General features: G+C 46.4%; 1 protein-coding gene and 42 non-coding genes across 43 annotated transcripts; 42 read left to right on the top strand and 1 right to left on the bottom strand.

Moving 5' to 3' along the window:
- Window positions 1–2,708: 2,708 nt before the first annotated feature.
- TRNAW-CCA (transfer RNA tryptophan (anticodon CCA)) lies at window positions 2,709–2,780 on the top strand. Its single transcript has one exon. It is a non-coding gene; the product is annotated as a tRNA-Trp (tRNA).
- A 4,398-nt stretch (window positions 2,781–7,178) lies between these two features.
- TRNAW-CCA (transfer RNA tryptophan (anticodon CCA)) lies at window positions 7,179–7,250 on the top strand. The gene has a single exon. It is a non-coding gene; the product is annotated as a tRNA-Trp (tRNA).
- Window positions 7,251–13,766: 6,516 nt separating this feature from the next.
- TRNAW-CCA (transfer RNA tryptophan (anticodon CCA)) lies at window positions 13,767–13,838 on the top strand. Its single transcript has one exon. It is a non-coding gene; the product is annotated as a tRNA-Trp (tRNA).
- Window positions 13,839–18,422: 4,584 nt separating this feature from the next.
- TRNAW-CCA (transfer RNA tryptophan (anticodon CCA)) lies at window positions 18,423–18,494 on the top strand. Its single transcript has one exon. It is a non-coding gene; the product is annotated as a tRNA-Trp (tRNA).
- Window positions 18,495–24,374: 5,880 nt separating this feature from the next.
- Window positions 24,375–24,446, top strand: TRNAW-CCA (transfer RNA tryptophan (anticodon CCA)). Its single transcript has one exon. It is a non-coding gene; the product is annotated as a tRNA-Trp (tRNA).
- Window positions 24,447–26,496: 2,050 nt separating this feature from the next.
- On the top strand, window positions 26,497–26,568 carry TRNAW-CCA (transfer RNA tryptophan (anticodon CCA)). The gene has a single exon. It is a non-coding gene; the product is annotated as a tRNA-Trp (tRNA).
- Window positions 26,569–29,679: 3,111 nt separating this feature from the next.
- On the top strand, window positions 29,680–29,751 carry TRNAW-CCA (transfer RNA tryptophan (anticodon CCA)). The gene has a single exon. It is a non-coding gene; the product is annotated as a tRNA-Trp (tRNA).
- A 2,701-nt stretch (window positions 29,752–32,452) lies between these two features.
- On the top strand, window positions 32,453–32,524 carry TRNAW-CCA (transfer RNA tryptophan (anticodon CCA)). The gene has a single exon. It is a non-coding gene; the product is annotated as a tRNA-Trp (tRNA).
- A 9,906-nt stretch (window positions 32,525–42,430) lies between these two features.
- On the top strand, window positions 42,431–42,502 carry TRNAW-CCA (transfer RNA tryptophan (anticodon CCA)). The gene has a single exon. It is a non-coding gene; the product is annotated as a tRNA-Trp (tRNA).
- Window positions 42,503–54,869: 12,367 nt separating this feature from the next.
- TRNAW-CCA (transfer RNA tryptophan (anticodon CCA)) lies at window positions 54,870–54,941 on the top strand. The gene has a single exon. It is a non-coding gene; the product is annotated as a tRNA-Trp (tRNA).
- Window positions 54,942–56,570: 1,629 nt separating this feature from the next.
- Window positions 56,571–56,642, top strand: TRNAW-CCA (transfer RNA tryptophan (anticodon CCA)). Its single transcript has one exon. It is a non-coding gene; the product is annotated as a tRNA-Trp (tRNA).
- A 6,019-nt stretch (window positions 56,643–62,661) lies between these two features.
- On the bottom strand, window positions 62,662–63,563 carry LOC142817595 (uncharacterized). Its single transcript, XM_075894652.1, has one exon. It carries the CDS (start codon window positions 63,217–63,219, stop codon window positions 62,662–62,664), a length of 558 nt encoding a protein of 185 aa, XP_075750767.1. The 5' UTR covers window positions 63,220–63,563.
- Window positions 63,564–65,791: 2,228 nt separating this feature from the next.
- Window positions 65,792–65,863, top strand: TRNAW-CCA (transfer RNA tryptophan (anticodon CCA)). Its single transcript has one exon. It is a non-coding gene; the product is annotated as a tRNA-Trp (tRNA).
- Window positions 65,864–71,939: 6,076 nt separating this feature from the next.
- On the top strand, window positions 71,940–72,011 carry TRNAW-CCA (transfer RNA tryptophan (anticodon CCA)). The gene has a single exon. It is a non-coding gene; the product is annotated as a tRNA-Trp (tRNA).
- A 5,668-nt stretch (window positions 72,012–77,679) lies between these two features.
- TRNAW-CCA (transfer RNA tryptophan (anticodon CCA)) lies at window positions 77,680–77,751 on the top strand. The gene has a single exon. It is a non-coding gene; the product is annotated as a tRNA-Trp (tRNA).
- A 2,474-nt stretch (window positions 77,752–80,225) lies between these two features.
- TRNAW-CCA (transfer RNA tryptophan (anticodon CCA)) lies at window positions 80,226–80,297 on the top strand. Its single transcript has one exon. It is a non-coding gene; the product is annotated as a tRNA-Trp (tRNA).
- A 2,260-nt stretch (window positions 80,298–82,557) lies between these two features.
- Window positions 82,558–82,629, top strand: TRNAW-CCA (transfer RNA tryptophan (anticodon CCA)). The gene has a single exon. It is a non-coding gene; the product is annotated as a tRNA-Trp (tRNA).
- A 2,050-nt stretch (window positions 82,630–84,679) lies between these two features.
- Window positions 84,680–84,751, top strand: TRNAW-CCA (transfer RNA tryptophan (anticodon CCA)). The gene has a single exon. It is a non-coding gene; the product is annotated as a tRNA-Trp (tRNA).
- A 2,473-nt stretch (window positions 84,752–87,224) lies between these two features.
- TRNAW-CCA (transfer RNA tryptophan (anticodon CCA)) lies at window positions 87,225–87,296 on the top strand. The gene has a single exon. It is a non-coding gene; the product is annotated as a tRNA-Trp (tRNA).
- Window positions 87,297–89,132: 1,836 nt separating this feature from the next.
- Window positions 89,133–89,204, top strand: TRNAW-CCA (transfer RNA tryptophan (anticodon CCA)). Its single transcript has one exon. It is a non-coding gene; the product is annotated as a tRNA-Trp (tRNA).
- A 2,888-nt stretch (window positions 89,205–92,092) lies between these two features.
- On the top strand, window positions 92,093–92,164 carry TRNAW-CCA (transfer RNA tryptophan (anticodon CCA)). The gene has a single exon. It is a non-coding gene; the product is annotated as a tRNA-Trp (tRNA).
- A 354-nt stretch (window positions 92,165–92,518) lies between these two features.
- Window positions 92,519–92,590, top strand: TRNAW-CCA (transfer RNA tryptophan (anticodon CCA)). The gene has a single exon. It is a non-coding gene; the product is annotated as a tRNA-Trp (tRNA).
- Window positions 92,591–94,847: 2,257 nt separating this feature from the next.
- On the top strand, window positions 94,848–94,919 carry TRNAW-CCA (transfer RNA tryptophan (anticodon CCA)). Its single transcript has one exon. It is a non-coding gene; the product is annotated as a tRNA-Trp (tRNA).
- A 2,049-nt stretch (window positions 94,920–96,968) lies between these two features.
- TRNAW-CCA (transfer RNA tryptophan (anticodon CCA)) lies at window positions 96,969–97,040 on the top strand. The gene has a single exon. It is a non-coding gene; the product is annotated as a tRNA-Trp (tRNA).
- Window positions 97,041–98,876: 1,836 nt separating this feature from the next.
- TRNAW-CCA (transfer RNA tryptophan (anticodon CCA)) lies at window positions 98,877–98,948 on the top strand. Its single transcript has one exon. It is a non-coding gene; the product is annotated as a tRNA-Trp (tRNA).
- Window positions 98,949–101,836: 2,888 nt separating this feature from the next.
- Window positions 101,837–101,908, top strand: TRNAW-CCA (transfer RNA tryptophan (anticodon CCA)). Its single transcript has one exon. It is a non-coding gene; the product is annotated as a tRNA-Trp (tRNA).
- A 354-nt stretch (window positions 101,909–102,262) lies between these two features.
- TRNAW-CCA (transfer RNA tryptophan (anticodon CCA)) lies at window positions 102,263–102,334 on the top strand. Its single transcript has one exon. It is a non-coding gene; the product is annotated as a tRNA-Trp (tRNA).
- A 2,257-nt stretch (window positions 102,335–104,591) lies between these two features.
- On the top strand, window positions 104,592–104,663 carry TRNAW-CCA (transfer RNA tryptophan (anticodon CCA)). The gene has a single exon. It is a non-coding gene; the product is annotated as a tRNA-Trp (tRNA).
- Window positions 104,664–106,710: 2,047 nt separating this feature from the next.
- Window positions 106,711–106,780, top strand: TRNAW-CCA (transfer RNA tryptophan (anticodon CCA)). Its single transcript has one exon. It is a non-coding gene; the product is annotated as a tRNA-Trp (tRNA).
- Window positions 106,781–107,133: 353 nt separating this feature from the next.
- On the top strand, window positions 107,134–107,205 carry TRNAW-CCA (transfer RNA tryptophan (anticodon CCA)). Its single transcript has one exon. It is a non-coding gene; the product is annotated as a tRNA-Trp (tRNA).
- A 1,408-nt stretch (window positions 107,206–108,613) lies between these two features.
- Window positions 108,614–108,685, top strand: TRNAW-CCA (transfer RNA tryptophan (anticodon CCA)). Its single transcript has one exon. It is a non-coding gene; the product is annotated as a tRNA-Trp (tRNA).
- A 2,258-nt stretch (window positions 108,686–110,943) lies between these two features.
- Window positions 110,944–111,015, top strand: TRNAW-CCA (transfer RNA tryptophan (anticodon CCA)). The gene has a single exon. It is a non-coding gene; the product is annotated as a tRNA-Trp (tRNA).
- A 988-nt stretch (window positions 111,016–112,003) lies between these two features.
- On the top strand, window positions 112,004–112,075 carry TRNAW-CCA (transfer RNA tryptophan (anticodon CCA)). The gene has a single exon. It is a non-coding gene; the product is annotated as a tRNA-Trp (tRNA).
- Window positions 112,076–114,543: 2,468 nt separating this feature from the next.
- Window positions 114,544–114,615, top strand: TRNAW-CCA (transfer RNA tryptophan (anticodon CCA)). The gene has a single exon. It is a non-coding gene; the product is annotated as a tRNA-Trp (tRNA).
- Window positions 114,616–116,660: 2,045 nt separating this feature from the next.
- Window positions 116,661–116,732, top strand: TRNAW-CCA (transfer RNA tryptophan (anticodon CCA)). Its single transcript has one exon. It is a non-coding gene; the product is annotated as a tRNA-Trp (tRNA).
- Window positions 116,733–119,408: 2,676 nt separating this feature from the next.
- TRNAW-CCA (transfer RNA tryptophan (anticodon CCA)) lies at window positions 119,409–119,480 on the top strand. Its single transcript has one exon. It is a non-coding gene; the product is annotated as a tRNA-Trp (tRNA).
- A 1,836-nt stretch (window positions 119,481–121,316) lies between these two features.
- Window positions 121,317–121,388, top strand: TRNAW-CCA (transfer RNA tryptophan (anticodon CCA)). The gene has a single exon. It is a non-coding gene; the product is annotated as a tRNA-Trp (tRNA).
- A 2,050-nt stretch (window positions 121,389–123,438) lies between these two features.
- TRNAW-CCA (transfer RNA tryptophan (anticodon CCA)) lies at window positions 123,439–123,510 on the top strand. The gene has a single exon. It is a non-coding gene; the product is annotated as a tRNA-Trp (tRNA).
- Window positions 123,511–132,562: 9,052 nt separating this feature from the next.
- TRNAW-CCA (transfer RNA tryptophan (anticodon CCA)) lies at window positions 132,563–132,634 on the top strand. The gene has a single exon. It is a non-coding gene; the product is annotated as a tRNA-Trp (tRNA).
- Window positions 132,635–134,462: 1,828 nt separating this feature from the next.
- Window positions 134,463–134,534, top strand: TRNAW-CCA (transfer RNA tryptophan (anticodon CCA)). The gene has a single exon. It is a non-coding gene; the product is annotated as a tRNA-Trp (tRNA).
- Window positions 134,535–135,743: 1,209 nt separating this feature from the next.
- Window positions 135,744–135,815, top strand: TRNAW-CCA (transfer RNA tryptophan (anticodon CCA)). Its single transcript has one exon. It is a non-coding gene; the product is annotated as a tRNA-Trp (tRNA).
- A 1,616-nt stretch (window positions 135,816–137,431) lies between these two features.
- On the top strand, window positions 137,432–137,503 carry TRNAW-CCA (transfer RNA tryptophan (anticodon CCA)). Its single transcript has one exon. It is a non-coding gene; the product is annotated as a tRNA-Trp (tRNA).
- A 1,618-nt stretch (window positions 137,504–139,121) lies between these two features.
- On the top strand, window positions 139,122–139,193 carry TRNAW-CCA (transfer RNA tryptophan (anticodon CCA)). Its single transcript has one exon. It is a non-coding gene; the product is annotated as a tRNA-Trp (tRNA).
- The last annotated feature ends 1,965 nt before the right edge of the window (window positions 139,194–141,158 follow it).

Here is a 141,158-nt window from a genome sequence, read left to right as displayed (position 1 = left end):
CACGTTCGTGTCAAATTCTCTTTTTTAATATTTTTATCCATCTGTCTATCTACCTATTTGCCTGTCTACAATGACTCGTTCTTTTACCTGTGCTTTATTGACAGAAGGCCGAGCAAAACATGCTACCGCGTGTGTGCGAACGGCTACACTAAGTGTACTTGGTGGCAATACCGTAGCACGTCTGACTCCAGATCAGAATTTCGCGTGTTCGTATCACGTCCGGGTCAAATTCTCTTTTTTAATATTTTCATCTGTTTATCTACCTATTTGTCTGACTACAATGACTTGACTCTTTACCTGTGCTTCAACGGCAGAAGGCCGAGCAAAACATGCTTCTGCGTGTGTATGAACGGCTACACTTAGTGGACTCGGTGGCGACACGGTAAAACGTCTGACTCCAGATCAGAAGGTTGCGTGTTCGAATCACGCCCGGGTCCGATTCTCTTTTTTATTGTTTTCGTCTATCTGTCTATCTACTTATTTGTCTGTCTACAACGACTTGTCTCTTTACCTGTGCTTCATCGATAGAAGGCCGAGCAAAACATGCTACCGCGTGTGTGCGAACGGCTACACTAAGTGTACTCGGTGGCGATACGGTAGCACGTCCGACTCCAGATCAGAAGGTTGTGTGTTCGAATCGCGTCCGGGTCAAATTCTCTTTCTTATTATTTTCATCTGTCTATCTACTTATTTGTCTGTCTACAATGACTTGACTCTTTCTTTACCTGCGCTGCATCGACAGAAGGCCGAGCAAATCATGCTACCACGTGTGTGCGAACGGCTACCCTAAAATAACGCGGTGGCGACACGGTAGCACGTCTGACTCCAGATCAGAAGGTTGCGAGTTTGAATCACGTCCGGGTCAAATTCGCTTTTTTATTATTTTCATCTATCTGTCTATCTACTTATTTGTCTGTCTACAAAGACTTGTCTCTTTACCTGTGCTTCATCGACAGAAGGCCGAGCAAAACATGCTACCGCGTGTGTGCGTACGGCTACACTGAGTGGACTTGGTGGCAACCCGGTAGCACGTCTGACTCCAGATCAGAAGGTTGCGTGTTCGAATAACGTCCGCGTCAAGTTCTCTTTTTATTATTTTCATCTGTCTATCTACTTATTTGTCTGTCTACAATGACATGTCTCTTTACCGGTGCTTCATCGACAGAAGGCCGAGCAAAACTGCTACCACGTGTGTGCGAACGGCTACATTAAGCGGATTCGATGGTGACACGGTAGCACGTCTGACTCCAGAACAGAAGGTTTCGTGTTCGAATCACGTCCGGGTAAAATTGTCTTTTTATTATTTTCATCTATCTGTCTATCGACTTATTTGTCTGTCTACAATGGCTCTTCTCTTAAGCTGTGCTTCCTCGACAGAAGGCCGAGCAAAACATGCTACCATGTGTGTGCGAACGGCCGCCCTAAACGGACTCGGTGGCGACATGGTAGCATGTCTGACTCCAGATCAGAAGGTTGCGAGTTTGAATCACGTCCGAATCAAATTTCCTTTTTTTACTATTTTCATCAATATGACTATCTAATTATTTGTCTGTCTACAATGACTTGTCTCTTTACCTGTGCTTCATCGACAGAAGGCCGAGAAAACATGCTACCACGTGTGTGCGAACGGCTACCCTGAGCGGACTCGGAGGCGCAACGGTAGCGCGTCTGACTCCAGATCAGTAGGTTGCATGTTCGAATCACGTCGGGGTCAAATTCTCTTTTTTATTGTTTTCAACTATCTGTCTATCTACTTATTTGTCTGTCTACAATGACTTGTCCCTTTACCTGTGCTTCATCGACAGAAAGCCGAGCAAAACATGCTTTAGCGTGTGTGTGAACGGCTACTCTAAGCGGACTCGGTGGCGCAACTTTAGCACGTCTGACTCCAGATCAGAAGGTTGTTTGTTCTAATCACGTGCGGGTCAAATTCTCTTTTTATTAATTTCATCTATCTGTCTATCTACTTATTTGTCTGTCTGCAATGACTTGTTCCTTTACCTGTGCTTCATTGACAGAAGGCCGAGCAAAACATGCTACCACGTGTGTGCGAACGTCTGCCCAAAGCGCACTCGGTGGCGCAACTGTAGCGCGTCTAACTCCCGATGAGAAGGTTGCGTGTTCTTATCACGTCTGGGTGAAATTCTCTTTTTATTATTTTCATCTATCTGTCTATCTACTTATTTGTCTGTCTACAATGACTTGTCCCTTTACCTGTGCTTCATCGACATAAGGCCGTGCAAAACATGCTACCACGTGTGTGCGAACGGCTACCCTAAACGGACTCGGTGGCGCAACTTTAGCACGTCTGACACCAGATCAGAAGGTTGCGTGTTCTCATCACGTCCGCGTCAAATTCTCTTTTTATTATTTTCATCTATCTGTCTATCTACTTATTTGTCTGTCTGCAATGACTTGTCCCTTTACCGGTGCTTCATCGACAGAAGGCCGTGCAAAACATGCTATCGCTTGTGTGCGAAGGTCTGCCCAAAGCGCACTCGGTGGCGCATCTGTAGCGCGTCTGACTCCCGATGAGAAGGTTGCGTGTTCTAATCACGTTTGGGTGAAATTCTCTTTTTAATATTTTCATCTATCTGTCTATCAACCAATTTGTCCTTCTACAATGACTTGTCTCTTTACCTGTGCTTCGTCAACAGAAGGCCGTGCAAAACATGCTACCGCGTGTGTGCGAACGGCCACCCTAAATGGACTCGGTGCCGCCACGGTAGCGGGTCTGACTCCAGATCAGAAGGTTGCGTGTTCGAATCACGTTCGGGTCAAATTCTCTTTTTTATTATTTTCATCCATCTGTTTATCTGCCTATTTGTCTGTCTACAATGACTCGTTCTTTTACCTGTCCTTCATTGACAGAAGGCCGAGCAAAACATGCTACCGCGTGTGTGCGAACGGCTACACTAAGTGTACTTGGTGGCAATACGGTAGCACGTCTGACTCCAGATCACAAGGTTGCGTGTTCGAATCAGGTCTGGGTCAAACTCTCTTTTTTATTATTTTCATCTATCTGTCTATCTACTTATTTGTCTGTCTGCAATGACTTGTTCCTTTACCTGTGCTTCATTGACAGAAGGCCGAGCAAAACATGCTACCACGTGTGTGCGAACGTCTGCCCAAAGCGCACTCGGTGGCGCAACTGTAGCGCGTCTAACTCCCGATGAGAAGGTTGCTTGTTCCAATCACGTCCGGGTCAAACTCTCTTTTTATTATTTTCATCTATCTGTCTATCTACTTATTTGTCTGTCTGCAATGACTTGTCTCTTTACCTCTGCTTCATCGATAGAAGGCCGAGCAAAACATGCTACCACGTGTGTGCGAACGGCTACCCTAAATGGACTCGGTGGCGAACTGTTAGCGCGTCTGACTCCAGATCAGAACTTTGCGTGTTCGAATCGCGTCCGGGTCAAATTCTCTTTCTCATTGTTTTCATCTGTCTATCTATTTATTTGTCTGTCTACAATGACTTGTCTCTTTACCTGAGCTGCATCGACAGAAGGCCGAGCAAATAATGCTTCCGCGTTTGTGCGAACGGCTACGCTAAGTGGACTCGGTGGCGACACAGTAGCACGTCTGACTCCTGATCAGAAGGTTGCGGGTTCGAATCACGTCCATGTCAAGTTCTCTTCTTTACTATTTTCATCTATCTGTCTATTTACATATTTGTCTGTCTACAATGACTCATATCTTTAGATGTGCTTCATCGACAGAAGGCCGAGCAAATCATGCTACCACGTGTGTGCGAATGGGTACCCTAAACGGACGCGGTGGCGACACGGTAGCACGTCTGACTCCAGATCAGAAGGTTGCGTGTTCGTATCACGTCCGGGTAAAATTCTCTCTTTATTATTTTCATCTATCTCTCTATCTACTTATTTGTCTGTCTACAATGACTTCTCTCTTTACCTATGCCTCATCAACAGAAGGCTGAGAAATACATGCTACTGCGTGTGTGCGAACGGCTACACTAAGTCAACTCGGTGGCGACCCGGTAGGACGTCTGACTCCAGATCAGTAGGTTGGATGTTCGAATCACGTCCGGGTCAAATTCTCTTTTTATTATTTTCATCTATCTGTCTTTCTACTTATTTGTCTGTCTACAATGACTTGTCCCTTTACCTGTGCTTCATCGACATAAGGCCGTGCAAAACATGCTACCACGTGTGTGCGAACGGCTACCCTAAGCGGACTCGATGGCGCAACTTTAGCACGTCTTACTTCAGATCAGAAGGTTGCGTGTTCTAATCACGTCCGCGTCAAATTCTCTTTTGAGTATTTTCATCTATCTGTCTATCTACTTATTTGTCTGTCTGCAATGACTTGTTTCTTTACCTTTGCTTCATCGACAGAAGGCCGAGCAAGATATGCTACCGCGTGTGCGCGAACGGTTACTCTAAGCGGACTCGGTGGCGCAACTGTAGCGCGTCTGACTCCCGATGAGAAGGTTGCGTGTTCTAATCACGTCTGGGTGAAATTCTCTTTTTATTATTTTCGTCTATCTGTCTATCTACCTAATTGTCCTTTTACAATGACTTGTCTCTTCACCTGTGCTTCGTCGACAGAAGGCCGTGCAAAATATGCTACCGTGTGTGTGCGAACGGCCACCCTAATTGGACTCGGTGCCGCCACGGTAGCGTGTCTGACTCCAGATCAGAAGGTTGCGTGTTCGAATCACGTTCGTGTCAAATTCTCTTTTTTAATATTTTTATCCATCTGTCTATCTACCTATTTGCCTGTCTACAATGACTCGTTCTTTTACCTGTGCTTTATTGACAGAAGGCCGAGCAAAACATGCTACCGCGTGTGTGCGAACGGCTACACTAAGTGTACTTGGTGGCAATACCGTAGCACGTCTGACTCCAGATCAGAATTTCGCGTGTTCGTATCACGTCCGGGTCAAATTCTCTTTTTTAATATTTTCATCTGTTTATCTACCTATTTGTCTGACTACAATGACTTGACTCTTTACCTGTGCTTCAACGGCAGAAGGCCGAGCAAAACATGCTTCTGCGTGTGTATGAACGGCTACACTTAGTGGACTCGGTGGCGACACGGTAAAACGTCTGACTCCAGATCAGAAGGTTGCGTGTTCGAATCACGCCCGGGTCCGATTCTCTTTTTTATTGTTTTCGTCTATCTGTCTATCTACTTATTTGTCTGTCTACAACGACTTGTCTCTTTACCTGTGCTTCATCGATAGAAGGCCGAGCAAAACATGCTACCGCGTGTGTGCGAACGGCTACACTAAGTGTACTCGGTGGCGATACGGTAGCACGTCCGACTCCAGATCAGAAGGTTGTGTGTTCGAATCGCGTCCGGGTCAAATTCTCTTTCTTATTATTTTCATCTGTCTATCTACTTATTTGTCTGTCTACAATGACTTGACTCTTTCTTTACCTGCGCTGCATCGACAGAAGGCCGAGCAAATCATGCTACCACGTGTGTGCGAACGGCTACCCTAAAATAACGCGGTGGCGACACGGTAGCACGTCTGACTCCAGATCAGAAGGTTGCGAGTTTGAATCACGTCCGGGTCAAATTCCCTTTTTTATTATTTTCATCTATCTGTCTATCTACTTATTTGTCTGTCTACAAAGACTTGTCTCTTTACCTGTGCTTCATCGACAGAAGGCCGAGCAAAACATGCTACCGCGTGTGTGCGTACGGCTACACTGAGTGGACTTGGTGGCAACCCGGTAGCACGTCTGACTCCAGATCAGAAGGTTGCGTGTTCGAATAACGTCCGCGTCAAGTTCTCTTTTTATTATTTTCATCTGTCTATCTACTTATTTGTCTGTCTACAATGACATGTCTCTTTACCGGTGCTTCATCGACAGAAGGCCGAGCAAAACTGCTACCACGTGTGTGCGAACGGCTACATTAAGCGGATTCGATGGTGACACGGTAGCACGTCTGACTCCAGAACAGAAGGTTTCGTGTTCGAATCACGTCCGGGTAAAATTGTCTTTTTATTATTTTCATCTATCTGTCTATCGACTTATTTGTCTGTCTACAATGGCTCTTCTCTTAAGCTGTGCTTCCTCGACAGAAGGCCGAGCAAAACATGCTACCATGTGTGTGCGAACGGCCGCCCTAAACGGACTCGGTGGCGACATGGTAGCATGTCTGACTCCAGATCAGAAGGTTGCGAGTTTGAATCACGTCCGAATCAAATTTCCTTTTTTACTATTTTCATCAATATGACTATCTAATTATTTGTCTGTCTACAATGACTTGTCTCTTTACCTGTGCTTCATCGACAGAAGGCCGAGAAAACATGCTACCACGTGTGTGCGAACGGCTACCCTGAGCGGACTCGGAGGCGCAACGGTAGCGCGTCTGACTCCAGATCAGTAGGTTGCATGTTCGAATCACGTCCGGGTCAAATTCTCTTTTTTATTGTTTTCAACTATCTTTCTATCTACTTATTTGTCTGTCTACAATGACTTGTCCCTTTACCTGTGCTTCATCGACAGAAGGCCGAGCAAAACATGCTACCACGTGTGTGCGAACGGTTACTCTAAGCGGACTCGGTGTCGCAACTTTAGCACGTCTGACTTCAGATCAGAAGGTTGCTTGTTCTAATCACGTCCGGGTCAAATTCTCTTTTTATTATTTTCATCTATCTGTCTATCTATTTATTTGTCTGTCTGCAATGACTTGTCCCTTTACCTGTGCTTCGTCGACAGAAGGCCGAGCAAAACATGCTACCACGTGTGTGCGAACGGCCACCCTAAACGGACTCGGTGGCGACATGGTAGCACGTCTGACTCCAGATCAGAAGGTTGCGAGTTTGAATCACGTCCGGATCAAATTTCCTCTTTATTACTTTCATCAATCTGTCTATCTAATAATTCGTTTGTCTACAATGACTTCTCTCTTTACTTGTGCTTCATTGACAGAAGGCCGTGCAAAACATGCTACCGCGTGTGTGCGAACGTCTGCCCAAAGCGCACTCGGTGGCGCAACTGTAGCGCGTCTGACTCCCGATGATAAGGTTGCGTGTTCTAATCACGTCTAGGTGAAATTCTCTTTTCATTATTTTCCTCTATCTGTCTATCTACTTATTTGTCCTTCTACAATGACTTGTCCCTTTACCTGTGCTTCGTCGACAGAAGGCCGTGCAAAACATGCTACCGCGTGTGTGCGAACGGCCACCCTAGATGGACTCGGTGCCGCAACGGTAGCGTGTCTGACTCCAGATCAGAAGGTTGCGTGTTCGAATCACGTTCGGGTCAAATTCTCTTTTTTATTATCTTCATCGATCTGTCTATCTACCTATTTGTCTGTCTACAATGACTCATTCTTTTACCTGTGCTTCATCGACAGAAGGCCGAGCAAAACATGCTACCGAGTATGTGCGAACGGATACACTAAGTGTACTCGGTGGCAATGCGGTAGCACGTCTGACTCCAGATCACAAGGTTGCGTGTTCGAATCAGGTCCGGGTCAAACTCTCTTTTTTATTAATTTCATCTATCTGTCTATCTACTCATTTGTCTTTCTACAAGGACTTGTCTCTTTACCTGTGTTTCAACGACAGAAGGCAGAGCAAAACATGCTACCACGTGTGTGCGAATGGTTACCCTAAACGGACTCAGTAGCGACACGGTAGCACATCTGACTCCAGATCAGAAGGTTGCGTGTTCGAATCACGTCCGGGTCAAATTCTCTTTTTTATTATTTTCATCTGTTTATCTACTTATTTTTCTGTCTACAATGACTTGTCTCTTTACCTGTGCTTCATCGACAGAAGGCCGAGCAAAACTTGCTACCACGTGTGTACGAACAGCTACACTAAGTGGACTCGGTGGCGACACGGTAGCACGTCTGACTCCAGATCAGAGGGTTGCGTGTTCGAATCACATCCGTATTAGGTTCTCTTTTTTATTATGTTCATCTATCTGTCTATCTACTCCTGTCTGTCTACAACGACTTGTCTCTTTACCTGTGCTTCATCGAAAGAAAGCCGAGCAAAACATGCTACCACGTGTGTGCGAACGGCTACCCTAAACGGACGCAGTGGCGACACGTTAGCACGTCTGACTCCAGATCAGAAGGTTGCGAGTTCGAATCACGTCCGGGTCAAGTTCTCTTTTTATTATTTTCATCTGTCTATCTACTTATTTGTCTGTCTACAATGACATGTCTCTTTACCTGTGCTTCATCGACAGAAGGCCGAGCAAATCATGCTACCGCGTGTGTGCGAACGGCTACCCTAAGCGGATTCGATGGCGACACGGTAGCACGTCTGACTCCAGATTAGTGGGTTGCGTGTTCGAATCACGTCAGGGTAAAAGTCTCTCTTTATTATTTTCATCTATCTGTCTATCTACTTATTTGTCTGTCTACAAGTAATCTTCTCTTTAGCTGTGCATCCTCGACAGAAGGCCGAGCAAAGCATGCTACCACGTGTGTGCGATCGGCCACTCTAAACGGACTCGGTGGCGACATGTTAGCATGTCAGACTCCAGATCAGAAGGTTGCGAGTATGAATCACGTCTGGATCAAATTTCCTTTTTTCTTATTTTCATCAATCTGTGTATCTACTTATTTGTCTGTCTACAGTGACTTCTCTCTTTACCTATGCTTCATCGACAGAAGGCCGAGCAATACATGCTACTGCGTGTGTGCGAACGGCTACACTAAGTCAACTCGGTGGCGACCCGGTAGGACGTCTGACTCCAGATCAGAAGGTTGCGAGTTTGAATCACGTCCGGGTCAAACTCGCTTATTTATTATTTTCATCTATCTGTGTATCTACTTATTTGTCTGTCTACAATGACTTCTCTCTTTACCTATGCTTCATCGACAGAAGGCCGAGCAATACATGCTACTGCGTTGTGCGAACGGCTACACTAAGTCAACTCGGTGGCGACCCGGTAGGACGTCTGCCTCTAGATCAGAAGGTTGCGTGTTCGAATCACGTCGATGTCAAGTTCTCTCTTTTGTTATTTTCATCTATCTGTCTATCTACTTATTTGTCTGTCTACAATGACTTGTCTCTTTACCTGTGCTTCATCGACAGAAGGCCAAGCAAAACATGCTACCACGTGTGTGCGAACGGCTGCCCTGAGTGGACTCGGAGGTGCAACGGTAGCGCGTCTGACTCCAGATCAGTAGGTTAAATGTTCGAATCACGTCCGGGTCAAATTCTCTTTTTATTATTTTCATCTATCTGTCTATCTACTTATTTGTCTGTCTAAAATGACTTGTCCTTTTACCTGTGCTTCATCGGCATAAGGCCGTGCAAAACATGCTACCTACCACGTGTGTGCGAACGGCTACCCTAAGCGGACTTGGTGGCGCAACTTTAGCACGTCTGAATCCAGATCACAAGGTTGCGTGTTCGAATCACGTCCGGGTCAAATCCTCTTTTTTATTATTTTCATCTATCTGTCTATCTACTTATCTGTATGTCTACAATGACTTGTCTCTTTACCTGTCCTTCATCGAGAGAAGGCCGAGCAAAACATGCTACCACGTGTGTGCGAATGATTACCTAACAGACTCGGTGGCGACACGGTAGCACGTCTGACTCCAGATCAGAAGGTTGCGTGTTTGAATCACGTCCGGATCAAATTTCCTTTTTTATTACTTTCATCAATCTGTCTATTTACTTATTTTTCTGTCTACAATGACTTCTCTCTTTAGGTGTGCTTCATCGACAGAAGGCCGAGAAAACATGCTACCACGTGTGTGCGAACGGCCACCCTAAACGGACTCGGTGGCGACATGGTAGCACGTCTGACTCCAGATCAGAAGGTTGCGAGTTTGAATCACGTCCGGATCAAATTTCCTTTTTTATTACTTTCATCAATCTGTCTATCTACTTATTTGTCTGTCTACAATGACTTCTCTCTTTACCTATGCTTCATCGACAGAAGGCCGTGCAAAACATGCTACCGCGTGTGTGCGAACGTCTGCCCAAAGCGCACTCGGTGGCGCAACTGTAGCGCGTCTGACTCTCGATGAGAAGGTTGCGTGTTCTAATCACGTCTAGGTGAAATTCTCTTTTCATTATTTTCATCTATCTGTCTATCTACTTATTTGTCCTTCTACAATGACTTGTCCCTTTACCTGTGCTTCGTCGACAGAAGGCAGTGCAAAACATGCTACCGCGTGTGTGCGAACGGCCACCCTAAATGGACTCGGTGCCGCAACGGTAGCGCGTCTGACTTCATATCAGAAGGTTGCGTGTTCGAATCACGTTCGGGTCAAATTCTCTTTTTTATTATCTTCATCTGTTTATCTACTTATTTGTCTGTCTACAATGACTTGTCTCTTTACCTGTGCTTCATCGACAGAAGGCCGAGCAAAACTTGCTACCACGTGTGTACGAACAGCTACACTAAGTGGACTCGGTGGCGACACGGTAGCACTCCAGATCAGAGGGTTGCGTGTTCGAATCACATCCGTATTAGGTTCTCTTTTTTATTATGTTCATCTATCTGTCTATCTACTCCTGTCTGTCTACAACGACTTGTCTCTTTACCTGTGCTTCATCGAAAGAAAGCCGAGCAAAACATGCTACCACGTGTGTGCGAACGGCTACCCTAAACGGACGCAGTGGCGACACGGTAGCACGTCTGACTCCAGATCAGCAGGTTGCGAGCTCGAATCACGTCCGGGTCAAGTTCTCTTTTTATTATTTTCATCTGTCTATCTACTTATTTGTCTGTCTACAATGACATGTCTCTTTACCTGTGCTTCATCGACAGAAGGCCGAGCAAATCATGCTACCACGTGTGTGCGAATGGCTACCCTAAGCGGATTCGATGGCGACACGGTAGCACGTCTGACTCCAGATTAGTGGGTTGCGTGTTCGAATCACGTCCGGGTAAAAGTCTCTCTTTATTATTTTCATCTATCTGTCTATCTACTTATTTGTCTGTCTACAAGTAATCTTCTCTTTAGCTGTGCATCCTCGACAGAAGGCCGAGCAAAGCATGCTACCACGTGTGTGCGATCGGCCACCCTAAACGGACTCGGTGGCGACATGTTAGCATGTCAGACTCCAGATCAGAAGATTGCGAGTATGAATCACGTCTGGATCAAATTTCCTTTTTTCTTATTTTCATCAATCTGTGTATCTACTTATTTGTCTGTCTACGATGACTTGTCTCTTTACCTGTGCTTCATCGACAGAAGGCCGAGCAAAACATGCTACCGCGTGTGTACGAACGGCTTCACTAAGTGGACTCGGTGGCGACACGGTAGCACGTCTGACTCCAGATTAGAAGGTTGCGAGTTTGAATCACGTCCGGGTCAAACTCGCTTATTTATATTTTCATCTATCTGTGTATCTACTTATTTGTCTGTCTACAATGACTTCTCTCTTTACCTATGCTTCATCGACAGAAGGCCGAGCAATACATGCTACTGCGTGTGTGCGAACGGCTACACTAAGTCAACTCGGTGGCGACCCGGTAGGACGTTTGACTCCAGATCAGAAGGTTGCGAGTTGGAATCACGTCCGGGTCAAACTCGCTTATTTATTATTTTCATCTATCTGTGTATCTACTTATTTGTCTGTCTACAATGACTACTCTCTTTACCTATGCTTCATCGACAGAAGGCCGAGCAATACATGCTACTGCGTGTGTGCGAACGGCTACACTAAGTCAACTCGGTGGCGACCCGGTAGGATGTCTGCCTCTAGATCAGAAGGTTGCGTGTTCGAATCACGTCGATGTGAAGTTCTCTCTTTTGTTATTTTCATCTATCCGTCTATCTACCTATTTGTCTGTCTACAATGACTTGTCTCTTTACCTGTGCTTCATCGACAGAAGGCCAAGCAAAACATGCTATCACGTGTGTGCGAACGGCTGCCCTGAGTGGACTCGGAGGTGCAACGGTAGCGCGTCTGACTCCAGATCAGTAGGTTAAATGTTCGAATCACGTCCGGGTCAAATTCTCTTTTTATTATTTTCATCTATCTGTCTATCTACTTATTTGTCTCTCTAAAATGACTTGACCTTTTACCTGTGCTTCATCGGCATAAGGCCGTGCAAAACATGCTACCTACCACGTGTGTGCGAACGGCTACCCTAAGCGGACTTGGTGGCGCAACTTTAGCACGTCTGAATCCAGATCAGAAGGTTGCGTGTTCGAATCAAGTCTGGGTCAAATTCTTTTTTTTATTATTTTCATCTCTCTATCCACTCATTTGTCTGTCTACAATGACTTGTCTCCTTACCTGTGCTTCATTGACAGAAGGCCGAGCAAAACATGCTACCGCGTGTGTGCGAACGGCTACACTAAGTGTACTCGGTGGCGATACGGTAGCACGTCTGACTCCAGATCACAAGGTTGCGTGTTCGAATCACGTCCGGGTCAAATCCTCTTTTTTATTATTTTCATCTATCTGTCTATCTACTTATTTGTCTGTCTACAAAGACTTGTCTCTTTACCTGTGCTTCAACGACAGAAGGCCGAGCAAAACATGCTACCACGTGTGTGCGAATGGTTACCCAAAACGGACTCGGTAGCTACACGGTTGCACATCTGACTCCAGATCAGAAGGTTGCGTGTTCGAATCACGTCCAGGTCAAATTCTCTTTTTTATTATTTTAATCTGTTTATCTACTTATTTGTCTTTCTACAATGACTTGTCTCTTTACTTGTGCTTCATCGACAGAAGGCCGAGCAAAACATGCCACCGCGTGTGTACGAACGGCTACACTAAGTGGACACGGTGGCAACACGGTGGCACGTCTGACTCCAGATCAGAGGGTTGCGTGTTCGAATCACGTCCGTGTTAGGTTCTCTTTTTTAATATTATCATCTATCTGTCTATCTACTTATTTGTCTGTCTACAACGACTTGTCTCTTTACCTGTGCTTCATCGAAAGAAAGCCGAGCAAAACATGCTACCACGTGTGTGCAAACGGCTACCCTAAACGGACGCGGTGGCGACACGGTAGCACGTCTGACTCCAGATCAGAAGGTTGCGAGTTTGAATCACGTCCGGGTCAAATTCGCTTATTTAATATTTTCATCTATCTGTGTATCTACTTATTTGTCTGTCTACAAAGACTTGTCTCTTTACCTGTGCTTCATCGACAGAAGGCCGAGCAAGACATGCTACCACGTGTGTGTGTATGGCTAAACTAAGTGGACTCGGTGGCAACCCGGTAGCACGTCTGACTCCAGATCAGAAGGTTGCGTGTTCGAATCACGTCCGGGTCAAGTTCTCTTTTTATTATTTTCATCTGTGTATCTACTTATTTGTCTGTCTACAATGACATGTCTGTTTACCTGTGCTTCATCAACAGCAGGCCGAGCAAATCATGCTACCGCGTGTGTGCGAACGGCTACCCTAAGCGGATTCGATGGCGACAAGGTAGCACGTCTGACTCAAGATCAGGAGGTTGCGTGTTCGAATCACGTCCGGGTAAAAGTCTCTTTTTATTATTTTCATCCATCTGTCTATTTGATTATTTGTCTGTCTACAAGTACTCTTCTCTTTAGCTGTGCTTCCTCGACAGAAGGCCGAGCAAAGCATGCTACCACGTGTGTGCGAACGGCCACCCTAAATGGACTCGGTGGCGACATGTTAGCATGTCTGACTCCAGATCAGAAGGTTGCGAGTATGAATCACGTCTGGATCAAATTTCCTTTTTTCTTATTTTCATCAATCTGTCTATCCACTTATTTGTCTGTCTATATTGACTTGTCTCTTTACCTGTGCTTCATCGACAGAAGGCCGAGAAAACATGCTACCATGTGTGTGCGAACGGCTACACTTAGCGGACTCGGTGGCGCAACGGTAGCGCGTCTGACACCAGATCAGAAGGTTACGTGTTCGAATCACGTCGGGGTCAAATTCTCTTTTTATTGTTTTCAACTATCTGTCTACTTATTTGTCTGTCTACAATGACTTCTCTCTTTACCTATGCTTCATCGACAGAAGGCCGAGCAATACATGCTACTGCGTGTGTGCGAACGGCTACACTAAGTCAGCTCGGTGGCGACCCGGTAGGACGTCTGACTCCAGATCAGAAGGTTGCGTGTTCGAATCACGTCGTTGTGAAGTTCTCTCTTTTGTTATTTTCATCTATCTGTCTATCTACTTATTTGTCTGTCTACAATGACTTGTCTCTTTACCTGTGCTTCATCGACAGAAGGCCGAGAAAAACATGCTACCGCGTGTGTGCGAACGGCTACACTAAGTGTACTCGGTGGCGATACGGTAGCACGTCTGACTCCAGATCACAAGGTTGCGTGTTCAAATCACGTCCGGGTCAAATTCTCTTTTTTATTATTTTCATCTATCTGTCTATCTACTTATCTGTATGTCTACAATGACTTGTCTCTTTACCTGTGCTTCATCGAGAGAAGGCCGAGCAAAACATGCTACCATGTGTGTGCGAATAATTACCTAACGGACTCGGTGGCGACACGGTAGCACGTCTGACTCCAGATCAGAAGGTTGCGTGTTTGAATCACGTCCGGATCAAATTTCCTTTTTTATTACTTTCATCAATCTGTCTATCTACTTATTTTTCTGTCTACAATGACTTCTCTTTTTAGGTGTGCTTCATCGACAGAAGGCCGAGAAAACATGCTACCACGTGTGTGCGAACGGCCACCCTAAACGGACTCGGTGGCGACATGGTAACACGTCTGACTCCAGATCAGAAGGTTGCGAGTTTGAATCACGTCCGGATTAAATTTCCTTTTTTATTACTTTCATCAATCTGTCTATCTACTTATTTGTCTGTCTACAATGACTTCTCTCTTTACCTGTGCTTCATCGACAGAAGGCCGTGCAAAACATGCTACCGCGTGTGTGCGAACGTCTGCCCAAAGCGCACTCGGTGGCGCAACTGTAGCGCGTCTGACTCTCCATGAGAAGGTTGCGTGTTCTAATCACGTCTCGGTGAAATTCTCTTTTCATTATTTTCATCTATCTGTCTATCTACTTATTTGTCATTCTACAATGACTTGTCCCTTTACCTGTGCTTCGTCGACAGATGGCCGTGCAAAACATGCTAGCGCGTGTGTGCGAACGGCCACCCTAAATGGACTCGGTGCCGCAACGGTAGCGCGTCTGACTTCATATCAGAAGGTTGCGTGTTCGAATCACGTTCGGGTCAAATTCTCTTTTTTATTATCTTCATCGATCTGTCTATCTACCTAATTGTCTGTCTACAATGACTCATTCTTTTACCTGTGCTTCATCGGCATAAGGCCGTGCAAAACATGCTACCACGTGCGTGCGAACGGCTACCCTAAGCGGACTTGGTGGCGCAACTTTAGCACGTCTGAATCCAGATCAGAAGGTTGCGTGTTCGAATCAAGTCCGGGTCAAATTCTTTGTTTTATTGTTTTCATCTGTCTATCCACTTATTTGTCTGTCTACAATGCATTGTCTCCTTACCTGTGCTTCATCGACAGAAGGCCGAGCAAAACATGCTACCGCGTGTGTGTGAACGGCTACACTAAGTGTACTCGGTGGCGATACGGTAGCACGTCTGACTCCAGATCACAAGGTTGCGTGTTCGAATCACGTCCGGGTCAAATCCTCCTTTTTTATTATTTTCATCTATCTGTCTATCTACTTATCTGTATGTCTACAATGACTTGTCTCTTTACCTGTGCTTCATCGACAGAAGGCCGAGCAAAACATGCTACCACGTGTGTGCGAATGGTTACCTAACGGACTCGGTGGCGACACGGTAGCACGTCTGACTCCAGATCAGAAGGTTGCGTGTTCGAATCACGTCCGGGTCAAATTCTCTTTTTTATTATTTTCATCTATTTATCTTTTTATTTGTCTGTCTACGATGACTTGTCTCTTTACCTGTGCTTCATCGACAGAATGCCGAGCGAAACATGCTACCGCGTGTGTACGAACGGCTTCACTAAGTGGACTCGGTGGCGACACGGTAGCACGTCTGACTCCAGATCAGTAGGTTAAATGTTCGAATCACGTCCGGCTCAAATTCTCTTTTTATTATTTTCATCTATCTGTCTATCTACTTATTTGTCTGTCTACAAAGACTTGTCTCTTTACCTGTGCTTCATCGACAGAAGGCCGAGCAAAACATGCTACCACGTGTGTGCGAACGGCTGCCCTGAGCGGACTCGGAGGTGCAACAGTAGCGCGTGTGGCTCCAGATCAGTAGGTTAAATGTTCGAATCATGTCCGGCTCAAATTCTCTTTTTATTATTTTCATCTATCTGTCTATCTACTTATTTGTCTGTCTAAAATGACTTGTCCCTTTACCTGTGCTTTATCGACATAAGGCCGTGCAAAACAATGTACCACGTGTGTGCGAACGGCTACCCTAAACGGACTCGGTGGCGCAACTTTAGCACGTCTGATTCCAGATCAGAAGGTTGCGTGTTCTAATCACGTCCGCGTCAAACTCTCTTTTTAGTACTTTCATCTATTTGTCTATCTACTTATTTGTCTGTCTACAATGACTTGTCTCGTTACGTGTGCTTCATCGACAGAAGGCCGAGCAAAACAAGCTACCGCGTGTGTGCGAACGGCTAGGCTAAGTGGATTCGGTGGCGACACGGTAGCGCGTCTTACCCAGATCAGAGGGTTGCGTGTTCGAATCACGTCCGTGTTAAGTTCTCGTTTTTGTTATTTTCATCTGTCTATATACCTTTTTGTCTGTCTACAACGACTTGTTTCTTTACCTGTGCTTCATCGATAGAAGGCCTATCAAAACATGCTACCACGTGCGTGCGAACGGCTACCCTAAGCGGACTTGGTGGCGCAACTTTAGCACGTCTGAATCCAGATCAGAAGGTTGCGTGTTCGAATCAAGTCCGGGTCAAATTCTTTGTTTTATTGTTTTCATCTGTCTATCCACTTATTTGTCTGTCTACAATGCATTGTCTCCTTACCTGTGCTTCATCGACAGAAGGCCGAGCAAAACATGCTACCGCGTGTGTGTGAACGGCTACACTAAGTGTACTCGGTGGCGATACGGTAGCACGTCTGACTCCAGATCACAAGGTTGCGTGTTCGAATCACGTCCGGGTCAAATCCTCCTTTTTTATTATTTTCATCTATCTACTTATCTGTATGTCTACAATGACTTGTCTCTTTACCTGTGCTTCATCGACAGAAGGCCGAGCAAAACATGCTACCACGTGTGTGCGAATGGTTACCTAACGGACTCGGTGGCGACACGGTAGCACGTCTGACTCCAGATCAGAAGGTTGCGTGTTCGAATCACGTCCGGGTCAAATTCTCTTTTTTATTATTTTCATCTATTTATCTTTTTATTTGTCTGTCTACGATGACTTGTCTCTTTACCTGTGCTTCATCGACAGAAGGCCGAGCGAAACATGCTACCGCGTGTGTACGAACGGCTTCACTAAGTGGACTCGGTGGCGACACGGTAGCACGTCTGACTCCAGATCAGTAGGTTAAATGTTCGAATCACGTCCGGCTCAAATTCTCTTTTTAATATTTTCATCTATCTGTCTATCTACTTATTTGTCTGTCTACAAAGACTTGTCTCTTTACCTGTGCTTCATCGACAGAAGGCCGAGCAAAACATGCTACCACGTGTGTGCGAACGGCTGCCCTGAGCGGACTCGGAGGTGCAACAGTAGCGCGTGTGACTCCAGATCAGTAGGTTAAATGTTCGAATCATGTCCGGCTCAAATTCTCTTTTTATTATTTTCATCTATCTGTCTATCTACTTATTTGTCTGTCTAAAATGACTTGTCCCTTTACCTGTGCTTCATCGACATAAGGCCGTGCAAAACAATGTACCACGTGTGTGCGAACGGCTACCCTAAACGGACTCGGTGGCGCAACTTTAGCACGTCTGATTCCAGATCAGAAGGTTGCGTGTTCTAATCACGTCCGCGTCAAACTCTCTTTTTAGTACTTTCATCTATTTGTCTATCTACTTATTTGTCTGTCTACAATGACTTGTCTCGTTACGTGTGCTTCATCGACAGAAGGCCGAGCAAAACAAGCTACCGCGTGTGTGCGAACGGCTAGGCTAAGTGGATTCGGTGGCGACACGGTAGCGCGTCTTACCCAGATCAGAGGGTTGCGTGTTCGAATCACGTCCGTGTTAAGTTCTCGTTTTTGTTATTTTCATCTGTCTATATACCTTTTTGTCTGTCTACAACGACTTGTTTCTTTACCTGTGCTTCATCGATAGAAGGCCTATCAAAACATGCTACCACGTGTGTGCGAACGGCTACCCTAAGTGGACTCGGTGGCGAACTGTTAGCATGTCTGACTACAGATCAGAAGCTTGCGAGTTTGAATAACGTCTGGATCAAATTTCCTTCTTTCTTATTTTCATCAATCTGTCTATCTACTTATTTGTCTGTCTACAATGACTTGTCTCTTTACTTGTGCTTCATCGACACAAGGCCGAAAAAACATGCTACCACGTGTGTGCGAATGGCTACCCTAAGCGGACTCGGTGGCGCAACGGTAGCGCGTCTGACTCCAGATCAGAAGGTTGCGTGTTCGAATCACGTCGGGGTCAAATTTTCTTTTTTTTATTGTTTTCAACTATCTGTCTACTTATCTGTCTGTCTACAATGACTTCTCTCTTTACCTATGCTTCATCGACAGAAGGCCGAGCAATACATGCTACTGCGTGTGTGCGAACGGCTACACTAAGTCAACTCGGTGGCGACCCGGTGGGACGTCTGACTCCAAATCCGAAGGTTGCGTGTTCGAATCACGTCGATGTAAAGTTCTCTCTTTTGTTATTTTCATCTATCTGTCTATCTACTTATTTGTCTGTCTACAATGACTTGTCTCTTTACCTGTGCTTCATCGACAGAAGGCCGAGCAAACCATGCTACCACGTGGGAGCGAACGGCTGCCCTGAGCGGACTCGGAGGTGCAACGGTAGCGCGTCTGACTCCAGATCAGTAGGTTAAATGTTCGAATCACGTCCGGGTCAAATTCTCTTTTTATTGTTTTCATCTATCTGTCTATCTACTTATTTGTCTGTCTAAAATGACTTGTCCCTTTACCTGTGCTTCATCGACATAAGACCGTGCAAAACATGCTACCACGTGTGGGCGAACGGCTACCCTAAGCGGACTCGGTGGCGCAAGCAACTTTAGCACGTCTGACTCCAGATCAGAAGGTTGCGTGTTCTAATCAAGTCCGCGTCAAATTCTTTTTTTTATTATTTTCATCTGTCTATCCACTTATTTGTCTGTCCACAATGACTTGTCCCTTTACCTGTGCTTCATCGACAGAAGGCCGAGCAAAACATGCTACAGCGTGTGTGCGAACAATTACTCTAAGCGGACTCAGTGGCGACGCGGTAGCGCGTCTTACCCAGATCAGAGGGTTGCATGTTCGAATCACGTCCGGGTCAAATCCTCTTTTTTATTATTTTTATCTATCTGTCTATCTACTCATATCTATGTCTACAATGACTTGTCTCTTTACCTGTGCTTCATCGAGAGAAGGCCGAGCAAAACATGCTACTAGGTGTGTGCGAATGATTACCGAACGGACTCGGTGGCGACACGGTAGCACGTCTGACTCCAGATCAGAAGGTTGCGTGTTTGAATCACGTCCGGATCAAATTTCCTTCTTTCTTATTTTCATCAATCTGTCTATCTAGTTATTTGTCTGTCTACAATGACTTGTCTCTTTACTTGTGCTTCATCGACAGAAGGCCGAAAAAACATGCTACCACGTGTGGGCGAACGGCTACCCTAAGCGGACTCGGTGGCGCAAGCAACTTTAGCACGTCTGACTCCAGATCAGAAGGTTGCGTGTTCTAAGCACGTCCGCGTCAAATTCTCTTTTTAGTATGTTCATCTATCTGTCTATCTACGTATTTGTCTATCTGCAATGACTTGTCCCTTTACCTTTGCTTCATCGACAGAAGGCCGAGCAAAACATGCTACAGCGTGTGTGCGAACAATTACTCTAAGCGGACTCAGTGGCGACACGGTAGCGCGTCTTACCCAGATCAGAGGGTTGCGTGTTCGAATCAGGTCCTTGTTAAGTTCTCGTTTTTGTTATTTTCATCTGTCTGTCTACTTATTTGTCTGTCTACAATGACTTGTCTCTTTAGCTGTGCTTCCTCGACAGAAGGCCAAGCAAAACATGCTACCACGTGTGTGCGAACGGCCACACTAAACGGACTCGGTGGCGACATGTTAGCATGTCTGACTACAGATAAGAAGGTTGCGAGTTGGAATCACGTCTGGATCAAATTTTCTTCTTTCTTATTTTCATCAATCTGTCTATCTAGTTATTTGTCTGTCTACAATGACTTGTCTCTTTACTTGTGCTTCATCGACAGGTGCCGAAAAAACATGCTACCACGTGTGTGCGAATGGCTACCTTTAGCGGACTCGGTGGCGCAACGGTAGCGCGTCTGACTCAAGATCAGTAGGTTGAATGTTCGAATGACGTCTGGGTCAAATTCTCTTTTTATTATTTTCATCTATCTGTCTATCTACTTATTTGTCTGTCTAAAATGACTTGTCCTTTTACCTGTGCTTCATCGGCATAAGGCCGTGCAAAACATGCTACCACGTGTGTGCGAACGGCTACCCTAAGCGGACTTGGTGGCGCAACTTTAGCACGTCTGAATCCAGATCAGAAGGTTGCGTGTTCGAATCAAGTCCGAGTCAAATTCTTTTTTTTATTATTTTCATCTGTCTATCCACTTAATTGTCTGTCTACAATGACTTGTCTGCTTACCTGTGCTTCATCGACAGAAGGCCGAGCAAAACATGCTACCACGTGTGTGCGAACGGCTACACTAAGTGTACTCGGTGGCGATACGGTAGCACGTCTGACTCCAGATCACAAGGTTGCGTGTTCGAATCACGTCCGGGTCAAATCCTCTTTTTTATTATTTTTATCTATCTGTGTATCTACTTATCTGTATGTCTACAATGACTTGTCTCTTTACCTGTGCTTCATCGAGAGAAGGCCGAGCAAAACATGCTACCACGTGTGTGCGAATGATTACCTAACGGACTCGGCGGCGACACGGTAGCACGTCTGACTCCAGATCAGAAGGTTGCGTGTTTGAATCACGTCCGGATCAAATTTTCTTTTTCATTACTTTCATCAATCTGTCTATCTACTTATTTTTCTGTCTACAATGACTTCTCTCTTTAGGTGTGCTTCATCGACAGAAGGCCGAGAAAACATGCTACCACGTGTGTGCGAACGGCCAACCTAAACGGACTCGGTGGCGACATGGTAACACGTCTGACTCCAGATCAGAAGGTTGCGAGTTTGAATCACGTCCGGATCAAATTTCCTTTTTTATTACTTTCATCAATCTGTCTATCTACTTATTTGTCTGTCTACAATGACTTCTCTCTTTACCTGTGCTTCATCGACAGAAGGCCGTGCAAAACATGCTACCGCGTGTGTGCGAACGTCTGCCCAAAGCGCACTCGGTGGCGCAACTGTAGCGCGTCTGACACTCGATGAGAAGGTTGCGTGTTCTAATCACGTCTAGGTGAAATTCTCTTTTCATTATTTTCATCTATCTGTCTATCTACTTATTTGTCCTTCTACAATGACTTGTCTCTTTACCTGTGCTTCGTCGACAGAAGGCCGTGCAAAACATGCTACCGCGTGTGTGCGAACGGCCACCCTAAATGGACTCGGTGCCGCAACGGTAGCGCGTCTGACTTCATATCAGAAGGTTGCGTGTTCGAATCACGTTTGGGTCAAATTCTCTTTTTTATTATCTTCGTCGATCTGTCTATCTACCTAATTGTCTGTCTACAATGACTCATTCTTTTACCTGTGCTTCATCGACAGAAGGCCGAGCAAAACATGCTACCGAGTGTGTGCGAACGGATACACTAAGTGTACTCGGTGGCAATACGGTAGCACATCTGAATCCAGATCACAAGGTTGCGTGTTCGAATCAGGTCCGGGTCAAACTCTCTTTTTTAATAATTTCATCTATCTGTCTATCTACTTATTTGTCTGTCTACAAAGACTTGTCTCTTTACCTGTGCTTCAACGACAGAAGGCTGAGCAAAACATGCTACCACGTGTGTGCGAATGGTTACCCTAAAGGGACTCGGTAGCGACACGGTAGCACATCTGACTCCAGATCAGAAGGTTGCGTGTTCGAATCACGTCCGGGTCAAATTCTCTTTTTTATTATTTTCATCTGTTTATCTACTTATTGTTCTGTCTACAATGACTTGTCTCTTTACCTGTGCTTCATCGACAGAAGGCCGAGCAAAACATGCCACCGCGTGTGTACGAACGGCTACACTAAGTGGACTCGGTGGCGACACGGTAGCACGTCTGACTCCAAATCAGAGGGTTGCGTGTTCGAATCACGTCCGTGTTAGGTTCTCTTATTTATTATTTTCAACTATCTGTCTATCTATTTATTTGTCTGTCTACAACGACTTGTCTCTTTACCTGTGCTTCATCGAAAGAAAGCCGAGCAAAACATGCTACCACGTGTGTGCAAACGGCTACCCTAAACGGACGCGGTGGCGACACGGTAGCACGTCTGACTTCAGATCAGAAGGTTGCGAGTTTGAATCACGTCCGGGTCAAATTCGCTTATTTATTATTTTCATCTATCTGTGTATCTACTTATTTGTCTGTCTACAAAGACTTGTCTCTTTACCTGTGCTTCATCGACAGAAGGCCGAGCAAGACATGCTACCGCGTGTGTGTGTATAGCTAAACTAAGTGGACTCGGTGGCAACCCGGTAGCACGTCTGACTCCAGATCAGAAGGTTGCGTGTTCGAATCACGTCCGGGTCAAGTTCTCTTTTTATTATTTTCATCTGTCTATCTACTTATTTGTCTGTCTACAATGACATGTCTCTTTACCTGTGCTTCATCGACAGCAGGCCGAGCAAATCATGCTACCGCGTGTGTGCGTACGGCTACACTGAGTGGACTTGGTGGCAACCCGGTAGCACGTCTGACTCCAGATCAGAAGGTTGCGTGTTCGAATAACGTCCGCGTCAAGTTCTCTTTTTATTATTTTCATCTGTCTATCTACTTATTTGTCTGTCTACAATGACATGTCTCTTTACCGGTGCTTCATCGACAGAAGGCCGAGCAAAACTGCTACCACGTGTGTGCGAACGGCTACATTAAGCGGATTCGATGGTGACACGGTAGCACGTCTGACTCCAGAACAGAAGGTTTCGTGTTCGAATCACGTCCGGGTAAAATTGTCTTTTTATTATTTTCATCTATCTGTCTATCGACTTATTTGTCTGTCTACAATGGCTCTTCTCTTAAGCTGTGCTTCCTCGACAGAAGGCCGAGCAAAACATGCTACCATGTGTGTGCGAACGGCCGCCCTAAACGGACTCGGTGGCGACATGGTAGCATGTCTGACTCCAGATCAGAAGGTTGCGAGTTTGAATCACGTCCGAATCAAATTTCCTTTTTTACTATTTTCATCAATATGACTATCTAATTATTTGTCTGTCTACAATGACTTGTCTCTTTACCTGTGCTTCATCGACAGAAGGCCGAGAAAACATGCTACCACGTGTGTGCGAACGGCTACCCTGAGCGGACTCGGAGGCGCAACGGTAGCGCGTCTGACTCCAGATCAGTAGGTTGCATGTTCGAATCACGTCCGGGTCAAATTCTCTTTTTTATTGTTTTCAACTATCTTTCTATCTACTTATTTGTCTGTCTACAATGACTTGTCCCTTTACCTGTGCTTCATCGACAGAAGGCCGAGCAAAACATGCTACCACGTGTGTGCGAACGGTTACTCTAAGCGGACTCGGTGTCGCAACTTTAGCACGTCTGACTTCAGATCAGAAGGTTGCTCGTTCTAATCACGTCCGGGTCAAATTCTCTTTTTATTATTTTCATCTATCTGTCTATCTATTTATTTGTCTGTCTGCAATGACTTGTCCCTTTACCTGTGCTTCGTCGACAGAAGGCCGAGCAAAACATGCTACCACGTGTGTGCGAACGGCCACCCTAAACGGACTCGGTGGCGACATGGTAGCACGTCTGACTCCAGATCAGAAGGTTGCGAGTTTGAATCACGTCCGGATCAAATTTCCTTTTTATTACTTTCATCAATCTGTCTATCTAATAATTCGTTTGTCTACAATGACTTCTCTCTTTACTTGTGCTTCATTGACAGAAGGCCGTGCAAAACATGCTACCGCGTGTGTGCGAACGTCTGCCCAAAGCGCACTCGGTGGCGCAACTGTAGCGCGTCTGACTCCCGATGATAAGGTTGCGTGTTCTAATCACGTCTAGGTGAAATTCTCTTTTCATTATTTTCCTCTATCTGTCTATCTACTTATTTGTCCTTCTACAATGACTTGTCCCTTTACCTGTGCTTCGTCGACAGAAGGCCGTGCAAAACATGCTACCGCGTGTGTGCGAACGGCCACCCTAGATGGACTCGGTGCCGCAACGGTAGCGTGTCTGACTCCAGATCAGAAGGTTGCGTGTTCGAATCACGTTCGGGTCAAATTCTCTTTTTTATTATCTTCATCGATCTGTCTATCTACCTATTTGTCTGTCTACAATGACTCATTCTTTTACCTGTGCTTCATCGACAGAAGGCCGAGCAAAACATGCTACCGAGTATGTGCGAACGGATACACTAAGTGTACTCGGTGGCAATGCGGTAGCACGTCTGACTCCAGATCACAAGGTTGCGTGTTCGAATCAGGTCCGGGTCAAACTCTCTTTTTTATTAATTTCATCTATCTGTCTATCTACTCATTTGTCTTTCTACAAGGACTTGTCTCTTTACCTGTGTTTCAACGACAGAAGGCAGAGCAAAACATGCTACCACGTGTGTGCGAATGGTTACCCTAAACGGACTCAGTAGCGACACGGTAGCACATCTGACTCCAGATCAGAAGGTTGCGTGTTCGAATCACGTCCGGGTCAAATTCTCTTTTTTATTATTTTCATCTGTTTATCTACTTATTTGTCTGTCTACAATGACTTGTCTCTTTACCTGTGCTTCATCGACAGAAGGCCGAGCAAAACTTGCTACCACGTGTGTACGAACAGCTACACTAAGTGGACTCGGTGGCGACACGGTAGCACGTCTGACTCCAGATCAGAGGGTTGCGTGTTCGAATCACATCCGTATTAGGTTCTCTTTTTTATTATGTTCATCTATCTGTCTATCTACTCCTGTCTGTCTACAACGACTTGTCTCTTTACCTGTGCTTCATCGAAAGAAAGCCGAGCAAAACATGCTACCACGTGTGTGCGAACGGCTACCCTAAACGGACGCAGTGGCGACACGTTAGAACGTCTGACTCCAGATCAGAAGGTTGCGAGTTCGAATCACGTCCGGGTCAAGTTCTCTTTTTATTATTTTCATCTGTCTATCTACTTATTTGTCTTTCTACAATGACTTGTCTCTTTACCTGTGCTTCATCGACAGAAGGCCGAGCAAAACATGCCACCGCGTGTGTACGAACGGCTACACTAAGTGGACACGGTGGCAACACGGTGGCACGTCTGACTCCAGATCAGAGGGTTGCGTGTTCGAATCACGTCCGTGTTAGGTTCTCTTTTTTAATATTATCATCTATCTGTCTATCTACTTATTTGTCTGTCTACAACGACTTGTCTCTTTACCTGTGCTTCATCGAAAGAAAGCCGAGCAAAACATGCTACCACGTGTGTGCAAACGGCTACCCTAAACGGACGCGGTGGCGACACGGTAGCACGTCTGACTCCAGATCAGAAGGTTGCGAGTTTGAATCACGTCCGGGTCAAATTCGCTTATTTAATATTTTCATCTATCTGTGTATCTACTTATTTGTCTGTCTACAAAGACTTGTCTCTTTACCTGTGCTTCATCGACAGAAGGCCGAGCAAGACATGCTACCACGTGTGTGTGTATGGCTAAACTAAGTGGACTCGGTGGCAACCCGGTAGCACGTCTGACTCCAGATCAGAAGGTTGCGTGTTCGAATCACGTCCGGGTCAAGTTCTCTTTTTATTATTTTCATCTGTGTATCTACTTATTTGTCTGTCTACAATGACATGTCTGTTTACCTGTGCTTCATCAACAGCAGGCCGAGCAAATCATGCTACCGCGTGTGTGCGAACGGCTACCCTAAGCGGATTCAATGGCGACAAGGTAGCACGTCTGACTCAAGATCAGGAGGTTGCGTGTTCGAATCACGTCCGGGTAAAAGTCTCTTTTTATTATTTTCATCCATCTGTCTATTTGATTATTTGTCTGTCTACAAGTACTCTTCTCTTTAGCTGTGCTTCCTCGACAGAAGGCCGAGCAAAGCATGCTACCACGTGTGTGCGAACGGCCACCCTAAACGGACTCGGTGGCGACATGTTAGCATGTCTGACTCCAGATCAGAAGGTTGCGAGTATGAATCACGTCTGGATCAAATTTCCTTTTTTCTTATTTTCATCAATCTGTCTATCCACTTATTTGTCTGTCTATATTGACTTGTCTCTTTACCTGTGCTTCATCGACAGAAGGCCGAGAAAACATGCTACCATGTGTGTGCGAACGGCTACACTTAGCGGACTCGGTGGCGCAACGGTAGCGCGTCTGACACCAGATCAGAAGGTTACGTGTTCGAATCACGTCGGGGTCAAATTCTCTTTTTATTGTTTTCAACTATCTGTCTACTTATTTGTCTGTCTACAATGACTTCTCTCTTTACCTATGCTTCATCGACAGAAGGCCGAGCAATACATGCTACTGCGTGTGTGCGAACGGCTACACTAAGTCAGCTCGGTGGCGACCCGGTAGGACGTCTGACTCCAGATCAGAAGGTTGCGTGTTCGAATCACGTCGTTGTGAAGTTCTCTCTTTTGTTATTTTCATCTATCTGTCTATCTACTTATTTGTCTGTCTACAATGACTTGTCTCTTTACCTGTGCTTCATCGACAGAAGGCCGAGAAAAACATGCTACCGCGTGTGTGCGAACGGCTACACTAAGTGTACTCGGTGGCGATACGGTAGCACGTCTGACTCCAGATCACAAGGTTGCGTGTTCAAATCACGTCCGGGTCAAATCCTCTTTTTTATTATTTTCATCTATCTGTCTATCTACTTATCTGTATGTCTACAATGACTTGTCTCTTTACCTGTGCTTCATCGAGAGAAGGCCGAGCAAAACATGCTACCATGTGTGTGCGAATAATTACCTAACGGACTCGGTGGCGACACGGTAGCACGTCTGACTCCAGATCAGAAGGTTGCGTGTTTGAATCACGTCCGGATCAAATTTCCTTTTTTATTACTTTCATCAATCTGTCTATCTACTTATTTTTCTGTCTACAATGACTTCTCTTTTTAGGTGTGCTTCATCGACAGAAGGCCGAGAAAACATGCTACCACGTGTGTGCGAACGGCCACCCTAAACGGACTCGGTGGCGACATGGTAACACGTCTGACTCCAGATCAGAAGGTTGCGAGTTTGAATCACGTCCGGATTAAATTTCCTTTTTTATTACTTTCATCAATCTGTCTATCTACTTATTTGTCTGTCTACAATGACTTCTCTCTTTACCTGTGCTTCATCGACAGAAGGCCGTGCAAAACATGCTACCGCGTGTGTGCGAACGTCTGCCCAAAGCGCACTCGGTGGCGCAACTGTAGCGCGTCTGACTCTCCATGAGAAGGTTGCGTGTTCTAATCACGTCTAGGTGAAATTCTCTTTTCATTATTTTCATCTATCTGTCTATCTACTTATATGTCATTCTACAATGACTTGTCCCTTTACCTGTGCTTCGTCGACAGATGGCCGTGCAAAACATGCTAGCGCGTGTGTGCGAACGGCCACCCTAAATGGACTCGGTGCCGCAACGGTAGCGCGTCTGACTTCATATCAGAAGGTTGCGTGTTCGAATCACGTTCGGGTCAAATTCTCTTTTTTATTATCTTCATCGATCTGTCTATCTACCTAATTGTCTGTCTACAATGACTCATTCTTTTACCTGTGCTTCATCGGCATAAGGCCGTGCAAAACATGCTACCACGTGCGTGCGAACGGCTACCCTAAGCGGACTTGGTGGCGCAACTTTAGCACGTCTGAATCCAGATCAGAAGGTTGCGTGTTCGAATCAAGTCCGGGTCAAATTCTTTGTTTTATTGTTTTCATCTGTCTATCCACTTATTTGTCTGTCTACAATGCATTGTCTCCTTACCTGTGCTTCATCGACAGAAGGCCGAGCAAAACATGCTACCGCGTGTGTGTGAACGGCTACACTAAGTGTACTCGGTGGCGATACGGTAGCACGTCTGACTCCAGATCACAAGGTTGCGTGTTCGAATCACGTCCGGGTCAAATCCTCCTTTTTTATTATTTTCATCTATCTGTCTATCTACTTATCTGTATGTCTACAATGACTTGTCTCTTTACCTGTGCTTCATCGACAGAAGGCCGAGCAAAACATGCTACCACGTGTGTGCGAATGGTTACCTAACGGACTCGGTGGCGACACGGTAGCACGTCTGACTCCAGATCAGAAGGTTGCGTGTTCGAATCACGTCCGGGTCAAATTCTCTTTTTTATTATTTTCATCTATTTATCTTTTTATTTGTCTGTCTACGATGACTTGTCTCTTTACCTGTGCTTCATCGACAGAAGGCCGAGCGAAACATGCTACCGCGTGTGTACGAACGGCTTCACTAAGTGGACTCGGTGGCGACACGGTAGCACGTCTGACTCCAGATCAGTAGGTTAAATGTTCGAATCACGTCCGGCTCAAATTCTCTTTTTATTATTTTCATCTATCTGTCTATCTACTTATTTGTCTGTCTACAAAGACTTGTCTCTTTACCTGTGCTTTATCGACAGAAGGCCGAGCAAAACATGCTACCACGTGTGTGCGAACGGCTGCCCTGAGCGGACTCGGAGGTGCAACAGTAGCGCGTGTGACTCCAGATCAGTAGGTTAAATGTTCGAATCATGTCCGGCTCAAATTCTCTTTTTATTATTTTCATCTATCTGTCTATCTACTTATTTGACTGTCTAAAATGACTTGTCCCTTTACCTGTGCTTCATCGACATAAGGCCGTGCAAAACAATGTACCACGTGTGTGCGAACGGCTACCCTAAACGGACTCGGTGGCGCAACTTTAGCACGTCTGATTCCAGATCAGAAGGTTGCGTGTTCTAATCACGTCCGCGTCAAACTCTCTTTTTAGTACTTTCATCTATTTGTCTATCTACTTATTTGTCTGTCTACAATGACTTGTCTCGTTACGTGTGCTTCATCGACAGAAGGCCGAGCAAAACAAGCTACCGCGTGTGTGCGAACGGCTAGGCTAAGTGGATTCGGTGGCGACACGGTAGCGCGTCTTACCCAGATCAGAGGGTTGCGTGTTCGAATCACGTCCGTGTTAAGTTCTCGTTTTTGTTATTTTCATCTGTCTATATACCTTTTTGTCTGTCTACAACGACTTGTTTCTTTACCTGTGCTTCATCGATAGAAGGCCTATCAAAACATGCTACCACGTGTGTGCGAACGGCTACCCTAAGTGGACTCGGTGGCGAACTGTTAGCATGTCTGACTACAGATCAGAAGCTTGCGAGTTTGAATAACGTCTGGATCAAATTTCCTTCTTTCTTATTTTCATCAATCTGTCTATCTACTTATTTGTCTGTCTACAATGACTTGTCTCTTTACTTGTGCTTCATCGACACAAGGCCGAAAAAACATGCTACCACGTGTGTGCGAATGGCTACCCTAAGCGGACTCGGTGGCGCAACGGTAGCGCGTCTGACTCCAGATCAGAAGGTTGCGTGTTCGAATCACGTCGGGGTCAAATTTTCTTTTTTTTATTGTTTTCAACTATCTGTCTACTTATCTGTCTGTCTACAATGACTTCTCTCTTTACCTATGCTTCATCGACAGAAGGCCGAGCAATACATGCTACTGCGTGTGTGCGAACGGCTACACTAAGTCAACTCGGTGGCGACCCGGTGGGACGTCTGACTCCAAATCCGAAGGTTGCGTGTTCGAATCACGTCGATGTAAAGTTCTCTCTTTTGTTATTTTCATCTATCTGTCTATCTACTTATTTGTCTGTCTACAATGACTTGTCTCTTTACCTGTGCTTCATCGACAGAAGGCCGAGCAAACCATGCTACCACGTGGGAGCGAACGGCTGCCCTGAGCGGACTCGGAGGTGCAACGGTAGCGCGTCTGACTCCAGATCAGTAGGTTAAATGTTCGAATCACGTCCGGGTCAAATTCTCTTTTTATTGTTTTCATCTATCTGTCTATCTACTTATTTGTCTGTCTAAAATGACTTGTCCCTTTACCTGTGCTTCATCGACATAAGACCGTGCAAAACATGCTACCACGTGTGGGCGAACGGCTACCCTAAGCGGACTCGGTGGCGCAAGCAACTTTAGCACGTCTGACTCCAGATCAGAAGGTTGCGTGTTCTAATCAAATCCGCGTCAAATTCTTTTTTTTATTATTTTCATCTGTCTATCCACTTATTTGTCTGTCCACAATGACTTGTCCCTTTACCTGTACTTCATCGACAGAAGGCCGAGCAAAACATGCTACAGCGTGTGTGCGAACAATTACTCTAAGCGGACTCAGTGGCGACGCGGTAGCGCGTCTTACCCAGATCAGAGGGTTGCATGTTCGAATCACGTCCGGGTCAAATCCTCTTTTTTATTATTTTTATCTATCTGTCTATCTACTCATATCTATGTCTACAATGACTTGTCTCTTTACCTGTGCTTCATCGAGAGAAGGCCGAGCAAAACATGCTACTACGTGTGTGCGAATGATTACCGAACGGACTCGGTGGCGACACGGTAGCACGTCTGACTCCAGATCAGAAGGTTGCGTGTTTGAATCACGTCCGGATCAAATTTCCTTCTTTCTTATTTTCATCAATCTGTCTATCTAGTTATTTGTCTGTCTACAATGACTTGTCTCTTTACTTGTGCTTCATCGACAGAAGGCCGAAAAAACATGCTACCACGTGTGGGCGAACGGCTACCCTAAGCGGACTCGGTGGCGCAAGCAACTTTAGCACGTCTGACTCCAGATCAGAAGGTTGCGTGTTCTAAGCACGTCCGCGTCAAATTCTCTTTTTAGTATGTTCATCTATCTGTCTATCTACGTGTTTGTCTATCTGCAATGACTTGTCCCTTTACCTTTGCTTCATCGACAGAAGGCCGAGCAAAACATGCTAGAGCGTGTGTGCGAACAATTACTCTAAGCGGACTCAGTGGCGACACGGTAGCGCGTCTTACCCAGATCAGAGGGTTGCGTGTTCGAATCAGGTCCGTGTTAAGTTCTCGTTTTTGTTATTTTCATCTGTCTATCTACTTATTTGTCTGTCTATAATGACTTGTCTCTTTACCTGTGCTGCATCGACAGAAGGCCGAGCAAAACATGCTACCGCGTGTGTGTGAACGGCTACACAAAGTGGACTTGGTGGTGACACAGTAGCACGTCTGACTCCAGATCAGAAAATTGCGGGTTCGAATCACGTTCCGGTCAAGTTCTCTTTTTTACTAATTTCATCTATCTGTCTATCTACTTATTTGTCTGTCTACAATGACTCTTCCCTTTAGGTGTGCTTCATCGACAAAAGGCCGAGCAAATCGTGCTACCACGTGTGTGCGAACGGCTACCCTAAACGGACGCGGTGGTGACACGGTAGCACATCTGACTCCAGATCAGAAGTTTGCGAGTTTGATTCACGTCAGGGTCAAATTCGCTTATTTATTATTTTCATCTATCTGTGTATCTACTTATTTGTCTTTCTACAAAGACTTGTCTCTTTACCTGTGCTTCATCGACAGAAGGCCGAGCAAATCATGCTACCGCGTGTGTGCGAACGGCTACCCTAAGCGGATTCGGTGGCGCAAGCAACTTTAGCACGTCTGACTCCAGATCAGAAGGTTGCGTGTTCTAATCACGTCCGCGTCAAATTCTCTTTTTAGTATGTTCATCTATCTGTCTATCTACGTATTTGTCTATCTGCAATGACTTGTCCCTTTACCTGTGCTTCATCGACAGAAGGCCGAGCAAAACATGCTACAGCGTGTGTGCGAACAATTACTCTAAGCGGACTCAGTGGCGACACGGTAGCGCGTCTTACCCAGATCAGAGGGTTGCGTGTTCGAATCAGGTCCGGGTACAAGTCTCTTTTTATTATTTTCGTCTATCTGTCTATCTACTTATTTGTCTGTCTACAATGACTCTTCTCTTTAGCTGTGCTTCCTCGACAGAAGGCCATGCAAAACATGCTACCACGTGTGTCCGAACGGCCACACTAAACGGACTCGGTGGCGACATGTTAGCATGTCTGACTACAGATCAGAAGCTTGCGAATTTGAATCACGTCTGGATCAAATTTCCTTCTTTCTTATTTTCATCAATCTGTCTATCTACTTATTTGTCTGTCTACAATGACTTGTCTCTTTACTTGTGCTTCATCGACAGAAGGCCGAAAAAACATGCTACCACGTGTGTGCGAATGGCTACCCTAAGCGGACTCGGTGGCGCAACGGTAGCGCGTCTGACTCCAGATCAGAAGGTTGTGTGTTCGAATCACGTCGGGGTCAAATTCTCTTTTTTAGTGTTTTCAACTATCTGTCTACTTATCTGTCTGTCTACAATGACTTCTCTCTTTACCTATGCTTCATCGACAGAAGGCCGAGCAATACATGCTACTGCGTGTGTGCGAACGGCTACACTAAGTCAACTCGGTGGCGACCCGGTAGGACGTCTGACTCCAAATCAGAAGGTTGCGTGTTCGAATCACGTCGATGTAAAGTTCTCTCTTTTGTTATTTTCATCTATCTGTCTATCTACTTATTTGTCTGTCTACAATGACTTGTCTCTTTACCTGTGCTTCATCGACAGAAGGCCGAGCAAACCATGCTACCACGTGTGTGCGAACGGCTGCCCTGAGCGGACTCGGAGGTGCAACGGTAGCGCATCTGACTCCAGATCAGTAGGTTAAATGTTCGAATCACGTCCGGGTCAAATTCTCTTTTTATTATTTTCATCTATCTGTCTATCTACTTATTTGTCTGTCTAAAATGACTTGTCCCTTTACCTGTGCTTCATCGACATAAGACCGTGCAAAACATGCTACCACGTGTGGGCGAACGGCTAACCTAAGCGGACTCGGTGGCGCAAGCAACTTTAGCACGTCTGACTCCAGATCAGAAGGTTGCGTGTTCTAATCACGTCCGCGTCAAATTCTCTTTTTAGTATGTTCATCTATCTGTCTATCTACGTATTTGTCTATCTGCAATGACTTGTCCCTTTACCTGTGCTTCATCGACAGAAGGCCGAGCAAAACATGCTACAGCGTGTGTGCGAACAATTACTCTAAGCGGACTCAGTGGCGACACGGTAGCGCGTCTTACCCAGATCAGAGGGTTGCGTGTTCGAATCAGGTCCTTGTTAAGTTCTCGTTTTTGTTATTTTCATCTGTCTGTCTACTTATTTGTCTGTCTACAATGACTTGTCTCTTTAGCTGTGCTTCCTCGACAGAAGGCCAAGCAAAACATGCTACCACGTGTGTGCGAACGGCCACACTAAACGGACTCGGTGGCGACATGTTAGCATGTCTGACTACAGATAAGAAGGTTGCGAGTTGGAATCACGTCTGGATCAAATTTCCTTCTTTCTTATTTTCATCAATCTGTCTATCTAGTTATTTGTCTGTCTACAATGACTTGTCTCTTTACTTGTGCTTCATCGACAGAAGGCCGAAAAAACATGCTACCACGTGTGTGCGAATGGCTACCTTTAGCGGACTCGGTGGCGCAACGGTAGCGCGTCTGACTCAAGATCAGTAGGTTGAATGTTCGAATGACGTCTGGGTCAAATTCTCTTTTTATTATTTTCATCTATCTGTCTATCTACTTATTTGTCTGTCTAAAATGACTTGTCCTTTTACCTGTGCTTCATCGGCATAAGGCCGTGCAAAACATGCTACCACGTGTGTGCGAACGGCTACCCTAAGCGGACTTGGTGGCGCAACTTTAGCACGTCTGAATCCAGATCAGAAGGTTGCGTGTTCGAATCAAGTCCGGGTCAAATTCTTTTTTTTATTATTTTCATCTGTCTATCCACTTAATTGTCTGTCTACAATGACTTGTCTGCTTACCTGTGCTTCATCGACAGAAGGCCGAGCAAAACATGCTACCACGTGTGTGCGAACGGCTACACTAAGTGTACTCGGTGGCGATACGGTAGCACGTCTGACTCCAGATCACAAGGTTGCGTGTTCGAATCACGTCCGGGTCAAATCCTCTTTTTTATTATTTTTATCTATCTGTCTATCTACTTATCTGTATGTCTACAATGACTTGTCTCTTTACCTGTGCTTCATCGAGAGAAGGCCGAGCAAAACATGCTACCACGTGTGTGCGAATGATTACCTAACGGACTCGGCGGCGACACGGTAGCACGTCTGACTCCAGATCAGAAGGTTGCGTGTTTGAATCACGTCCGGATCAAATTTTCTTTTTCATTACTTTCATCAATCTGTCTATCTACTTATTTTTCTGTCTACAATGACTTCTCTCTTTAGGTGTGCTTCATCGACAGAAGGCCGAGAAAACATGCTACCACGTGTGTGCGAACGGCCAACCTAAACGGACTCGGTGGCGACATGGCAACACGTCTGACTCCAGATCAGAAGGTTGCGAGTTTGAATCACGTCCGGATCAAATTTCCTTTTTTATTACTTTCATCAATCTGTCTATCTACTTATTTGTCTGTCTACAATGACTTCTCTCTTTACCTGTGCTTCATCGACAGAAGGCCGTGCAAAACATGCTACCGCGTGTGTGCGAACGTCTGCCCAAAGCGCACTCGGTGGCGCAACTGTAGCGCGTCTGACACTCGATGAGAAGGTTGCGTGTTCTAATCACGTCTAGGTGAAATTCTCTTTTCATTATTTTCATCTATCTGTCTATCTACTTATTTGTCCTTCTACAATGACTTGTCTCTTTACCTGTGCTTCGTCGACAGAAGGCCGTGCAAAACATGCTACCGCGTGTGTGCGAACGGCCACCCTAAATGGACTCGGTGCCGCAACGGTAGCGCGTCTGACTTCATATCAGAAGGTTGCGTGTTCGAATCACGTTTGGGTCAAATTCTCTTTTTTATTATCTTCGTCGATCTGTCTATCTACCTAATTGTCTGTCTACAATGACTCATTCTTTTACCTGTGCTTCATCGACAGAAGGCCGAGCAAAACATGCTACCGAGTGTGTGCGAACGGATACACTAAGTGTACTCGGTGGCAATACGGTAGCACATCTGAATCCAGATCACAAGGTTGCGTTTTCGAATCAGGTCCGGGTCAAACTCTCTTTTTTAATAATTTCATCTATCTGTCTATCTACTTATTTGTCTGTCTACAATGACTTGTCTCTTTACCTGTGCTTCATCGACAGAAGGCCGAGCAAAACATGCCACCGCGTGTGTACGAACGGCTACACTAAGTGGACTCGGTGGCGACACGGTAGCACGTCTGACTCCAAATCAGAGGGTTGCGTGTTCGAATCACGTCCGTGTTAGGTTCTCTTATTTATTATTTTCAACTATCTGTCTATCTATTTATTTGTCTGTCTACAACGACTTGTCTCTTTACCTGTGCTTCATCGAAAGAAAGCCGAGCAAAACATGCTACCACGTGTGTGCAAACGGCTACCCTAAACGGATGCGGTGGCGACACGGTAGCACGTCTGACTTCAGATCAGAAGGTTGCGAGTTTGAATCACGTCCGGGTCAAATTCGCTTATTTATTATTTTCATCTATCTGTGTATCTACTTATTTGTCTGTCTACAAAGACTTGTCTCTTTACCTGTGCTTCATCGACAGAAGGCCGAGCAAGACATGCTACCGCGTGTGTGTGTATAGCTAAACTAAGTGGACTCGGTGGCAACCCGGTAGCACGTCTGACTCCAGATCAGAAGGTTGCGTGTTCGAATCACGTCCGGGTCAAGTTCTCTTTTTATTATTTTCATCTGTCTATCTACTTATTTGTCTGTCTACAATGACATGTCTCTTTACCTGTGCTTCATCGACAGCAGGCCGAGCAAATCATGCTACCGCGTGTGTGCGAACGGCTACCCTAAGCGGATTCGATGGCGACACGGTAGCACGTCTGACTCAAGATCAGAAGGTTGCTTGTTGGAATCACGTCCGGGTAAAAGTCTCTTTTTATTATTTTCATCCATCTGTCTATCTAATTATTTGTCTGTCTACAAGTACTCTTCTCTTTAGCTGTGCTTCCTCGAAAGAAGGCCGAGCAAAGCATGCTACCACGTGTGTGCGAACGGCCACCCTAAACGGACTCGGTGGCGACATGTTAGCATGTCTTACTCCAGATCAGAAGGTTGCAAGTATGAATCACGTCTGGATCAAATTTCCTTTTTTCTTATTTTCATCAATCTGTCTATCTACTTATTTGTCTGTCTATATTGACTTGTCTCTTTACCTGTGCTTCATCGACAGAAGGCCGAGAAAACATGCTACCATGTGTGTGCGAACGGCTACCCTAAGCGGACTCGGTGGCGCAACGGTAGCGCGTCTGACTCCAGATCAGTAGGTTGAATGTTCAAATCACGTCTGGGTCAAATTCTCTTTTTATTATTTTCATCTATCTGTCTATCTACCTACTTGTCTGTCTAAAATGAATTGTCCCTTTACCTGTGCTTCATCGACATAAGGCCGTGCAAAACATGCTACCACGTGTGTGCGAACGGCTACCCTAAGCGGACTTGGTGGCGCAACTTTAGCACGTCTGACTCCAGATCAGAAGGTTGCGTGTTCGAATCAACTCCGGGTCAAATTCTTTTTTTATTATTTTCATCTGTCTATCCACTCATTTGTTTGTCTACAATGACTTGTCTCCTTACCTGTGCTTCATCGACAGAAGGCTGAGCAAAATATGCTACCGCGTGTGTGCAAACGGTTCCTCTAAGCGGACTCAGTGGCGCAACTTTAGCACGTGTGACTCCAGATCAGAAGGTTGCGTGTTCGAATCAAGTCCGGGTCAAATTCTTTTTTTATTATTTTCATCTGTCTATTCACTTATTTGTCTGTCTACAATCACTTGTCTCTTTACCTGTGCTTCATCGACAGAAGGCCGAGCAAAACATGCTACAGCATGTGTGCAAACGGCTACACTAAGTGTACTGGGCGGCGATACGGTAGCACGTCTGACTCCAGATCACAAGGTAGCGTGTTCGAATCCCGTCCGGGTAAAATCCTCTTTTTTATTATTTTCATCTATCTGTCTATCTACTTATCTGTATGTCTACAATGACTTGTCTCTACCTGTGCTTCATCGACAGAAGGCCGAGCAAGACATGCTACCGCGTGTGTGTGTATAGCTAAACTAAGTGGACTCGGTGGCAACCCGGTAGCACGTCTGACTCCAGATCAGAAGGTTGCGTGTTCGAATCCCGTCCGGGTCAAGTGCTCTTTTTATTATTTTCATCTGTCTATCTACTTATTTGTCTGTCTACAATGACATGTCTCTTTACCTGCGCTTCATCGACAGCAGGCCGAGCAAATCATGCTACCGCGTGTGTGCGAATGGCTACCCTAAGCGGATTCGATGGCGACACGGTAGCACGTCTGACTTAAGATCAGAAGGTTGCGTGTTGGAATCACGTCCGGGTAAAAGTCTCTTTTTATTATTTTCATCCATCTGTCTATCTAATTATTTGTCTGTCTACAAGTACTCTTCTCTTTAGCTGTGCTTCCTCGACAGAAGGCCGAGCAAAGCATGCTACCACGTGTGTGCGAACGGCCACCCTAAACGGACTCGGTGGCGACATGTTAGCATGTCTTACTCCAGATCAGAAGGTTGCAAGTGAGAATCACGCCGGGGTCAAATTCTCTTTTTATTGTTTTCAACTATCTGTCTACTTATTTGTCTGTCTACAATGACTTCTCTCTTTACGTATGCTTCATCGACAGAAGGCCGAGCAATACATGCTACTGCGTGTGTGCGAACGGCTACACTAAGTCAACTCGGTGGCGACCCGGTAGGACGTCTGACTCCAGATCAGAAGGTTGCGTGTTCGAATCACGTCGATGTGAAGTTCTCTCTTTTGTTATTTTCATCTATCTGTCTATCTACTTATTTGTCTGTCTACAATGACTTGTCTCTTTACCTGTGCTTCATCGACAGAAGGCCAAGCAAAACATGCTACCACGTGTGTGCGAACGGCTGCCCTGAGCGGACTCGGAAGCGCAACGGTAGCGCGTCTGACTCCAGATCAGTAGGTTGAATGTTCAAATCACGTCTGGGTCAAATTCTCTTTTTATTATTTTCATCTATCTGTCTATCTACCTACTTGTCTGTCTAAAATAACTTGTCCCTTTACCTGTGCTTCATCGACATAAGGCCGTGCAAAACATGCTACCACGTGTGTGCGAACGGCTACCCTAAGCGGACTTGGTGGCGCAACTTTAGCACGTCTGACTCCAGATCAGAAGGTTGCGTGTTCGAATCAACTCCGGGTCAAATTCTTTTTTTATTATTTTGATCTGTCTATCCACTTATTTGTTTGTCTACAATGACTTGTCTCCTTACCTGTGCTTCATCGACAGAAGGCTGAGCAAAACATGCTACCGCGTGTGTTCGAACGGTTGGTTCCTCTAAGCGGACTCAGTGGCGCAACTTTAGCACGTGTGACTCCAGATCAGAAGGTTGCGTGTTCGAATCAAGTCCGGGTCAAATTCTTTTTTTATTATTTTCATCTGTCTATTCACTTATTTGTCTGTCTACAATGACTTGTCTCTTTACCTGTGCTTCATCGACAGAAGGCCGAGCAAAACAGGCTACAGCGTGTGTGCGAACGGCTACACTAAGTGTACTGGGCGGCGATACGGTAGCACGTCTGACTCCAGATCACAACGTTGCGTGTTCGAATCCCGTCCGGGTCAAATCCTCTTTTTTATTATTTTCATCTATCTGTCTGTCTACTTATCTGTATGTCTACAATGACTTGTCTCTTTACCTGTGCTTCATCGACAGAAGGCCGAGCAAAACATGCTACCACGTGTGTGCGAATGGTTACCTAACGGACTCGGTGGCGACACGGTAGCACGTCTGACTCCAGATCAGAAGGTTGCGTGTTCGAATCACGTCCGGGTCAAATTCTCTTTTTATTATTTTCATCTATTTATCTTTTTATTTGTCTGTCTACGATGACTTGTCTCTTTACCTGTGCTTCATCGACAGAAGGCCGAGCGAAACATGCTACCGCGTGTGTACGAACGGCTTCACTAAGTGGACTCGGTGGCGACACGGTAGCACGTCTAACTCCAGATCAGAAGGTTGCGAGTTTGAATCACGTCCGGGTCAAACTCGCTTATTTATTATTTTCATCTATCTGTGTATCTACTTATTTGTCTGTCTACAAAGACTTGTCTCTTTACCTGTGCTTCATCGACAGAAGGCCGAGCAAAACATGCTACCACGTGTGTGCGAATGGCTACCCTAAACGGACTCGGTGGCGCAACTTTAGCACGTCTGATTCCAGAGCAGAAGGTTGCGTGTTCTAATCACGTCCGCGTAAAACTCTCTTTTTAGTACTTTCATCTATTTGTCTATCTACTTATTTGTCTGTCTACAATGACTTGTCTCGTTACGTGTGCTTCATCGACAGAAGGCCGAGCAAAACAAGCTACCGCGTGTGTGCGAACGGCTACCCTAAGTGGACTCGGTGGCAAACTGTTAGCGCATCCGACTCGAGATCAGAAGGTTGCGTGTACGAATCGCGTCCGGGTGAAATTCTCTTTCTTATTATTTTCATCTATCTGCCTATCTACTTATCTGTATGTCTACAATGACTTGTCTCTTTACCTGTGCTTCATCGAGAGAAGGCCGAGCAAAACATGCTACCACGTGTGTGCGAATGATTACCTAACGGACTCGGTGGCGACACGGTAGCACGTCTGACTCCAGATCAGAAGGTTGCGTGTTTGAATCACGTTCGGATCAAATTTCCTTTTTATTACTTTCATCAATCTGTCTATCTACTTAATTTTCTTTCTACAATGACTTCTCTATTTAGGTGTGCTTCATCGACAGAAGGCCGAGAAAACATGCTACCACGTGTGTGCGAACGGCCACCCTAAACGGACTCGGTGGCGACATGGTAACACGTCTGACTCCAGATCAGAAGGTTGCGAGTTTGAATCACGTCCGGATCAAACTTCCTTTTTTATTACTTTCATCAACCTGTCTATCTACTTATTTGTCTGTCTACAATGACTTCTCTCTTTACCTGTGCTTCATCGACAGAAGGCCGTGCAAAACATGCTACCGCGTGTGTGCGATCGTCTGCCCAAAGCGCACTCGGTGGCGCAACTGTAGCGAGTCTGTCTCTCGATGAGAAGGTTGCGTGTTCTAATCACGTCTAGGTGAATTTCTCTTTTCATTATTTTCATCTATCTGTCTATCTACTTATTTGTCCTTCTACAATGACTTGTCCCTTTACCTGTGCTTCGTCGACAGAAGGCCGTGCAAAACATGCTACCGCGTGTGTGCGAACGGCCACCCTAAATGGACTCGGTGCCGCAACGGTAGCGCGACTGACTTCATATCAGAAGGTTGCGTGTTCGAATCACGTTCGGGTCAAATTCTCTTTTTTATTATCTTCATCGATCTGTCTATCTACCTAATTGTCTGTCTACAATGACTCATTCTTTTACCTGTGCTTCATCGACAGAAGGCCGAGCAAAACATGCTACCGAGTGTGTGTGAACGGATACACTAAGTGTACTCGGTGGCAATACGGTAGCACATCTGACTCCAGATTACAAGGTTGCGTGTTCGAATCAGGTCCGCGTCAAACTCTCTTTTTTAATAACTTCATCTATCTGTCTATCTACTTATTTGTCTGTCTACAAAGACTTGTCTCTTTACCTGTGCTTCAACGACAGAAGGCCGAGCAAAACATGCTACCACGTGTGTGAGAATGGTTACCCTAAACGGACTCGGTAGCGACACGGTAGCACATCTGACTCCAGATCAGAAGGTTGCGTGTTCGAATCACGTCCGGGTCAAATTCTCTTTTTTATTATTTTCATCTGTCTATCTACTTATTTGTCTGTCTACAATGACTTCTCTCTTTACCTGTGCTTCATCGACAGAAGGCCGTGCAAAACATGCTACCGCGTGTGTGCGAATGTCTGCCCAAAGCGCACTCGGTGGCGCAACTGTAGCGAGTCTGTCTCTCGATGAGAAGGTTGCGTGTTCTAATCACGTCTAGGTGAAATTCTCTTTTCATTATTTTCATCTATCTGTCTATCTACTTATTTGTCCTTCTACAATGACTTGTCTCTTTACCTGTGCTTCATCGACAGAAGGCCGAGCAAAACATGCCACCGCGTGTGTACGAACGGCTACACTAAGTGGACTCGGTGGCGACACGGTAGCACGTCTGACTCCAGATCAGAGGGTTGCGTGTTCGAATCACGTCCGTGTTAGGTTCTCTTTTTTAATATTTTCAACTATCTGTCTATCTACTTATTTGTCTGTCTACAACGACTTGTCTCTTTACCTGTGCTTCATCGAAAGAAAGCCGAGCAAAACATGCTACCACGTGTGTGCAAACGGCTACCCTAAACGGACGCAGTGCCGACACGGTAGCACGTCTGACTCCAGATCAGAAGGTTGCGAGTTTGAATCACGTCCGGGTCAAATTCGCTTATTTATTATTTTCATCTATCTGTGTATCTACTTATTTGTCTGTCTACAAAGACTTGTCTCTTTACCTGTGCTTCATCGACAGAAGGCCGAGCAAGACATGCTACCACGTGTGTGTGTATGGCTAAACTAAGTGGACTCGGTGGCAACCCGGTAGCACGTCTGACTCCAGATCAGAAGGTTGCGTGTTCGAATCACGTCCGGGTCAAGTTCTCTTTTTATTATTTTCATCTGTCTATCTACTTATTTGTCTGTCTACAATGACATGTCTCTTTACCTGTGCTTCATCGACAGCAGGCCGAGCAAATCATGCTACCGCGTGTGTGCGAACGGCTACCCTAAGCGGATTCGATGGCGACATGGTAGCACGTCTCACTCAAGATCAGAAGGTTGCGTGTTCGAATCACGTCCGGGTAAAAGTCTCTTTTTAATATTTTCATCCATCTGTCTATCTAAATATTTGTCTGTCTACAAGTACTCTTCTCTTTAGCTGTGCTTCCTCGACAGAAGGCCGAGCAAAGCATGCTACCACGTGTGTGCGAACGGCCACCCTAAACGGGCTCGGTGGCGACGTGTTAGCATGTCTGACTCCAGATCAGAAGGTTGCGAGTATGAATCACGTCTGGATCAAATTTCCTTTTTTCTTATTTTCATCAATCTGTCTATCTACTTATTTGTCTGTCTATATTCACTTGTCTCTTTACCTGTGCTTCATCGACAGAAGGCCGAGAAAACATGCTACCATGTGTGTGCGAACGGCTACCCTAAGCGGACTCGGTGGCGCAACGGTAGCGCGTCTGACTCCATTTCAGAAGGTTACGTGTTCGAATCACGTCGGGGTCAAATTTTCTTTTTATTGTTTTCAACTATCTGTCTACTTATTTGTCTGTCTACAATGACTTCTCTCTTTACCTATGCTTCATCGACAGAAGGCCGAGCAATACATGCTACTGCGTGTGTGCGAACGGCTACACTAAGTCAACTCGGTGGCGACCCGGTAGGACGTCTGACTCCAGATCAGAAGGTTGCGTGTTCGAATCACGTCGATGTGAAGTTCTCTCTTTTGTTATTTTCATCTATCTGTCTATCTACTTATTTGTCTGTCTACAATGACTTGTCTCTTTACCTGTGCTTCATCGACAGAAGGCCAAGCAAAACATGCTACCACGTGTGTGCGAACGGCTGCCCTGAGCGGACTCGGAGGTGCAACGGTAGCGCGTCTGACTCCAGATCAGTAGGTTAAATGTTCGAATCACGTCCGGGTCAAATTCTCTTTTTATTATTTTCATCTATCTGTCTATCTACTTATTTGTCTGTCTAAAATGACTTGTCCCTTTACCTCTGCTTCATCGACATAAGACCGTGCAAAACATGCTACCACGTGTGGGCGAACGGCTACCCTAAGCGGACTCGGTGGCGCAAGCAACTTTAGCACGTCTGACTCCAGATCAGAAGGTTGCGTGTTCTAATCACGTCCACGTCAAATTCTCTTTTTAGTATGTTCATCTATCTGTCTATCTACGTATTTGTCTATCTGCAATGACTTGTCCCTTTACCTGTGCTTCATCGACACAAGGCCGAGCAAAACATGCTACAGCGTGTGTGCGAACAATTACTCTAAGCGGACTCAGTGGCGACACGGTAGCGCGTCTTACCCAGATCAGAGGGTTGCGTGTTCGAATCAGGTCCGTGTTAAGTTCTCGTTTTTGTTATTTTCATCTGTCTATCTACTTATTTGTCTGTCTACAATGACTTGTCTCTTTAGCTGTGCCTCCTCGACAGAAGGCCAAGCAAAACATGCTACCACGTGTGTGCGAACGGCCACACTAAACGGACTCGGTGGCGACATGTTAGCATGTCTGACTACAGATAAGAAGTTTGCGAGTTGGAATCACGTCTGGATCAAATTTCCTTCTTTCTTATTTTCATCAATCTGTCTATCTAGTTATTTGTCTGTCTACAATGACTTGTCTCTTTACTTGTACTTCATCGACAGAAGGCCGAAAAAACATGCTACCACGTGTGTGCGAATGGCTACCCGAAGCGGATTCGATGGCGACACGGTAGCACGTCTGACTCCAGATCAGAAGGTTGCGTGTACGAATCACGTCCGGGTAAAAGTCTCTTTTTATTATTTTCGTCTATCTGTCTATCTACTTATTTGTCTGTGTACAATGACTCTTCTCTTTAGCTGTGCTTCCTCGACAGAAGGCCATGCAAAACATGCTACCACGTGTGTGCGAACGGTTCCTCTAAGCGGACTCAGTGGCGCAACTTTAACACGTGTGACTCCAGATCAGAAGGTTGCGTGTTCGAATCAAGTCCGGGTCAAATTCTTTTTTTATTATTTTCATCTGTCTATTCACTTATTTGTCTGTCTACAATGACTTGTCTCTTTACCTGTGCTTCATCGACAGAAGGCCGAGCAAAACATGCTACAGCGTGTGTGCGAACGGCTACACTAAGTGTACTGGGCGGCGATACGGTAGCACGTCTGACTCCAGATCACAAGGTTGCGTGTTCGAATCCCGTCCGGGTCAAATCCTCTTTTTTATTATTTTCATCTATCTGTCTATCTACTTATCTGTATGTCTACAATGACTTGTCTCTTTACCTGTGCTTCATCGACAGAAGGCCGAGCAAAACATGCTACCACGTGTGTGCGAATGGTTACCTAACGGACTCGGTGGCGACACGGTAGCACGTCTGACTCCAGATCAGAAGGTTGCGTGTTCGAATCACGTCCGGGTCAAATTCTCTTTTTTATTATTTTCATCCATTTATCTTTTTATTTGTCTGTCTACGATGACTTGTCTCTTTACCTGTGCTTCATCGACAGAAGGCCGAGCGAAACATGCTACCGCGTGTGTACGAACGGCTTCACTAAGTGGACTCGGTGGCGACACGGTAGCACGTCTAACTCCAGATCAGAAGGTTGCGAGTTTGAACCACGTCCGGGTCAAACTCGCTTATTTATTATTTTCATCTATCTGTGTATCTACTTATTTGTCTGTCTACAAAGACTTGTCTCTTTACCTGTGCTTCATCGACAGAAGGCCGAGCAAAACATGCTACCACGTGTGTGCGAATGGCTACCCTAAACGGACTCGGTGGCGCAACATTAGCACGTCTGATTCCAGAGCAGAAGGTTGCGTGTTCTAATCACGTCCGCGTCAAACTCTCTTTTTAGTACTTTCATCTATTTGTCTATCTACTTATTTGTCTGTCTACAATGACTTGTCTCGTTACGTGTGCTTCATCGACAGAAGGCCGAGCAAAACAAGCTACCGCGTGTGTGCAAACGGCTAGGCTAAGTGGATTCGGTGGCGACACGGTAGCGCGTCTTACCCAGATCAGAGGGTGGCGTGTTCGAATCACGTCCGTGTTAAGTTCTCGTTTTTGTTAATTTCATCTGTCTATATACCTCTTTGTCTGTCTACAACGACTTGTTCCTTTACCTGTGCTTCTTCGATAGAAGGCCGAGCAAAACATGCTACCACGTGTGTGCGAATGATTACCTAACGGACTCGGTGGCGACACGGTAGCACGTCTGACTCCAGATCAGAAGGTTGCGTGTTTGAATCACGTCCGGATCAAATTTCCTTTTTTATTACTTTCATCAATCTGTCTATCTACTTATTTTTCTGTCTACAATGACTTCTCTCTTTAGGTGTGCTTCATCGACAGAAGGCCGAGAAAACATGCTACCACGCGTGTGCGAACGGCCACCCTAAACGGACTCGGTGGCGACATGGTAACACGTCTGACTCCAGATCAGAAGGTTGCGAGTTTGAATCACGTCCGGATCAAATTTCCTTTTTTATTACTTTCATCAACCTGTCTATCTACTTATTTGTCTGTCTACAATGACTTCTCTCTTTACCTGTGCTTCATCGACAGAAGGCCGTGCAAAACATGCTACCGCGTGTGTGCGAACGTCTGCCCAAAGCGCACTCGGTGGCGCAACTGTAGCGAGTCTGACTATCGATGAGAAGGTTGCGTGTTCTAATCACGTCTAGGTGAAATTCTCTTTTCATTATTTTCATCTATCTGTCTATCTACTTATTTGTCCTTCTACAATGACTTGTCCCTTTACCTGTGCTTCGTCGACAGAAGGCCGTGCAAAACATGCTACCGCGTGTGTGCGAACGGCCACCCTAAATGGACTCGGTGCCACAACGGTAGCGCGTCTGACTTCATATCAGAAGGTTGCGTGTTCGAATCACGTTCGGGTCAAATTCTCTTTTTTATTATCTTCATCGATCTGTCTATCTACCTAATTGTCTGTCTACAATGACTCATTCTTTTACCTGTGCTTCATCGACAGAAGGCCGAGCAAAACATGCTACCGAGTGTGTGTGAACGGATACACTAAGTGTACTCGGTGGCAATACGGTAGCACATCTGACTCCAGATCACAAGGTTGCGTGTTCGAATCAGGTCCGCGTCAAACTCTCTTTTTTAATAATTTCATCTATCTGTCTATCTACTTATTTGTCTGTCTACAAAGACTTGTCTCTTTACCTGTGCTTCAACGACAGAAGGCCGGGCAAAACATGCTACCACGTGTGTGAGAATGGTTACCCTAAACGGACTCGGTAGCGACACGGTAGCACATCTGACTCCAGATCAGAAGGTTGCGTGTTCGAATCACGTCCGGGTCAAATTCTCTTTTTTATTATTTTCATCTGTTTATCTACTTATTTGTCTGTCTACAATGACTTGTCTCTTTACCTGTGCTTCATCGACAGAAGGCCGAGCAAAACATGCCACCGCGTGTGTACGAACAGCTACACTAAGTGGACTCGGTGGCGACACGGTAGCACGTCTGACTCCAGATCAGAGGGTTGCGTGTTCGAATCACGTTCGTTTTAGGTTCTCTTTTTTAATATTTTCAACTATCTGTCTATCTACTTATTTGTCTGTCTACAACGACTTGTCTCTTTACCTGTGCTTCATCGAAAGAAAGCCGAGCAAAACATGCTACCACGTGTGTGCAAACGGCTACCCTAAACGGACGCAGTGGCGACACGGTAGCACGTCTGACTCCAGATCAGAAGGTTGCGAGTTTGAATCACGTCCGGGTCAAATTCGCTTATTTATAATTTTCATCTATATGTGTATCTACTTATTTGTCTGTCTACAAAGACTTGTCTCTTTACCTGTGCTTCATCGACAGAAGGCCGAGCAAGACATGCTACCGCGTGTGTGTGTATGGCTAAACTAAGTGGACGCGGTGGCAACCCGGTAGCACGTCTGACTCCAGATCAGAAGGTTGCGTGTTCGAATCACGTCCAGGTCAAGTTCTCTTTTTATTATTTTCATCTGTCTATCTACTTATTTGTCTGTCTACAATGACATGTCTCTTTACCTGTGCTTCATCGACAGCAGGCCAAGCAAATCATGCTACCGCGTGTGTGCGAACGGCTACCCTAAGCGGATTCGATGGCGACATGGTAGCACGTCTCACTCAAGATCAGAAGGTTGCGTGTTCGAATCACGGCCGGGTAAAAGTCTCTTTTTAATATTTTCATCCATCTGTCTATCTAATTATTTGTCTGTCTACAAGTACTCTTCTCTTTAGCTGTGCTTCCTCGACAGAAGGCCATGCAAAACATGCTACCACGTGTGTGCGAACGGTTCCTCTAAGCGGACTCAGTGGCGCAACTTTAGCACTTTTTTTATTATTCTTTTTTTATTATTTTCATCTGTCTATTCACTTATTTGTCTGTCTACAATGACTTGTCTCTTTACCTGTGCTTCATCGACAGAAGGCCGAGCAAAACATGCTACAGCGTGTGTGCGAACGGCTACACTAAGTGTACTGGGCGGCGATACGGTAGCACGTCTGACTCCAGATCACAAGGTTGCGTGTTCGAATCCCGTCCGGGTCAAATCCTCTTTTTTATTATTTTCATCTATCTGTCTATCTACTTATCTGTATGTCTACAATGACTTGTCTCTTTACCTGTGCTTCATCGACAGAAGGCCGAGCAAAACATGCTACCACGTGTGTGCGAATGGTTACCTAACGGACTCGGTGGCGACACGGTAGCACGTCTGACTCCAGATCAGAAGGTTGCGTGTTCGAATCACGTCCGGGTCAAATTCTCTTTTTTATTATTTTCATCCATTTATCTTTTTATTTGTCTGTCTACGATGACTTGTCTCTTTACCTGTGCTTCATCGACAGAAGGCCGAGCGAAACATGCTACCGCGTGTGTACGAACGGCTTCACTAAGTGGACTCGGTGGCGACACGGTAGCACGTCTAACTCCAGATCAGAAGGTTGCGAGTTTGAACCACGTCCGGGTCAAACTCGCTTATTTATTATTTTCATCTATCTGTGTATCTACTTATTTGTCTGTCTACAAAGACTTGTCACTTTACCTGTGCTTCATCGACAGAAGGCCGAGCAAAACATGCTACCACGTGTGTGCGAATGGCTACCCTAAACGGACTCGGTGGCGCAACATTAGCACGTCTGATTCCAGAGCAGAAGGTTGCGTGTTCTAATCACGTCCGCGTCAAACTCTCTTTTTAGTACTTTCATCTATTTGTCTATCTACTTATTTGTCTGTCTACAATGACTTGTCTCGTTACGTGTGCTTCATCGACATGTGCGTGCGCATGCAATGTATGTGGTTTCGGCATATATATGCGTTGCTGTGTGAAGAATAAAGTAGTTGTTAGTTTGGCGTCAATCTGTTTCTTTCCTCGCCTTCTTTTTTCCTTTTTTCCGTATTGTTTGCGCCAAAGAAGTTAACTTCTTTTTTGTTCATCGACAGAAGGCCGAGCAAAACAAGCTACCGCGTGTGTGCGAACGGCTAGGCTAAGTGGATTCGGTGGCGACACGGTAGCGCGTCTTACCCAGATCAGAGGGTGGCGTGTTCGAATCACGTCCGTGTTAAGTTCTCGTTTTTGTTAATTTCATCTGTCTATATACCTCTTTGTCTGTCTACAACGACTTGTTCCTTTACCTGTGCTTCTTCGATAGAAGGCCGAGCAAAACATGCTACCACGTGTGTGCGAATGATTACCTAACGGACTCGGTGGCGACACGGTAGCACGTCTGACTCCAGATCAGAAGGTTGCGTGTTTGAATCACGTCCGGATCAAATTTCCTTTTTTATTACTTTCATCAATCTGTCTATCTACTTATTTTTCTGTCTACAATGACTTCTCTCTTTAGGTGTGCTTCATCGACAGAAGGCCGAGAAAACATGCTACCACGCGTGTGCGAACGGCCACCCTAAACGGACTCGGTGGCGACATGGTAACACGTCTGACTCCAGATCAGAAGGTTGCGAGTTTGAATCACGTCCGGATCAAATTTCCTTTTTTATTACTTTCATCAACCTGTCTATCTACTTATTTGTCTGTCTACAATGACTTCTCTCTTTACCTGTGCTTCATCGACAGAAGGCCGTGCAAAACATGCTACCGCGTGTGTGCGAACGTCTGCCCAAAGCGCACTCGGTGGCGCAACTGTAGCGAGTCTGACTCTCGATGAGAAGGTTGCGTGTTCTAATCACGTCTAGGTGAAATTCTCTTTTCATTATTTTCATCTATCTGTCTATCTACTTATTTGTCCTTCTACAATGACTTGTCCCTTTACCTGTGCTTCGTCGACAGAAGGCCGTGCAAAACATGCTACCGCGTGTGTGCGAACGGCCACCCTAAATGGACTCGGTGCCACAACGGTAGCGCGTCTGACTTCATATCAGAAGGTTGCGTGTTCGAATCACGTTCGGGTCAAATTCTCTTTTTTATTATCTTCATCGATCTGTCTATCTACCTAATTGTCTGTCTACAATGACTCATTCTTTTACCTGTGCTTCATCGACAGAAGGCCGAGCAAAACATGCTACCGAGTGTGTGTGAACGGATACACTAAGTGTACTCGGTGGCAATACGGTAGCACATCTGACTCCAGATGACAAGGTTGCGTGTTCGAATCAGGTCCGCGTCAAACTCTCTTTTTTAATAATTTCATCTATCTGTCTATCTACTTATTTGTCTGTCTACAAAGACTTGTCTCTTTACCTGTGCTTCAACGACAGAAGGCCGGGCAAAACATGCTACCACGTGTGTGAGAATGGTTACCCTAAACGGACTCGGTAGCGACACGGTAGCACATCTGACTCCAGATCAGAAGGTTGCGTGTTCGAATCACGTCCGGGTCAAATTCTCTTTTTTATTATTTTCATCTGTTTATCTACTTATTTGTCTGTCTACAATGACTTGTCTCTTTACCTGTGCTTCATCGACAGAAGGCCGAGCAAAACATGCCACCGCGTGTGTACGAACAGCTACACTAAGTGGACTCGGTGGCGACACGGTAGCACGTCTGACTCCAGATCAGAGGGTTGCGTGTTCGAATCACGTTCGTTTTAGGTTCTCTTTTTTAATATTTTCAACTATCTGTCTATCTACTTATTTGTCTGTCTACAACGACTTGTCTCTTTACCTGTGCTTCATCGAAAGAAAGCCGAGCAAAACATGCTACCACGTGTGTGCAAACGGCTACCCTAAACGGACGCAGTGGCGACACGGTAGCACGTCTGACTCCAGATCAGAAGGTTGCGAGTTTGAATCACGTCCGGGTCAAGTTCTCTTTTTATTATTTTCATCTGTCTATCTACTTATTTGTCTGTCTACAATGACATGTCTCTTTACCTGTGCTTCATCGACAGCAGGCCAAGCAAATCATGCTACCGCGTGTGTGCGAACGGCTACCCTAAGCGGATTCGATGGCGACATGGTAGCACGTCTCACTCAAGATCAGAAGGTTGCGTGTTCGAATCACGTCCGGGTAAAAGTCTCTTTTTAATATTTTCATCCATCTGTCTATCTAATTATTTGTCTGTCTACAAGTACTCTTCTCTTTAGCTGTGCTTCCTCGACAGAAGGCCGAGCAAAGCATGCTACCACGTGTGTGCGAACGGCCACCCTAAACGGACTCGGTGGCGACGTGTTAGCATGTCTGACTCCAGATCAGAAGGTTGCGAGTATGAATCACGTCTGGATCAAATTTCCTTTTTTCTTATTTTCATCAATCTGTCTATCTACTTATTTGTCTGTCTATATTGACTTGTCTCTTTACCTGTGCTTCATCGACAGAAGGCCGAGAAAACATGCTACCATGTGTGTGCGAACGGCTACCCTAAGCGGACTCGGTGGCGCAACGGTAGCGCGTCTGACTTCATTTCAGAAGGTTACGTGTTCGAATCACGTCGGGGTCAAATTCTCTTTTTATTGTTTTCAACTATCTGTCTACTTATCTGTCTGTCTACAATGACTTCTCTCATAACCTATGCTTCATCGACAGAAGGCCGAGCAATACATGCTACTGCGTGTGTGTGAACGGCTACACTAAGTCAACTCGGTGGCGACCCGGTAGGACGTCTGACTCCAAATCAGAAGGTTGCGTGTTCGAATCACGTCGATGTAAAGTTCTCTCTTTTGTTATTTTCATCTATCTGTCTATCTACTTATTTGTCTGTCTACAATGACTTGTATCTTTACCTGTGCTTCATCGACAGAAGGCCGAGCAAACCATGCTACCACGTGTGTGCGAACGGCTGCCCTCAGCGGACTCGGAGGTGCAACGGTAGCGCGTCTGACTCCAGATCAGTAGGTTAAATGTTCGAATCACGTCCGGGTCAAATTCTCTTTTTATTATTTTCATCTATCTGTCTATCTACTTATTTGTCTGTCTAAATTGACTTGTCCCTTTACCTGTGCTTCATCGGCATAAGACCGTGCAAAACATGCTACCACGTGTGGGCGAACGGCTACCCTAAGCGGACTCTGTGGCGCAAGCAACTTTAGCACGTCTGACTCCAGATCAGAAGGTTGCGTGTTCTAATCACGTCCGCGTTAAATTCTCTTTTTAGTATATTCATCTATCTGTCTTTCAACGTATTTGTCTATCTGCAATGACTTGTCCCTTTACCTGTGTTTCATCGACAGAAGACCGAGCAAAACATGCTACAGCGTGTGTGCGAACAATTACTCTAAGCGGACTCAGTGGCGACACGGTAGCGCGTCTTACCCAGATCAGAGGGTTGCGTGTTCGAATCAGGTCCGTGTTAAGTTCTCGTTTTTGTTATTTTCATCTGTCTATCTACTTATTTGTCTGTCTACAATGACTTGTCTCTTTAGCTGTGCTTCCTCGACAGAAGGCCAAGCAGAACATGCTACCACGTGTGTGCGAACGGCCACACTAAACGGACTCGGTGGCGACATGTTAGCATGTCTGACTACAGATAAGAAGGTTGCGAGTTGGAATCACGTCTGGATGAAATTTCCTTCTTTCTTATTTTCATCAATCTGTCTATCTAGTTATTTGTCTGTCTACAATGACTTGTCTCTTTACTTGTACTTCATCGACAGAAGGCCGAAAAAACATGCTACACCGTGTGTGCGAATGGCTACCCGAAGCGGATTCGATGGCGACACGGTAGCACGTCTGACTCCAGATCAGAAGGTTGCGTGTTCGAATCACGTCCGGGTAAAAGTCTCTTTTTATTATTTTTGTCTATCTGTCTATCTACTTATTTGTCTGTGTACAATGACTCTTCTCTTTAGCTGTGCTTCCTCGACAGAAGGCCATGCAAAACATGCTACCACGTGTGTGCGAACGGCTACCCAAAGCGGACTTGGTGGCGCAACTTTAGCACGTCTGAATCCAGATCAGAAGGTTGCGTGTTCGAATCAAGTCCGGGTCAAATTCTTTTTTTTATTATTTTCATCTGTCTATCCACTTATTTGTCTGTCTACAATGACTTGTCTCCTTACCTGTGCTTCATCGACAGAAGGCCGAGCAAAACATGCTACCACGTGTGTGCGAACGGCTACACTAAGTGTACTCGGTGGCGATACAGTAGCACGTCTGACTCCAGATCACAAGGTTGCGTGTTCGAATCACGTCCGGGTCAAATCCTCTTTTTTATTATTTTTATCTATCTGTCTATCTACTTATCTGTATGTCTACAATGACTTGTCTCTTTACCTGTGCTTCATCGAGAGAAGGCCGAGCAAAACATGCTACCACGTGTGTGCGAATGATTACCTAACGGACTCGGTGGCGACACGGTAGCACGTCTGACTCCAGATCAGAAGGTTGCGTGTTTGAATCACGTCCGGATCAAATTTTCTTTTTTATTACTTTCATCAATCTGTCTATCTACTTATTTTTCTGTCTACAATGACTTCTCTCTTTAGGTGTGCTTCATCGACAGAAGGCCGAGAAAACATGCTACCACGTGTGTGCGAACGGCCACCCTAAACGGACTCGGTGGCGACATGGTAACACGTCTGACTCCAGATCAGAAGGTTGCGAGTTTGAATCACGTCCGGATCAAATTTCCTTTTTTATTACTTTCGTCAATCTGTCTATCTACTTATTTGTCTGTCTACAATGACTTCTCTCTTTACCAGTGCTTCATCGACAGAATGCCGTGCAAAACATGCTACCGCGTGTGTGCGAACGTCTGCCCAAAGCGCACTCGGTGGCGCAACTGTAGCGCGTCTGACTCTCGATGAGAAGGTTGCGTGTTCTAATCACGTCTAGGTGAAATTCTCTTTTCATTATTTTCATCTATCTGTCTATCTACTTATTTGTCCTTTTACAATGACTTGTCCCTTTACCTGTGCTTCGTCGACAGAAGGCCGTGCAAAACATGCTACCGCGTGTGTGCGAACGGCCACCCTAAATGGACTCGGTGCCGCAACGGTAGCGCGTCTGACTTCATATCAGAAGGTTGCGTGTTCGAATCACGTTCGGGTGAAATTCTCTTTTTTATTATCTTCATCGATCTGTCTATCTACCTGATTGTCTGTCTACAATGACTCATTCTTTTACCTGTGCTTCATCGACAGAAGGCCGAGCAAAACATGCTACCGAGTGTGTGCGAACGGATACACTAAGTGTACTCGGTGGCAATACGGTAGCACATCTGACTCCAGATCACAAGGTTGCGTGTTCGAATCAGGTCCGCGTCAAACTCTCTTTTTTAATAATTTCATCTATCTGTCTATCTACTTATTTGTCTGTCTACAAAGACTTGTCTCTTTACCTGTGCTTCAACGACAGAAGGCCGAGCCAAGCATGCTACCACGTGTGTGCGAATGGTTACCCTAAACGGACTCGGTAGCGACACGGTAGCAACTCTGACTCCAGATCAGAAGGTTGCGTGTTCGAATCACGTCCGGGTCAAATTCTCTTTTTTATTATTTTCATCTGTTTATCTACTTATTTGTCTGTCTACAATGACTTGTCTCTTTACCTGTGCTTCATCGACAGAAGGCCGAGCAAAACATGCCACCGCGTGTGTACGAACGGCTACACTAAGTGGACTCGGTGGCGACACGGTAGCACGTCTGACTCCAGATCAGAGGGTTGCATGTTCGAATGACGTCCGTGTTAGGTTCTCTTTTTTAATATTTTCAACTATCTGTCTATCTACTTATTTGTCTGTCTACAACGACTTGTCTCTTTACCTGTGCTTCATCGAAAGAAAGCCGAGCAAGACATGCTACCGCGTGTGTGTGTATGGCTAAACTAAGTGGACTCGCTGGCAACCCGGTAGCACGTCTGACTCCAGATCAGAAGGTTGCGTGTTCGAATCACGTCCGGGTCAAGTTCTCTTTTTATTATTTTCATCTGTCTATCTACTTATTTGTCTGTCTACAATGACATGTCTCTTTACCTGTGCTTCATCGACAGCAGGCCGAGAAAATCATGCTACCGCGTGTGTGCGAACAGCTACCCTAAGCGGATTCGATGGCGACACGGTAGCACGTCTGACTCAAGATCAGAAGGTTGCGCGTTCGAATCACGTCCGGGTAAAAGTCTCTTTTTAATATTTTCATCCATCTGTCTATCTAATTATTTGTCTGTCTACAAGTACTCTTCTCTTTAGCTGTGCTTCCTCGACAGAAGGCCGAGCAAAGCATGCTACCACGTGTGTGCGAACGGCCACCCTAAACGGACTCGGTGGCGACATGTTAGCATGTCTGACTCCAGATCAGAAGGTTGCGAGTATGAATCACGTCTGGATCAAATTTCCTTTTTTCTTATTTTCATCAATCTGTCTATCTACTTATTTGTCTGTCTATATTGACTTGTCTCTTTACCTGTGCTTCATCGACAGAAGGCCGAGAAAACATGCTACCATGTGTGTGCGAACGGCTACCCTAAGCGGACTCGGTGGCGCAACGGTAGCGCGTCTGACTCCATTTCAGAAGGTTACGTGTTCGAATCACGTCGGGGTCAAATTCTCTTTTTATTGTTTTCAACTATCTGTCTACTTATTTGTCTGTCTACAAGGACTTCTCTCTTTACCTATGCTTCATCGACAGAAGGCCGAGCAATACATGCTACTGCGTGTGTGCGAACGGCTACACTAAGTCAACTCGGTGGCGACCCGGTAGGACGTCTGACTCCAGATCAGAAGGTTGCGTGTTCGAATCACGTCGATGTGAAGTTCTCTCTTTTGTTATTTTCATCTATCTGTCTATCTACTTATTTGTCTATCTACAATGACTTGTCTCTTTACCTGTGCTTCATCGACAGAAGGCCAAGAAACATGCTACCACGTGTGTGCGAACGGCTGCCCTGAGCGGACTCGGAGGTGCAACGGTAGCGCGTCTGACTCCAGATCAGTAGGTTAAATGTTCGAATCACGTCCGGGTCAAATTCTCTTTTTATTATTTTCATCTATCTGTCTATCTACTTATTTGTCTGTCTAAAATGACTTGTCCCTTTACCTGTGCTTCATCGACATAAGACCGTGCAAAACATGCTACCACGTGTGGGCGAACGGCTACCCTAAGCGGACTCGGTGGCGCAAGCAACTTTAGCACGTCTGACTCCAGATCAGAAGGTTGCGTGTTCTAATCACGTCCACGTCAAATTCTCTTTTTAGTATGTTCATCTATCTGTCTATCTACGTATTTGTCTATCTGCAATGACTTGTCCCTTTACCTGTGCTTCATCGACAGAAGGCCGAGCAAAACATGCTACAGCGTGTGTGCGAACAATTACTCTAAGCGGACTCGGTGGCGACATGTTAGCATGACTGACTACAGATAAGAAGGTTGCGAGTTGGAATCACGTCTGGATCAAATTTCCTTCTTTCTTATTTTCATAAATCTGTCTATCTAGTTATTTGTCTGTCTACAATGACTTGTCTCTTTACTTGTGCTTCATCGACAGAAGGCCGAAAAAACATGCTACCACGTGTGTGCGAATGGCTACCCTAAGCGGACTCGGTGGCGCAACGGTAGCGCGTCTGACTCAAGATCAGTAGGTTGAATGTTCGAATGACGTCTGGGTCAAATTCTCTTTTTATTATTTTCATCTATCTGTCTATCTACTTATTTGTCTGTCTAAAATGACTTGTCCTTTTACCTGTGCTTCATCGGCATAAGGCCGTGCAAAACATGCTACCACGTGTGTGCGAACGGCTACCCTAAGCGGACTTGGTGGCGCAACTTTAGCACGTCTGAATCCAGATCAGAAGGTTGCGTGTTCGAATCAAGTCCGGGTCAAATTCTTTTTTTTATTATTTTCATCTGTCTATCCACTTATTTGTCTGTCTACAATGACTTGTCTCCTTACCTGTGCTTCATCGACAGAAGGCCGAGCAAAACATGCTACCACGTGTGTGCGAACGGCAACACTAAGTGTACTCGGTGGCGATACGGTAGCACGTCTGACTCCAGATCACAAGGTTGCGTGTTCGAATCACGTCCGGGTCAAATCCTCTTTTTTATTATTTTTATCTATCTGTCTATCTACTTATCTGTATGTCTACAATGACTTGTCTCTTTACCTGTGCTTCATCGAGAGAAGGCCGTGCAAAACATGCTACCGCGTGTGTGCGAACGGCCACCCTAAATGGACTCGGTGCCGCAACGGTAGCACATCTGACTCCAGATCAGAAGGTTGCGTGTTCGAATCACGTCCGGGTCAAATTCTCTTTTTTATTATTTTCATCTGTTTATCTACTTATTTGTCTGTCTACAATGACTTGTCTCTTTACCTGTGCTTCATCGACAGAAGGCCGAGCAAAACATGCCACCTCGTGTGTACGAACGGTATGGTGACCCCGCTCTAACTGCAGCGGACGATCACCGCGGGTTCCCGCTTAGCGAGCCACAGGGCCGCTACTCCGTTTACTCGCGTGTAGCGCACCGCTCCGCGCGCGCTCAGCTGATACGGCGTTTAGCGCGGCAAATAGACAGTGTTCGAATGTAACAGTACACAACACTTTATTGCCTATGGCGGCACCCCGAACAACAGCACAACGTCCGCTCCCGGGACGCGGGTAGCAAAGGCACCCGCACGCGGACGTTCACAATAAGGGGAAAACCGCGAGCACGTCGCAGCTGGCAATGGCGAGCTTTGACACGCCGGTCGGGAAAAGGTCCCTCGCGGCTATGCTGCGCACTCTCACGATGGCCACTGGGCCTGGTCGCGAGTGTTAGGGCAAACCTCGTACGCGCTGGGCCTACGGCAAGTGCGGCTCGTTGTGGTACGACCACTTCAAGCACTAGGCACCGCTGTGGGCTTAGCGTACGCTACCGAAGCTAGCACTCAAGTAAACACGCCTGCCGAGGTGCCCAAAGCCACTCCAGGCAGGCTGCAGTCCGGCGATTCCCAAAGGGGACGCGGACGAAGGAAAACACGTGCTTACCCGGCGCCGACCAACGGAGGAGAGACCGCTCCCTCGGCGCGCGCAGTGGCGCGCGCCGTGCCCGCACGTGGCGCCATCTATCGCCACGTGGTGTTAACAGAGCAGGAAAGGGAAAGGGTGTGGCCGTGTGGCGGAATGCCCGCGAAATGGTCGCAGGCGCGCCTCAGATCCCCACATCCTCCTCTCCTTAATTCACCCTATATACCGGTCTGCAAAGGCAGCCGGTCGTCGCCCATGCATGCAAAGGCGTCATGTAATGGGCAACAGCTAGCCTCAGCCTCGCTCTGCAACTGCTGCTGAAGGGAAAAAAAACAACACAAGAATACACTTGACAAATACAATGGCTCCGCGGAAGAGGGGTAACGGGAGTTCATGATGCTCACGCAAGAGCGCGTCCACGGCTCGGAGGGGCAGCGTCACGTAATGTCTGACTTGGGTGATTGCGTGGATGCGAGAGTTCAAGAGGAGGGTTCTGGTTGAGGCCTTCATGCGAGGAACGGGCTCACCTTCGTCTGGTCGATGTTGACGACAGCCCTGCGAGTCCGACGAACGCCGCCTCAGTGGAGGTTCGGATGGACCTCGCTGCGACAGCCGGCCCTTCTGCTCGAATAATGGTCGCCAAATCCATTGGCTGCGAGGCGTTTTGCGGCGTCAGTCGAGTCGTGCACAGCGTCTGCGACAGCTGGCCTCGTGCAGGAGCCTCGTGCAGGTGTCTGATCACCTCCGGAGTCCAAAGTGGTGTAGGGGTCGGTGACTTCCTAGGTTGTCGCCACACGCACACACACATGCACACACACCTCCGATGGTCGGGTCTCTCCAAACGCGCACCGCAAGGGAAGCGCAGAGTGTCATTTGTCCCTCTCCCCACGCTAAAGCACCAATTCACAATCCCCTCCTCCAGCGAGAAGAAAAAAAAGAAAACACTGAAAAACATCAAGTAAACAACAACACTCAAATGACAATCAGCAGCAGTAACTGGGCGGAACAGACTTCTTTGCTAGCACTGGCTGTAAAGAAGTTAGCTAACTGAGACTAGAAAGTAGAACTGAGGGCCTTCGGTTGCGGAAATAAGCCCGCCGTCCGGCGCGAAATCACTAAGGTGACCGCTTCCTCAGATTATACCGGTGCGTGGTCCGAATGCGGTCCGCCGCGCCGGGTGTGCGCCGTTGCTTGCGCGAAGAGCCACTGGGTGCTGGCGCAGGCTCGTCAGACCTCGACGCAAAGGCTTTCAGGTCTGCGATATGAGCACGGCTGAGTTTTCCCGAAAGCGGGTCTTTCAGCAAGTACGCGAGTGGAGTCCAAGCTTTTTCCACTCGGTACGGACCAAGCCACTTTGGAGCGAGCGAAGTTGAGAAACCCTTGCTCGCGTCGCTAAGAGCGTGGTTGCGCTTCAGGACGAGGTCACCCACCTTAAATGAAAGGTGGCGACGTTTTCGGTCGTACTGGGCCTTTTGCTCGGCCCTGGCCGATGCCAAACTTTGCCTCGCTCTACTGAGAGCTCGACCAAGCCTGTCCCGAAGTGTGGAAGCGTAAGCAGAACAGTCTGCCGGTTCTTCCTCGTCTCCGAGCTGGCATTGCATGACACTGGTCACCGGATTTGCCAACTCCCTTCCGAAATTAAGGAAGGCGGGAGAGAAACCAGTAGAGCGACTCTCGGAGGTTCGGATTGCAAACGCGAGTTCACTCAAATGGTCTGCCCAGTCCCTTTGACTTTCGGCAAAGGCCGCCAACATCGGTTTGAGCGTACGATTGGTTCGCTCCGTCAAATTGGACTGGGGATGGTAGGGCGAAGTGGTGCAGTGATCTATTCCTAGGGAACGGCACGTATTACCAAACACCCGAGCGGTGAAATACGACGCATTGTCCGTGATCAATCTTTTCGGAAAGCCGAACCGACAAAACACTTCCTGTAGCCTCTCTAGCATCGCTCGCGCTGTCACTTTCCGCAGCGGAAACAGCTCCACCCATTTGGAAAAATGATCAACAACTACCATCAGATGTATGAACCCCTGCTTACTCCTGGGGAACGGCCCCATTAGATCGCAGGTGGCTACTTGCCACGGACGCTCACTGACAATCGGTTTCATCAAGCCGGGCGGCTTGCCACCCCTTGATTTCACCGTTTGACAGACGTGGCAGGAACGGCAATAGCGAAAAATGTCACGCCTCATGCCAAGCCAAGTCACAACCTTGCTCAGTTTCGCAAAAACTTTAGAGCCACTCAGGTGACCGGCAATGGGCTCGTCGTGAGAGGCTCGCAACAGTGCGCCTCTCAGACTTTTGGGCACAACCACCTTAAACGGGTCCACTGACTCCTCATCGGTGGCTATGTATTTCAGCAGGAGTCCATCATGGTCCAGCAAGTATGTATCCGCGGGGGACCCAGCGACACATGCCGGTTCCCGTCCCCCTGCGCCCGCCGCACTACCAGCAGCGTCTCGGCGCTCCGTCTCCCTGAGACCGTCGCTCAACTCGCGACAAAACGGATCATCTTGCTGGGCCTTCAGTAACTCTTGTTTGCTGAAAGCAATTCCCATTCTCCCAAAGGGGAGCTTGGTATCGTTCCCACTCAGGACTGCAGCCATCGCCTCCGCTCGCATTGGCGTCACGGGTTCGCTTCCCTTTCGCGCCCCCTCTCGCCCGCTTCGCGGCGCGCTGCTTGCCTGGCCCGTGGAAAGGGTTTGCTCGTCGCCGCACTCACCCTTTTCTCCACTCGGTGGCTCTGCCGCCGTTTCGCCCGCGCCGCTTGCTTGCGCAAAGGCACCGCTAGCGGTTGTTGCACCGGGATCCAGGCTCCTGGTCGACACTGGGGCACGAGATAGCGCGTCAGCTACCACGTTAGTGCTCCCCTTCCGATACTGCACTGAAAAGTCATAATGCTGTATTAGGAGAGCCCAGCGCGCTAGCCTGCCTGCAGGCTCACGGAGCCGCATCAGCCAGCTAAGCGCGCTGTGATCTGTTTGCACCACAAATTTCCTCCCATCCAGGTAGACATCAAACTTCCGCAGTGCAAACACGATGGCGAGACACTCCCTCTCGGTCACGGAATAATTCCTTTCCGCGGGTATCAACGAGCGGCTGGCAAAGGCCAGCGGCTGCAACACACCATCGTATTCCTGTAGGAGAACTGCTCCTAATCCCAGATCGCTTGCGTCAGTCTGGACAACAAACGGTCTGGTCAGGTCGGGGAGCTTGAGCTGCGCTGTCTCCGCAATGCCGCTAGACAGACGGCAAAACGCCTCTTGCTGCTCAGGTCCCCATCGCCACTCAGCTGACTTACCCAGGAGCTTGGTCAAGGGCGCCTGCACTCGGGCACAGGACGGAATGAACGACCGGTAAAAATTGACCATTCCGAGAAAGCGGCGCAGGCCGCGTACGTCCTTGGGCGCGGGGAAATCGAGGATTGCTCGAAGTTTCTCCCGATCTGGCTCAATGGAGCCTTCGCCCAGCGTGAAGCCAAGTAACTGAACTCGGATTTGCGCTAGTTGGGCCTTTGCGGGATTTAACGTCATCCCGGCGGCTCTCACCCTCCCGAGCACATCGGCAATGTGGGCCAAGTGCTCTTCGAAGGTTCGTGAATAAATCACGATGTCGTCGAGGTAGCACATGCAGTAAGACCACTTTGCTTCCCCGAGAACGCGGTCCATGAGTCTCTGAAAAGTCGCAGGAGCATTGCAAAGACCAAAAGGCATACGAGTAAACTCGAACAACCCTCTGTGGGACGTGAACGCAGTTTTACACTGGTCACGATTACCCATCCGGACCTGTAGGTAACCTTTGGAGGCATCTAATGTGGTAAAATACCGCGCAGTGCCGAGGTTTCCTACGATGGAGCTAATCGTGGGGAGCGGATAGGCATCCTTACGAGTCACTCCGTTGAGACGGCGATAGTCTACGCACAGGCGATGACTGCCATCTTTCTTAGGCACCAACACAATTGGAGACGCCCAGGCGCTCGACGAACGGCGAACAATGCCGGATGAGAGCATCTCGTCCAGCAAGCCGTCAATTACCTGCCTCTTGGCCTGGCTGACGGGCCTGGGGTTACACTTCAAAGGAAGCGCGTCGCCAGTTTCGATCGAATGGCTCACCAAATTGGTACAGCCGGGTTGATCGGTGAAGAGCTCATCGTATTCGCGCAACAGTGCCGACAAACGAGCCTTCTGTGTATCATTCAATTGAGTCGCACAGGCGATCAAAGGATGCGGAGCCTCTTCGTGTCGTGCCGCTCGATCCCGATGGGGATTTTCAGCCGACGAGTGCATAGCGCAGGGGCCTGCCCCCGAAGTTTGCACGTGACACGGTTTCGACGCTTCAACTGCACAGGCAACAGAAAGCGCCGGAGGGCTGATGAACGGCTTTAGCTCGGAAAAAGGTCCGTCGCGATAGCCTCCATTCGCAATGTCCACTACGATACCGGTTTTTAGGAGAAAGTCCCGACCGAGAATCACAGGAACACTGAGCCCTGGAAGATGAACGAAACGCGCGCGTCTCATTCGGCCTCCCCATCTGACAGTCAACCTCGCGGCGCCCGCCGACTGGGCCACGCCTTTCGCGAGGGTGAATGTCGTTCGGCTGTCCCGCAAGCGCACCGAGCGCTTCTGCAAGTGGGACAACACCTGTTCGCCAAACGACGAAGCGCTTGCGCCCGTGTCCAGCAACGCCGAGAATTTGCGACCGACAATGGTGACCTAAATAAACGGCGCGTGCGCACCAGAAAGACTGCTTGCCCGATACGCAGAGGGGAGAAGCAAGGGTTCGGCCGCTCGTGCCTTCACGAACGGCCCGCGCTCCCGTTTCCCTGCCTCACAGGAGGCACAAACGCGGAGCACTCCCTCGCTATGTGCCCTCGTTGACGGCAGCGGAAACAGCACACTCCATCGCGGTCCCTTTCCCGCGACGGAGCAGCTGCGAGCTGCCGGGGTGGGTTCGCCGCGTGATCAAAGGAACCGCTCTGACGACCGTTACCACCGGTGATGCGCTGGGTCGGATTTCGTCCCTGCTCGCGCGCGTCGAGTTGCGATGCAGCACCGGCTGCCCGTCTCCCGTACGTGTAGGGATCTAAAGCTCGATCGCTTATCCCCCACGCGCGCCCAGCTGTAGGGGTAGCCGCAAAGGCAGCTCCGGCGGGCTGTTGCCGCTGAGAAAGGGTCATGGCCCCTCCCCACGCGCAGCGCGGTTCGAGGGCCTCGCTGGCTGGCGGTGGCGGGTGATAGGAACGCGCGGCGAGAATGTCGCATGGTATAACTATCATTTAAAGCGCACGAAAATCAGACATAAAGAGAGGACAAGCGCTTAACAGAGGACAAGCGCTTGGATGCGCTTTGCCTCGACGGCCAATTGCTCCAAATCACGGAAGCGACTGCCGCGCAGGTACGCCGAAAAAGTCGGGTGTGCCTGCCTAATCACCCGTTCGACGCGCTCCTCGTTCGAGGCTCTGGGCTCAGCGATAGAAAAAAGGTCTTCCATCGCGCGTACGTACTCCTGAAGCGACTCATCAGGAGCTTGTGTGCGGAGCTCGAGCTCGCGCCGCATCCTACTCTCGTAGTCAGCGGGTAAGAATTCGCGCAGGAAGGCCGCGCGGAACTCATCGAGGGTTGCTGCTCGGTGGCCGGAAAGCCGATGCCACCTGGCCGCCGTGTCAGTCAGTGCTGCCGGGACGACGCGTCCGAGCACTTCCTCGTCGTCTAGACCCATGGCTCTCTGATAACGTGCGAGGGAGTCCAGGTAATCTCTTGCACTTTGCAGATCACCATACCCGCTGTAGGTCGGAACGGCCAACATGACAGCGGGATGAGGGCGTTTCGGAATGGCCGAAAGCGTTTGGACTGCCTCCGTGAGTGCCTGAGTCATTTGGGCGGCATTTTGCAGCAGCGTCTGTGCGCCCGCTTCAAAGGAAGCTGTCGGTGCATTAGCGGCGCGGGCGAGCGATGGGGAACTGTCTCCGAGCTCGATAAGCGGCGCGGTTTCAAAATGGATACCGGCCGTCGCGACTCTGGGGAGCGCCTGTTTTTCACAGCTGACTCTTGGGGCAGCTTCACGTGAAAATGCTAGGCCGCTTGCGGCTAGCGGTGCAGGCGCGTGCTCGAAATGAGCTTGGCTGCTAGGTTGCGTAGCAGCCAGCGGGCAAAATTCGGCAACGGCTGAGGCCGCGGTGCGATCTGCGCCCCGGAAGCTCCACTGAGAGCCGTTTCGGAGCGCTGTGACATGGAACTACCATGCATTCCAAAGGGAGCAGTAGTAGTCCATGTCCTTGTGCACTGTTCGGGTTGGGCTATGGCCCCGGACCCAAAACGCGCTACCTCTCCAATGGGAGCTGATACGTAGCGCCTCGTGTCATCCCGACTGGGGCTTGTGACAAGTGAGGGTGCTCGATTGTGATGCTCAAGGGGGGCACTGGCCCTGTTCTTGAGCAATGCGGTATCTGCTAAAAGCGTCAGCGGACAGAACTCACGCGGAGCAGACATAACGCGGGTAAACGCGGCGAGTCTGATTCGCAAAGGCGGGCTGACTCGGCTAAGACTAATCAAAGGCTTAATGAGCCTTTGATACCGCGTTGGGCGCCAGTATGGTGACCCCGCTCTAACTGCAGCGGACGATCACCGCGGGTTCCCGCTTAGCGAGCCACAGGGCCGCTACTCCGTTTACTCGCGTGTAGCGCACCTCTCCGCGCGCGCTCAACTGATACGGCGTTTAGCGCGGCGCGGCAAATAGACAGTGTTCGAATGTAACAGTACACAACACTTTATTGCCTCTGGCGGCACCCCGAACAACAGCACAACGTCCGCTCCCGGGACGCGGGTAGCAAAGGCACCCGCACGCGGACGTTCACAATAAGGGGAAAACCGCGAGCACGTCGCAGCTGGCAATGGCGAGCTTTGACACGCCGGTCGGGAAAAGGTCCCTCGCGGCTATGCTGCGCACTCTCACGATGGCCACTGGGCCTGGTCGCGAGTGTTAGGGCAAACCTCGTACGCGCTGGGCCTACGGCAAGTGCGGCTCGTTGTGGTACGACCAATTCAAGCACTAGGCACCGCTGTGGGCTTAGCGTACGCTACCGAAGCTAGCACTCAAGTAAACACGCCTGCCGAGGTGCCCAAGGCCACTCCAGGCAGGCTGCAGTCCGGCGATTCCCAAAGGGGACGCGGACGAAGGAAAACACGTGCTTACCCGGCACCGACCAACGGAGGAGAGACCGCTCCCTCGGCGCGCGCAGTGGCGCGCGCCGTGCCCGCACGTGGCGCCATCTATCGCCACGTGGTGTTAACAGAGCAGGAAAGGGAAAGGGTGTGGCCGTGTGGCGGAATGCCCGCGAAATGGTCGCAGGCGCGCCTCAGATCCCCACAACGGCTACTCTAAGTGGACTCGGTGGCGACACGGTAGCACGTCTGACTCCAAATCAGAGGGTTGCGTGTTCGAATCACGTCCGTGTTAGGTTCTCTTTGTTAATATTTACAACTATCTGTCTATCTACTTATTTGTCTGTCTACAACGACTTGTCTCTTTACCTGTGCTTCATCGAAAGAAAGCCGAGCAAAACATGCTACCACGTGTGTGCAAACGGCTACCCTAAACGGACGCGGTGGCGACATGGTAGCACATCTGACTCCAGATCAGAAAGTTGCGAGTTTGAATCACGTCCGGGTCAAATTCGCTTATTTATTATTTTGAACTATCTGTGTATTTACTTATTTGTCTGTCTACAAAGACTTGTCTCTTTACCTGTGCTTCATCGACAGAAGGCCGAGTAAGACATGCTACCGCGTGTGTGTGTATGGCTAAACTAAGTGGACTCGGTGGCAACCCGGTAGCACGTCTGACTCCAGATCAGAAGGTTGCGTGTTCGAATCACGTCCGGGTCAAGTTCTCTTTTTATTATTTTCATCTGTCTATCTACTTATTTGTCTGTCTACAATGACATGTCTCCTTACCTGTGCTTCATCGACAGCAGGCCGAGCAAATCATGCTACCGCGTGTGTGCGAACGGCTACCCTAAGCGGATTCGATGGCGACACGGTAGCACGTCTGACTCAAGATCAGAAGGTTGCGTGTTCGAATCACGTCCGGGTAAAAGTCTCTTTTTATTATTTTCATCCATCTGTCTATCTAATTATTTGTCTGTATACAAGTACTCTTCTCTTTAGCTGTGCTTCCTCGACAGAAGGCCATGCAAAACATGCTACCACGTGTGTGCGAACGGCCACACTAAACGGACTCGGTGGCGACATGTTAGCATGTCTGACTACAGATCAGAAGCTTGCGAGTTTGAATCACGTCTGGATCAAATTTCCTTCTTTCTTATTTTCATCAATCTGTCTATCTACTTATTTGTCTGTCTACAATGACTTGTCTCTTTACTTGTGCTTCATCGACAGAAGGCCGAAAAAACCTGCTACCACGTGTGTGCGAATGGCTACCCTAAGCGGACTCGGTGGCGCAACGGTAGCGCGTCTGACTCCAGATCAGAAGGTTGCGTGTTCGAATCACGTCGGGGTCAAATTCTCTTTTTTATTGTTTTCAACTATCTGTCTACTTATCTGTCTGTCTACAATGACTTCTCTCTTTACCTATGCTTCATCGACAGAAGGCCGAGCAATACATGCTACTGCGTGTGTGTGAACGGCTACACTAAGTCAACTCGGTGGCGACCCGGTAGGACGTCTGACTCCAAATCAGAAGGTTGCGTGTTCGAATCACGTCGATGTAAAGTTCTCTCTTTTGCTATTTTCATCTATCTGTCTATCTACTTATTTGTCTGTCTACAATGACTTGTCTCTTTACCTGTGCTTCATCGACAGAAGGCCAAGCAAACCATGCTACCACGTGTGTGCGAACGGCTGCCCTGAGCGGACTCGGAGGTGCAACGGTAGCGCGTCTGACTCCAGATCAGTAGGTTAAATGTTCGAATCACGTCCGGGTCAAAGTCTCTTTTTATTATTTTCATCTATCTGTCTATCTACTTATTTGTCTGTCTCAAATGACTTGTCCCTTTACCTGTGCTTCATCGACATAAGACCGTGCAAAACATGCTACCACGTGTGGGCGAACGGCTACCCTAAGCGGACTCGGTGGCGCAAGCAACTTTAGCACGTCTGACTCCAGATCAGAAGGTTGCGTGTTCTAATCACGTCCACGTCAAATTCTCTTTTTAGTATGTTCATCTATCTGTCTATCTACGTATTTGTCTATCTGCAATGACTTGTCCCTTTACCTGTGCTTCATCGACAGAAGGCCGAGCAAAACATGCTACAGCGTGTGTGCGAACAATTACTCTAAGCGGACTCAGTGGCGACACGGTAGCGCGTATTACCCAGATCAGAGGGTTGCGTGTTCGAATCAGGTCCGTGTTAAGTTCTCGTTTTTGTTATTTTCATCTGTCTATATACCTCTTTGTCTGTCTACAACGACTTGTTTCTTTACCTGTGCTTCATCGATAGAAGGCCGAGCAAAACATGCTACCACGTGTGTGCGAACGGCTACCCTAAGTGGACTCGGTGGCGAACTGTTAGCGCGTCCGACTCGAGATCAGAAGGTTGCGTGTTCGAATCGCGTCCGGGTCAAATTCTCTTATTATTTTCATCTGTCTATCTACTTATTTGTCTGTCTACAATGACTTGTCTCTTTACCTGTGCTTCATCGACAGAAGGCCGAGCAAATCATGCTACCGCGTGTGTGCGAACGGCTACCCGAAGCGGATTCGATGGCGACACGGTAGCACGTCTGACTCCAGATCAGAAGGTTGCGTGTTCGAATCACGTCCGGGTAAAAGTCTCTTTTTATTATTTTCGTCTATCTGTCTATCTACTTATTTGTCTGTGTACAATGACTCTTCTCTTTAGCTGTGCTTCCTCGACAGAAGGCCATGCAAAACATGCTACCACGTGTGTGCGAACGGCCACACTAAACGGACTCGGTTGCGACATGTTAGCATGCCTGACTACAGATCAGAAGCTTGCGAGTTTGAATAACGTCTGGATCAAATTTCCTTCTTTCTTATTTTCATCAATCTGTCTATCTACTTATTTGTCTGTCTACAATGACTTGTCTCTTTACTTGTGCTTCATCGACAGAAGGCCGAAAAAACATGCTACCACGTGTGTGCAAATGGCTACCCTAAGCGGACTCGGTGGCGCAACGGTAGCGCGTCTGACTCAAGATCAGAAGGTTGCGTGTTCGAATAACGTCGGGGTGAAATTCTCTTTTTTATTGTTTTCAACTATCTGTGTACTTCTCTGTCTGTCTACAATGACTTCTCTCTTTACCTATGCTTCATCGACAGAAGGCCCAGCAATACATGCTACTGCGTGTGTGTGAACGGCTGCACTAAGTCAACTCGGTGGCGACCCGGTAGGACGTCTGACTCCAAATCAGAAGGTTGCGTGTTCGAATCACGTCGATGTAAAGTTCTCTCTTTTGTTATTTTCATCTATCTGTCTATCTACTTATTTGTCTGTCTACAATGACTTGTCTCTTTACCTGTGCTTCATCGACAGAAGGCCGAGCAAACCATGCTACCACGTGTGTGCGAACGGCTGCCCTGAGCGGACTTGGAGGTGCAACTTTAGCACGTCTGACTCCAGATCAGAAGGTTGCGTGTTCTAATCACGTCCGCGTCAAATTCTCTTTTTAGTATGTTCATCTATCTGTCTTTCTACGTATTTGTCTATCTGCAATGACTTGTCCCTTTACCTGTGCTTCATCGACAGAAGGCCGAGCAAAACATGCTACAGCGTGTGTGCGAACAATTACTCTAAGCGGACTCAGTGGCGACACGGTAGCGCGTCTTACCCAGATCAGAGGGTTGCGTGTTCGAATCAGGTCCGTGTTAAGTTCTCGTTTTTGTTATTTTCATCTGTCTATCTACTTATTTGTCTGTCTACAATGACTTGTCTCTTTAGCTGTGCTTCCTCGACAGAAGGCCAAGAAAAACATGCTACCACGTGTGTGCGAACGGCCACACTAAACGGACTCGGTGGCGACATGTTAGCATGTCTGACTACAGATAAGAAGGTTGCGAGTTGGAATCACGTCTGGATCAAATTTCCTTCTTTCTTATTTTCATCAATCTGTCTATCTAGTTATTTGTCTGTCTACAATGACTTGTCTCTTTACTTGTGCTTCATCGACAGAAGGCCGAAAAAACATGCTACCACGTGTGTGCGAATGGCTACCCTAAGCGGACTCGGTGGCGCAACGGTAGCGCGTCTGACTCAAGATCAGTAGGTTGAATGTTCGAATGACGTCTGGGTCAAATTCTCTTTTATTATTTTCATCTATCTGTCTATCTACTTATTTGTCTGTCTAAAATGACTTGTCCTTTTACCTGTGCTTCATCGGCATAAGGCCGTGCAAAACATGCTACCACGTGTGTGCGAACGGCTACCCTAAGCGGACTTGGTGGCGCAACTTTAGCACGTCTGAATCCAGATCAAAAGGTTGCGTGTTCGAATCAAGTCCGGGTCAAATTCTTTTTTTTATTATTTTCATCTGTCTATCCACTTATTTGTCTGTCTACAATGACTTGTCTCCTTACCTGTGCTTCATCGACAGAAGGCCGAGCAAAACATGCTACCACGTGTGTGCGAACGGCTACACTAAGTGTACTCGGTGGCGATACGGTAGCGCGTCTGACTCCAGATCACAAGGTTGCGTGTTCGAATCACGTCCGGGTCAAATCCTCTTTTTTATTACTTTCATCAATCTGTCTATCTACTTATTTGTCTGTCTACAATGACTTCTCTCTTTACCTGTGCTTCATCGACAGAAGGCCGTGCAAAACATGCTACCGCGTGTGTGCGAACGTCTGCCCAAAGCGTACTCGGTGGCGCAACTGTGGCGCGTCTGACTCTCGATGAGAAGGTTGCGTGTTTTAATCACGTCTAGGTGAAATTCTCTTTTCATTATTTTCATCTATCTGTCTATCTACTTATTTGTCCTTCTACAATGACTTGTCCCTTTACCTGTGCTTCGTCGACAGAAGGTCGTGCAAAAAATGCTACCGCGTGTGTGCGAACGGCCACCCTAAATGGACTCAGTGCCGCAACGGTAGCGCGTCTGACTTCATATCAGAAGGTTGCGTGTTCGAATCACGTTCGGGTCAAATTCTCTTTGTTATTATCTTCATCGATCTGTCTATCTACCTAATTGTCTGTCTACAATGACTCATTCTTTTACCTGTGCTTCATCGACAGAAGGCCGAGCAAAACATGCTACCGAGTGTGTGCGAACGGATACGCTTAGTGTACTCGGTGGCAATACGGTAGCACATCTGACTCCAGATCACAAGGTTGCATGTTCGAATCAGGTCCGCGTCAAACTCTCTTTTTTAATAATTTCATCTATCTGTCTATCTACTTATTTGTCTGTCTACAAAGACTTGTCTCTTCACCTGTGCTTCAACGACAGAAGGCCGAGCAAAACATGCTACCATGTGTGTGCGAATGGTTACCCTAAACGGACTCGGTAGCGACACGGTAGCACATCTGACTCCAGATCAGAAGGCTGCGTGTTCGAATCACATCCGGGTCAAATTCTCTTTTTTATTATTTTCATCTGTTTATCTACTTATTTGTCTGTCTACAATGACTTGTCTCTTTACCTGTGCTTCATCGACAAAAGGCCGAGCAAGACATGCTACCGCGTGTGTGTGTATGGCTAAACTAAGTGGACTCGGTGGCAACCCGGTAGCACGTCTGACTCCAGATCAGAAGGTTGCGTGTTCGAATCACGTCCGGGTCAAGTTCTCTTTTTATGATTTCCATCTGTCTATCTACTTATTTGTCTGTCTACAATGACATGTCTCTTTACCTGTGCTTCATCGACAGCAGGCCGAGCAAATCATGCTACCGCGTGTGTGCGAACGGCTACCCTAAGCGGATTCGATGGCGACACGGTAGCACGTCTGACTCAAGATGAGAAGGTTGCGTGTTCGAATCACGTCCGTGTAAAAGTCTCTTTTTATTATTTTCATCCATCTGTCTATCTAATTATTTGTCTGTGTACAAGTACTCTTCTCTTTAGCTGTGCTTCCTCGACAGAAGGCCGAGCAAAGCATGCTACCACGTGTGTGCGAACGGCCACCCTAAACGGACTCGGTGGCGACATGTTAGCATGTCTGACTCCAGATTAGAAGGTTGCGAGTATGAATCACGTCTGGATCAAATTTCCTTTTTTCTTATTTTCATCAATCTGTCTATCTACTTATTTGTCTGTCTACAATGACTTCTCTCTTTACCTATGCTTCATCGACAGAAGGCCGAGCAATACATGCTACTGCGTGTGTGCGAACGGCTACACTAAGTCAACTCGGTGGCGACCCGGTAGGACGTCTGACTCCAGATCAGAAGGTTGCGTGTTCGAATCACGTCGATGTGAAGTTCTCTCTTTTGTTATTTTCATCTATCTGTCTATCTACTTATTTGTCTGTCTACAATGACTTGTCTCTTTACCTGTGCTTCATCGACAGAAGGCCAAGCAAAACATGCTACCACGTGTGTGCGAACGGCTGCCCTGAGCGGACTTGGAGGTGCAACGGTAGCGCGTCTGACTCCACATCAGTAGGTTAAATGTTCGAATCACGTCCGGGTCAAATTCTCTTTTTATTATTTTCATCTATCTGTCTATCTACTTATTCGTCTGTCTAAAATGACTTGTCCCTTTACGTGTGCTTCATCGACATAAGACCGTGCAAAACATGCTACCACGTGTGGGCGAACGGCTACCCTAAGCGGACTCGGTGGCGCAAGCAACTTTAGCACGTCTGACTCCAGATCAGAAGGTTGCGTGTTCTAATCACGTCCACGTCAAATTCTCTTTTTAGTATGTTCATCTATCTGTCTATCTACGTATTTGTCTATCTGCAATGACTTGTCCCTTTACCTGTGCTTTATCGACAGAAGGCCGAGCAAAACATGCTACAGCCTGTGTGCGAACAATTACTCTAAGCGGACTCAGTGGCGACACGGTAGCGCGTCTTACCCAGATCAGAGGGTTGCGTGTTCGAATCAGGTCCGTGTTAAGTTCTCGTTTTTGTTATTTTCATCTGTCTATATACCTCTTTGTCTGTCTACAACGACTTGTTTCTTTACCTGTGCTTCATCGATAGAAGGCCGAGCAAAACATGCTACCACGTGTGTACGAACGGCTACCCTAAGTGGACTCGGTGGCGAACTGTTAGCGAGTCCGACTCGAGATCAGAAGGTTGCGTGTTCGAATCGCGTCCGGGTCAAATTCTCTTATTATTTTCATCTGTCTATCTACTTATTTGTCTGTGTACAATGACTTGTCTCTTTACCTGTGCTTCATTGACAGAAGGCCGAGCAAATCATGCTACCGCGTGTGTGCGAACGGCTACCCGAAGCGGATTCGATGGCGACACGGTAGCACGTCTGACTCCAGATCGGAAGGTTGCGTGTTCAAATCACGTCCGGGTAAAAGTCTCTTTTTATTATTTTCGTCTATCTGTCTATCTACTTATTTGTCTGTCTACAATGACTTGTCTCTTTACTTGTGCTTCATCGACAGAAGGCCGAAAAAACATGCTACCACGTGTGTGCGAATGGCTACTCTAAGCGGACTCGGTGGCGCAACGGTAGCGCGTCTGACTCCAGATCAGAAGGTTGCGTGTTCGAATCACGTCGGGGTCAAATTCTCTTTTTTATTGTTTTCAACTATCTGTCTACTTATCTGTCTGTCTACAATGACTTGTCCCTTTACCTGTGCTTCATCGACATAAGACCGTTCAAAACATGCTACCACGTGTGGGCGAACGGCTACCCTAAGCGGACTCGGTGGCGCAAGCAACTTTAGCACGTCTGACTCCAGATCAGAAGGTTGCGTGTTCTAATCACGTCCGCGTCAAATTCTCTTTTTAGTATGTTCATCTATCTGTCTATCTACGTATTTGTCTATCTGCAATGACTTGTTCCTTTACCTGTGCTTCATTGACAGAAGGCCGAGCAAAACATGCTACAGCGTGTGTGCGAACAATTACTCTAAGCGGACTCAGTGGCGACACGGTAGCGCGTCTTACCCAGATCAGAGGGTTGCGTGTTCGAATCAGGTCCGTGTTAAGTTCTCGTTTTTGTTATTTTCATCTGTCTATCTTTTTATTTGTCTGTCTACAATGACTTGTCTCTTTACCTGTGGGCATCGACAGAAGGCCGAGCAAAACATGCTACCGCGTGTGTGTGAACGGCTACACAAAGTGGACTTGGTGGTGACACAGTAGCACGTCTGACTCCAGATCAGAAGGTTGCGGGTTCGAATCACGTTCGGGTCAAGTTCTCTTTCTTACTATTTTCATCTATCTGTCTATCTACTTATTTGTCTGTCTACAATGACTCTTCTCTTTAGGTGTGCTTCATCGACAAAAGGCCGAGCAAATCATGCTACCACGTGTGTGCGAACGGCTACCCTAATTGGACGCGGTGGCGACACGGTAGCACATCTGACTCCAGATCAGAAGGTGTCGAGTTTGATTCACGTCAGGGTCAAATTCGCTTATTTATTATTTTCATCTATCTGTGTATCTACTTATTTGTCTGTCTACAAAGACTTGTCTCTTTACCTGTGCTTCATCGACAGAAGGCCGAGCAAATCATGCTACCGCGTGTGTGCGAACGGCTACCCTAAGCGGACTCGATGGCGACACGGTAGCACGTCTGACTCCAGATCAGAAGGTGGCGTGTTCGAATCACGTCCGGGTAAAAGTCTCTTTTTATTATTTTCGTCTATCTGTCTATCTACTTATTTGTCTGTCTACAATGACTCTTCTCTTTAGCTGTGCTTCCTCGACAGAAGGCCGTGCAAAACATGCTACCGCGTGTGTGCGAACGTCTGCCCAAAGCGCACTCGGTGGCGCAACTGTAGCGCGTCTGACTCTCGATGAGAAGGTTGCGTGTTTTAATCACGTCTAGGTGAAATTCTCTTTTCAATATTTTCATCTATCTGTCTATCTACTTATTTGTCCTGCTACAATGACTTGTCCCTTTACCTGTGCTTCGTCGACAGAAGGCCGTGCAAAACATGCTACCGCGTGTGTGCGAACGGCCACCCTAAATGGACTCGGTGCCGCAACGGTAGCGCGTCTGACTTCATATCAGAAGGTTGCGTGTTCGAATCACGTTCGGGTCAAATTCTCTTTTTTATTATCTTCATCGATCTGTCTATCTACCTAATTGTCTGTCTACAATGACTCATTCTTTTACCTGTGCTTCATCGACAGAAGGCCGAGCAAAACATGCTACCGAGTGTGTGCGAACGGATACACTAAGTGTACTTGGTGGCAATACGGTAGCACATCTGACTCCAGATCACAAGGTTGCGTGTTCGAATCAGGTCCGCGTCAAACTCTCTTTTTTAATAATTTCATCTATCTGTCTATCTACTTATTTGTCTGTCTACAAAGACTTGTCTCTTTACCTGTGCTTCAACGACAGAAGGCCGAGCAAAACATGCTACCATGTGTGTGCGAATGGTTACCCTAAACGGACTCGGTAGCGACACCGTAGCACATCTGACTCCAGATCAGAAGGCTGCGTGTTCGAATCACGTCCGGGTCAAATTCTCTTTTTTATTATTTTCATCTGTTTATCTACTTATTTGTCTGTCTACAATGACTTGTCTCTTTACCTGTGCTTCATCGACAGAAGGCCGAGCAAAACGTGCCACCGCGTGTGTACGAACGGCTTCACTAAGTGGACTCGGTGGCGACACGGTAGCACGTCTGACTCCAGATCAGTGGATTGCGTGTTCGAATCACGTCCGTGTTAGGTTCTCTTTTTTAATATTTTCAACTATCTGTCTATCTACTTATTTGTCTGTCTACAACGACTTGTCTCTTTACCTGTGCTTCATCGAAAGAAAGCCGAGCAAAACATGCTACCACGTGTGTGCAAACGGCTACCCTAAACCGACGCGGTGGCGACACGGTAGCACGTCTGACTCCAGATCAGAAGGTTGCGAGTTTGAATCACGTCCGGGTCAAATTCGCTTATTTATTATTTTCATCTATCTGTGTATCTACTTATTTGTCTGCCTACAAAGACTTGTCTCTTTACCTGTGCTTCATCGACAAAAGGCCGAGCAAGACATGCTACCGCGTGTGTGTGTATGGCTAAACTAAGTGGACTCGGTGGCAACCCGGTAGCACGTCTGACTCCAGATCAGAAGGTTGCGTGTTCGAATCACGTCCGGGTCAAGTTCTCTTTTTATGATTTTCATCTGTCTATCTACTTATTTGACTGTCTACAATGACATGTCTCTTTACCTGTGCTTCATCGACAGCAGGCCGAGCAAATCATGCTACCGCGTGTGTGCGAACGGCTACCCTAAGCGGATTCGATGGCGACACGGTAGCACGTCTGACTCAAGATCAGAAGGTTGCGTGTTCGAATCACGTCCGGGTAAAAGTCTCTTTTTATTATTTTCATCCATCTGTCTATCTAATTATTTGTCTGTGTACAAGTACTCTTCTCTTTAGCTGTGCTTCCTCGACAGAAGGCCGAGCAAAGCATGCTACCACGTGTGTGCGAACGGCCACCCTAAACGGACTCGGTGGCGACATGTTAGCATGTCTGACTCCAGATCAGAAGGTTGCGAGTATGAATCACGTCTGGATCAAATTTTCTTTTTTCTTATTTTCATCAATCTGTCTATCTACTTATTTGTCTGTCTACAATGACTTCTCTCTTTACCTATGCTTCATCGACAGAAGGCCGAGCAATACATGCTACTGCGTGTGTGCGAACGGCTACACTAAGTCAACGCGGTGGCGACCCGGTAGGACGTCTGACTCCAGATCAGAAGGTTGCGTGTTCGAATCACGTCGATGTGAAGTTCTCTGTTTTGTTATTTTCATCTATCTGTCTATCTACTTATTTGTCTGTCTACAATGACTTGTCTCTTTACCTGTGCTTCATCGATAGAAGGCCAAGCAAAACATGCTACCACGTGTGTGCGAACGGCTGCCCTGAGCGGACTCGGAGGTGCAACGGTAGCGCGTCTGACTCCAGATCAGTAGGTTAAATGTTCGAATCACGTCCGGGTCAAATTCTCTTTTTATTATTTTCATCTATCTGTCTATCTACTTATTTGTCTGTCTAAAATGACTTGTCCCTTTACGTGTGCTTCATCGACATAAGACCGTGCAAAACATGCTACCACGTGTGGGCGAACGGCTACCCTAAGCGGACTCGGTGGCGCAAGCAACTTTAGCACGTCTGACTCCAGATCAGAAGGTTGCGTGTTCTAATCACGTCCGCGTCAAACTCTCTTTTTAGTACTTTCATCTATTTGTCTATCTACTTATTTGTCTGTCTACAATGACTTGTCTCGTTACGTGTGCTTCATCGACAGAAGGCCGAGCAAAACAAGCTACCGCGTGTGTGCGAACGGCTAGGCTAAGTGGATTCGGTGGCGACACGATAGCGCGTCTTACCCAGATCAGAGGGTTGCGTGTTCGAATCACGTCCGTGTTAAGTTCTCGTTTTTGTTATTTTCATCTGTCTATATACCTCTTTGTCTGTCTACAACGACTTGTTTCTTTACCTGTGGTTCATCGATAGAAGGCCGAGCAAAACATGCTACCACGTGTGTGCGAACGGCTACCCTAAGTGGACTCGGTGGCGAACTGTTAGCGCGTCCGACTCGAGATCAGAAGGTTGCGTGTTCGAATCGCGTCCGGGTCAAATTCTCTTTCTTATTATTTTCATCTGTATATCTACTTATTTGTCTGTCTACAATGACTTGTCTCTTTACCTGTGCTGCATCGACAGAAGGCCGAGCAAAACATGCTACCACGTGTGTGCGAACGGCTACACAAAGTGGACTTGGTGGTGACACAGTAGCACGTCTGACTCCAGATCAGAAGGTTGCGGGTTCGAATCACGTTCGGGTCAAGTTCTCTTTTTTACTATTTTCATCTATCTGTCTATCTACTTATTTATCTGTCTACAATTACTCTTCTCTTTAGGTGTGCTTCATCGACAGAAGGCCGAGCAAATCATGCTACCACGTGTGTGCGAACGGCTACCCTAAACGGACGCGGTGGCGACACTGTAGCACATCTGACTCCGGATCAGAAGGTTGCGAGTTTGATTCACGTCAGGGTCAAATTCGCTTATTTATTATTTTCATCTATCTGTGTATTTACTTATTTGTCTCTCTACAAAGACTTGTCTCTTTACCTGTGCTTCAGCGACAGAAGGCCGAGCAAATCATGCTACCGCGTGTGTGCGAGCAGCTACTCTAAGCGGATTCGATGGCGACACGGTAGCACGTCTGACTCCAGATCAGAAGGTTGCGTGTTCGAATCACGTCCGGGTAATAGTCTCTTTTTATTATTTTCATCTATCTGTCTACCTACTTATTTGTCTGTATACAATGACTCTTCTCTTTAGCTGTGCTTCCTCGACAGAACGCCAAGCAAACATGCTACCATGGGTGTGCGAACGGCCTCGCTAAGTGGATTCGGTGGCGACACGGTAGCGCGTCATACTACGGATCAGAGGGTTGCGTGTTCGAATCACGTCCGTGTTAAGTTTTCGTTTTTGTTATTTTCATCTGTCTATCTACCTCTTTGTCTGTCTACAACGACTTGTTCCTTTACCTGTGCTTCATCGATAGAAGGCCGAGCAAAACATGCTACCACGTGTGTGCGAACGGCTACCCTAAGTGGACTCGGTGGCGAACTGTTTGCGCATCCGACTCCAGATCAGAAGGTTGCGTGTTCGTATCGCGTCCGGGTCAAATTCTCTTTCTTAATATTTTCATCTGTCTATCTACTGATTTGTCTGTCTACAATGACTTGTCTCTTTACCTGTGTTTCATCAATAGAAGGCCAAGCAAAACATTCTACCACGTGTGTGCGAACGGCTACCCTAAGCGGATTCGATGGCGACACTGTAGCACGTCTGACTCCAGATCAGAAGGTTTCGTGTTCGAATCACGTCCGGGTAAAAGTCGCTCTTTATAATTTTCATCTATCTGTCTATCTACTTATTTGTCTGTCTACAATGACTCTTCTCTTGAGCTGTGCTTCCTCGACAAAAGGCCGAGCAAAACATGCTACCACGTGTGTGCGAACGGCCACCCTAAACGGACTCGGTGGCGACATGTTAGCATGTCTGACTACAGATCAGAAGGTTGCGAGCTTGAATCACGTCTGGATCAAATTTCCTTTTTTCTTATTTTCATCATTCTGTCTATCTACTTATTTGTCTGTCTACAATGACTTGTCTCTTTACCTGTGCTTCATCGACAGAAGGCCGAAAAAACATGCTACCACGTGTGTGCGAATGGCTACCCTAAGCGGACTCGATGGCGCAACGGTAGCGCGTCTGACTCCAGATCAGAAGGTTGCGTGTTCGAATCACGTCGGGGTCAAATTCTCTTTTTTATTGTTTTCAACTATCTGTCTTCTTATTTGTCTGTCTACAATGACTTCTCTCTTAACCTATGCTTCATCGACAGAAGGCCGAGCAATACATGCTACGGCGTGTGTGCGCACGGCTACACTAAGTCAACTCGGTGGCGACCCGGTAGGACGTCTGACTCCAGATCGGAAGGTTGCGTGTTCGAATCACGTCGATGTGAAGTTCTCTCTTTTGTTATTTTCATCTATCTGTCTATCTACTTATTTTTCTGTCTACAATGACTTGTCTCTTTACTATGCTTCATCGATAGAAGGCCGAGCAAAACATGCTACCACGTGTGTGCGAACGGCTGCCCTGAGCAGACTCGGAGGTGCAACAGTAGCGCGTCTGACTCCAGATCAGTAGGTTAAATGTTCGAATCACGTCCGGGTCAAATTCTCTTTTTAATATTTTCATCTATCTGTCTATCTACTTATTTGTCTGTCTAAAATGACTTGTCCCTTTACCTGTGCTTTATCGACATAAGGCCGTGCAAAACATGCTACCACGTGTGTGCGAACGGCTACCCTAAACGGACTCGGTGGCGCAACTTTAGCACGTCTGATTCCAGATCAGAAGGTTGCGTGTTCTAATCACGTCCGCGTCAAACTCTCTTTTTAGTACTTTCATCTATCTGTCTATCTACTTATTTCTCTGTCTGCAATGACTTGTCCCTTTACCTGTGCTTCATCGACAGAAGGCCGAGCAAAACATGCTACCACATGTGTGCGAACGGTTACTCTAAGCGGACTCAGTGGCGCAACTTTAGCACGTCTGACTCCAGATAAGAAGGTTGCGTGTTCGAATCAAGTCCGGGTCAAATTCTTTTTTTTATTATTTTCATCTGTCTATTCACTTATTTGTCTGTCTACAATGACTTGTCTCTTTACCAGTGCTTCATCGACAGTAGGCCGAGCAAAACATTCTACCGCGTGTGTGCGAACGGCTACACTAAGTGTACTGGGTGGCGATACGGTAGCACGTCTGACTCCAGATCACAAGGTTGCGTGTTCGAATCACGTCCGGGTCAAATCCTCTTTTTTATTATTTTCATCTATCTGTTGATCTACTTATCTTTATGTCTACAATGACTTGTCTCTTTACCTGTCCTTCATCGACAGAAGGCCGAGCAAAACAAGCTACCGCGTGTGTGCGAACGGCTAGGCTAAGTGGATTCGGTGGCGACACGGTAGCGCGTCTTACCCAGATGAGAGGGTTGCGTGTTCGAATCACGTCCGTGTTAAGTTCTCGTTTTTGTTATTTTCATCTGTCTATCTACCTCTTTGTCTGTCTACAACGACTTGTTTCTTTACCTGTGCTTCATCGATAGAAGGCCGAGCAAAACATGCTACCACGTGTGTGCGAACGGCTACCCTAAGTGGACTCGGTGGCGAACTGTTAGCGCGTCCGACTCGAAATCAGAAGGATGCGCGTTCGAATCACGTCCGGGTCAAATTCTCTTTCTTATTATTTTCATCTGTCTATCTACGTATTTGTCTGTCTACAATGACTTGTCTCTTTACCTGTGCTGCATCGACAGAAGGCCGAGCAAAACATGCTACCGCGTGTGTGCGAACGGCTACACAAAGTGGACACGGTGGTGACACAGTAGCACGTCTGACTCCAGATCAGAAGGTTGCGGGTTCGAATCACGTTCAGGTCAAGTTCTCTTTTCTACTATTTTCATCTATCTGTCTATCTACTTATTTGTCTGTCTACAATGACTCTTCTCTTTAGGTGTGCTTCATCGACAGAAGGCCGAGTAAATCATGCTACCACGTGTGTGCGAACGGCTACCCTAAACGGACGCGGTGGCGACACGGTAGCACGTCTGACTCCAGATCAGAAGGTTGCGAGTTTGAATCACGTCCGGGTCAAATTCGCTTATTTATTATTTTCATCTATCTGTGTATCTACTTATTTGTCTGTCTACAAAGACTTGTCTCTTTACCTGTGCTTCATCGACAGAAGGCCGAGCAAATCATGCTACCGCGTGTGTGCGAACGGCTACCCTAAGCGGATTTGATGGCGACACGGTAACACGTCTGACTCCAGACCAGAAGGTTGCGTGTTCGAATCACGTCCAGGTAAAAGTCTCTTTTTATTATTTTCATCTATCTGTCTATCTACTTATTTGTCTGTCTACAATGACTCTTCTCTTGAGCTGTGCTTCCTCGACAAAAGGCCGAGCAAAACATGCTACCACGTGTGTGCGAACGGCCACCCTAAACGGACTCGGTGGCGACATGTTAGCATGTCTGACTACAGATCAGAAGGTTGCGAGCTTGAATCACGTCTGGATCAAATTTCCTTTTTTCTTATTTTCATCATTCTGTCTATCTACTTATTTGTCTGTCTACAATGACTTGTCTCTTTACCTGTGCTTCATCGACAGAAGGCCGAAAAAACATGCTACCACGTGTGTGCGAATGGCTACCCTAAGCGGACTCGATGGCGCAACGGTAGCGCGTCTGACTCCAGATCAGAAGGTTGCGTGTTCGAATCACGTCGGGGTCAAATTCTCTTTTTTATTGTTTTCAACTATCTGTCTACTTATTTGTCTGTCTACAATGACTTCTCTCTTAACCTATGCTTCATCGACAGAAGGCCGAGCAATACATGCTACGGCGTGTGTGCGCACGGCTACACTAAGTCAACTCGGTGGCGACCCGGTAGGACGTCTGACTCCAGATCGGAAGGTTGCGTGTTCGAATCACGTCGATGTGAAGTTCTCTCTTTTGTTATTTTCATCTATCTGTCTATCTACTTATTTTTCTGTCTACAATGACTTGTCTCTTTACTATGCTTCATCGATAGAAGGCCGAGCAAAACATGCTACCACGTGTGTGCGAACGGCTGCCCTGAGCAGACTCGGAGGTGCAACAGTAGCGCGTCTGACTCCAGATCAGTAGGTTAAATGTTCGAATCACGTCCGGGTCAAATTCTCTTTTTAATATTTTCATCTATCTGTCTATCTACTTATTTCTCTGTCTGCAATGACTTGTCCCTTTACCTGTGCTTCATCGACAGAAGGCCGAGCAAAACATGCTACCGCGTGTGTGCGAACGGTTACTCTAAGCGGACTCAGTGGCGCAACTTTAGCACGTCTGACTCCAGATAAGAAGGTTGCGTGTTCGAATCAAGTCCGGGTCAAATTCTTTTTTTATTATTTTCATCTGTCTATTCACTTATTTGTCTGTCTACAATGACTTGTCTCTTTACCAGTGCTTCATCGACAGTAGGCCGAGCAAAACATTCTACCGCGTGTGTGCGAACGGCTACACTAAGTGTACTGGGTGGCGATACGGTAGCACGTCTGACTCCAGATCACAAGGTTGCGTGTTCGAATCACGTCCGGGTCAAATCCTCTTTTTTATTATTTTCATCTATCTGTTGATCTACTTATCTTTATGTCTACAATGACTTGTCTCTTTACCTGTCCTTCATCGACAGAAGGCCGAGCAAAACAAGCTACCGCGTGTGTGCGAACGGCTAGGCTAAGTGGATTCGGTGGCGACACGGTAGCGCGTCTTACCCAGATGAGAGGGTTGCGTGTTCGAATCACGTCCGTGTTAAGTTCTCGTTTTTGTTATTTTCATCTGTCTATCTACCTCTTTGTCTGTCTACAACGACTTGTTTCTTTACCTGTGCTTCATCGATAGAAGGCCGAGCAAAACATGCTACCACGTGTGTGCGAACGGCTACCCTAAGTGGACTCGGTGGCGAACTGTTAGCGCGTCCGACTCGAAATCAGAAGGATGCGCGTTCGAATCACGTCCGGGTCAAATTCTCTTTCTTATTATTTTCATCTGTCTATCTACGTATTTGTCTGTCTACAATGACTTGTCTCTTTACCTGTGCTGCATCGACAGAAGGCCGAGCAAAACATGCTACCGCGTGTGTGCGAACGGCTACACAAAGTGGACACGGTGGTGACACAGTAGCACGTCTGACTCCAGATCAGAAGGTTGCGGGTTCGAATCACGTTCAGGTCAAGTTCTCTTTTCTACTATTTTCATCTATCTGTCTATCTACTTATTTGTCTGTCTACAATGACTCTTCTCTTTAGGTGTGCTTCATCGACAGAAGGCCGAGCAAATCATGCTACCACGTGTGTGCGAACGGCTACCCTAAACGGACGCGGTGGCGACACGGTAGCACGTCTGACTCCAGATCAGAAGGTTGCGAGTTTGAATCACGTCCGGGTCAAATTCGCTTATTTATTATTTTCATCTATCTGTGTATCTACTTATTTGTCTGTCTACAAAGACTTGTCTCTTTACCTGTGCTTCATCGACAGAAGGCCGAGCAAATCATGCTACCGCGTGTGTGCGAACGGCTACCCTAAGCGGATTTGATGGCGACACGGTAACACGTCTGACTCCAGATCAGAAGGTTGCGTGTTCGAATCACGTCCAGGTAAAAGTCTCTTTTTATTATTTTCATCTACCTGTCTATCTACTTATTTGTCTGTCTACAATGACTCTTCTCTTTAGCTGTGCTTCCTCGACAGAAGGCCAAGCAAAACATGCTACAACGTGTGTGCGAACGGCCACACTAAACGGACTCGGTAGCGACATGTTAGCATGTCTTACTACAGATCAAAAGGTTGCGAGTTTGAATCACGTCTGGATCAAATTTTCTTCTTTCTTATTTTCATCAGTCTGTCTATCTACTTATTTGTCTGTCTACAATGACTTGTCTCTTAACCTGTGCTTCATCGACAGAAGGCCGAAAAAACATGCTACCACGTGTGTGCGAACGGCTACCCTAAGCGTACTCGGTGGCGCAACGGTAGCGCGTCTGACTCCAGATCAGAAGGTTGCGTGTTCGAATCACGTCGGGGTCAATATCTCTTTTTTATTGTTTTCAACTATCTGTCTACTTATTTGTCTGTCTACAATGACTTGTCCCTTTACCTGTGCTTCATCGACATAAGGCCGTGCAAAACATGCTACCACGTGTGGGCGAACGGCTACCCTAAGCGGACTCGGTGGCGCAAACAACTTGAGCACGTCTGAGTCCAGATCAGAAGGTTGCGTGTTCTAATCACGTCCGCGTCAAATTCTCTTTTTTGTATTTTCATCTATCTGTCTATCTACGTATTTTTCTATCTGCAATGACTTGTCCCTTTACCTGTGCTTCAACGACAGAAGGCCGAGCAAAACATGCTACAGCGTGTGTGCGAACAATTACTCCAAGCGGACTCAGTGGCGCAACTTTAGCACGTCTGACTCCAGATCAGAAGGTTGCGTGTTCGAATCAAGTCCGGGTCAAATCCTCTGTTTTTATTATTTTCATATATCTGTCAATCTACTTATCTGTATGTCTACAATGACTTGTCTCTTTACCTGTGCTTCATCGACAGAAGGCCGAGCAAAACATGCTACCACGTGTGTGCGAATGGTTACCTAACGCACTCGGTGGCGACACGGTAGCACGTCTGACTCCAGATCAGAAGGTTGCGTGTACGAATCACATCCGGGTCAAATTCTCTTTTTTATTATTTTCATCTATTTATCTTTTTATTTGTCTGCCTACAATTACTTGTCTCGTTACGTGTGCTTCATCGACAGAAGGCCGAGCAAAACAAGCTACCGCGTGTGTGCGAACGGCTAGGCTAAGTGGATTCGGTGGCGACACGGTAGCGCGTCTTACCCAGATCAGAGGGTTGCGTGTTCGAATCACGTCCGTGTTAAGTTCTCGTTTTTGTTATTTTCATCTGTCTATCTACCTCTTTGTCTGTCTACAACGACTTGTTTCTTTGCCTGTGCTTCATCGATAGAAGGCCGAGCAAAACATGCTACCACGTGTGTGCGAACGGCTACCCTAAGTGGACTCGGTGGCGAACTGTTAGCGCGTCCGACTCGAGATCAGAAGGTTGTGTGTTCGAATCGCGTCTGGGTCAAATTCTCTTTCTTATTATTTTCATCTGTCTACTAATTATTTGTCTGTCTATAATGACTTGTCTTTTTACCTGTGCTGCATCGACAGAAGGCCAAGCAAAACATGCGACCGCGTGTGTGCGAACGGCTACACAAAGTGGACTCGGTGGTGACACAGTGGCACGTCTGACTCCAGATCAGAAGGTTGCGGGTTCGAATCACGTTCGGGTCAAGTTCTCTTGTTTACTATTTTCATCTATCTGTCTATCTACTTATTTGTCTGTCTACAATGACTCTTCTCTTTAGGTGTGCTTCATCGACAGAAGGCCGAGCAAATCATGCTACCACGTGTGTGCGAACGGCTACCCTAAACGGACGCGGTGGCGACACGGTAGCACGTCTGACTCCAGATCAGAAGGTTGCGAGTTTGAATCACGTCCGGGTCAAATTCGCCTATTTATTATTTTCATCTATCTGTGAATCTACTTATTTGTCTGTCTACAAAGACTTGTCTCTTTACCTGTGCTTCATCGACAGAAGGCCGAGCAAATCATGCTACCGCGTTTGTGTGAACGGCTACCCTAAGCGGATTCGATGGCGACACGGTAGCACATCTGACTCCAGATCAGAAGGTTGCGTGTTCGAATCACGTCCGGGTAAAAGTCTCTTTTTATTATTTTCATCTATCTGTCTATCTACTTATTTGTTTGTCTGCAATGACTCTTCTCTTTAGCTGTGCTTCCTCGACAGAAGGCCAAGCAAACCATGCTACCACGTGTGTGCGAACGGCTACCCTAAACGGACTCGGTGGCGACATGTTAGCATGTCTGACTACAGATCAGAAGGTTGCGAGCTTGAATCACGTCTGGATCAAATTTCCTTTTTTCTTATTTTCATCATTCTGTCTATCTACTTATTTGTCTGTCTACAATGACTTGTCTCTTTACCTGTGCTTCATCGACAGAAGGCCGAAAAAACACGCTACCACGTGTGTGCGAATGGCTACCCTAAGCGGACTCGATGGCGCAACGGTAGCGCGTCTGACTCCAGATCAGAAGGTTGCGTGTTCGAATCACGTCGGGGTCAAATTCTCTTTTTTATTGTTTTCAACTATCTGTCTACTTATTTGTCTGTCTACAATGACTTCTCTCTTAACCTATGCTTCATCGACAGAAGGCCGAGCAATACATGCTACGGCGTGTGTGCGCACGGCTACACTAAGTCAACTCGGTGGCGACCCGGTAGGACGTCTGACTCCAGATCGGAAGGTTGCGTGTTCGAATCACGTCGATGTGAAGTTCTCTCGTTTGTTATTTTCATCTATCTGTCTATCTTTTATTTTTCTGTCTGCAATGACTTGTCTCTTTACTATGCTTCATCGATAGAAGGCCGAGTAAAACATGCTACCACGTGTGTGCGAACGGCTGCCCTGAGCAGACTCGGAGGTGCAACAGTAGCGCGTCTGACTCCAGATCAGTAGGTTAAATGTTCGAATCACGTCCGGGTCAAATTCTCTTTTTAATATTTTCATCTATCTGTCTATCTACTTATTTGTCTGTCTAAAATGACTTGTCCCTTTACCTGTGCTTCATCGACATAAGGCCGTGCAAAACACGCTACCACGTGTGTGCGAACGGCTACCCTAAACGGACTCGGTGGCGCAACTTTAGCACGTCTGATTCCAGATCAGAAGGTTGCCTGTTCTAATCACGTCCGCGTCAAACTCTCTTTTTAGTACTTTCATCTATCTGTCTATCTACTTATTTCTCTGTCTGCAATGACTTGTCCCTTTACCTGTGCTTCATCGACAGAAGGCCGAGCAAAACATGCTACCGCGTGTGTGCGAACGGTTACTCTAAGCGGACTCAGTGGCGCAACTTTAGCACATCTGACTCCAGATAAGAAGGTTGCGTGTTCGAATCAAGTCCGGGTCAAATTCTTTTTTTTATTATTTTCATCTGTCTATTCACTTATTTGTCTGTCTACAATGACTTGTCTCTTTACCAGTGCTTCACCGACAGTAGGCCGAGCAAAACATTCTACCGCGTGTGTGCGAACGGCTACACTAAGTGTACTGGGTGGCGATACGGTAGCACGTCTGACTCCAGATCACAAGGTTGCGTGTTCGAATCACGTCCGGGTCAAATCCTCTTTTTTATTATTTTCATCTATCTGTTGATCTACTTATCTTTATGTCTACAATGACTTGTCTCTTTACCTGTCCTTCATCGACAGAAGGCCGAGCAAAACAAGCTACCGCGTGTGTGCGAACGGCTAGGCTAAGTGGATTCGGTGGCGACACGGTAGCGCGTCTTACCCAGATGAGAGGGTTGCGTGTTCGAATCACGTCCGTGTTAAGTTCTCGTTTTTGTTATTTTCATCTGTCTATCTACCTCTTTGTCTGTCTACAACGACTTGTTTCTTTACCTGTGCTTCATCGATAGAAGGCCGAGCAAAACATGCTACCACGTGTGTGCGAACGGCTACCCTAAGTGGACTCGGTGGCGAACTGTTAGCGCGTCCGACTCGAAATCAGAAGGATGCGCGTTCGAATCACGTCCGGGTCAAATTCTCTTTCTTATTATTTTCATCTGTCTATCTACGTATTTGTCTGTCTACAATGACTTGTCTCTTTACCTGTGCTGCATCGACAGAAGGCCGAGCAAAACATGCTACCGCGTGTGTGCGAACGGCTACACAAAGTGGACACGGTGGTGACACAGTAGCACGTCTGACTCCAGATCAGAAGGTTGCGGGTTCGAATCACATTCAGGTCAAGTTCTCTTTTCTACTGTTTTCATCTATCTGTCTATCTACTTATTTGTCTGTCTACAATGACTCTTCTCTTTAGGTGTGCTTCATCGACAGAAGGCCGAGCAAATCATGCTACCACGTGTGTGCGAACGGCTACCCTAAACGGACGCGGTGGCGACACGGTAGCACGTCTGACTCCAGATCAGAAGGTTGCGAGTTTGAATCACGTCCGGGTCAAATTCGCTTATTTATTATTTTCATCTATCTGTGTATCTACTTATTTGTCTGTCTACAAAGACTTGTCTCTTTACCTGTGCTTCATCGACAGAAGGCCGAGCAAATCATGCTACCGCGTGTGTGCGAACGGCTACCCTAAGCGGATTTGATGGCGACACGGTAACACGTCTGACTCCAGATCAGAAGGTTGCGTGTTCGAATCACGTCCAGGTAAAAGTCTCTTTTTATTATTTTCATCTACCTGTCTATCTACTTATTTGTATGTCTACAATGACTCTTCTCTTTAGCTGTGCTTCCTCGACAGAAGGCCAAGCAAAACATGCTACAACGTGTGTGCGAACGGCCACACTAAACGGACTCGGTAGCGACATGTTAGCATGTCTTACTACAGATCAAAAGGTTGCGAGTTTGAATCACGTCTGGATCAAATTTTCTTCTTTCTTATTTTCATCAGTCTGTCTATCTACTTATTTGTCTGTCTACAATGACTTGTCTCTTAACCTGTGCTTCATCGACAATAGGCCGAAAAAACATGCTACCACGTGTGTGCGAACGGCTACCCTAAGCGTACTCGGTGGCGCAACGGTTGCGCGTCTGACTCCAGATCAGAAGGTTGCGTGTTCGAATCACGTCGGGGTCAATATCTCTTTTTTATTGTTTTCAACTATCTGTCTACTTATTTGTCTGTCTACAATGACTTGTCCCTTTACCTGTGCTTCATCGACATAAGGCCGTGCAAAACATGCTACCACGTGTGGGCGAACGGCTACCCTAAGCGGACTCGGTGGCGCAAACAACTTGAGCACGTCTGAGTCCAGATCAGAAGGTTGCGTGTTCTAATCACGTCCGCGTCAAATTCTCTTTTTTGTATTTTCATCTATCTGTCTATCTACGTATTTTTCTATCTGCAATGACTTGTCCCTTTACCTGTGCTTCATCGACAGAAGGCCGAGCAAAACATGCTACAGCGTGTGTGCGAACAATTACTCCAAGCGGACTCAGTGGCGCAACTTTAGCACGTCTGACTCCAGATCAGAAGGTTGCGTGTTCGAATCAAGTCCGGGTCAAATCCTCTGTTTTTATTATTTTCATATATCTGTCAATCTACTTATCTGTATGTCTACAATGACTTGTCTCTTTACCTGTGCTTCATCGACAGAAGGCCGAGCAAAACATGCTACCACGTGTGTGCGAATGGTTACCTAACGGACTCGGTGGCGACACGGTAGCACGTCTGACTCCAGATCAGAAGGTTGCGTGTACGAATCACATCCGGGTCAAATTCTCTTTTTTATTATTTTCATCTATTTATCTTTTTATTTGTCTGCCTACAATTACTTGTCTCGTTACGTGTGCTTCATCGACAGAAGGCCGAGCAAAACAAGCTACCGCGTGTGTGCGAACGGCTAGGCTAAGTGGATTCGGTGGCGACACGGTAGCGCGTCTTACCCAGATCAGAGGGTTGCGTGTTCGAATCACGTCCGTGTTAAGTTCTCGTTTTTGTTATTTTCATCTGTCTATCTACCTCTTTGTCTGTCTACAACGACTTGTTTCTTTGCCTGTGCTTCATCGATAGAAGGCCGAGCAAAACATGCTACCACGTGTGTGCGAACGGCTACCCTAAGTGGACTCGGTGGCGAACTGTTAGCGCGTCCGACTCGAGATCAGAAGGTTGTGTGTTCGAATCGCGTCTGGGTCAAATTCTCTTTCTTATTATTTTCATCTGTCTACTAATTATTTGTCTGTCTATAATGACTTGTCTTTTTACCTGTGCTGCATCGACAGAAGGCCAAGCAAATAATGCTACCACGTGTGTGCGAACGGCTACCCTAAACGGACGCGGTGGCGACACGGTAGCACGTCTGACTCCAGATCAGAAGGTTGCGAGTTTGAATCACGTCCGGGTCAAATTCGCCTATTTATTATTTTCATCTATCTGTGTATCTACTTATTTGTCTGTCTACAAAGACTTGCCTCTTTACCTGTGCTTCATCGACAGAAGGCCGAGCAAATCATGCTACCGCGTTTGTGTGAACGGCTACCCTAAGCGGATTCGATGGCGACACGGTAGCACATCTGACTCCAGATCAGAAGGTTGCGTGTTCGAATCACGTCCGGGTAAAAGTCTCTTTTTATTATTTTCATCTATCTGTCTATCTACTTATTTGTTTGTCTGCAATGACTCTTCTCTTTAGCTGTGCTTCCTCGACAGAAGGCCAAGCAAACCATGCTACCACGTGTGTGCGAACGGCTACCCTAAACGGACGCGGTGGCGACACGGTAGCACGTCTGACTCCAGATCAGAAGGTTGCGAGTTTGAATCACGTCCGGGTCAAATTCGCTTATTTATTATTTTCATCTATCTGTATATCTACTTATTTGTCTGTCTACAATGACTTGTATCTTTACCTGTGCTTCATCGACAGAAGGCCGAAAAAACATGCTACCACGTGTGTGCGAACGGCTACCCTAAGCGGACTCGGTGGCGCAACGGTAGCGCGTCTGACTCCAGATCAGAAGGTTGCGTGTTCGAATCACGTCGGGGTCAAATTCTCTTTTTTATTGTTTTCAACTATCTGTCTACTTATTTGTCTGTCTACAATAACTTCTCTCTTTACCTATGCTACATCGACAGAAGGCCGAGCAATACATGCTACTGCGTGTGTGCAAACGGCTGCACTAAGTCAACTCGGTGGCGACCCGGTAGGACGCCTTACTCCTGATCAGAAGGTTGCGTGTTCGAATCACGTCGATGTCAAGTTCTCTTTTTTGTTATTTTCTTCTATCTGTCTATCTACTTATTTGTCTGTCTACAATGACTTGTCTCTTTACCTGTGCTTCATTGACAGAAGGCCGAGCAAAACATGCTACCACGTGTGTGCGAACGGCTGCCCTGAGCGTTCTCGGAGGTGCAACGGTAGCGCGTCTGACTCCAGATCAGTAGGTTAAATGTTCGAATCACGTTCGGGTCAAATTCTCTTTTTATTATTTTCATCTATCTGTCTATCTACTTATTTGTCTGTCTAAAATGACTCGTCCCTTTACCTGTGCTTCATCGACATAAGGCCGTGCAAAACATGCTATCACGTGTGGGCGAACGGCTACCCTAAGCGGACTCGGTGGCGCGAGCAACTTTAGCACGTCTGACTCCAGATCAGAAGGTTGCGTGTTCTAATCACGTCCGCGTCAAATTCTCTTTTTAGTAGTTTCATCTATTTGTCTATCTACGTATTTGTCTATCTGCAATGACTTGTCCCTTTATCTGTGCTTCATTGACAGAAGGCCGAGCAAAACATGCTACAGCGTGTGTGCGAACAATTACTCTAAGCGGACTCAGGGGCGCAATTTTAGCACGTCTGACTTTAGATCAGAAGGTTGCGTGTTCGAATCAAGTCCTGGTCAAATTCTTTTTTTTAATATTTTCATCTGTCTATCCACTTATTTGTCTGTCTACAATGACTTGTCTCTTTACCTGTGCTTCATCGATAGAAGGCTGAGCAAAACATGCTACCACGTGTGTGCGAACGGCTACCATAAGTAGACTCGGTGGCGAACTGTTAGCGCGTCTGACTCCAGATCAGAAGGTTGCGTGTTCGTATCGCGTCCGGGTCAAATTCTCTTTCCTATTATTTTCATCTGTCTATCTACTTATTTGTATGTCTACAATGACTTGTCTTTTTACCTGTGCTTCATCGACAGAAGGCTGAGCAAAACATGCTACCACGAGTGTGCGAATGGTTACCTAACGGACTCGGTGGCGACACGGTAGCACGTCTGACTCCAGATCAGAAGAATGCGTGTTCGAATCACGTCCGGGTCAAATTCTCTTTTTTAATATTTTCATCTGTTTAACTTTTTATTTGTCAGTCTACGATGACTTGTCTCTTTACCTGTGCTTCATCGCCAGAAGGCCGAGCGAAACATGCTACCGCGTGTGTACGAACGGCTTCACTAAGTGGACTAGGTGGCAACACGGTAGCACGTCTATCTCCATATCAGAAGGTTGCGTGTTCGAATCACGTCCGGGTCAAATTCTCTTTTTTCTTATTTTCATCTATTTGTCTATCTACTTATTTGTCTGTGTACAATGACTTGTCTCGTTACCTGTGCTTCATCGACAGAAGGCCGAGCAAAACAAGCTACGGCGTGTGTGCAAACGGCTACGCTAGGTGGATTCGGTGGCGACACGGTAGCGCGTCTTACTACGGATCAGAGGGTTGCCTGTTCGAATCACGTCCGTGTTAAGTTCTCGTTTTTGTTATTTTCATCTGTCTATCTACCTCTTTGTCTGTCTACAACGACTTGTTCCTTTACCTGTGCTTCATCTATAGAAGGCCGAGCAAAACATGCTACCACGTGTGTGCGAACGGCTACTCTAAGTGGACTCGGTGGCGAACTGTTGGTGCGTCCTACTCCAGATCAGAAGGTTGCGTGTTCGTATCGCGTCGGGGTCAAATTCTCTTTCTTATTATTTTCATCTGTCTATCTACTTATTTGTGTGTCTACAATGACTTGTCTCTTTACCTGTGCTGCATCGACAGAAGGCTGAGCAAAACATGCTACCGCGTGTGTGCGAACGGCTACACAAAGTGGACTCGGTGGCGACATGGTAGCACGTCCGACTCCAGATCAGAGGGTTGCGTGTTCAAATCACGTCCGTGTTAGGTTTTCTTTTTTATTATTTTCATCTATCTGTCTATCTACTTATTTGTCTGTCTACAACGACTTGTCTCTTTACCTGTGCTTCATCGATAGAAGGCCAAGCAAAACATGCTACCACGTGTGTGCGAACGGCTACCCTAAATGGACTCGGTGGCAAACTGTTAGCGCGTCCGACTCCAGATCAGAAGGTTGCGTGTTCGAATCGCGTCCGGGTCAAATTCTCTTTCTTATATTTTCATCTGTCTATCTACTTATTTGTCTGTCTACAATGACTTGTCTCTTTACCAGTGCTGCATCGACAGAAGGCCGAGCAAAACATGCTACCGCATGTGTGCGTACGGCTACACTAAGTGGACTCGGTGGCAACCCGGTAGCATGTCTGACTCCAGATCGGAAGGTTGCGTGTTCGAATCACGTCCGGGTCAAGCTCTCTTTTTATTATTTTCATCTGTCTATCTACTTATTTGTCTGTCTACAATGACTGTTCTCTTTAGCTGTGCTTCCTCGACAGAAGGCCGAGCAAAACATGCTACCACGTGTGTGCGAACGGCCACCCTAAACGGACTCGGTGGCGACATGTTAGCATGTCTGACTACAGATCAGAAAGTTGCGAGCTTTAATCACGTCTGGATCAAATTTCCTTTTTCTTATTCTCATCATTCTGTCTATCTACTTATTTGTCTGTCTACAATGACTTGTCTCTTTACCTGTGCTTCATCGACAGAAGGCCGAAAAAACATGCTACCACGTTTGTGCGAACAGCTACTCTAAGCGGACTCAGTGGCGCAACGGTAGCGCGTCTGACTCCAGATCAGAAGGTTGCGTGTTCGAATCACGTCCGGGTAAAAGTCTCTTTTTATTATTTTCATCTATCTGTCTGTCTATTTATTTGTCTGTCTACAAGTACTCTTCTCTTTAGCTGTGCTTCCTCGACAGAAGGCCGAGATAGGCATGCTACCACGTGTGTGCGAACGGCCACCCTAAACGGACTCGGTGGCGACATGTTAGCATGTCTGACTCCAGATCAGAAGGTTGCGAGTATGAATCACGTCTGGATCAAATTTCCTTTTTTCTTATTTTCATCAATCTGTCTATCTACTTATTTTTCTGTCTACAATGACTTGTCTCTTTACCTGTGCTTTATCGACAGAAGGCCGAGAAAACATGCTACCACGTGTGTGCGAACGGCTACCCTAAGCGAACTCGGTGGCGCAACGGTAGCGCGTCTGACTCCAGATCAGAAGGTTGCGTGTTCGAATCACGTCGGGGTCAAATTCTCTTTTTTATTGTTTTCAACTATCTGTCTACTTATTTGTCTGTCTACAATGAGTTCTCTCTTAACCTATGCTTCATCGACAGAAGGCCGAGCAATACATGCTACTGCGTGTGTGCGCACGACTACACTAAGTCAACTCGGTGGCGACCCGGTAGGACGTCTGACTCCAGATCAGAAGGTTGCGTGTTCGAATCACGTCGATGTGAAGTTCTCTCTTTTGTTATTTTCATCTATCTGTCTATCTACTTATTTGTCTGTCTTAAATGACTTGTCCTTTACCTGTGCTTCATCGACATAAGGCCGTGCAAAACATGCTACCACGTGTGTGCGAACGGCTACCCTAAGTGGACTCGGTGGCGCAACTTTAGCATGTTTGATTCTAGATCAGAAGGTTGCGTGTTCTAATCACGTCCGCGTCAAACTCTCTTTTTAGTATTTTCATCTATCTGTCTATCTACTTATTTCTCTGTCTGCAATGACTTGTCCCATTACCTGTGCTTCATCGACAGAAGGCCGAGCAAAACATGCTACCGCGTGTGCGCGAACGGTTGCTCTAAGCGGACTCAGTGGCGCAACTTTAACACGTCTTACTCCAGATCAGAAGGTTGCGTGTTCGAATGAAGTCCGGGTCAAATTTTTTTTTATTATTTTCATCTGTCTATTCACTTATTTTTCTGTCTACAATGACTTGTCTGTTTACCTTTACTGCATCGACAGTAGGCCGAGCAAAACATGCTACCGCGTGTGTGCGAACGGCTACACAAAGTGGACTCGGTGGCGACACGGTAGCACGTCCGACTCCAGATCAGAGGGTTGCGTGTTCAAATCACGTCCGTGTTAGGTTCTCTTTTTATTATTTTCATCTATCAATCTATCTACTTATTTGTCTGTCTACAACGACTTGTCTCTTTACCTGTGCTTCATTGATAGAAGGCCAAGCAAAACATGCTACCACGTGTGTGCGAATGGCTACCCTAAATGGACTCGGTGGCGAACTGTTAGCGCGTCCGACTCCAGATCAGAAGGTTGCGTGTTCGAATCGCGTCCGGGTCAAATTCTCTTTCTTATTACTTTCATCTGTCTATCTACTTATTTGTCTGTCTACAATGACTTGTCTCTTTACCTGTGCTGCATCGACAGAAGGCCGAGCAAAACATGCTACCGCATGTGTGCGTACGGCTACACTAAGTGGACTCAGTGGCAACCCGGTAGCACGTCTGACTCCAGATCGGAAGGTTGCTTGTTCGAATCACGTCCAGGTCAAGCTCTCTTTTTATTATTTTCATCTGTCTATCTACTTATTTGTCTCTCTACATTGACATGTCTCTTTACCTGTGCTTCATCGACAGAAGGCCGAGCAAATCATGCTACCGCGTGTGTGCGAACGACTACCCTAAGCGGATTCGATGGCGACACGGTAGCACGTCTGACTCCAGATCAGAAGGTTGCGTGTTCGAATCACGTCCGGGTAAAAGTCTCTCTTTATTATTTTCATCTATCTGTCTATCTACTCATTTGTCTGTCTACAATGACTCTTCTCTTTAGCTGTGCTTCCTCGACAGAAGGCCGAGCAAAACATGCTACCACGTGTGTGCGAACGGCCACCCTAAACGGACTCGGTGGCGACATGTTAGCATGTCTGACTACAGATCAGAAAGTTGCGAGCTTGAATCACGTCTGGATCAAATTTCCTTTTTTCTTATTTTCATCATTCTGTCTATCTACTTATTTGTCTGTCTACAATGACATGTCTCTTTACCTCTGCTTCATCGACAGAAGGCCGAGAAAATCATGCTACCGCGTGTGTGCGAACGGCTACCCTAAGCGGATTCGATGGCGACACGGTAGCACGTCTGACTCCAGATCAGAAGGTTGCGTGTTCGAATCACGTCCGGGTAAAAGATTCTTTTTATTATTTTCATCTATCTGTCTATCTATTTATTTGTCTGTCTACAAGTACTCTTCTCTTTAGCTGTGCTTCCTCGAGAGAAGGCCGAGCAAAGCATGCTACCACGTGTGTGCGAACGGCCACCCTAAACAGACTCGGTGGCGACATGTTAGCATGTCTGACTCCAGATCAGAAGGTTGCGAGTATGAATCACGTCTGGATCAAATTTCCTTTTTTCTTATTTTCATCAATCTGTCTATCTACTTATTTTTCTGGCTACAATGACTTGTCTCTTTACCTGTGCTTCATCGACAGAAGGCCGAGAAAACATGCTACCACGTGTGTGCGAACGGCTACCCTAAGCGGACTCGGTGGCGCAACGGTAGCGCGTCTGACTCCAGATCAGAAGGTTGCGTGTTCGAATCACGTCGGGGTCAAATTCCCTTTTTTATTGTTTTCAACTATCTGTCTACTTATTTGTCTGTCTACAATGACTTCTCTCTTAACCTATGCTTCATCGACAGAAGGCCGAGCAATACATGCTACTGCGTGTGTGCGCACGGCTACACTAAGTGAACTCGGTGGCGACCCGGTAGGACGTCTGACTCCAGATCAGAAGGTTGCATGTTCGAATCACGTCGATGTGAAGTTCTCTCTTTTTTTATTTTCATCTATCTGTCTATCTACTTATTTGTCTGTCTAAAATTACTTGTCCCTTTACCTGTGCTTCATCGACAGAAGGCCGAGCAAAACATGCTACCGCGTGTGTGCGAACGGTTACTCTAAGCGGACTCAGTGGCGCAACTTTAGCACATCTGACTCCAGATAAGAAGGTTGCGTGTTCGAATCAAGTCCGGGTCAAATTCTTTTTTTTATTATTTTCATCTGTCTATTCACTTATTTGTCTGTCTACAATGACTTGTCTCTTTACCAGTGCTTCACCGACAGTAGGCCGAGCAAAACATTCTACCGCGTGTGTGCGAACGGCTACACTAAGTGTACTGGGTGGCGATACGGTAGCACGTCTGACTCCAGATCACAAGGTTGCGTGTTCGAATCACGTCCGGGTCAAATCCTCTTTTTTATTATTTTCATCTATCTGTTGATCTACTTATCTTTATGTCTACAATGACTTGTCTCTTTACCTGTCCTTCATCGACAGAAGGCCGAGCAAAACAAGCTACCGCGTGTGTGCGAACGGCTAGGCTAAGTGGATTCGGTGGCGACACGGTAGCGCGTCTTACCCAGATGAGAGGGTTGCGTGTTCGAATCACGTCCGTGTTAAGTTCTCGTTTTTGTTATTTTCATCTGTCTATCTACCTCTTTGTCTGTCTACAACGACTTGTTTCTTTACCTGTGCTTCATCGATAGAAGGCCGAGCAAAACATGCTACCACGTGTGTGCGAACGGCTACCCTAAGTGGACTCGGTGGCGAACTGTTAGCGCGTCCGACTCGAAATCAGAAGGATGCGCGTTCGAATCACGTCCGGGTCAAATTCTCTTTCTTATTATTTTCATCTGTCTATCTACGTATTTGTCTGTCTACAATGACTTGTCTCTTTACCTGTGCTGCATCGACAGAAGGCCGAGCAAAACATGCTACCGCGTGTGTGCGAACGGCTACACAAAGTGGACACGGTGGTGACACAGTAGCACGTCTGACTCCAGATCAGAAGGTTGCGGGTTCGAATCACATTCAGGTCAAGTTCTCTTTTCTACTGTTTTCATCTATCTGTCTATCTACTTATTTGTCTGTCTACAATGACTCTTCTCTTTAGGTGTGCTTCATCGACAGAAGGCCGAGCAAATCATGCTACCACGTGTGTGCGAACGGCTACCCTAAACGGACGCGGTGGCGACACGGTAGCACGTCTGACTCCAGATCAGAAGGTTGCGAGTTTGAATCACGTCCGGGTCAAATTCGCTTATTTATTATTTTCATCTATCTGTGTATCTACTTATTTGTCTGTCTACAAAGACTTGTCTCTTTACCTGTGCTTCATCGACAGAAGGCCGAGCAAATCATGCTACCGCGTGTGTGCGAACGGCTACCCTAAGCGGATTTGATGGCGACACGGTAACACGTCTGACTCCAGATCAGAAGGTTGCGTGTTCGAATCACGTCCAGGTAAAAGTCTCTTTTTATTATTTTCATCTACCTGTCTATCTACTTATTTGTATGTCTACAATGACTCTTCTCTTTAGCTGTGCTTCCTCGACAGAAGGCCAAGCAAAACATGCTACAACGTGTGTGCGAACGGCCACACTAAACGGACTCGGTAGCGACATGTTAGCATGTCTTACTACAGATCAAAAGGTTGCGAGTTTGAATCACGTCTGGATCAAATTTTCTTCTTTCTTATTTTCATCAGTCTGTCTATCTACTTATTTGTCTGTCTACAATGACTTGTCTCTTAACCTGTGCTTCATCGACAATAGGCCGAAAAAACATGCTACCACGTGTGTGCGAACGGCTACCCTAAGCGTACTCGGTGGCGCAACGGTTGCGCGTCTGACTCCAGATCAGAAGGTTGCGTGTTCGAATCACGTCGGGGTCAATATCTCTTTTTTATTGTTTTCAACTATCTGTCTACTTATTTGTCTGTCTACAATGACTTGTCCCTTTACCTGTGCTTCATCGACATAAGGCCGTGCAAAACATGCTACCACGTGTGGGCGAACGGCTACCCTAAGCGGACTCGGTGGCGCAAACAACTTGAGCACGTCTGAGTCCAGATCAGAAGGTTGCGTGTTCTAATCACGTCCGCGTCAAATTCTCTTTTTTGTATTTTCATCTATCTGTCTATCTACGTATTTTTCTATCTGCAATGACTTGTCCCTTTACCTGTGCTTCATCGACAGAAGGCCGAGCAAAACATGCTACAGCGTGTGTGCGAACAATTACTCCAAGCGGACTCAGTGGCGCAACTTTAGCACGTCTGACTCCAGATCAGAAGGTTGCGTGTTCGAATCAAGTCCGGGTCAAATCCTCTGTTTTTATTATTTTCATATATCTGTCAATCTACTTATCTGTATGTCTACAATGACTTGTCTCTTTACCTGTGCTTCATCGACAGAAGGCCGAGCAAAACATGCTACCACGTGTGTGCGAATGGTTACCTAACGGACTCGGTGGCGACACGGTAGCACGTCTGACTCCAGATCAGAAGGTTGCGTGTACGAATCACATCCGGGTCAAATTCTCTTTTTTATTATTTTCATCTATTTATCTTTTTATTTGTCTGCCTACAATTACTTGTCTCGTTACGTGTGCTTCATCGACAGAAGGCCGAGCAAAACAAGCTACCGCGTGTGTGCGAACGGCTAGGCTAAGTGGATTCGGTGGCGACACGGTAGCGCGTCTTACCCAGATCAGAGGGTTGCGTGTTCGAATCACGTCCGTGTTAAGTTCTCGTTTTTGTTATTTTCATCTGTCTATCTACCTCTTTGTCTGTCTACAACGACTTGTTTCTTTGCCTGTGCTTCATCGATAGAAGGCCGAGCAAAACATGCTACCACGTGTGTGCGAACGGCTACCCTAAGTGGACTCGGTGGCGAACTGTTAGCGCGTCCGACTCGAGATCAGAAGGTTGTGTGTTCGAATCGCGTCTGGGTCAAATTCTCTTTCTTATTATTTTCATCTGTCTACTAATTATTTGTCTGTCTATAATGACTTGTCTTTTTACCTGTGCTGCATCGACAGAAGGCCAAGCAAATAATGCTACCACGTGTGTGCGAACGGCTACCCTAAACGGACGCGGTGGCGACACGGTAGCACGTCTGACTCCAGATCAGAAGGTTGCGAGTTTGAATCACGTCCGGGTCAAATTCGCCTATTTATTATTTTCATCTATCTGTGTATCTACTTATTTGTCTGTCTACAAAGACTTGCCTCTTTACCTGTGCTTCATCGACAGAAGGCCGAGCAAATCATGCTACCGCGTTTGTGTGAACGGCTACCCTAAGCGGATTCGATGGCGACACGGTAGCACATCTGACTCCAGATCAGAAGGTTGCGTGTTCGAATCACGTCCGGGTAAAAGTCTCTTTTTATTATTTTCATCTATCTGTCTATCTACTTATTTGTTTGTCTGCAATGACTCTTCTCTTTAGCTGTGCTTCCTCGACAGAAGGCCAAGCAAACCATGCTACCACGTGTGTGCGAACGGCTACCCTAAACGGACGCGGTGGCGACACGGTAGCACGTCTGACTCCAGATCAGAAGGTTGCGAGTTTGAATCACGTCCGGGTCAAATTCGCTTATTTATTATTTTCATCTATCTGTATATCTACTTATTTGTCTGTCTACAATGACTTGTATCTTTACCTGTGCTTCATCGACAGAAGGCCGAAAAAACATGCTACCACGTGTGTGCGAACGGCTACCCTAAGCGGACTCGGTGGCGCAACGGTAGCGCGTCTGACTCCAGATCAGAAGGTTGCGTGTTCGAATCACGTCGGGGTCAAATTCTCTTTTTTATTGTTTTCAACTATCTGTCTACTTATTTGTCTGTCTACAATAACTTCTCTCTTTACCTATGCTACATCGACAGAAGGCCGAGCAATACATGCTACTGCGTGTGTGCAAACGGCTGCACTAAGTCAACTCGGTGGCGACCCGGTAGGACGCCTTACTCCTGATCAGAAGGTTGCGTGTTCGAATCACGTCGATGTCAAGTTCTCTTTTTTGTTATTTTCTTCTATCTGTCTATCTACTTATTTGTCTGTCTACAATGACTTGTCTCTTTACCTGTGCTTCATTGACAGAAGGCCGAGCAAAACATGCTACCACGTGTGTGCGAACGGCTGCCCTGAGCGTTCTCGGAGGTGCAACGGTAGCGCGTCTGACTCCAGATCAGTAGGTTAAATGTTCGAATCACGTTCGGGTCAAATTCTCTTTTTATTATTTTCATCTATCTGTCTATCTACTTATTTGTCTGTCTAAAATGACTCGTCCCTTTACCTGTGCTTCATCGACATAAGGCCGTGCAAAACATGCTATCACGTGTGGGCGAACGGCTACCCTAAGCGGACTCGGTGGCGCGAGCAACTTTAGCACGTCTGACTCCAGATCAGAAGGTTGCGTGTTCTAATCACGTCCGCGTCAAATTCTCTTTTTAGTAGTTTCATCTATTTGTCTATCTACGTATTTGTCTATCTGCAATGACTTGTCCCTTTATCTGTGCTTCATTGACAGAAGGCCGAGCAAAACATGCTACAGCGTGTGTGCGAACAATTACTCTAAGCGGACTCAGGGGCGCAATTTTAGCACGTCTGACTTTAGATCAGAAGGTTGCGTGTTCGAATCAAGTCCTGGTCAAATTCTTTTTTTTAATATTTTCATCTGTCTATCCACTTATTTGTCTGTCTACAATGACTTGTCTCTTTACCTGTGCTTCATCGATAGAAGGCTGAGCAAAACATGCTACCACGTGTGTGCGAACGGCTACCATAAGTAGACTCGGTGGCGAACTGTTAGCGCGTCTGACTCCAGATCAGAAGGTTGCGTGTTCGTATCGCGTCCGGGTCAAATTCTCTTTCCTATTATTTTCATCTGTCTATCTACTTATTTGTATGTCTACAATGACTTGTCTTTTTACCTGTGCTTCATCGACAGAAGGCTGAGCAAAACATGCTACCACGAGTGTGCGAATGGTTACCTAACGGACTCGGTGGCGACACGGTAGCACGTCTGACTCCAGATCAGAAGAATGCGTGTTCGAATCACGTCCGGGTCAAATTCTCTTTTTTAATATTTTCATCTGTTTAACTTTTTATTTGTCAGTCTACGATGACTTGTCTCTTTACCTGTGCTTCATCGCCAGAAGGCCGAGCGAAACATGCTACCGCGTGTGTACGAACGGCTTCACTAAGTGGACTAGGTGGCAACACGGTAGCACGTCTATCTCCATATCAGAAGGTTGCGTGTTCGAATCACGTCCGGGTCAAATTCTCTTTTTTCTTATTTTCATCTATTTGTCTATCTACTTATTTGTCTGTGTACAATGACTTGTCTCGTTACCTGTGCTTCATCGACAGAAGGCCGAGCAAAACAAGCTACGGCGTGTGTGCAAACGGCTACGCTAGGTGGATTCGGTGGCGACACGGTAGCGCGTCTTACTACGGATCAGAGGGTTGCCTGTTCGAATCACGTCCGTGTTAAGTTCTCGTTTTTGTTATTTTCATCTGTCTATCTACCTCTTTGTCTGTCTACAACGACTTGTTCCTTTACCTGTGCTTCATCTATAGAAGGCCGAGCAAAACATGCTACCACGTGTGTGCGAACGGCTACTCTAAGTGGACTCGGTGGCGAACTGTTGGTGCGTCCTACTCCAGATCAGAAGGTTGCGTGTTCGTATCGCGTCGGGGTCAAATTCTCTTTCTTATTATTTTCATCTGTCTATCTACTTATTTGTGTGTCTACAATGACTTGTCTCTTTACCTGTGCTGCATCGACAGAAGGCTGAGCAAAACATGCTACCGCGTGTGTGCGAACGGCTACACAAAGTGGACTCGGTGGCGACATGGTAGCACGTCCGACTCCAGATCAGAGGGTTGCGTGTTCAAATCACGTCCGTGTTAGGTTTTCTTTTTTATTATTTTCATCTATCTGTCTATCTACTTATTTGTCTGTCTACAACGACTTGTCTCTTTACCTGTGCTTCATCGATAGAAGGCCAAGCAAAACATGCTACCACGTGTGTGCGAACGGCTACCCTAAATGGACTCGGTGGCAAACTGTTAGCGCGTCCGACTCCAGATCAGAAGGTTGCGTGTTCGAATCGCGTCCGGGTCAAATTCTCTTTCTTATATTTTCATCTGTCTATCTACTTATTTGTCTGTCTACAATGACTTGTCTCTTTACCAGTGCTGCATCGACAGAAGGCCGAGCAAAACATGCTACCGCATGTGTGCGTACGGCTACACTAAGTGGACTCGGTGGCAACCCGGTAGCATGTCTGACTCCAGATCGGAAGGTTGCGTGTTCGAATCACGTCCGGGTCAAGCTCTCTTTTTATTATTTTCATCTGTCTATCTACTTATTTGTCTGTCTACAATGACTGTTCTCTTTAGCTGTGCTTCCTCGACAGAAGGCCGAGCAAAACATGCTACCACGTGTGTGCGAACGGCCACCCTAAACGGACTCGGTGGCGACATGTTAGCATGTCTGACTACAGATCAGAAAGTTGCGAGCTTTAATCACGTCTGGATCAAATTTCCTTTTTCTTATTCTCATCATTCTGTCTATCTACTTATTTGTCTGTCTACAATGACTTGTCTCTTTACCTGTGCTTCATCGACAGAAGGCCGAAAAAACATGCTACCACGTTTGTGCGAACAGCTACTCTAAGCGGACTCAGTGGCGCAACGGTAGCGCGTCTGACTCCAGATCAGAAGGTTGCGTGTTCGAATCACGTCCGGGTAAAAGTCTCTTTTTATTATTTTCATCTATCTGTCTGTCTATTTATTTGTCTGTCTACAAGTACTCTTCTCTTTAGCTGTGCTTCCTCGACAGAAGGCCGAGATAGGCATGCTACCACGTGTGTGCGAACGGCCACCCTAAACGGACTCGGTGGCGACATGTTAGCATGTCTGACTCCAGATCAGAAGGTTGCGAGTATGAATCACGTCTGGATCAAATTTCCTTTTTTCTTATTTTCATCAATCTGTCTATCTACTTATTTTTCTGTCTACAATGACTTGTCTCTTTACCTGTGCTTTATCGACAGAAGGCCGAGAAAACATGCTACCACGTGTGTGCGAACGGCTACCCTAAGCGAACTCGGTGGCGCAACGGTAGCGCGTCTGACTCCAGATCAGAAGGTTGCGTGTTCGAATCACGTCGGGGTCAAATTCTCTTTTTTATTGTTTTCAACTATCTGTCTACTTATTTGTCTGTCTACAATGAGTTCTCTCTTAACCTATGCTTCATCGACAGAAGGCCGAGCAATACATGCTACTGCGTGTGTGCGCACGACTACACTAAGTCAACTCGGTGGCGACCCGGTAGGACGTCTGACTCCAGATCAGAAGGTTGCGTGTTCGAATCACGTCGATGTGAAGTTCTCTCTTTTGTTATTTTCATCTATCTGTCTATCTACTTATTTGTCTGTCTTAAATGACTTGTCCTTTACCTGTGCTTCATCGACATAAGGCCGTGCAAAACATGCTACCACGTGTGTGCGAACGGCTACCCTAAGTGGACTCGGTGGCGCAACTTTAGCATGTTTGATTCTAGATCAGAAGGTTGCGTGTTCTAATCACGTCCGCGTCAAACTCTCTTTTTAGTATTTTCATCTATCTGTCTATCTACTTATTTCTCTGTCTGCAATGACTTGTCCCATTACCTGTGCTTCATCGACAGAAGGCCGAGCAAAACATGCTACCGCGTGTGCGCGAACGGTTGCTCTAAGCGGACTCAGTGGCGCAACTTTAACACGTCTTACTCCAGATCAGAAGGTTGCGTGTTCGAATGAAGTCCGGGTCAAATTTTTTTTTATTATTTTCATCTGTCTATTCACTTATTTTTCTGTCTACAATGACTTGTCTGTTTACCTTTACTGCATCGACAGTAGGCTGAGCAAAACATGCTACCGCGTGTGTGCGAACGGCTACACAAAGTGGACTCGGTGGCGACACGGTAGCACGTCCGACTCCAGATCAGAGGGTTGCGTGTTCAAATCACGTCCGTGTTAGGTTCTCTTTTTATTATTTTCATCTATCAATCTATCTACTTATTTGTCTGTCTACAACGACTTGTCTCTTTACCTGTGCTTCATTGATAGAAGGCCAAGCAAAACATGCTACCACGTGTGTGCGAATGGCTACCCTAAATGGACTCGGTGGCGAACTGTTAGCGCGTCCGACTCCAGATCAGAAGGTTGCGTGTTCGAATCGCGTCCGGGTCAAATTCTCTTTCTTATTACTTTCATCTGTCTATCTACTTATTTGTCTGTCTACAATGACTTGTCTCTTTACCTGTGCTGCATCGACAGAAGGCCGAGCAAAACATGCTACCGCATGTGTGCGTACGGCTACACTAAGTGGACTCAGTGGCAACCCGGTAGCACGTCTGACTCCAGATCGGAAGGTTGCTTGTTCGAATCACGTCCAGGTCAAGCTCTCTTTTTATTATTTTCATCTGTCTATCTACTTATTTGTCTCTCTACATTGACATGTCTCTTTACCTGTGCTTCATCGACAGAAGGCCGAGCAAATCATGCTACCGCGTGTGTGCGAACGACTACCCTAAGCGGATTCGATGGCGACACGGTAGCACGTCTGACTCCAGATCAGAAGGTTGCGTGTTCGAATCACGTCCGGGTAAAAGTCTCTCTTTATTATTTTCATCTATCTGTCTATCTACTCATTTGTCTGTCTACAATGACTCTTCTCTTTAGCTGTGCTTCCTCGACAGAAGGCCGAGCAAAACATGCTACCACGTGTGTGCGAACGGCCACCCTAAACGGACTCGGTGGCGACATGTTAGCATGTCTGACTACAGATCAGAAAGTTGCGAGCTTGAATCACGTCTGGATCAAATTTCCTTTTTTCTTATTTTCATCATTCTGTCTATCTACTTATTTGTCTGTCTACAATGACATGTCTCTTTACCTCTGCTTCATCGACAGAAGGCCGAGAAAATCATGCTACCGCGTGTGTGCGAACGGCTACCCTAAGCGGATTCGATGGCGACACGGTAGCACGTCTGACTCCAGATCAGAAGGTTGCGTGTTCGAATCACGTCCGGGTAAAAGATTCTTTTTATTATTTTCATCTATCTGTCTATCTATTTATTTGTCTGTCTACAAGTACTCTTCTCTTTAGCTGTGCTTCCTCGAGAGAAGGCCGAGCAAAGCATGCTACCACGTGTGTGCGAACGGCCACCCTAAACAGACTCGGTGGCGACATGTTAGCATGTCTGACTCCAGATCAGAAGGTTGCGAGTATGAATCACGTCTGGATCAAATTTCCTTTTTTCTTATTTTCATCAATCTGTCTATCTACTTATTTTTCTGGCTACAATGACTTGTCTCTTTACCTGTGCTTCATCGACAGAAGGCCGAGAAAACATGCTACCACGTGTGTGCGAACGGCTACCCTAAGCGGACTCGGTGGCGCAACGGTAGCGCGTCTGACTCCAGATCAGAAGGTTGCGTGTTCGAATCACGTCGGGGTCAAATTCCCTTTTTTATTGTTTTCAACTATCTGTCTACTTATTTGTCTGTCTACAATGACTTCTCTCTTAACCTATGCTTCATCGACAGAAGGCCGAGCAATACATGCTACTGCGTGTGTGCGCACGGCTACACTAAGTGAACTCGGTGGCGACCCGGTAGGACGTCTGACTCCAGATCAGAAGGTTGCATGTTCGAATCACGTCGATGTGAAGTTCTCTCTTTTTTTATTTTCATCTATCTGTCTATCTACTTATTTGTCTGTCTAAAATTACTTGTCCCTTTACCTGTGCTTCATCGACATAAGGCCGTGCAAAACATGCTACCACGTGTGTGCGAACGGCATCCTAAGCGGACTCGGTGGCGCAACTTTAGCACGTTTGATTCCAGATCAGAAGGTTGCGTGTTCTAATCACGTCCGCGTCAAACTCTTTTTTAGTACTTTCATCTATCTGTCTATCTACTTATTTCTCTGTCTGCAATGACTTGTCCCTTTACCTGTGCTTCATCGACAGAAGGCCGAGCAAAACATGGTACCGTGTGTGTGCGAACGGTTGCTCTAAGCGGACTCGGTGGCGACACGGTAGCACGTCCGACTCCAGATCAGAGGGTTGCGTGTTCGAATCACGTCCGTGTTAGGTTCTCTTTTTTATTATTTTCATCTATCTGTCTATCTACTTATTTGTATGTCTACAATGACTTGTCCCTTTACCTGTGCTTCATCGACAGAAGGCTGAGCAAAACATGCTACCACGAGTGTGCGAATGGTTACCTAACGGACTCGGTGGCGACACGGTAGCACGTATGACTCCAGATAAGAAGAATGCGTGTTCGAATCACGTCCGGGTCAAATTCTCTTTTTTATTATTTTTATCTGTTTAACTTTTTATTTGTCAGTCTACGATCACTTGTCTCTTTACCTGTGCTTCATCGCCAGAAGGCCGAGCGAAACATGCTACCGCGTGTGTACGAACGGCTTCACTAAGTGGACTAGGTGGCAACACGGTAGCACGTCTATCTCCATATCAGAAGGTTGCGTGTTCGAATCACGTCCGGGTCAAATTCTCTTTTTTCTTAGTTTCATCTATTTGTCTATCTACTTATTTGTCTGTGTACAATGACTTGTCTCGTTACCTGTGCTTCATCGACAGAAGGCCGAGCAAAACAAGCTAGGGCGTGTGTGCAAACGGCTACGCTAAGTGGATTCGGTGGCGACACGGTAGCGCGTCTTACTACGGATCAGAGGGTTGCCTGTTCGAATCACGTCCGTGTTAAGTTCTCGTTTTTGTTATTTTCATCTGTCTATCTACCTCTTTGTCTGTCTACAACGACTTGTTCCTTTACCTGTGCTGCATCGACAGAAGGCTGAGCAAAACATGGTACCGCGTGTGTGCGAACGGCTACACAAAGTGGACTCGGTGGCGACATGGTAGCACGTCCGACTCCAGATCAGAGGGTTGCGTGTTCAAATCACGTCCGTGTTAGGTTTTCTTTTTTATTATTTTCATCTATCTGTCTATCTACTTATTTGTCTGTCTACAACGACTTGTCTCTTTACCTGTGCTTCATCGATAGAAGGCCAAGCAAAACATGCTACCACGTGTGTGCGAACGGCTACCCTAAATGGACTCGGTGGCAAACTGTTAGCGCGTCCGACTCCAGATCAGAAGTTTGCGTGTTCGAATCGCGTCCGGGTCAAATTCTCTTTCTTATATTTTCATCTGTCTATCTACTTATTTGTCTGTCTACAATGACTTGTCTCTTTACCAGTGCTGCATCGACAGAAGGCCGAGCAAAACATGCTACCGCATGTGTGCGTACGGCTACACTAAGTGGACTCGGTGGCAACCCGGTAGCATGTCTGACTCCAGATCGGAAGGTTGCGAGCTTTAATCACGTCTGGATCAAATTTCCTTTTTCTTATTCTCATCATTCTGTCTATCTACTTATTTGTCTGTCTACAATGACTTGTCTCTTTACCTGTGCTTCATCGACAGAAGGCCGAAAAAACATGCTACCACGTTTGTGCGAACAGCTACTCTAAGCGGACTCAGTGGCGCAACGGTAGCGCGTCTGACTCCAGATCAGAAGGTTGCGTGTTCGAATCACGTCCAGGTAAAAGTCTCTTTTTATTATTTTCATCTATCTGTCTATCTATTTATTTGTCTGTCTACAAGTACTCTTCTCTTTAGCTGTGCTTCCTCGACAGAAGGCCGAGCAAAGCATGCTACCACGTGTGTGCGAACGGCCACCCTAAACGGACTCGGTGGCGACATGTTAGCATGTCTGACTCCAGATCAGAAGGTTGCGAGTATGAATCACGTCTGGATCAAATTTCCTTTTTTCTTATTTTCATCAATCTGTCTATCTACTTATTTTTCTGTCTACAATGACTTGTCTCTTTACCTGTGCTTTATCGACAGAAGGCCGAGAAAACATGCTACCACGTGTGTGCGAACGGGTACCCTAAGCGAACTCGGTGGCGCAACGGTAGCGCGTCTGACTCCAGATCAGAAGGTTGCGTGTTCGAATCACGTCGGGGTCAAATTCTCTTTTTTATTGTTTTCAACTATCTGTCTACTTATTTGTCTGTCTACAATGAGTTCTCTCTTAACCTATGCTTCATCGACAGAATGCCGAGCAATACATGCTACTGCGTGTGTGCGCACGGCTACACTAAGTCAACTCGGTGGCGACCCGGTAGGACGTCTGACTCCAGATCAGAAGGTTGCGTGTTCGAATCACGTCGATGTGAAGTTCTCTCTTTTGTTATTTTCATCTATCTGTCTATCTACTTATTTGTCTGTCTAAAATGACTTGTCCTTTACCTGTGCTTCATCGACATAAGGCCGTGCAAAACATGCTACCACGTGTGTGCGAACGGCTACCCTAAGTGGACTAGGTGGCGCAACTTTAGCACGTTTGATTCTAGATCAGAAGGTTGCGTGTTCTAATCACGTCCGCGTCAAACTCTCTTTTTAGTATTTTCATCTATCTGTCTATCTACTTATTTCTCTGTCTGCAATGACTTGTCCCTTTACCTGTGCTTCATCGACAGAAGGCCGAGCAAAACATGCTACCGCGTGTGTGCGAACGGTTGCTCTAAGCGGACTCAGTTGCGCAACTTTAACACGTCTTACTCCAGATCAGAAGGTTGCGTGTTCGAATGAAGTCCGGGTCAAATTTTTTTTTATTATTTTCATCTGTCTATTCACTTATTTGTCTGTCTACAATGACTTGTCTCTTTACCTGTACTGCATCGACAGAAGGCCGAGCAAAACAAGCTACCGCGTGTGTGCAAACAGCTACGCTAAGTGGATTCGGTGGCGAGACGGTAGCGCGTCTTACTACGGATCAGAGGGTTGCCTGTTCGAATCACGTCCGTGTTAAGTTCTCGTTTTTGTTATTTTCATCTGTCTATCTACCTCTTTGTCTGTCTACAACGACTTGTTTTTTTACCTGTGCTTCATCGATAGAAGGCCGATAAAACATGCTACCACGTGTGTGCGAACGGCTACACAAAATGGACTCGGTGGTGACACAGTAGCACGTCTGACTCAAGATCAGAAGGTTGCGGGTTCGAATCACGTTCGGGTCAAGTTCTCTTTTCTACTATTTTCATCTATCTGTCTATCTACTTATTTGTCTGTCTACAATGACTCTTCACTTTAGGTGTGCTTCTTCGACAGAAGGCCGAGCAAATCATGCTACCACGTGTGTGCGAACGGCCACACTAAACGGACTCGGTGGCGACATGTTAGCATGTCTGACTACAGATCAGAAGGTTGCGAGTTTGAATCACGTCTGGATCAAATTTCCTTTTTTCTTATTTTCATCAATCTGTCTATCTACTTATTTATCTGTCTACAATGACTTGTCTCTTTACCTGTGCTTCATCGACAGAAGGCCGAAAAAACATGCTACCACGTGTGTGCGAACGGCTACCCTAAGCGGACTCGGTGGCGGAACGGTAGCGCGTCTGACTCCAGATCAGAAGGTTGCGTGTTCGAATCACGTCGGGGTCAAATTCTCTTTTTTATTGTTTTCAACTATTTGTCTACTTATTTGTCTGTCTACAATGACTTCTCTCTTTACCTATGCTTCATCGACAGAAGGCCGAGCAATACATGCTACTGCGTGTGTGCGAACGGCTACACTAAGTCAACTCGGTGGCAACCCGGTAGGACGTCTGACTCCAGATCAGAAGGTTGCGTGTTCGAATCACGTCGATGTCAAGTTCTTTCTTTTGTTATTTTCATCTATCTGTCTATCTACCTATTTGTCTGCCTACAATGACTTGTCTCTTTACTAGTGCTTCATCGACAGAAGGCCGAGCAAAACATGCTACCACGTGTGTGCGTACGGCTGCCCTGAGCGGACTCGGTGGCGCAAGCAACTTTAGCACGTCTGACTCCACATCAGAAGGTTGCGTGTTCTAATCACGTCCGCGTCAAATTCTCTTTTTAGTATTTTCATCTATCTGTCTATCTACATATTTGTCTATCTGCAATGACTTGTCCCTTTACCTGTGCTTCATCGACAGAAGGCCGAGCAAAACATGCTACAGCGTGTGTGCGAACAATTACTCTAAGCGGACCCAGTGGCGCAACTTTAGCACGTCTTACTCCAGATCAGAAGGTTGCGTGTTCGAATCAAGTCCGGGTCAAATTCTTTTTTTTATTATTTTCATCTGTCTATCCACTTATTTGTCTGTCTAGAATGACTTGTCTCTTTACCTGTGCTTCATCGACAGAAGGCCGAGCAAAACATGCTACCGCGTGTGTGCGAACGGCTACACTAAGTGTACTCGGCGGCGATACGGTAGCACGTCTGACTCCAGATCAGAAGGTTGCGTGTTCGAATCACGTCCGGGTCAAATTCTCTTTTTTATTATTTTCATCTGTTTAACTTTTTATTTGTCTGTCTACGATGACTTGTCTCTTTACCTGTGCTTCATCGACAAAAGGCCAAGCGAAACATGCTACCGCGTGTGTACGAACGGCTTCACTAAGTGGACTCGGTGGCGACACGGTAGCACGTCTGTCTCCATATCAGAAGGTTGCGTGTTCGAATCACGTCCGGGTCAAATTCTCTTTTTTCTTATTTTCATCTATTTGTCTATCTACTTATTTGTCAGTGTACAATGACTTGTCTCATTGCCTGTGCTTCATCGATTGAAGGCCGAGCAAGACAAGCTACTGCGTGTGTGCGAACGGCTACGCTAATTGGATTCGGTGGCGATACGGTGGCGCGTCTTACTACGGATGAGAGGGTTGCGTGTTCGAATCACGTCCGTGTTAAGTTCTCGTTTTTGTTATTTTCATCTGTCTATCTACCTCTTTGTCTGTCTACAACGAATTGTTTCTTTACCTGTGCTTCATCGATAGAAGGCCGAGCAAAACATGCTACCACGTGTGTGCGAACGGCTACCCTAAGTGGACTCGGTGGTGAACTGTTAGCGCGTCCGACTCCAGATCAGAAGGTTGCGTGTTCGTATCGCGTCCGGGTCAAATTCTCTTTCTTATTATTTTCATCTGTCTATCTACTTATTTGTCTGTCTACAATGACTTGTCTCTTTACCTGTGCTGCATCGACAGAAGGCCGAGCAAAACATGCTACCGCATGTGTGCGTACGGCTACACTAAGTTGACTCAGTGGCAACCCGGTAGCACGTCTGACTCCAGATCGGAAGGTTGCGTGTTCGAATCACGTCCGGGTCAAGCTCTCTTTTTATTATTTTCATCTGTCTATCTACTTATTTGTCTCTCTACAATGACATGTCTCTTTACCTGTGCTTCATCGACAGAAGGCCGAGCAAATCATGCTACCGCGTGTGTGCGAACGACTACCCTAAGCGGATTCGATGGCGACACGGTAGCACGTCTGACTCCAGATCAGAAGGTTGCGTGTTCGAATCAGGTCCGGGTAAAAGTCTCTCTTTATTATTTTCATCTATCTGTCTATCTACTCTTTTGTCTGTCTACAATGACTCTTCTCTTTAGCTGTGCTTCCTCGACAGAAGGCCGAGCAAAACATGCTACCACGTGTGTGCGAACGGCCACCCTAAACGGACTCGGTGGCGACATGTTAGCATGTCTGACTACAGATCAGAAAGTTGCGAGCTTGAATCACGTCTGGATCAAATTTCCTTTTTTCTTATTTTCATCATTCTGTCTATCTACTTATTTGTCTGTCTACAATGACTTGTCTCTTTACCTGTGCTTCATCGACAGAAGGCCGAAAAAACATGCTACCACGTGTGTGCGAACAGCTACTCTAAGCGGACTCGGTGGCGCAACGGTAGCGCGTCTGACTCCAGATCAGAAGGTTGCGTGTTCGAATCACGTCCGGGTCAAGTTCTCTTTTTATTATTTTCATCTGTCTATCTACTTATTTGTCTGTCTACAATGACATGTCTCTTTACCTGTGCTTCATCGACAGAAGGCCGAGAAAATCATGCTACCGCGTGTGTGCGAACGGCTACCCTAAGCGGATTCGATGGCGACACGGTAGCACGTCTGACTCCAGATGAGAAGGTTGCGTGTTCGAATCACGTCTGGGTAAAAGTCTCTTTTTATTATTTTCATCTTTCTGTCTATCTATTTATTTGTCTGTCTACAAGTACTCTTCTCTTTAGCTGTGCTTCCTCGACAGAAGGCCGAGCAAAGCATGCTACCACGTGTGTGCGAACGGCCACCCTAAACGGACTCGGTGGCGACATGTTAGCATGTCTGACTACAGATCAGAAAGTTGCGAGCTTTAATCACGTCTGGATCAAATTTCCTTTTTCTTATTCTCATCATTCTGTCTATCTACTTATTTGTCTGTCTACAACGACTTGTCTCTTTACCTGTGCTTCATCGACAGAAGGCCGAAAAAACATGCTACCACGTTTGTGCGAACAGCTACTCATAGCGGACTCAGTGGCACAACGGTAGCGCGTCTGACTCCAGATCAGAAGGTTGCGTGTTCGAATCACGTCCGGGTAAAAGTCTCTTTTTATTATTTTCATCTATCTGTCTATCTATTTATTTGTCTGTCTACAAGTACTCTTCTCTTTAGCTGTGCTTCCTCGACAGAAGGCCGAGCAAAGCATGCTACCACGTGTGTGCGAACGGCCACCCTAAACGGACTCGGTGGCGACATGTTAGCATGTCTGACTCCAGATCAGAAGGTTGCGAGTATGAATCACGTCTGGATCAAATTTCCTTTTTTCTTATTTTCATCAATCTGTCTATCTACTTATTTTTCTGTCTACAATGACTTGTCTCTTTACCTGTGCTTTATCGACAGAAGGCCGAGAAAACATGCTACCACGTGTGTGCGAACGGCTACCCTAAGCGAACTCGGTGGCGCAACGGTAGCGCGTCTGACTCCAGATCAGAAGGTTGCGTGTTCGAATCACGTCGGGGTCAAATTCTCTTTTTTATTGTTTTCAACTATCTGTCTACTTATTTGTCTGTCTACAATGAGTTCTCTCTTAACCTATGCTTCATCGACAGAAGGCCGAGCAATACATGCTACTGCGTGTGTGCGCACGGCAACACTAAGTCAACTCGGTGGCGACCCGGTAGGACGTCTGACTCCAGATCAGAAGGTTGCGTGTTCTAATCACGTCGATGTGAAGTTCTCTCTTTTGTTATTTTCATCTATCTGTCTATCTACTTATTTGTCTGTCTAAAATGACTTGTCCTTTACCTGTGCTTCATCGACATAAGGCCGTGCAAAACATGCTACCACGTGTGTGCGAACGGCTACCCTAAGTGGACTCGGTGGCGCAACTTTAGCACGTTTGATTCTAGATCAGAAGGTTGCGTGTTCTAATCACGTCCGCGTCAAACTCTCTTTTTAGTATTTTCATCTATCTGTCTATCTACTTATTTCTCTGTCTGCAATGACTTCTCCCTTTACCTGTGCTTCATCGACAGAAGGCTGAGCAAAACATGGTACCGCGTGTGTGCGAACGGTTGCTCTAAGCGGACTCAGTGGCGCAACTTTAACACGTCTTACTCCAGATCAGAAGCTTGCGTGTTCGAATCACGTCCGGGTCAAATTCTCTTTTTTCTTATTTTCATCTATTTGTCTATCTACTTATTTGTCTGTGTACAATGACTTGTCTCGTTACCTGTGCTTCATCGACAGAAGGCCGAGCAAAACAAGCTACGGCGTGTGTGCAAACGGCTACGCTAAGTGGATTCGGTGGCGACACGGTAGCGCGTCTTACTACGGATCAGAGGGTTGCCTGTTCGAATCACGTCCGTGTTAAGTTCTCGTTTTTGTTATTTTCATCTGTCTATCTACCTCTTTGTCTGTCTACAATGACTTGTTCCTTTACCTGTGCTTCATCTATAGAAGGCCGAGCAAAACATGCTACCACGTGTGTGAGAACGGCTACTCTAAGTGGACTCGGTGGCGAACTGTTAGTGCGTCCTACTCCAGATCAGAAGGTTGCGTGTTCGTATCGCGTCGGGGTCAAATTCTCTTTCTTATTATTTTCATCTGTCTATCTACTTATTTGTCTGTCTACAATGACTTGTCTCTTTACCTGTGCTGCATCGACAGAAGGCTGAGCAAAACATGCTACCGCGTGTGTGCGAACGGCTACACAAAGTGGACTCGGTGGCGACATGGTAGCACGTCCGACTCCAGATCGGAGGGTTGCGTGTTCAAATCACGTCCGTGTTAGGTTTTCTTTTTTATTATTTTCATCTATCTGTCTATCTACTTATTTGTCTGCCTACAACGACTTGTCTCTTTACCTGTGCTTCATCGATAGAAGGCCAAGCAAAACATGCTACCACGTGTGTGCGAACGGCTACCCTAAATGGACTCGGTGGCAAACTGTTAGCGCGTCCAACTCCAGATCAGAAGGTTGCGTGTTCGAATCGCGTCCGGGTCAAATTCTCTTTCTTATATTTTCATCTGTCTATCTACTTATTTGTCTGTCTACAATGACTTGTCTCTTTACCAGTGCTGCATCGACAGAAGGCCGAGCAAAACATGCTACCGCATGTGTGCGTACGGCTACACTAAGTGGACTCGGTGGCAACCCGGTAGCATGTCTGACTCCAGATCGGAAGGTTGCGTGTTCGAATCACGTCCGGGTCAAGCTCTCTTTTTATTATTTTCATCTGTCTATCTACTTATTTTGTCTGTCTACAATGACTCTTCTCTTTAGCTGTGCTTCCTCAACAGAAGGCCGAGCAAAACATGCTATCACGTGTGTGCGAACGGCCACCCTAAACGGACTCGGTGGCGACATGTTAGCATGTCTGACTACAGATCAGAAAGTTGCGAGCTTTAATCACGTCTGGATCAAATTTCCTTTTTCTTATTCTCATCATTCTGTCTATCTACTTATTTGTCTGTCTACAACGACTTGTCTCTTTACCTGTGCTTCATCGACAGAAGGCCGAAAAAACATGCTACCACGTTTGTGCGAACAGCTACTCTAAGCGGACTCAGTGGCACAACGGTAGCGCGTCTGACTCCAGATCAGAAGGTTGCGTGTTCGAATCACGTCCGGGTAAAAGTCTCTTTTTATTATTTTCATCTATCTGTCTATCTATTATTTGTCTGTCTACAAGTACTCTTCTCTTTAGCTGTGCTTCCTCGACAGAAGGCCGAGCAAAGCATGCTACCACGTGTGTGCGAACGGCCACCCTAAACGGACTCGGTGGCGACATGTTAGCATGTCTGACTCCAGATCAGAAGGTTGCGAGTATGAATCACGTCTGGATCAAATTTCCTTTTTTCTTATTTTCATCAATCAGTCTATCTACTTATTTTTCTGTCTACAATGACTTGTCTCTTTACCTGTGCTTTATCGACAGAAGGCCGAGAAAACATGCTACCACGTGTGTGCGAACGGCTACCCTAAGCGAACTCGGTGGCGCAACGGTAGCGCGTCTGACTCCAGATCAGAAGGTTGCGTGTTCGAATCACGTCGGGGTCAAATTCTCTTTTTTATTGTTTTCAACTATCTGTCTACCCATTTGTCTGTCTACAATGAGTTCTCTCTTAACCTATGCTTCATCGACAGAAGGCCGAGCAATACATGCTACTGCGTGTGTGCGCACGGCTACACTAAGTCAACTCGGTGGCGACCCGGTAGGACGTCTGACTCCAGATCAGAAGGTTGCGTGTTCGAATCACGTCGATGTGAAGTTCTCTCTTTTGTTATTTTCATCTATCTGTCTATCTACTTATTTGTCTGTCTAAAATGACTTGTCCTTTACCTGTGCTTCATCGACATAAGGCCGTGCAAAACATGCTACCACGTGTGTGCGAACGGCTACCCTAAGTGGACTCGGTGGCGCAACTTTAGCACGTTTGATTCTAGATCAGAAGGTTGCGTGTTCTAATCACGTCCGCGTCAAACTCTCTTTTTAGTATTTTCATCTATCTGTCTATCTACTTATTTCTCTGTCTGCAATGACTTCTCCCTTTACCTGTGCTTCATCGACAGAAGGCCGAGCAAAACATGCTACCGCGTGTGTGCGAACGGTTGCTCTAAGCGGACTCAGTGGCGAAACTTTAACGCGTCTTACTCCAGATCAGAAGGTTGCGTGTTCGAATGAAGTCCGGGTCAAATTTTTTTTTTATTATTTTCATCTGTCTATTCACTTATTTGTCTGTCTACAATGACTTGTCTCTTTACCCGTACTGCATCGACAGAAGGCCGAGCAAAACATGCTACCGCGTGTGTGCGAACGGCTACACAAAGTGGACTCGGTGGCGACATGGTAGCACGTCCGACTCCAGATCAGAGGGTTGCGCGTTCGAATCACGTCCGTGTTAGGTTCTCTTTTTTATTATTTTCATCTATCTGTCTATCTACTTATTTGTATGTCTACAATGACTTGTCTTTTTTCCCGTGCTTCATCGACAGAAGACTGAGCAAAACATGCTACCACGTGTGTGCGAATGGTTACCTAACGGACTCGGTGGCGACATGGTAGCACGTCTGACTCCAGATCAGAAGAATGCGTGTTCGAATCACGTCCGGGTCGAATTCTCTTTTTTATTATTTTCATCTGTTTAACTTTTTGTTTGTCTGTCTACGATGACTTGTCTCTTTACCTGTGCTTCATCGACAGAAGGCCGAGCGAAACATGCTACCGCGTGTGTACGAACGGCTTCACCAAGTGGACTAGGTGGCAACACGGTAGCACGTCTATCTCCATATCACAAGGTTGCGTGTTCGAATCACGTCCGGGTCAAATTCTCTTTTTTCTTATTTTCATCTATTTGTCTATCTACTTATTTGTCTGTGTACAATGACTTGTCTCGTTACCTGTGCTTCATCGACAGAAGGCCGAGCAAAACAAGCTACCGCGTGTGTGCAAACAGCTACGCTAAGTGGATTCGGTGGCGACACGGTAGCGCGTCTTACTACGGATCAGAGGGTTGCCTGTTCGAATCACGTCCGTGTTAAGTTCTCGTTTTTGTTATTTTCATCTGTCTATCTACCTCTTTGTCTGTCTACAACGACTTGTTTCTTTACCTGTGCTTCATCGATAGAAGGCCGAGAAAACATGCTACCACGTGTGTGCGAACGGCTACACAAAATGGACTCGGTGGTGACACAGTAGCACGTCTGACTCAAGATCAGAAGGTTGCGGGTTCGAATCACGTTCGGGTCAAGTTCTCTTTTCTACTATTTTCATCTATCTGTCTATCTACTTATTTGTCTGTCTACAATGACTCTTCTCTTTAGGTGTGCTTCATCGACAGAAGGCCGAGCAAATCATGCTACCACGTGTGTGCGAACGGCCACACTAAACGGACTCGGTGGCGACATGTTAGCATGTCTGACTACAGATCAGAAGGTTGCGAGTTTGAATCACGTCTGGATCAAATTTCCTTTTTTCTTATTTTCATCAATCTGTCTATCTACTTATTTTTCTGGCTACAATGACTTGTCTCTTTACCTGTGCTTCATCGACAGAAGGCCGAGAAAACATGCTACCACCTGTGTGCGAACGGCTACCCTAAGCGGACTCGGTGGCGCAACGGTAGCGCGTCTGACTCCAGATCAGAAGGTTGCGTGTTCGAATCACGTCGGGGTCAAATTCTCTTTTTTATTGTTTTCAACTATCTGTCTACTTATTTGTCTGTCTACAATGACTTCTCTCTTAACCTATGCTTCATCGACAGAAGGCCGAGCAATACATGCTACTGCGTGTGTGCGCACGGCTACACTAAGTGAACTCGGTGGCGACCCGGTAGGACGTCTGACTCCAGATCAGAAGGTTGCGTGTTCGAATCACGTCGATGTGAAGTTCTCTCTTTTTTTATTTTCATCTATCTGTCTATCTACTTATTTGTCTGTCTAAAATTACTTGTCCCTTTACCTGTGCTTCATCGACATAAGGCCGTGCAAAACATGCTACCACGTGTGTGCGAACAGCATCCTAAGCGGACTCGGTGGCGCAACTTTAGCACGTTTGATTCCAGATCAGAAGGTTGCGTGTTCTAATCACGTCCGCGTAAAACTCTTTTTTAGTACTTTCATCTATCTGTCTATCTACTTATTTCTCTGTCTGCAATGACTTGTCCCTTTACCTGTGCTTCATCGACAGAAGGCCGAGCAAAACATGGTACCGCGTGTGTGCGAACGGTTGCTCTAAGCGGACTCAGTGGCGCAACTTTAACACGTCTTACTCCAGATCAGAAGGTTGCGTGTTCGAGTGAAGTGCGGGTCAAATTCTTTTTTTTATTATTTTAATCTGTCTATTCACTTATTTGTCTGTCTACAATGACTTGTCTCTTTACCTGTACTGCATCGACAGAAGGCCGAGCAAAACATGCTACCGCGTGTGTGCGAACGGCTACACAAAGTGGACTCGGTGGCGACACGGTAGCACGTCTATCTCCATATCAGAAGGTTGCGTGTTCGAATCACGTCCGGGTAAAATTCTCTTTTTTCTTATTTTCATCTACTTGTCTATCTACTTATTTGTCTGTGTACAATGACTTGTCTCGTTACCTGTGCTTCATCGACAGAAGGCCGAGCAAAACAAGCTACGGCGTGTGTGCAAACGGCTACGCTAAGTGGATTCGGTGGCGACACGGTAGCGCGTCTTACTACGGATCAGAGGGTTGCCTGTTCGAATCACGTCCGTGTTAAGTTCTCGTTTTTGTTATTTTCATCTGTCTATCTACCTCTTTGTCTGTCTACAATGACTTGTTCCTTTACCTGTGCTTCATCTATAGAAGGCCGAGCAAAACATGCTACCACGTGTGTGAGAACGGCTACTCTAAGTGGACTCGGTGGCGAACTGTTAGTGCGTCCTACTCCAGATCAGAAGGTTGCGTGTTCGTATCGCGTCGGGGTCAAATTCTCTTTCTTATTATTTTCATCTGTCTATCTACTTATTTGTCTGTCTACAATGACTTGTCTCTTTACCTGTGCTGCATCGACAGAAGGCTGAGCAAAACATGCTACCGCGTGTGTGCGAACGGCTACACAAAGTGGACTCGGTGGCGACATGGTAGCACGTCCGACTCCAGATCGGAGGGTTGCGTGTTCAAATCACGTCCGTGTTAGGTTTTCTTTTTTATTATTTTCATCTATCTGTCTATCTACTTATTTGTCTGTCTACAACACTTGTCTCTTTACCTGTGCTTCATCGATAGAAGGCCAAGCAAAACATGCTACCACGTGTGTGCGAACGGCTACCCTAAATGGACTCGGTGGCAAACTGTTAGCGCGTCCAACTCCAGATCAGAAGGTTGCGTGTTCGAATCGCGTCCGGGTCAAATTCTCTTTCTTATATTTTCATCTGTCTATCTACTTATTTGTCTGTCTACAATGACTTGTCTCTTTACCAGTGCTGCATCGACAGAAGGCCGAGCAAAACATGCTACCGCATGTGTGCGTACGGCTACACTAAGTGGACTCGGTGGCAACCCGGTAGCATGTCTGACTCCAGATCGGAAGGTTGCGTGTTCGAATCACGTCCGGGTCAAGCTCTCTTTTTATTATTTTCATCTGTCTATCTACTTATTTGTCTGTCTACAATGACTCTTCTCTTTAGCTGTGCTTCCTCGACAGAAGGCCGAGCAAAACATGCTATCACGTGTGTGCGAACGGCCACCCTAAACGGACTCGGTGGCGACATGTTAGCATGTCTGACTACAGATCAGAAAGTTGCGAGCTTTAATCACGTCTGGATCAAATTTCCTTTTTCTTATTCTCATCATTCTGTCTATCTACTTATTTGTCTGTCTACAACGACTTGTCTCTTTACCTGTGCTTCATCGACAGAAGGCCGAAAAAACATGCTACCACGTTTGTGCGAACAGCTACTCTAAGCGGACTCAGTGGCACAACGGTAGCGCGTCTGACTCCAGATCAAAAGGTTGCGTGTTCGAATCACGTCCGGGTAAAAGTCTCTTTTTATTATTTTCATCTATCTGTCTATCTATTTATTTGTCTGTCTACAAGTACTCTTCTCTTTAGCTGTGCTTCCTCGACAGAAGGCCCAGCAAAGCATGCTACCACGTGTGTGCGAACGGCCACCCTAAACGGACTCGGTGGCGACATGTTAGCATGTCTGACTCCAGATCAGAAGGTTGCGAGTATGAATCACGTCTGGATCAAATTTCCTTTTTTCTTATTTTCATCAATCTGTCTATCTACTTATTTTTCTGTCTACAATGACTTGTCTCTTTACCTGTGCTTTATCGACAGAAGGCCGAGAAAACATGCTACCACGTGTGTGCGAACGGCTACCCTAAGCGAACTCGGTGGCGCAACGGTAGCGCGTCTGACTCCAGATCAGAAGGTTGCGTGTTCGAATCACGTCGGGGTCAAATTCTCTTTTTTATTGTTTTCAACTATCTGTCTACTTATTTGTCTGTCTACAATGAGTTCTCTCTTAACCTATGCTTCATCGACAGAAGGCCGAGCAATACATGCTACTGCGTGTGTGCGCACGGCTACACTAAGTCAACTCGGTGGCGACCCGGTAGGACGTCTGACTCCAGATCAGAAGGTTGCGTGTTCGAATCACGTCGATGTGAAGTTCTCTCTTTTGTTATTTTCATCTATCTGTCTATCTACTTATTTGTCTGTCTAAAATGACTTGTCCTTTACCTGTGCTTCATCGACATAAGGCCGTGCAAAACATGCTACCACGTGTGTGCGAACGGCTACCCTAAGTGGACTCGGTGGCGCAACTTTAGCACGTTTGATTCTAGATCAGAAGGTTGCGTGTTCTAATCACGTCCGCGTCAAACTCTCTTTTTAGTATTTTCATCTATCTGTCTATCTACTTATTTCTCTGTCTGCAATGACTTGTCCCTTTACCTGTGCTTTATCGACAGAAGGCCGAGCAAAACATGCTACCGCGTGTGTGCGAACGGTTGCTCTAAGCGGACTCAGTGGCGCAACTTTAACGCGTCTTACTCCAGATCAAAAGGTTGCGTGTTCGAATGAAGTCCGGGTCAAATTTTTTTTTATTATTTTCATCTGTCTATTCACTTATTTGTCTGTCTACAATGACTTGTCTCTTTACCTGTACTGCATCGACAGAAGGCCGAGCAAAACATGCTACCGCGTGTGTGCGAACGGCTACACAAAGTGGACTCGGTGGCGACACGGTAGCACGTCCGACTCCAGATCAGAGGGTTGCGCGTTCGAATCACGTCCGTGATAGGTTCTCTTTTTTATTATTTTCATCTATCTGTCTATCTACTTATTTGTATGTCTACAATGACTTGTCTTTTTTCCCGTGCTTCATCGACAGAAGACTGAGCAAAACATGCTACCGCGTGTGTACGAACGGCTTCACTAAGTGGACTAGGTGGCAACACGGTAGCACGTCTATCTCCATATCACAAGGTTGCGTGTTCGAATCACGTCCGGGTCAAATTCTCTTTTTTCTTATTTTCATCTATTTGTCTATCTACTTATTTGTCTGTGTACAATGACTTGTCTCGTTACCTGTGCTTCATCGACAGAAGGCCGAGCAAAACAAGCTACCGCGTGTGTGCAAACAGCTACGCTAAGTGGATTCGGTGGCGACACGGTAGCGCGTCTTACTACGGATCAGAGGGTTGCCTGTTCGAATCACGTCCGTGTTAAGTTCTCGTTTTTGTTATTTTCATCTGTCTATCTACCTCTTTGTCTGTCTACAACGACTTGTTTCTTTACCTGTGCTTCATCGATAGAAGGCCGAGAAAACATGCTACCACGTGTGTGCGAACGGCTACACAAAATGGACTCGGTGGTGACACAGTAGCACGTCTGACTCAAGATCAGAAGGTTGCGGGTTTGAATCACGTTCGGGTCAAGTTCTCTTTTCTACTATTTTCATCTATCTGTCTATCTACTTATTTGTCTGTCTACAATGACTCTTCTCTTTAGGTGTGCTTCATCGACAGAAGGCCGAGCAAATCATGCTACCACGTGTGTGCGAACGGCCACACTAAACGGACTCGGTGGCGACATGTTAGCATGTCTGACTACAGATCAGAAGGTTGCGAGTTTGAATCACGTCTGGATCAAATTTCCTTTTTTCTTATTTTCATCAATCTGTCTATCTACTTATTTATCTGTCTACAATGACTTGTCTCTTTACCTGTGCTTCATCGACAGAAGGCCGAAAAAACATGCTACCACGTGTGTGCGAACGGCTATCCTAAGCGGACTCGGTGGCGGAACGGTAGCGCGTCTGACTCCAGATCAGAAGGTTGCGTGTTCGAATCACGTCGGGGTCAAATTCTCTTTTTTATTGTTTTCAACTATTTGTCTACTTATTTGTCTGTCTACAATGACTTCTCTCTTTACCTATGCTTCATCGACAGAAGGCCGAGCAATACATGCTACTGCGTGTGTGCGAACGGCTACACTAAGTCAACTCGGTGGCAACCCGGTAGGACGTCTGACTCCAGATCAGAAGGTTGCGTGTTCGAATCACGTCGATGTCAAGTTCTTTCTTTTGTTATTTTCATCTATCTGTCTATCTACCTATTTGTCTGCGTACAATGACTTGTCTCTTTACTAGTGCTTCATCGACAGAAGGACGAGCAAAACATGCTACCACGTGTGTGCGAACGGCTGCCCTGAGCGGAATCGGAGGTGCAACAGTAGCGCGTCTGACTCCAGATCAGTAGGTTAAATGTTCGAATCACGTCCGGGTCAAATTCTCTTTTTATTATTTTCATCTATCTGTCTATCTACTTATTTGTCTGTCTAAAATGACTTGTCCCTTTACCAGTGCTTCATTGACATAAGGCCGTGCAAAACATGCTACCACGTGTGGGCGAACGGCTACCCTAAGCGGACTCGGTGGCGCAACTTTAGCACGTTTGATTCTAGATCAGAAGGTTGCGTGTTCTAATCACGTCCGCGTCAAACTCTCTTTTTAGTATTTTCATCTATCTGTCTATCTACTTATTTCTCTGTCTGCAATGACTTGTCCCTTTACCTGTGCTTTATCGACAGAAGGCCGAGCAAAACATGCTACCGCGTGTGTGCGAACGGTTGCTCTAAGCGGACTCAGTGGCGCAACTTTAACGCGTCTTACTCCAGATCAAAAGGTTGCGTGTTCGAATGAAGTCCGGGTCAAATTTTTTTTTATTATTTTCATCTGTCTATTCACTTATTTGTCTGTCTACAATGACTTGTCTCTTTACCTGTACTGCATCGACAGAAGGCCGAGCAAAACATGCTACCGCGTGTGTGCGAACGGCTACACAAAGTGGACTCGGTGGCGACACGGTAGCACGTCCGACTCCAGATCAGAGGGTTGCGCGTTCGAATCACGTCCGTGATAGGTTCTCTTTTTTATTATTTTCATCTATCTGTCTATCTACTTATTTGTATGTCTACAATGACTTGTCTTTTTTCCCGTGCTTCATCGACAGAAGACTGAGCAAAACATGCTACCGCGTGTGTACGAACGGCTTCACTAAGTGGACTAGGTGGCAACACGGTAGCACGTCTATCTCCATATCACAAGGTTGCGTGTTCGAATCACGTCCGGGTCAAATTCTCTTTTTTCTTATTTTCATCTATTTGTCTATCTACTTATTTGTCTGTGTACAATGACTTGTCTCGTTACCTGTGCTTCATCGACAGAAGGCCGAGCAAAACAAGCTACCGCGTGTGTGCAAACAGCTACGCTAAGTGGATTCGGTGGCGACACCGTAGCGCGTCTTACTACGGATCAGAGGGTTGCCTGTTCGAATCACGTCCGTGTTAAGTTCTCGTTTTTGTTATTTTCATCTGTCTATCTACCTCTTTGTCTGTCTACAACGACTTGTTTCTTTACCTGTGCTTCATCGATAGAAGGCCGAGAAAACATGCTACCACGTGTGTGCGAACGGCTACACAAAATGGACTCGGTGGTGACACAGTAGCACGTCTGACTCAAGATCAGAAGGTTGCGGGTTCGAATCACGTTCGGGTCAAGTTCTCTTTTCTACTATTTTCATCTATCTGTCTATCTACTTATTTGTCTGTCTACAATGACTCTTCTCTTTAGGTGTGCTTCATCGACAGAAGGCCGAGCAAATCATGCTACCACGTGTGTGCGAACGGCCACACTAAACGGACTCGGTGGCGACATGTTAGCATGTCTGACTACAGATCAGAAGGTTGCGAGTTTGAATCACGTCTGGATCAAATTTCCTTTTTTCTTATTTTCATCAATCTGTCTATCTACTTATTTATCTGTCTACAATGACTTGTCTCTTTACCTGTGCTTCATCGACAGAAGGCCGAAAAAACATGCTACCACGTGTGTGCGAACGGCTATCCTAAGCGGACTCGGTGGCGGAACGGTAGCGCGTCTGACTCCAGATCAGAAGGTTGCGTGTTCGAATCACGTCGGGGTCAAATTCTCTTTTTTATTGTTTTCAACTATTTGTCTACTTATTTGTCTGTCTACAATGACTTCTCTCTTTACCTATGCTTCATCGACAGAAGGCCGAGCAATACATGCTACTGCGTGTGTGCGAACGGCTACACTAAGTCAACTCGGTGGCAACCCGGTAGGACGTCTGACTCCAGATCAGAAGGTTGCGTGTTCGAATCACGTCGATGTCAAGTTCTTTCTTTTGTTATTTTCATCTATCTGTCTATCTACCTATTTGTCTGCCTACAATGACTTGTCTCTTTACTAGTGCTTCATCGACAGAAGGACGAGCAAAACATGCTACCACGTGTGTGCGAACGGCTGCCCTGAGCGGAATCGGAGGTGCAACAGTAGCGCGTCTGACTCCAGATCAGTAGGTTAAATGTTCGAATCACGTCCGGGTCAAATTCTCTTTTTATTATTTTCATCTATCTGTCTATCTACTTATTTGTCTGTCTAAAATGACTTGTCCCTTTACCAGTGCTTCATTGACATAAGGCCGTGCAAAACATGCTACCACGTGTGGGCGAACGGCTACCCTAAGCGGACTCGGTGGCGCAAGCAACTTTAGCACGTCTGACTCCAGATCAGAAGGTTGCGTGTTCTAATCACGTCCGCGTCAAATTCTCTTTTTAGTATTTTCATCTATCTGTCTATCTACATATTTGTCTATCTGCAATGACTTGTCCCTTTACCTGTGCTTCATCGACAGAAGGCCGAGCAAAACATGCTACAGCGTGTGTGCGAACAATTACTCTAAGCGGACCCAGTGGCGCAACTTTAGCACGTCTGACTCCAGATCAGAAGGTTGCTGTGTTCGAATCAAGTCCGGGTCAAATTCTTTTTTTTATTATTTTCATCTGTCTATCCACTTATTTGTCTGTCTACAATGACTTGTCTCTTTACCTGTGCTTCATCGACAGAAGGCCGTGCAAAACATGCTACCACGTGTGTGCGAACGGCTACCCTAAGTGGACTCGGTGGCGCAACTTTAGCACGTTTGATTCTAGATCAGAAGGTTGCGTGTTCTAATCACGTCCGCGTCAAACTCTCTTTTTAGTATTTTCATCTATCTGTCTATCTACTTATTTCTCTGTCTGCAATGACTTGTCCCTTTACCTGTGCTTTATCGACAGAAGGCCGAGCAAAACATGCTACCGCGTGTGTGCGAACGGTTGCTCTAAGCGGACTCAGTGGCGCAACTTTAACGCGTCTTACTCCAGATCAAAAGGTTGCGTGTTCGAATGAAGTCCGGGTCAAATTTTTTTTTATTATTTTCATCTGTCTATTCACTTATTTGTCTGTCTACAATGACTTGTCTCTTTACCTGTACTGCATCGACAGAAGGCCGAGCAAAACATGCTACCGCGTGTGTGCGAACGGCTTCACTAAGTGGACTCGGTGGCGACACGGTAGCACGTCTGTCTCCATATCAGAAGGTTGCGTGTTCGAATCACGTCCGGGTCAAATTCTCTTTTTTCTTATTTTCATCTATTTGTCTATCTACTTATTTGTCAGTGTACAATGACTTGTCTCATTGCCTGTGCTTCATCGAAAGAAGGCCGAGCAAGACAAGCTACTGCGTGTGTGCGAACGGCTACGCTAATTGGATTCGGTGGCGATACGGTAGCGCGTCTTACTACGGATGAGAGGGTTTCGTGTTCGAATCACGTCCGTGTTAAGTTCTCGTTTTTGTTATTTTCATCTGTCTATCTACCTCTTTGTCTGTCTACAACGAATTGTTTCTTTACCTGTGCTTCATCGATAGAAGGCCGAGAAACATGCTACCACGTGTGTGCGAACGGCTACCCTAAGTGGACTCGGTGGTGAACTGTTAGCGCGTCCGACTCCAGATCAGAAGGTTGCGTGTTCGTATCGCGTCCGGGTCAAATTCTCTTTCTTATTATTTTCATCTGTCTATCTACTTATTTGTCTGTCTACAATGACTTGTCTCTTTACCTGTGCTTCATCGACAGAAGGCCGAGCAAAACATGCTACCGCGTGTGTGCGAACGGCTACACTAAGTGTACTCGGTGGCGATACGGTAGCACGTCTGACTCCACATCACTAGGTTGCGTGTTCGAATCAGGTCCGCGTCAAATCCTCTATTTTATTATTTTCATCTATCTGTCTATCTACTCATCTGTATGTCTACAATGACTTGCCTCTTTACCTGTGCTTCATCGACAGAAGGCCGAGAAAAACATGCTACCACGTGTGTGCGAATGGTTACCTAACGGACTCGGTGGCGACACGGTAGCACGTCTGACTCCAGATCAGAAGGTTGCGTGTTCGAATCACGTCCGGGTCAAATTCTCTTTTTCATTATTTTCATCTGTTTGTCTATCTACTTATTTGTCTGTGTACAATGACTTGTCTCGTTGCCTGTGCTTCATCGACAGAAGGCCGAGCAAGACAAGCTACTGCGTGTGTGCGAACGGCTACGCTAATTGGATTCGGTGGCGATACGGTAGCGCGTCTTACTACGCATGAGAGGGTTGCGTGTTCGAATCACGTCCGTGTTAAGTTCTCGTTTTTGTTATTTTCATCTGTCTATCTACCTCTTTTTCTGTCTACAACGACTTGTTTCTTTACCTGTGCTTCATCGATAGAAGGCCGAGCAAAACATGCTACCACGTGTGTGCGAACGCCTACCCTAAGTGCACTCGGTGGTGAACTGTTAGCGCGTCCGACTCCAGATCAGACGGTTGCGTGTTCGTATCGCGTCCGGGTCAAATTCTCTTTCTTATTATTTTCATCTGTCTATCTACTTATTTGTCTGTCTACAATGACTTAACTCTTCACCTGTGCTGCATCGACAGAAGGCCGAGCAAAACATGCTACCGCGTGTGTGCGTACGGCTACACAAAGTGGACTCGGTGGCGACACGGTAGCACGTCCGACTCCAGATCAGAGGGTTGTGTTCGAATCACGTCCGTGTTAGGTTCTCTTTTTTATTATTTTCATCTATCTCTCTATCTACTTATTTGTCTGTCTACAACGACTTGTCTCTTTAGCTGTGCTTCATCGATAGAAGGCCAAGCAAAACATGCTACCACGTGTGTGCGAAAGGCTACCCTAAATGGACTCGGTGGCGAACTGTTAGCGCATCTGACTCCAGATCAGAAAGTTGCGAGTTTGAATCACGTCCGGGTCAAATTCGCTTATTTATTATTTTGAACTATCTGTGTATTTACTTATTTGTCTGTCTACAATGACTTGTCTCTTTACCTGTACTGCATCGACAGAAGGCCGAGCAAAACATGCTACCGCGTGTGTGCGAACGGCTACACAAAGTGGACTCGGTGGCGACACGGTAGCACGTCCGACTCCAGATCAGAGGGTTGCGCGTTCGAATCACGTCCGTGATAGGTTCTCTTTTTTATTATTTTCATCTATCTGTCTATCTACTTATTTGTATGTCTACAATGACTTGTCTTTTTTCCCGTGCTTCATCGACAGAAGGCCGAGCAAATCATGCTACCGCGTGTGTGCGAACGACTACCCTAAGCGGATTCGATGGCGACACGGTAGCACGTCTGACTCCAAATCAGAAGGTTGCGTGTTCGAATCACATCCGGGTAAAAGTCTCTCTTTATTATTTTTATCTATCTGTCTATCTACTTATTTGTCTGTCTACAATGACTCTTCTCTTTAGCTGTGCTTCCTTAACAGAAGGCCGAGCAAAACATGCTACCACGTGTGTGCGAACGGCCACCCTAAACGGACTCGGTGGCGACATGTTAGCATGTCTAACTACAGATCAGAAGGTTGCGAGCTTGAATCACGTCTGGATCAAATTTCCTTTTTTCTTATTTTCATCATTCTGTCTATCTACTTATTTGTCTGTCTACAATGACTTGTCTCTTTACCTGTGTTTCATCGACAGAAGGCCGAGCAATTCATGCTACCGCGTGTGTGCGAACGGCTACCCTAAGCGGATTCGATGGCGACACGGTAGCACGTCTGACTCCAGATCACTAGGTTGCGTGTTCGAATCAGGTCCGCGTCAAATCCTCTATTTTATTATTTTCATCTATCTGTCTATCTACTTATCTGTATGTCTACAATGACTTGTCTCTTTACCTGTGCTTCATCGACAGAAGGCCGAGCAAAACATGCTACCACGTGTGTGCGAACGGCCACCCTAAACGGACTCGGTGGCGACATGTTAGCATGTCTGACTCCAGATCAGAAGGTTGCGAGTATGAATCACGCCTGGATCAAATTTCCTTTTTTCTTATTTTCATCAATCTGTCTATCTACTTATTTGTCTGTCTACAATGACTTGTCTCTTTACCTGTGCTTCATCGACAGAAAGCCGAGAAAACATGCTACCACGTGTGTGCGAACGGCTACCCTAAGCGGACTCGGTGGCGCAACGGTAGCGCGTCTGACTCCAGATCAGAAGGTTGCGTGTTCGAATCAGGTCGGGATCAAATTCTCTTTTTATTGTTTTCAACTATGTGTCTACTTATTTGTCTATCTACAATGACTTCTCTCTTTACCTATGCTTCATCGACAGAAGGCCGAGCAATACATGCTACTGCGTGTGTGCGAACGGCTACACTAAGTCAACTCGGTGGTGACCCGGTAGGACGTCTGACTCCAGATCAGTAGGTTAAATGTTCGAATCACGTCCGGGTCAAATTCTCTTTTTATTATTTTCATCTATCTGTCTATCTACTTATTTGTCTGTCTAAAATGACTTGTCCCTTTACCTGTGCTTCATCGACATAAGGCCGTGCAAAACATGCTACCACGTGTGTGCGAACGGCTACCCTAAGCGGACTTGGTGGCCCAACTTTAGCACGTCTGACTACAGATCAGAAGGTTGCGTGTTCTAATCAAGTCCGGGTCAAATTCTTTTTTTTATTATTTTCATCTGTCTAATCACTTATTTGTCTATCTACAATGACTTGTCTCTTTACCTGTGCTTCATCGACAGAAGGCCGAGCAATACATGCTACTGCGTGTGTGTGCACGGCTACACTAAGTCAACTCGGTGGCGACCCGGTAGGACGTCTGACTCCAGATCAGAAGGTTGCGTGTTCGAATCACGTCGATGTCAAGTTCTCTCTTTTGTTATTTTCATCTATCTGTCTATCTACTTATTTGTCTGTCGACAATGACTTGTCTCTTTACCTGTCCTTCATCGACAGAAGGCCGAGCAAAACATGCTACCACGCGTGTGCGAACGGCTGCCCTGAGCGGACTCGGAGGTGCAACGGTAGCGCGTCTGACTCCAGATCAGTGGGTTAAATGTTCGAATCACGTCCGGGTCAAATTCTCTTTTTATTATTTCATCTATCTCTCTATCTACTTATTTGTCTGTCTAAAATGACTTGTCTCTTTACCTGTGCTTCATCGACATAAGGCCGTGCAAAACATGCTACCACGTGTGTGCGAACGGCTACCCTAAGCGGACTCGGTGGCGACACTTTAGCCCGTTTGATTCCAGATCAGAAGGTTGCGTGTTCTAATCACGTCCGCGTCAAACTCTCTTTTTAGTATTTTCATCTATCTGTCTATCTACTTATTTCTCTATCTGGAATGACTTGTCCCTTTACCTGTGGTTCATCGACAGAAGGCCGAGCAAAACATGCTACCACGTGTGTGCGAACGGTTACTCTAAGCGGACTCAGTGGCGCAACTTTAGCACGTCTCACTCCAGATCAGAAGGTTGCGTGTTCGAATCGCGTCCGGGTCAAATTCTCTTTCTTATTATTTTCATCTGTCTATCTCCTTATTTGTCTGTCTACAATGACTTGTCTCTTTACCTGTGCTGCATCGACAGAACGCCGAGCAAAACATGCTACCGCGTGTGTGCGAACGGCTACACAAAGTGGACTCGGTGGCGACACGGTAGCACGTCCGACTCCAGATCAGAGGTTTGCGTGTTCGAATCACGCCCGTGTTATTTTCTCTTTTTTATTATTTTCATCTATCTGTCTATCTACTTATTTGTCTGTCTACAACGACTTGTCTCTTCATCTGTGCTTCATCGATAGAAGGCCAAGCAAAACATGCTACCACGTTTGTGCGAACGGCTACCCTAAATGGACTCGGTGGCAAACTGTTAGCGCGTCCGACTCCAGATCAGAAGGTTGCGAGTTTGAATCACGTCCGGGTCAAATTCGCTTATTTATTATTTTCATCTATCTGTGTATCTACTTTTTTGTCTGTCTACAAAGACTTGTCTCTTTACCTGTGCTTCATCGACAGAAAACCGAGCAAATCATGCTACCGCGTGTGTGCGAACGGCTACCCTAAGCGGATTCGATGGCGACACGGTAGCACGTCTGACTCCAGATCAGAAGGTTGCGTGTTCGAATCACGTCCGGGTAAAAGTCTCTTTTTATTATTTTCATCTATCTGTCTATCTACTTATTTGTCTGTCTACAATGACTCTTCTCTTTAGTTGTGCTTCCTCGACAGAAGGCCAAGCAAAACATGCTACCACGTGTGTGCGAACGGCCACACTAAACGGACTCGGTCGCGACATGTTAGCATGTCTGACTACAGATCAGAAGGTTGCGAATTTGAATCACGTCTGGATCAAATTTCCTTTTTTCTTATTTTCATCAATCTGTCTATCTACCTATTTGTCTGTCTACAATGACTTGTCTCTTTACCTGTGCTTCATCGACAGAAGGCCGAAAAAACATGCTACCACGTGTGTGCGAACGGCTACCCTAAGCGGACTCGGTGGCGCAACGGTAGCGCGTCTGACTCCAGATCAGAAGGTTGCGTGTTGAATCACGTCGGGGTCAAATTCTCTTTTTTATTGTTTTCAATTATCTGTCTACTTATTTGTCTGTCTGCAATGACTTCTCTCTTTACCTATGCTTCATCTACAGAAGGCCGAGCAATACATGCTACTGCGTGTGTGCGAACGGCTACACTAAGTCAACTCGGTGGCGACCCGGTAGGACGTCTGACTCCAGATCAGAAGGCTGTGCGTTCGAATCACGTCGATGTCAAGTTCTCTCTTTTGTTATTTTCATCTATCTGTCTATCTACTTATTTGTCTGTCTTCAATGACTTGTCTCTTTACCTGTGCTTCATCGACAGAAGGCCGAGCAAAACATGCTACCACGTGTGTGCGAACGGCTGCCCTGAGCGGACTCGGAGGTGCAACGGTAGCGCGTCTGACTCCAGATCAGAAGGTTGCGTGTTCTAATCACGTCCGCGTCGAATTCTCTTTTTAGTATTTTCATCTATCTGTCTATCTACTTAATTGTCTATCTGCAATGACTTTTCCCTTTACCTGTGCTTCATCGACAGAAGGCCGAGCAAAACATGCTACAGCGTGTGTGCGAAACATTACTCTAAGCGGACTCAGTGGCGCAACTTTAGCACGTCTGACTCCAGATCAGAAGGTTGCCTGTTCGAATCAAGTCCGGGTCAAATTCTTTTTTTTATTATTTTCATGTGTCTATCCACTTATTTGTCTGTCTACAATGACTTGTCTCTTTGCCTGTGCTTCATCGACAGAAGGCCGAGAAAAACATGCTACCACGTGTGTGCGAATGGTTACATAACGGACTCGGTGGCGACACGGTAGCACGTCTGACTCCAGATCAGAAGGTGGCGTGTTCGAATCACGTCCGGGTCAAATTCTCTTTTTTATTATTTTCATCTGTTTACCTTTTTATTTGTCTGTCTACGATGACTTGTCTCTTTACCTGTGCTTCATCGACAGAAGGCCAAACGAAACTTGCTACCGCGTGTGTACGAACGGCTTCACTAAGTGGACTCGGTGGCGACACGGTAGCACGTCTGTCTCCATGCCAGAAGGTTGCGTGTTCGAATCACGTCGGCTCAAATTCTCTTTTTTCTTATTTTCATCTATTTGTCTATCTACTCATTTGTCTGTGTACAATGACTTGTCTCGTTACCTGTGCTTCATCGACAGAAGGCCGAGCAAAACAAGCTACCGCGTGTGTGCGAACGGCTACGCTAAGTTGATTCGGTGGCGACACGGTAGCGCGTCTTACTACGGATCAGAGGGTTGCGTGTTCGAAGCACGTCCGTGTTAAGTTCTCGTTTTTGTTATTTTCATCTGTCTATCTACATCTTTGTCTGTCTACAACGACTTGTTTCTTTACCTGTGCTTCATCGATAGAAGTCCGAGCCAAACATGCTACCACGTGTGTGCGAACAGCTACACAAAGCTGACTCGGTGGTGACACAGTAGCACGTCTGACTCCAGATCAGAAGGTTGCGGGTTCGAATCACGTTCGGGTCAAGTTCTCTTTTTTACTATTTTCATCTATCTGTCTATCTACTTATTTGTCTGTCTACAATGACTCTTCTCTTTAGGTGTGCTTCATCGACAGAAGGCCGAGCAAATCATGCTACCGCGTGTGTGCGAACGGCTACCCTAAGCTGACGCGGTAGCGACACGGTAGCACGTCTGACTCCAGATCAGAAGGTTGCGAGTTTGAATCACGTCCGGGTAAAATTCGCTTATTTATTATTTTCGTCTATCTGTGTATCTACTTATTTGTCTGTCTACAAAGACTTGTCTCTTTACCTGTGCTTCATCGACAGAAGGCCGAGCAAATCATGCTACCGCGTGTGTGCGAGCGGCTACCCTAAGCGGATTCGATGGCGACACGGTAGCACGTCTGACTCCAGATCAGAAGGTTGCGTGTTCGAATCACGTCCGGGTAAAAGTCTCTTTTTATTATTTTCATCTATCTGTCTATCTACTCATTTGTCTGTCTACAATGACTCTTCTCTTTAGCTGTGCTTCCTCGACAGAAGGCCAAGCAAAACATGCTACCACGTGTGTGCGAACGGCCACACTAAACCGACTCGGTGGCGACATGTTAGCATGTCTGACTACAGATCAGAAGGTTGCGAGTTTGAATCACGTCTGGATCAAATTTCCTTTTTTCTTATTTTCATCAATCTGTCTATCTACTTATTTGTCTGTCTACAATGACTTGTCTCTTTACCTGTGCTTCATCGACAGAAGGCCGAGAAGACATGCTACCAGGTGTGTGCGAACGGCTACCCTAAGCGGACTCGGTGGCGCATCGGTAGCGCGTCTGACTCCAGATCAGAAGGTTGCGTGTTCGAATCACGTCGGGGTCAAATTCTCTTTTTCATTGTTTTCAACTATCTGTCTACTTATTTGTCTGTCTACAATGACTTCCCTCTTAACCTATGCTTCATCGACAGAAGGCCGAGCAATACATGCTTCTGCGTGTGTGCGAACGGCTACACTAAGTCAACCCGGTGGCGACACGGTAGGACGTCTGACTCTAGATCGGAAGGTTGCGTGTTCGAATCACGTCGATGTCAAGTTCTCTCTTTTGTTATTTTCATCTATCTGTCTATCTACTTATTTGTCTGTCTAGAATGACATGTCTCTTTACCTGTGCTTCATCGACAGAAGGCCGAGCAAAACATGCTACCACGTGTGTGCGAACGGCTGCCCTGAGCGGACTCGGAGGTGCAACGGTAGCGCGTCTGACTCCAGATCAGTAGGTTAAATGTTCGAATCACGTCCGGGTCAAATTCTCTTTTTATTATTTTCATCTTTCTGTCTATCTACTCATTTGTCTGTCTAAAATACTTGTCCCTTTACCTGTGCTTCATCGACATAAGGCCGTGCAAAACATGCTACCACGTGTGGGCGAACGGCTACCCAAAGCGGACTCGGTGGCGCAACTTTAGCACGTCTGACTCCAGATCAGAAGGTTGCGTGTTCTAATCACGTCCGCGTCGAATTCTCTTTTTAGTATTTTCATCTATCTGTCTATCTACTTAATTATCTATCTGCAATGACTTGTCCCTTTACCTGTGCTTCATCGACAGAAGGCCGAGCAAAACATGCTACAGCGTGTGTGCGAACCATTACTCTAAGCGGACTCAGTGGCGCAACTTTAGCACGTCTGACTACAGATCAGAAGGTTGCGTGTTCGAATCAAGTCCGGGTCAAATTCTTTTTTTTATTATTTTCATGTGTCTATCCACTTATTTGTCTGTCTACAATGACTTGTCTCTTTACGTGTGCTTTATCGACAGAAGGCCGAGAAAAACATGCTACCACGTGTGTGCGAATGGTTACCTAACGGACTCGGTGGCGACACGGTAGCACGTCTGACTCCAGATCAGAAGGTGGCGTGTTCGAATCACGTCCGGGTCAAATTCTCTTTTTTATTATTTTCATCCGTTTACCTTTTTATTTGTCTGTCTACGATGACTTGTCTCTTTACCTGTGCTTCATCGACAGAAGGCCAAACGAAACTTGCTACCACGTGTGTACGAACGGCTTCACTAAGTGGACTCGGTGGCGACACGGTAGCACGTCTGTCTCTATAACAGAAGGTTGCGTGTTCGAATCACGTCGGCTCAAATTCTCTTTTTTCTTATTTTCATCTATTTGTCTATCTACTCATTTGTCTGTGTACAATGACTTGTCTCGTTACCTGTGCTTCATCGACAGAAGGCCGAGCAAAACAATCTACCGCGTGTGTGCGAACGGCTACGCTAAGTTGTTTCGGTGGCGACACGGTAGCGCGTCTTACTACGGATCAGAGGGTTGCGTGTTCGAAGCACGTCCGTGTTAAGTTCTCGTTTTTGTTATTTTCATCTGTCTATCTACCTCTTTGTCTGTCTACAACGACTTGTTTCTTTACCTGTGCTTCATCGATAGAACTCCGAGCAAAACATGCTACCACGTGTATGCGAACGGCTACCCTAAATGGACTCGGTGGCGAACTGTTAGCGCGTCCGACTCCAGATCAGAAGGTTGCGTGTTCGAATCGCGTCCAGGTCAAATTCTCTTTCTTATTATTTTCATCTGTCTATCTACTTATTTGTCTGTCTACAATGACTTGTCTCTTTACCAGTGCTGTATTGACAGAAGGCCGAGCAAAACATGCTACCGCGTGTGTGCGTACGGCTACACTAAGCGGACTCGGTGGCGCAACGGTAGCGCGTCTGACTCCAGATCAGAAGGTTGCGTGTTCGAATCACGTCCGGGTCAAGTTCTCTCTTTTGTTATTTTCATCTATCTGTCTATCTACTTATTTGTCTGTCTACAATGACTTGTCTCTTTACCTGTGCTTCATCGACAGAAGGCCGAGCAAAACATGCTACCGCGTGTGGGCGAACGGCTACCCTAAGCGGACTCGGTGGCGCAACTTTAGCACGTCTGACTCCAGATCAGAAGGTTGCGTGTTCTAATTACGTCCGCGTCAAATTCTCTTTTTAGTATTTTCATCTATCTGTCTATCTACTTATTTGTCTATCTGCAATGACTTGTCCCTTTGCCTGTGCTTCATCGACAGAAGGCCGCGCAAAACATGCTACAGCGTGTGTGCGAACCATTACTCTAAGCGGACTCAGTGGCGCAACTTTAGCACGTCTGACTCCAGATCAGAAGGTTGCGGGTTCGAATCACGTTCGGGTCAAGTTCTCTTTTTTACTATTTTCATCTATCTGTCTATCTACTTATTTGTCTGTCTACAATGACTCTTCTCATTAGGTGTGCTTCATCGACAGAAGGCCGAGCAAATTATGCTACCGCGTGTGTGCGAACGGCTACCCTAAGCGGACGCGGTAGCGACACGGTAGCACGTCTGACTCCAGATCAGAAGGTTGCGAGTTTGAATCACGTCCGGGTCAAATTCGCTTATTTATTATTTTCGTCTATCTGTGTATCTACTTATTTGTCTGTCTACAAAGACTTGTCTCTTTACCTGTGCTTCATCGACAGAAGGCTGAGCAAATCATGCTACCGCGTGTGTGCGAGCGGCTACCCTAAGCGGATTCGATGGCGACACGGTAGCACGTCTGACTCCAGATCAGAAGGTTTCGTGTTCGAATCACGTCCGGGTAAAAGTCTCTTATTATTCTTTTCATCTATCTGTCTATCTACTCATTTGTCTGTCTACAATGACTCTTCTCTTTAGCTGTGCTTCCTCGACAGAAGGCCAAGCAAAACATGCTACCACGTGTGTGCGAACGGCCACACTAAACGGACTCGGTGGCGACATGTTAGCATGTCTGACTACAGATCAGAAGGTTGCGAGTTTGAATCACGTCTGGATCAAATTTCCTTTTTTCTTATTTTCATCAATCTGTCTATCTACTTATTTGTCTGTCTACAATGACTTGTCTCTTTACCTGTGCTTCATCGACAGAAGGCCGAGAAGACATGCTACCACGTGTGTGCGAACGGCTACCCTAAGCGGACTCGGTGGCGCATCGGTAGCGCGTCTGACTCCAGATCAGAAGGTTGCGTGTTAGAATCACGTCGGGGTCAAATTCTCTTTTTCATTGTTTTCAACTATCTGTCTACTTATTTGTCTGTCTACAATGACTTCCCTCTTAACCTATGCTTCATCGACAGAAGGCCGAGCAATACATGCTTCTGCGTGTGTGCGAACGGCTACACTAAGTCAACCCGGTGGCGACACGGTAGGACGTCTGACTCTAGATCGGAAGGTTGCGTGTTCGAATCACGTCGATGTCAAGTTCCCTCTTTTGTTATTTTCATCTATCTGTCTATCTACTTATTTGTCTGTCTACAATGACTTGTCTCTTTACCTGTGCTTCATCGACAGAAGGCCGAGCAAAACATGCTACCACGTGTGTGCGAACGGCTGCCCTGAGCGGACTCGGAGGTGCAACGGTAGCGCGTCTGACTCCAGATCAGAAGGTTGCGTGTTCTAATCATGTCCGCGTCGAATTCTCTTTTTAGTATTTTCATCTATCTGTCTATCTACTTAATTGTCTATCTGCAATGACTTGTCCCTTTACCTGTGCTTCATCGACAGAAGGCCAAGCAAAACATGCTACAGCGTGTGTGCGAACCATTACTCTAAGCGGACTCAGTGGCGCAACTTTAGCACGTCTGACTCCAGATCAGAAGGTTGCCTGTTCGAATCAAGTCCGGGTCGAATTCTTTTTTTTATTATTTTCATGTGTCTATCCACTTATTTGTCTGTCTACAATGACTTGTCTCTTTACCTGTGCTTCATCGACAGAAGGCCGAGAAAAACATGCTACCACGTGTGTGCGAATGGTTACCTAACGGACTCGGTGGCGACACGGTAGCACGTCTGACTCCAGATCAGAAGGTGGCGTGTTCGAATCACGTCCGGGTCAAATTCTCTTTTTTATTATTTTCATCTGTTTACCTTTTTATTTGTCTGTCTACGATGACTTGACTCTTTACCTGTGCTTCATCGACAGAAGGCCAAACGAAACTTGCTACCGCGTGTGTACGAACGGCTTCACTAAGTGGACTCGGTGGCGACACGGTAGCACGTCTGTCTCCATACCAGAAGGTTGCGTGTTCGAATCACGTCGGCTCAAATTCTCTTTTTTCTTATTTTCATCTATTTGTCTATCTACTCATTTGTCTGTGTACAATGACTTGTCTCGTTACCTGTGCTTCATCGACAGAAGGCCGAGCAAAACAAGCTACCGCGTGTGTGCGAACGGCTACGCTAAGTTGATTCGGTGGCGACAGGGTAGCGCGTCTTACTACGGATCAGAGGGTTGCGTGTTCGAAGCACGTCCGTGTTAAGTTCTCGTTTTTGTTATTTTCATCTGTCTATCTACCTCTTTGTCTGTCTACAACGACTTGTTTCTTTACCTGTGCTTCATCGATAGAAGTCCGAGCCAAACATGCTACCACGTGTGTGCGAACGGCTACCCTAAATGAACTCGGTAGCGAACTGTTAGCGCGTCCGACTCCAGATCAGAAGGTTGCGTGTTCGAATCGCGTCCAGGTCAAATTCTCTTTCTTATTATTTTCATCTGTCTATCTACATATTTGTCTGTCTACAATGACTTGTCTCTTTACCAGTGCTGTATTGACAGAAGGCCGAGCAAAACATGCTACCGCGTGTGTGCGTACGGCTACACTAAGCGGACTCGGTGGCGCAACGGTAGCGCGTCTGACTCCAGATCAGAAGGTTGCGTGTTCGAATCACGTCCGGGTCAAGTTCTCTCTTTTGTTATTTTCATCTATCTGTCTATCTACTTATTTGTCTGTCTACAATGACTTGTCTCTTTACCTGTGCTTCATCGACAAAAGGCCGAGCAAACATGCTACCGCGTGTGGGCGAACGGCTACCCTAAGCGGACTCGGTGGCGCAACTTTAGCACGTCTGACTCCAGATCAGAAGGTTGCGTGTTCTAATTACGTCCGCGTCAAATTCTCTTTTTAGTATTTTCATCTATCTGTCTATCTACTTATTTGTCTATCTGCAATGACTTGTCCCTTTGCCTGTGCTTCATCGACCGAAGGCCGCGCAAAACATGCTACAGCGTGTGTGCGAACCATTACTCTAAGCGGACTCAGTGGCGCAACTTTAGCACGTCTGACTCCAGATCAGAAGGTTGCGTGTTCGAATCAAGTCCGGGTCAAATTCTTTTTTTTATTATTTTCATCTGTCTATCCACTTATTTGTCTGTCTACAATGACTTGTCTCTTTACCTGTGCTTCATCGACAGAAGGCCGAGCAAAACATGCTACCGCGTGTGTGCGAACCGCTACACTAAGTGTACTCGGTGGCGATACGGTAGCACGTCTGACTCCAGATCACAAGGTTGCGTGTTCGAATCAGGTCCGGGTCAAATCCTCTTTTTTATTATTTTCATCTATCTGTCTATCTACTTATCTGTATGTCTACAATGACTTGTCTATTTACCTGTGCTTCATCGAAAGAAGGCCGAGCAAAACATGCTACCACGTGTGTGCGAATGGTTGTCGAACGGACTCGGTGGCGACACGGTAGCACGTCTGACTCCAGATCAGAAGGTGGCGTGTTCGAATCACGTCTAGGTCAAATTCTCTTTTTTATATTTTCATCAGTTTAACTTTTTATTTGTCTGTCTACGATGACTTGTCTCTTTACCTGTGCTTCATCGCCAGAAGGCCAAACGAAACTTGCTACCGCGTGTGTACGAACGGCTTTACTAAGTGGACTCGGTGGCGACACGGTAGCACGTCTGTCTCCATAACAGAAGGTTGCGTGTTCGAATCACGTCGGGTCAAATTCTCTTTTTTCTTATGTTCATCTATTTGTCCATCTACTTATTTGTCTGTGTACAATGACTTGTCTATTTACCTGTGCTTCATCGACAGAAGGCCGAGCAAAAGAAGCTACCGCGTGTGTGCGAACGGCTACGCTAAGTGGATTCAGTGGCGACACGGTAGCGCGTCTTACTACGGATCAGAGGGTTGCGTGTTCGAATCACGTCCGTGTTAAGTTCTCGTTTTTGTTATTTTCATCTGTCTATCTACTTCTTTGTCTGTCTACAACGACTTGTTTCTTTACCTGTGCTTCATCGATAGAAGGCCGAGCAAAACATGCTACCACGTGTGTGCGAACGGCTACCCTAAATGGACTTGGTGGCGAACTGTTAGCGCGTCCGACTCCAGATCAGAAGGTTGCGTGTTCGAATCGCGTACAGGTCAAATTCTCTTTCTTATTATTTTCATCTGTCTATCTACTTATTTGTCTGTCTACAATGACTTGTCTCTTTACCAGTGCTGCATTGACAGAAGGCCGAGCAAAACATGCTACCGCGTGTGTGCGTACGGCTACACTAAGCGGACTCGGTGGCGCAACGGTAGCACGTCTGACTCCAGATCAGAAGGTTGCGTGTTCGAATCACGTCCGGGTAAAAGTCACTTTTTATTTTTTTCATTTATCTGTCTATCTACTTATTTGTCTGTCTACAAGTACTCTTCTCTTTAGCTGTGCTTCCTCGACAGAAGGCCGAGCAAAGCATTCTACCACGTGTGTGCGAACGGCCACCGTAAACGGACTCGGTGGCGACATGTTAGCATGTCTGACTCCAGATCAGAAGGTTGCGAGTATGAATCACGTCTGGATCAATTTTCCTTTTTTCTTATTTTCATCAATCTGTCTATCTACTTATTTGTCTGTCTACAATGACTTGTCTCTTTACCTGTGCTTCATCGACAGAAGGCCGAGAAGACATGCTACCACGTGTGTGCGAACGGCTACCCTAAGCGGACTCAGTGGCGCATCGGTAGCGCGTCTGACTCCAGATCAGAAGGTTGCGTGTTCGAATCACGTCCGCGTCAAACTCTCTTTTTAGTATTTTCATCTATCTGTCTATCTACTTATTTCTCTGTCTGCAATGACTTGTCCCTTTACCTGTGCTTCAACGACAGAAGGCCGAGCAAAACATGCTACCGCGTGTGCGAACGGTTACTCTAAGCGGACTTAGTGGCGCAACTTTAGCACGTCTGACTCCAGATCAGAAGGTTGCGTGTTCGAATCAAGTCCAGGGCAAATTCTTTTTTTATTACTTTCATCTGTCTATTCATTTATTTGTCTGTCTACAATGACTTGTCTTTTTACCTGTGCTTCATCGACAGAAGGCCGAGCAAAACATGCTACCGCGTGTGTGCGAACGGCTACACTAAGTGTACTGGGTGGCGATACGGTAGCACGTCTGACTCCATATCACAAGGTTGCGTGTTCGAATCACGTGCAGGTCAAATTCTCTTTTTTATTATTTTCATCTCTTTATCTTTTTATTTGTCTGTCTACGATGACTTGACTCTTTACCTGTGCTTCATCGACAGAAGGCCGAGCGAAACATGCTACCGCGTGTGTACGAACGGCTTCACTAAGTGGACTTGGTGGCGACACGGTACCACGTCTGACTCCCGATCAGAAGGTTGCGTGTTCGAATCACGTCCGGGTCAAATTCTCTTTTTTATTATTTTCATCTATTTGTCTATCTACCTATTTGTCTGTCTACACTGACTTGTCTCGTTACCTGTGCTTCATTGACAGAAGGCCGAGCAAATCATGCTACCAGGTGTGTGCGAACGGCTACCCTAAACGGACGCGGTGGCGACACGGTAGCACGTCTGACTCCAGATCAGAAGGTTGCGAGTTTGAATCACGTCCGGGTCAAATTCGCTTATTTATTATTTTTATCTATCTGTGTATCTAGTTATTTGTCTTTCTACAAAGACTTGTCTCTTTACCTGTGCTTCATCGACAGAACGCCGAGCAAATCATGCTACCGCGTGTGTGCGAACGGCTACCCTAAGCGGATTCGATGGCGACACGGTAGCACGTCTGACTCCAGATCAGAAGGTTGCGTGTTCGAATCACGTCCGGGTAAAAGTCTATTTTTATTAATTTCATCTATCTGTCTATCTACTTATTTGTCGGTCTACAATGACTCTTCTCTTTAGCTGTGCTTCCTCGACAGAAGGCCAAGCAAAACATGCTACCACGTGTGTGCGAACGGCCACACTAAACGGACTCGGTGGCGACATGTTAGCATGTCTGACTACAGATCAGAAGGTTGCGAGTTTCAATCACGTCTGGATCAAATTTCCTGTTTTCTTATTTTCATCAATCTGTCTATCTACTTATTTGTCTGTCTACAATGACATGTCTCTTTAACTGTGCTTCATCGACAGAAGGCCGAAAAAACATGCTACCATGTTTGTGCGAACGGCTACACTAAGTCAACTCGGTGGCGACCCGGTAGGACGTCTGACTCCAGATCAGAAGGTTGCGTGTTCGAATCACGTCCAGGTCAAGTTCTCTTTTTATTATTTTCATCTGTCTATCTACTTATTTGTCTGTCTACAATG

The sequence above is a fragment of the Rhipicephalus microplus genome, chromosome 5 (assembly GCF_043290135.1).
Source record: "Rhipicephalus microplus isolate Deutch F79 chromosome 5, USDA_Rmic, whole genome shotgun sequence".
In the NCBI taxonomy this organism is placed as follows: domain Eukaryota; kingdom Metazoa; phylum Arthropoda; class Arachnida; order Ixodida; family Ixodidae; genus Rhipicephalus; species Rhipicephalus microplus.
The sequence above is the reverse complement of the archived record's forward strand: the minus strand, read 5'-3'. Positions and strand labels throughout refer to the sequence as shown.

Bases quoted from the DNA above. Each gene is read 5' to 3' on its own strand.
- LOC142817595 (XM_075894652.1), bottom strand. From the start codon at position 63,219: ATGACTCAGGCACTCACGGAGGCAGTCCAAACGCTTTCGGCCATTCCG.